Genomic DNA, 144,179 nt, shown 5'->3' with positions numbered 1-144,179 from the left:
TTCTTGGTTATATTTTTAATTTTTTTTTTTTTTGAAGGGTGGGGGCTCATCAGGATCTCCAACTACTGAGTATTTAGTCTTTTATTTTATTTTACTTTAGATATATTTGTATTCTTATGGAGCCTCATATAGGAGATGGAAAATTTTCATAAGCTGATATATTGTTACTTGCATCAATACTCTCATTTTCACTGAAGGTTTTATTGTTTGTACACTTGTTTATTTGCTACCTATATACTCTGTCAGTATCCTATATCTTTAAGGCATATTGGAACTGCCAAAGGATTGTGTAACCCTTGCATACAGGTGTTTAAGTGTTAGCATGTGATAGCATGTGAATGTCATTAACCAATGAGAAATGGGATTGGTTAAGGGGAATACAAATACAGTAGCCTAATGTCTGTTCAGTGTGGAGTAGGAAAAGACGGATAGAGCGTGGCATACTGATGGACTGATGAGGGAATTGATTATTGTGGACTGTGACTTGACTATTCTGTTGGATTGAGTATCTGTACCTTTGCCTGGCTGGACTGATTGTAAGTGTATGATTATTGGACCGATTCTTGACTGTGATATCTGCCTGACCCTAATACAACTTTGTTGAACCGGCTGTCTTTGAGAGTGTCTTCAGTAGAGCAACAACTGAGTCTGGTCTGACCAGAGTGGCCCTGAGGGACGCTTTCACTACTACTCTGTCATACTCATCTTTTGGAGCTTGCTGTATTGCATTCTTCCCCTCTATTTTTGTTATGTTGATATTTGCTTAAAACATTTTTAATTATTTTTTTTTAAAGAAAGGCTAAAGCGCTTTAAGCTCTAGCTTGTTGAAACAACAACTGAGGGGTAACATGATAGAGGCTTACAAGATTATGGATTGGACAGAGAAAGAAATTATTTTCTTCCTTTCTCACAACACAAGAACTTGTGGGCACTTGATGAAATTGCTGAGCAGTTGGGTTAGAACAGATAAAAGGAAGTACTTCTTCACCCAAAGGGTGATTAACACATGGAATTCACTATCACAGGAGGTGGTGGCGGCTACAAGCATAGACAGCTTCAAGAAGGGATTGGATAAACATATGAAGCAGAGGTCCATCAGTGGCTATTAGCTATAGCATATTGTTGGAACTCTCTGTCTGGGGAACGTGATGCTCTGTATTCTTGGTGCTTGGGGGGCAGCAGTGGGAGGGCTTCTAGTGTCCTGGCCCCACTGATGAACTTCCTGATGGCGCCTGGGTTTTTTGATCACTGTGTGACAAAGTGCTGGACTGGATGGGCCACTGGCCTGATCCAACATGGCTTCTCTTATGTTCATATGTTCTCTTAAGTTCCGCTCTGAGGTCCAGTTTCCCCTTTTTCTCCTTTGATACAAATGCATATGCTTTGGAACCAAAAGGTCTTAAATGATTTAAACCTGGCCAAATGAAAGTGGAAGATGCATTGTAGGGTAGTTGAAAGATTTCTTTTTAATTCAATAAAAGTGCTCAAACCTCCTGGAAGCAGAACTGTAGCCAGAAATTTTTTTGATAGAGAGACATACTTTATGTTAATAGAGCAGTTTAGCACAGTGGAGAGCAGACCATTAGATGTTTGTACAGAATTGTCATGCTTATACTTCTCAATAATAAAGATAAGTGGTATAATCATGCACAAATGTTTCAGGTTTATTTCAAAGATTTTTATGTGCAGAACATGTTGACTACTCAAGCAGAGGGGGGTGGCAAAGATGGTGAGGGGTCTGGAGACCGGGTCCTATGAAGAAAAATTGAAGGAGGTAGGGTTGTTAAGCCTGGAGAGGAGGTAGCTGAAAGGTGATATGATCACCATCTTCAAGTACTTGAAAGGCTGTCATCTAGAGGATGGTGTGGAATTGTTTTCTGTGGCCCCACAAGGCTGGACCAGAACCAATGGGTTGAAATTAAATCAAAAGAGTTTTCGGCTCAGCGTTAGAAAGAACTTCCTGACCATTAGAGCAGTTCCTCAGTGGAACAGGCTTCCTCAGGAGGTGGTGGGCTCTCCTTCCTTGGAGGTTTTTAAACAGAGGCTAGATGGCCATCTGACAGCAATGAAGATCCTGTGAATTTAGGGGGAGGTATTTGTGAGTTTCCTGCATTGTGCAGGGGGTTGAACTAGATGACCCTAGAGGTCCCTTCCAATTCTATGATTCTGATTCTAAGTAACAGACAACACATATTTTCAAACTGTTCAACTCTGAACAAAGTTAGAGTCCAGTGGCACCTTTAAAACAAAAAAAAAATTATTCAAAGTATGAGCTTTTGTGTGCATGCACACTTCCTCAGAAAGATAAAAATGGAAGACAGCTATTCAAACTTATATACAGAGACTGAACAGCAAATTAGCATGTAATGGTTATCTTACATTCTGGGAAGTGTGTATGCACATGAAAGCTCAGGGCTTTTTTTGAACAGAAACACAGTTCTGGCTTGGCTTGGTGTCAGGGGTGTGGCCTAATATGCAGATGAGTTCATGCTGAGCTTTTTCTACAAAAAAAGCCCTGTGGAAAACAATGGTGATGTCAGGTGGAATGGCCTGATATGCAAATGGAGAATTAATTGGCAGGTATCTGGGGCTCTGGGGCAATGTTTCCTCTAACCTGAGTTAGTTGAGCTAGCTCACAGATTTTTAGCCTCCAGCTAGCTCAGGAAGGATGACCCCAGAGCACACTAATTTATGAAGTAGCTCACAACTTTAATGCCAGTATCTCACAAAGTAGAATTTTTGCTCACAAGACTCTGCAGCTTACAGGGAACATTGCTCAGAGGGGGGGCTACTTTTGAGGTAAAGGCACCAATTTTTCAGTATAGCATCCAGTACCTCTCCCCAAAATACCCCCCACGTTTCAAAACAGTTGGACCAAGGGGTCCAATTCTATGAGCCCCCAAAGAAGGCGCCCCTATCCTTCATTATTTTCTATGGAAGGAAGGCATTTTTAAAAATGTGCGATCCCTTTCAATGTGATGGCCAGAACTCCTTTTGAAGTTCAGTTATGCTTGTCACACCCTGGCTCCACCCCCAATGTCTCCTGGCTCCATCCCCAAAGTCCGCAGATATTTCTTGAATTTGATTTGGCAACTCTAGTGCAAACAGAACAGAATGTCTGAAGGGCCTGTGTGTGGTGAAGACCCAACAATTTCTTCCTCAGCCCTCGTCTCCTTTACCCTAAACACCTCTACCCTTAGAGCAGCTGAGCTGTCTTTTGCCATACTTGGACAGTGGCAAGTATCTCTTTAGTCTAGCATTTCCAGTTGAGCAACTGGCCCTCCCAAACTTTGCAACACTTTCGTTGACTGATTTTCCAGCAGAGCCAGGGCCAAGAATGCCAACATATGTCAGAGAGGCCTGACTGTTCCAGCCAGACAGACACTGATTTAAAGGAGCTCAAAAGCAGGTCTCAGATTCAGCAGGAGCTCACAGGAGCACAGCTCCTGAACCTTTCTGAGGGTTCCCCCTCCTCCTCTTCACCTTGTCCATTGAATAGTAGGTGCAGCTGCATAACAATCCCTGGATGAGCTGCATCACCTATTTTTCTACAAAGTGACCCCTGCTCATAAGTAAGATGACAGCCCGGTGGCGCAGAGTGGTAAAGCTGCAGTACTGCAGTTCAAACTCTCTGCTCACAACCTGCGTTCGATCCCGGCAGAAGCTGGGTTCAGGTAGCCGGCTCAAGGTTGACTCAGCCTTCCATCCTTCCGAGGTCGGTCAAATGAGTACCCAGCTTGCTTGGGGGGAAAGTGTAGATGACTGGGGAAGGCAATGGCAAACCACCCTGTAAAAAAGTCTGCCGTGAAAATGTCCCCCCAGAGTCAGAAACGACTGGTGCTTGCACAGGGGACTACCTTTACCTTTAAAAGTTAAATAGCTGCTTCTGAAATGGAGAGCATTTTCCAAAATATTGTGTGCACTTAAAGAGGAAGGGGGGGGGGGGTTACAGCAGTTTGTAGTTCAAGGAGGGGTGTTAGGCAACCAATATGTCTCAAGCATAGTCACAGCTTGGATGCTAAATCATGAATTCACATGTGCTGCTGGCAGCTTTGGGGCCATGGGGTATTCCTCTTGCGCCAAGAGCTGCTGCTCAACCAGCTTCCTTGAATAAGTCAAAATGTACATGGCACTTGAGCACAGCACTGTACAGTGGAGGGCTGACTCTGTAACTCAGGTTGCCACCTCTGACTTGGGAAATACCTGGGGATTTGGGGGGGGGGGTAGAACCTGAAGAGGGCAGGGTTTGGGGAGGGAAGGGACTTCAACTGGGTAGGATGCATAGAGATCACCTTCCAAAACAGCCATTTTCTCCAGATGAATGGATCTCTGTTGTATGGAGATCCACTGTTATCGCAGGAGGTGTCCGGTCACCACTGGAGTCTGGCAACCCTATAAAAGTCATTGGAAGCTACTGTTATTCCAGCACTTTGTCATCTGGTTTTCACAGCTGCACCAAGTGAGGAGAGTGGAAGGAAGAGCAAGGGGGAGAGAGTGACTTCATAGATACCCCAACTGACAGACACATCTTTCAGCTAGTTAGGCTTGCCAGATTTGAGTTGGGAATAGGGTTGCCAAGTCCAATTCAAAAATATCTGGGGACTTTGGGGGTGGAGCCAGGAGACTTTGGGGGTGGAGCCAGGAGATATTGGGGGTGGAGCCAAGAACAAGGCTGTGACAAGCATAATTGAACTCCAAAGGGAGTGCTGGCCATCACATTTAAAGGAACAGCACACCTTTTCAATTCCTTCCTTCCATAGGAAATAATGAAGGATAGGGGCACCTTCTTTTGGGGCTCATAGAATTGGACCCCCTGGTCCAATCTTTTTGAAACTTGGGGGTACTTTGGGGAGAGGCACTAGATGCTATACTGAAAATTTGGTGCCTCTACCCCAAAAAACAGCCCCCCCAGAGCCCCAGATACCCGCGGATCAATTCTCCATGATTTTCTATGGGAATAAATCTCCATAGGGAATAATAGAGTTCCTAGCAGAGATTTCCCTCCCCTCCCCCCGCTTTCTGATGACCCTGAAGCAGGGGGAGGGCCTCCAAACCGGGGGATCCCCTGCCCCCACCTGGGGATTGGCAACCCTAGTTGGGAAATACTTGGAGATTTTGGGGGTGGAGCCTGAGGAGGGGTGGGACCTCAGCAGGGTACAATACCACAGCATCTTCCCTCCAAAGCAGCCATTTTCTCCACGGGGAAATGGCCTGCTGAGGAACAGCTTGCCAGAAGCCGTTCAGACAGCAACAGCGTTATTAGCCTTTCATAAGACCTGCTAGGTTGTTCTTTGACAGCTGGATTTTTCATAAGGGCAGATCTTAAGCTGTAAAGATTGCTTTTGCTGGCAGGAAATTAATGTGGTTTGTGCTTTCCTTCAGCAGCCTGGTGATCTTTGAGGCCCACATTGTGCTTTTTTAACTGTCTGTGACTCACCAGGAGCCATGTAGGAAAGACAGGATATAAAATGTTAACAAATTGAAAAGCAAGTCTTCCCAAGCCACTGAGGTGGTGTAATGATCAGTGGAGAGGGGAAATGGGGACCCCCGAACTTTTATCAGCTCTGTTTGGCAGAAAAACTAGTCTTGCCAACCTCCAGGTAGGGCCTGGAGATCTCCACCTCTTACAATTGATCGCCAGACAGCCGAGATCAGTTTCCCTGGAGAAAATGGCTGCTTTGGAGGGTGTCCCACTGAAGTCCCACCCTCCCCAAAGCCCACCCTTCTTCCCTCCCCTCCCCAAACCCAACCCTTCCTAGGCTCCAACCCTAAAATATTCAGGAATTTCCCAAAGGGTAGGAAAATCTGGCCAAATATCAAACTTTTTAGGCTGATGCCACTTTGGAAACCTCTCTTTTGGCAATTCTCTCTAAAGACACTACAAATGTCGGCGCCTTGAATGAGCCTGTTAATAGGTTTCAATACTGCAACAATTAATAAATTGTGAAGCCTTAGGACCTGAAGAAGGTGGGCAGAAATGGGAAACAGTAGCAGCTCCCTGTAGTTTTACAGGCTTCTCATTTCATGTCAGATTACCTTCTACATACACTTTGATTACTATTGTACAAACTTTGACTGACTTCAATGAGCCCCACGGCACAGAGTGGTAAAGCTGCAGTACTGCAGTCTGAGTTCTCTGCTCACAATCTGAGTTCGATCCTGGCGGAAACTGGGTTCAGGTACCCGGCTCAAGGTTGACTCAGCCTTCCATTATTCTGAGGTCCATAAAATGGATACCCAGCTTGCTGCGGGCAAAGTGTAGAAGGCAATGAGGAACTGGGGAAGGCAATGGCAAACCACCCTATAAAAAAGTCTGCCATGAAAACGCTGTGATGCGACATCACCCCAGAGTCGCAAACGACAGATGCTTGCACAGGGGACTACCTTTACCTTTAAAAAAAAAAAGACTTCAAATATTCAGAGCTAAGAGATTCTTTTGTTGTAAGTTTCTCCAGACGCACTGTCAGTCTTTACTGCACTAAAACGAATTATATTTCTGGATTTATATTACCTAGCAACTTTTATGACACCAGGTTTTTGTATGCAGTTGTTACTTTGCATTTGAGACTTGTACATTTTCTAACAATCTAGTTAGAATTGCTTTTGCACGCAGTGCTCTGTTTTTTTGATAGCTACTCGCACCATGGTCTGTGTCGTTATTAGATTTCCCAGGTGGGAGCCGGCGACCCAAATTGTGGCAGCTAGGGTGCAGTCACATGTACCATTAGTGACGACACAGCTCCGTCTGGCTGACGGATTAAATGTGTTCATTCAGACATCCACATCTGGCAATCGAGCGTCATCCAGGTTTGCTACGCCTGAATGGCGCATTAATTTGACAGCACAGAAAGTCCAGCCTTTTTTCAAAACAGCGGCACAAGATCGGCTTTTTGTTGTTTGGACAGCTCACGCGCGATACTGCCTCCCACCTTTTTTTTAAAAAAAAAAAGCCCCAGCAGACATGCACATTGCCAGATCATCCGGGAATCTGAGGTGACGCTTCTGCTTCTCCAATCAACACAGGATCGGAGGGGGGGGGAACGGTATCCCACTATTCAGAACAGGGAAAAAATCTTTTTTTTCAATGTGGAGGATTTCAAGATATCATTGTCACTGCCAATTTCTAGGAAAGTAATTCCTGGCAGTTCCTTGGTTTGGATCGGCAACGTTAATTCTGGAAACTTTCCCTCTTTCCCCCTGCCACTGAAGCAACGTTTGATTTCCCAGCTCCAAACAGTTGGGCGCATGTTCAGTGGACCCCCTCCCTTCCCAGAAATCACCATCTGATCCCACATGCTCCAAGAAAAGAGCGTGATAGTATTGGATGTCTGATCGCGCAACAACAGAATGAATCGCATTCTTGGATGCTCGTCTGAACTGCCCTGCATTGAATCAATATTCAGTGGTTTAGATTTGAGTGCTACACACCCGCTTTTAATGGTACGTGTGACCACACCCCTAGAGTAGCAAATCTGCATATTTGTTTAAAACTGTTCTATGCTGCCTTTTCAGAGACATTTTCAAGGCAGCTCACAACACTTTTTTTTTAAGATAGAATCATAAATACATAAAATCAACCTGTTAGAAACCTCATGCAAGAAAAATGTGGACCGTAAAAGCACATAAGAACTTCAGAGCACAGAAACCCATAATAATACTGACAGAGCCAGCCCTGGCACTAGACAAACTAAGTGATTACCAAAGGTGCTGGCCTTGTGGGGGCACTGAATTGGGCACCCCCATGTTACCTAATGATATTATCAGTGCGTGGGGGCGGGGGGAGAGTTAGCCTTGCCTAGGGTGCCAGACAGTCTAGGGCTGGCCCTGAATACGGACTATAAAAGCTCATAAAACCACCAGAAGGATGTATAAAAATGCAATTGAAATTAGGTGAAGCAGCAGGCCCTGATGCTATTCCTTCTGAAATCCTAAAGTTAGATTCAGATTGGTGGGCTACTCCGCTCGCATCCCTCTTTACAAGTATTGACAGAACAGGTGTAATTCCTAAAGCCTGGCTCAACTCAATAGTGGTCCCAATTTATAAAAAAGGAGATCCTGCCATCCCAAATAATTATAGGCTGATTAGTCTCCTATCTACCATTGGCAAACTATATTCTGAACATCTGTTGAGTAAACTTGAACAATGGATGACACAAGAAAAAATTCTTGGTCTGGAACAACTGGGATTTTGTAAAGGCAGAACTACTCTTGATCACTGTAATACCTTGTCTCATCTAATTTCCAAATACACTATTAGGAAAAAGATGAAATTGTATGTAGCCTTTTTAGATTTAAAGGAAGCATTTGATTCAGTTGACAGGGACCTGCTTTGGGCTAAACTTGAACAAACAAGTATTGATAAAAGACTTCTCATCCTTATTAAAAAATTATATACTTCTAACTTTTGTCAGGTCAAATGCTCTTCATCAGGCAATCTTACGTCAAAAATCCTGTTAAACAAAGGGGTTAAACAAGGCTGTGTGTTGGCCCCTTTTCTGTTTAACCTCTTTCTTAATGACCTTGCTCCCTTTTTGTCAGATATCGATCATCATAGTCCTAAACTCGGTACCAGACATGTTCCCTTACTTTTATACGCGGACGATACAGTTTTACTATCTTGTTCCAGAATTGGATTAAAACACTTGCTTGCCCATTGTATCACTTTCCTTAACTACAATAAGCTCCTTTTGAACTATGACAAATCTAAAATTGTTGTATTTTCCAAATCTTGGAAGCCAACTAAATGGTCAATAGGTGGCAAAGAGATGGAACAAGTAAAATACTATAAATACTTAGGAATTCATTTCCAATATAACACACTTTGGACTAATCACCATAACTGTATAATTAAGTCAGTCAATGTTAACGTTGCAGCTATTCAGCGCTTCTTTTGGTAGGAAAAGTCCAGCAGGAACTTATTTGCATATTAGGCCACACACCCCTGATGCCAAGCCAGCCGGAACTGCGTTCCTGTGCTTTCCTGCTCAAAGAAAGCCCTGGAGAACTTAATTTCAGGATCAGGCAATATAACTTACACCATGTTCCCCTTGCAAAGCTATGACTTATGCCATCCCCAGGAGTGATTAGTAATAAACACCTATAAACAAAGCACTCTGACGGTTCTCTGGCATTAGAATGTTTTTCATTCAAGCAGCAGCTAAAATTACCCCATTATGGGTTTAGCAGAATTAATCTTGATAATTATGGGGGCTAATTTCTAAATGCATTTGAAGCCATCGTAGGATGTGTTTCCCCCCAGGTGCTGAGAACATGCGTTCTGGAAGAATAGAGTGTGCCTTTTTTGCAAGAGGCAAACCTAATCTAGGCAGCAGAGTGTGACAATTAGGAAAACAGAAGAAGAAAACACTGAGTGAAAGTATAGAGCTGTCTCATCTTCCCCAGGATGCCCTGCACAAAATGGGTGCAAATACCACGGATCTCTACCTGTCTCTAAAAGGAAAACTACAAATTTGTGCAGCCTGTCAGACCCAGAGTCAAGGAAAAGACAGCTGAAGTTCAAGATCTTTATTCCAGCTTCATGGGCATACACATGCATTGTCAGAACTGACCTCTCCGTCAGTTCCCACAACTTATAAACCTTTGCCCTGACCAGTATAATTCAAGCCAAAGCACGTCAAGCAAAAGCGGAGGTTTTGTGCGGGGTTTTTGCTAAGTTAGGTTACCTAGCAACTAGCTCAGTTGAGGTTGTGGCACCCAGTTGCCACCCACAGGTTGTTCGCCTTCCACAGGGGCTCCCCCCTCAAGCGGGAATCGGCGGTCTCCCCCCCCCCCTCAGGGGCTGGTTGCAGAAGGGGGTGCAGCTGCGATCCGCTCACATGTGCCAGGCGAGATCCTGCATCTCTTGGATCATGAAGGCATGCATGGCTTGCATTTCCTTCTGGAGTTGGGTACTTTGAGTGGCTAAAGCTTCTTGCATCCACTCCGCAGTTGTGACCCCCGGCTCGCAAGTCCGGGGGTCCTCCCCTCGACTTTCATTGCCCTGGAACCCCCACGGATGGTAGGAGCATTGCAGTCCCAAAAGTCGGTGGTGCTGCTGGGGGTCCTCTCTCAGATCTCCGATAATACTCTCCTGGAAATCCATGGAGCCCCAGTTTTTCCTCTGCACCATCACGGTGACCGGGGTGACCCACAGTCCTTCGGGTAATCCCCGTAGCCTGGTCCTGTTCACCAGCCATCGTGAGTCTGGGGTTAGGCTAGGCCAGGGTGATAAGAGAGTTCCGACAAAATGTCAGACCCAGAGTCAAGGAGAAAACAGTTAAAGTTCAAGATCTTTATTACAGCTTCATGGGCATACACACGCGTTGTCAGAACTGACCTCTCTGTCAGTTCCCCCAACTTATAAACCTTTGCCCTGACCATTATAATTCAAGCCAAAGCATGCCAAGCAAAAGTGGAGGTTTTGCCCGGGGTTTTTGCTAAGCTCTCATCACCACAGGTGCCCACTATCAGTTCATGGTTCTCATCTCCTCCAGCTCTTTGACCTTGGTTACCTAGCAACTAGCTAATTCCCAGACATGCCATCCTCCCTCCAGATAAGCAACAAGTTACAGTTATATCAAAGGCATAGAAAGCGCAGCATAGAATTGAAGCACAGCATAGCATTGTACAATTGAATACACATGACAAGAGGAACAAGATGGAGTGACTCTTGACACAGCCCAAATTCAGAGAGAGTTACAAACCTCCAGACAGAGCCTGAAGTTGTCCTGGAATTATGGGTGGCCAGGGGTGCGGTCACACTTACCATTAAATCCATCTTTAACGTGTCTCTATTATAATCCATTGCACAAATTCCCTGATCAGACAGCAGTCGTGTTCCCATGCCTTCCCGTGTTGATCCCATCGCTGGTCAATCAGAGCACTCTACCGGACTTCTTTTCAAGAGACGGCGATCAGCATTAGCGCAGGTGCAGTGATGCCCGCTATCGCTGTTTGGTTTCGTTAAGAGGAAGTAGACTCAGCATTTCTGCCCATGCGCGTTTGTTAAGAGGAAGTATCACTTACAGGTGTGCTACTCCTTTTTTGGAATGAGATGCTTTGCATGCTGAAAAAAGCGCAGGATTTCTAAGCAGCTCACATCCATAGTTAATGTAGTTAACATTTATTTTCGAAATTGAGTTTAATTTCCGTAAATAAGCTATTTATCAAGCCAACTCTTGTTCGATCATTCAATTGCGCAATGATATCCCTTGTGGCGGGAAGCGCTGGTGCGCTTCCGACGAGTCGCCACCGATGGCGCGTTCAAACACAGAAAATCCGCTCAGGAAACATTGTAAGTGTTCTGCTCCGGATTTAAAGCAGTATCAAAGTAATCCGCAATCAAGGCGCATCAACACGGGACTTCCACGAGCTAACCACCATTGGCAGATGCTGACGTATGGACAACCACTGAAAATCCGACATGCTTCCAGACTCCACTCATGCCGGTAACGGGATATAATGAACGTCTGACTGCACCCCAGGGCTTTTTTTGTAACAGGAACTCCTTTGCATATTAGGACCAGTGTTCCCTCTAAGCGAAGTTAGTGTGAGGTAGCCCAGAGTTTTTTAGCATCCGGCTCACACATCTTGATCTTCACTCAGGAAAAATTGACCCAGAGCAAACTGATTTATGCAATAGCTCACAATTTTAATGCTGGTAGTTCACAAAGTAGAATTTTTGCTCACAAGACTCCATAGCTTAGAGTGAGCATTGGTTAGGACACACCTCCCTGATGTAGCCAATCCTCCTGGAGCTTCCAGTAGGCCCTGTATGAAGAGCCCTGTAAGCTCTTGGAGGATTGGTTACATCAGGGGTGTGTGACCTAATATGCAAAGGAGTTCCTGCTCCAAAAAAAGCCCTGATTGCAATGATGTCTCTTCCAGGTGATATCATTGTGTGGGGAAACATTGCACATGATGTCCCACCCACCCCCCAGATCCACCCCACCCCCCCGGTGATAGCAAAGAGATCTAACAACCTTATATGGAACCTATATGCATGGCTTGTATGCATGTAAGGCTGACAACCACCAGCCATGACCTGGAGCTCTCCTGATATTGCAATTGATCTCTAGACAATAAAGATTAGTATCTTTGGAGGAAATGGTTGCTTTGGAGGGTGGACTCCATGACAGTGCATCCTGAAGAGGTCCCTCCCCTCCTCAAACCATGCCCTCTCTATTTTCCACACACACCCCAAAAAAATCTCCAGGTACTTCTCAACCCAGAGCTGGCAGTTCTGGAGGCACCATGCTCTTGAGTAGGCAATCACAAGGAGGCATGATTTAAAGTTCTGGACCGTAAATAGCTTGAGCCAGGAGACTTGAAGGACTCCCACACTGTCTCACCCACCAGCTGAGATCTTTCTTGGAAGCTCTACTCTCTGTGCTTGTGGAGGTGAGGCAGATGGCAGCAAGAGACAGGGCTTTTTGGTGATGGCACCTTGCCTGTTTCCCTTTGATAACTCCTTCTTAGGCACCGAGCCAAGATCAGGATACAGACCAAGGTATTAAGGTCTAATATACCTGTAATTCCTGCTATTGTTGTGCCTCCCACACAGTATCCTAAGGGCCTTCAGTTTGGGTTAATATGGATGGGTCTGTTGTCTAATAATCACTGTGTATTCCCTTCATGGCTTCTGCTGGCCTCAGATTCAGCAGGAGCTCACAGGAGCACAGCTCCTGAAACTTTCTGAGGGTTCCCCCTCTTCCTCTCCACCTACCTACCTTGTCCATTGAATAGTAGGTGCAGCTGCATAACAATCCCTGGATTAGGAGAGTGGGCAACCAGGCCAGCCACCAGGAGCTTTGCCACACCCCCAGCAGCCCACATTAACCCCTGGAGAAGCCTGCACCATCCTTTCTCCACTTCTTATGTGCTTTTGGGTAGCAGGTGGCTTGCTGGCCTTTTGACTGGTGGGGGCAGCCCAGGAGATCCCCAGGGAGTGAGGCCTGCTTGGGCTGGCTAGATCTCTAGCCAGCCCAAGAAGGCCTCGCTTGCCTGGGGCTCTCCTTTCTTGCGTTGGGTTGCTTTTGGCTGGGGGATATGCTAATGAGTTATGTTAATGAGCTCTGCCATCTATTTTTCTACAAAACAACCCCTGGACTTCTGCAGAATAAAAGAACACAAGAAGAGCTCTGCTGGATCACACCATTTATCCCTCTAGTTCCCCATGCCTTATAGTTGCCCTCTTCTGCATTTATTCTCCCCCTCCAATATCATTCTGACTGTGGTTTTATGCACTGCAGTTTTATGAATTTCATATATAATACTGACGAGAGGGTTATTCCTGTACTGCCCTTGGAAACCTGTTCTGGTTGGGATGTAGTTAAGAAATAAAATGGGGAAAAAATCCAATAACTATGGGAGTGATAAGAGTGCCTTCCACTGACCATTTACATTTCTGCAAATTGCTGCAGCTGCACATAAAAAGACCAGGTGCGCATTCCACTGCCAACACCTCCATATGATTCCTGCAGAGCCGGAACTCCACAGGCAAACCGTATTAATAGCGCCACCAACTGTCTGAACCAGGACTATGCTTGCTTAGAAAGCAAACGGAAAAGCAGCCAAGCGTTTCCAAATTTGGATGTCAGGTGCCACCTGGTGGAAGACAAAAGAATAAGGGTCTGTACCATAAACTGATTGGTTTAGCAGTGAAGCACTCCCTCCCCTGGGAACTCTGGGAGATGTAGTGCTGTGTGGAAGGCCAAAGCCTCTTGGGGCCAAGCTACACATTATTCAGGATTCTTATGATCTGGAACCAAACTTGGGTTCACCACAGCTGCACAGTAACTGTGGAGAATGGCTTTTTTTAAAAAAATAAAAAAAAATAAAATAAAACATATATACAGCATTGAAGGGGAGTTACATGCATCTAAATATTTTAGGGTTGCCAAGTCCAGTTCAAGAAATATCTAGGAACTTTGGGAGTGGAGCCAGGAGACTTTGACGGTGGAGCCAGAAGCAAGGTTGTGACAAGTGTAACTGAACTCCAACAGGAGTTCTAGCCATCACATTTAAAGGGACCGCACACCTTTTAAATGTCTTCCTTCCATTGGAAATAATGAAGGATAGGGGCACCTTCTTTTGGGGCTCATAGAATTGGATCCCCTGGTCCAACCTTTTTGAAACTTGGAGGGTATTTTGAGGAGAGGCATCGGATGCTATGCTGCAAATTTGGTGCCTCTACCTCAAAAAACAGCCCCCTCCAGAACCCAAGATACCCACAGATCAATTCTCCATTATGCTCTATGGAAATTGGTCTCTGTAGGGAATAGTGGAGCACCTAGCAGTCATTTCCCTTCCCCCCACCTCCAGGGGGAAGGGCCTCCAAACTGAGGGATCCCTTGCCCCCGTCTGGGGATTGGAAGCCCTAAAGTATTTGCTGCTTCACATGAATACTCCGTATGGAGCACCGAAAGCAGGGAAATCCCCCCCAGCTCTTTACATGCAGTATAATGGTTGTTGTGAGGGAGGGAGTGGCAATCCAATCTCATTTGTGCTTTCCTTTATTTTTATCAAGCCAGTTTGGTGTAATGGTTAAGTGCGCAGACTTTGATTCCCCACTCCTCCACTTGCAGCTGCTGGAATGGCCTCAGGTCAGCCATAGCTCTAACAAAGCTGTCCTTGAAAGGGCAACTTCTGGGTGAACTACCTCACAGGGTGTCTGTTGCGGGGGGAAGAGATAAAGGAGATTCTAAGCCTCTCTGAGACTCTGATTCAGAGAGAAAGGCGGGGTATAAATCTACAGTCTTCTTCTTCTCAGCTGCTTTGTGCCTCCAAGCAGCAAGGGTTGCCAGGTCCCCTGCCTCCCCCAAACAGGCAGTGGATGGGGGGGGGGGGCAGGGTTGCCATTTTCAGGACAGGAAACCCCTGGAGATGTGACTGTGAACCCTTGGGAGAACAGGAAATGCTACAGATCCCCCCTTCCCCCCAACAGAGCATCCGTTTTCTCCAGGGGAACTGACCTCTGTCACCTGCTGATAAGCTGTAATTCTGGGGGATCCCATGATCCTACCTGGAGGCTGGCATCCCTATCAGGGAAACCTGTGTTGGATCTGGGGGAACAGAGCTCCAGTGACTTAAAAACTCAACTGTGCAATTTGACCTGCAACAAATTCTCATTGCTTTCTGAAAAATGCAACTAAGAAATAGAGAGGTGTATGGTGCTTTCACTTAGTTACTGTTAATATTGTTAGTTACTGTTACCGCCATCAATTTATTAAAAACCTGTAATTTAGCACCATAACTGTTAATTTTAATTGGAATGTCGATTTAAATGATGGTTTTATAATGTAGTATTTGTTGAATTATATGATTGTATTGTATTGTATTGAACCAATATGTTGTGAGCCGCCCTGAGCCTGCTTCGGCGGGGAGGGCGGGATATAAATAAAAAGTATTATTATTGTTATTGTTGTTGTTATTGTTATTATTAATATCCCTACTGAATGTCCCATCTGTTTTCATCCAGAATAAAAGTAAAGACAACAAAGTAACAAGAATATCTGTCCAACTATACTCCTTTTGTTTCCCCTTCACAATACAGCCAAAACAAGAATATTTTATATCCTCTGCAGTGATGCATCTTAAATATGACCAACAGACTAAAACATTGTTCTGCTCCACAAATTCTAACTAAATTCTAACTGTGTTTCTCTTATTGGAAAAACAACTAAGGCAGGGGTATCAAACATGCGGCCTGGGGACAAATCAGCCCCCCCTCCCCCCTGCAACTGGCTGTCAATTCGTCTGATTCCTTCTCTCCCTCTCTTGCTTCTTTCTGCATAACAGCTTGGTTTGGCAAGCTTGCTCAATTGCACAGGAGTTACAGAGTAAAGTCTCTATTTTCTGCATTGGTTTAGGCTCCTCCCTTGGGGACTGAAGGGGGGGAGGCAGAGTTTGCTTTGCCAGGCTCTCTCAATTGCACAGCAGAGTTACTGAGCCTAGCCTCTCTTCTTTCTATTGGCTGAAGCTCCTCTCTCTCTTGCTGCCCTGAGGAAGGAAGGAAAGAGCCAGAACTTTCTTCCCTGGATTGCACAGGAGAGATACAAAGAAAGCACCTTTAAGACCAAAGAGCGCTAATGTTTTAAGCATGTTTTAAGGGTTTTTTTTTTAAAAAAAAAGATTTTTAATTGTGTTTGTCTGTGTCCTTTATAAAGTTTATATCTCTGCTACCTAATCTTAAACAGGTACACACATGTCCCAGCCCGACCTGGTCCAGCCCAGCAAGGTCTCATTTATGTCAGTTCAGCCCTCATAACAAAATGAATTTGACACCCTGAACTAAGGTTTCAATCTTGCACAGTTATTGCAGATTCAACCTGATGATTTCAAAAGGTTAGACTGAAGCAACTCTGCATAGGGTTTTGCTGCAAGAGGTTCTAAAATGGAATTATAGGCTTGGGGGAGGGGGGACTTCAGAGGGGTAGAATGCCATAGAGTCCACCTTCCAAAGAGGCCAGTGTCTGCAGGTGAACTGATCCCTGTTGCCTGGAGATCAGCTGGAATGGCTGGAGCCACCTGGAGATTATACAGAACCCGGAGGGACAATATGTAGCCACAACAAATTACCATGCCTGTACTAAATTTATAATAAAATCAAAACAAGTATTTGTATATGTTTCCAGTTATCAATAAAAGCAGGGGGGTTTTTGTAGCAGGAGCTCATTTGCATATTAGGCCACACCTCCCTGATGTACCCAGTCCTCTAAGAACTTACAGTAGGCCCTGTGTTAAGAGCCCTGTAAGCTCTTAGAGGATTGGCTACATCAGGGGGGCATTTGATTGTTATTATAGATATAATCGGGGGTGAAACCGGGGGGGGGGAGGGAAAATGGAAAAAGGGGGAACAGAGAAGGAGGGATGAGGCATACTTGTGATGATTTGTGTTCATCAGTAATCAACATTCTTCATGAAGCCTTACTAAATCAGCAAACCGTTATCTTATCAGGACACAGTAAGATCAGTATGTTGGCTTGTTTACCTTCTGGTGATCTCAACAGATCAGTTTCATCTGATAAGGGGCATATGTGGAATTCATCAGTCAAAAATATTTGGCCCTTTCCCTGAAGGCTGAAGGTCATGTTATCCTTAACACCTCCGATAACGCAATGTATATGTTTCCTAGTAAAATGATTAATTACATCTGATACATGGCGGAGGCAGCCCTACCACAAGGGAGGGAGGTTATGCATCGTTCAAAGCAGCAGAATGGGAAAACAGATCTGATTCGCCCAGAAGTTCTCCTATGTAAGACTCCCATGTTCTGTATCTTTCCAGAACATGACTCAGAAGGCAGTAGGCAGAGGAGGAGTGTTCCCTCTAAGCTGAGTTAGTGTGAGCAGTTTTTGTAGCCTCCAGCTCATGCATTTTTGTCTTTGCTCAGGGAAAAAGGACCCAGAGCAAACGAATTGATGCGGCAGCTCACAGCTTTAATGTCAGTAGCTCACTCAGTAGAATTCTTCAGCTTAGAGGGAGCATTGCAGAGGAGTCATCCCACAATGGATCCCCCTCCCCACAGGCACTAGTATTAGTATAGAGGAACCCATTACCCATATGGAGGGCAGTCAGGAATCTGCCTTGAACCTGCCACAGGTTCTGCTCCATCTCTTGGGATACCAAAGTAAAGGCCACTGCTACCTGTCAGGTGCCACTCCACACCATTAGACACCAAAAAAACCACCCAAGACACTTCAAGAACAAAGAAGGTGGAGGCAGTTGTCCAAGCCACAATGCGTGCCAATTGCTAGGCATTACTTAAGAACATAAGAGAAGCCATGTTGAATCAGGTCAATGGCCCACCCAGTCCAACACTCCATGTAACACAGTGGCCAAAAAAAACCCAGGTGCCATCAGGAGGTCCATCAAGGGGGCCAAGACACTAGAACCCCTCCCACTGTTGACCCCCCCCCCCAAGCACTAAGAATACAGAACATCACTTGCCCCAGAGAGTTCCATCTATACCTTCTGGCTAATAGCTACTGATGGACCTCTGCTCCACATGTTTATCCAATCCCCTCTTGAAGCTGTCTATGCTTGCAGCCACCACCACCTTCTGTGGCAGTGAATTCCATGTGTTAATCACCCTTTGGGTGAAGAAGTGCTTCCTTTTATCCGTTCTAACCCAACTGCTCAGCAATTTCATTGAGTGTCCTTGAGTTCTTCTATTGTGAGAACAGGGCTCACAGGGCTTGGTCCCAGCCCCCTGATCATCCTCGTCGCTCTCCTCTGCACCTGCCCCATTCTGTCCACATCCTTTTTGAAGTGAGGCCTCCAGAACTAGGATCTCCCAGCTCTGCCACAAAAGTTTGCTGGGTGACTTGGGGCCAGTCTCAGACTCTGAACCTAACTTACCTCATAGAGTCTTCTTGTGAGGGTAAAATGGAGGGGAGGGGAAAATGGAAACCACCATTTGGTTATAGTGAAATGATTTTTTTTTAAAAAAAATACGTTTTAAAAAATGACAGCCTCAGGAGGTGTTGACTAGAATATTCTGCTTTATATATAAAAACAAGTTTGTACCGGTTCAGGATTTGGTGCATGGACATTGTTACCAGTTCATGAAAGCTTTGCCATCTTATTTTGTGAAGTTCTAACAAGCCCAGGTAGAAATCACCAATCTTCCTTTTTAATTGAAAGACTTCTCTGAAGAACATGTTTCTGTTTAAATTTCTAAAGAGCCGTAATTGATTTACTTTCACTTGCTTTATTTGGAGAGCGTTTCTGGACAAATACATCAAAACGATCCTGCCCAGTGGCACGGCAGAGCTTGGGCGGTTTTACCCACAACTCGAGATGCAGAATTAGGTGTTTGGTATATAGGTTCAGACAGATGGCAAGTTTTAGGAAGGCATAAGCATTCTTCATAGTAATTTCATGTTAGACCCCAGTCTCCACTGACAACATTACAACTTTGTGGAACACCAACTAAGTCAACAACAACAGTAACCAAGGACGGGAGGGGGGGGGTTGTAGTCTTTGCATATTAGGCCACACTCCCTGATGTAGCCAATCCTCCAAGAGTTTATAGTAAGCCCTGTAAGAAGAGCCATGTAAGCTCTTGAAGGATTGGCTACATCAGGGATGTGTGGCCTAATAGGCAAAGGAGCTCCTGCTACAAAAAAAAGCCCCAACCAAGGGATTTAATGGAACAGCAACCAAGTCCAGATGCATGACTGGTTTTCAGTCTGCGCTGCACAGAACATAAACCACAGCCTATCTGACCCAGGAAGACAGTGATTGGAAGAGGCACAGATAGCCACATTAGATGGAGTCCTGCTAGCCCATCATGGACTGAAGCCATGATAGAATTACTTATGATGGAGAGGTACTCCCCTCTGAAAGTTGCTGTGGGTGGATTGTTATTGCCAATGGGTTGTCATTTTAGACAGGAGCAGTCACGGACATCACTTTCTTCAGAAGCCTTCTAGATGAAGTTCTAGTGAGAGCAACATTTGCTTCTCCGTCTTATGACAGCAGATGTCACTAATCGCACAGTTCTTTATCCTTTTGTTGGTTCAGTCTTTTGGCCACATGCCTGAGGAATTCTTCAAGAACAGGCCTCTGATGTTTGGCGAGAGTTAGAGTCTCATCTCCTGAAGGCCAGCTCTTGTGGATCTAATTAAGGATTTGGGTGCAGGGTGGTCCAATCCTAGACATGTTAACTCAGTCAGAGAGAAACTATTCCCCAGGAATTGCGTTAAGACAATGTTCTCTGAGCCTGCAAGTGTTCTCTCTTGCTGGGAGGATGGCTTCTTTCTGTGTCTGATGTTTTGAAGAGCGAGCGTCCTATCTGGGGGAGCTGGAGATGCCTGCAGCAGATGTACAAGAGGTAGGGCAGTGACACTCTGTGGCTCGGGAGCCACCTGTGGCTTTCCCTATGTGGCATCCAGCCCATGGTCCCAGGAATATGGGCCTGACCATTGGTTGGGCTCAGGGCTTTTTTTGAGCAGGAATGCACATGAATGCAGTTCCAGCTTGCTTGGCATCAGGGTGTGTGGCCTAATATGCAAATGAGTTTCTCCTGGGCTTTTTCTACAACAAAAGCCCTGATTGGGCTTACAGACAGCTGGTGACTCCCACATTGAAACTGATGTTTCTAGAGGGATTGGACTTCAGATAATCTGTGAACTTCCCTCATCTGCAGGCCTCAGGCCTCAAGCCAGGGATGGAAGGAAAGGGCCCATCCTGTCCAGCCAACACTCTATGACCTGGAAACCTAGAGTTCAACTTGAAGGGAGTTTTCAACATAGGGAAGCATTAATCTTATATGTGTGTGTGTGTATATATACCGTATATTCCAGCATAATAAAAAGTTATAGAGAGCTGAAGGACTGCTCAGAGGTATACTCTTGTAAAGTAAAAGTGAGGGGGCTTGTACAAGGGTATACAGTAGTCAGTAGGCTCTTTCAGTTAACTATAATTATGACTGTGGTTATCCATAAACTGTGGACAGAGTACCCCTGGGGTAAAGAGAGAGGCAATGGTGGGAAAGGGGCAGGCCAAGTAGGGGAGAAAGGTATTTGAGTGCATAGGCAAAGCTGTAGTTTAAATTCAATGCGCTCACTTTTTGTGGCATGAATCAGCAGATGGTCTTCCTGGGGAATAGTTTCTGACTGAGTGAACATGTCTAGGATTTCTTCAAAAAAGCCCATCAGGAACTCATTTGCATATTAGGCCACACACCCCATGACACCAAGCCAGCTAGAACTGTGTTCCTGTGCATTCCTGCTAAAAAAAAAAAAAAAAAGCCCTGGTCTTGACCCAAGAAGTGTATTTCTGCGCTGGCTACTTGTTGTTCTCATCCACTCTCAAACCACCTGACGTTAGCCAAGGAAGGAAGACAGGCTGTCTGTCTGTCTCTCCTGCTTAAGACATGGGCTTTCATTAAGGAAAAACAGATGCTCTTCCTTATATCTACGTAATTCACCCACATCTCTCTCTGCTCTGTCCCCAAGGAAAGTTCTGCTGCAAGGCTGGTGTGATCCTATAAAGCAATAAACACCTGCTTGGAGACCCAGAAGCCCAGTTTTTACGATCTGTTTATAAGCAATTCACAAACAACTCCTTGGCTCAAAACAACTCCTGCTATCCCTGGGTAAGGAGCGATAGCACTGACATATGTTTCTAAATGGAGGCCAGTTTCTGTCTGCTCCCCAACAAATCTTGATCCATCCATCATCCAGGGCAGTCATTCCCAGCACAGGCAAGAGGGGGGAAAATAGAGCCTTGTGAGGTTGGAAGAATTCATAGGCCAGCAAAAAGATGACATTTTACTCAAGCACCATGGGCTGCAGAATCTCGGGTTAGGGAAAGTCTAGGAAAGACCGGTCAAGAAGGAGGAGGAAGAAGAAGATATTAAATTTATATCCTGCCCTATACTCTGAATCTCAGAGTGGTCACAATCTCCTTTAACTTCTTCCCCCACAACAGACACCCTGTGTGGTAAGTGGGGTTGAGAGAGTTCTGCCAGAAGCTGCCCTTTCAATGACAGAGAGTGGCCTACAATCTCCTTTACCTCCCCACCCCCAACAACAGACACCCTGTGAGGTAGGTGGGACTGAGAGAACTCTCACAGAAGCTACCCTTTCAAGGACAATTCCTATGAGAGCTATGGCTGACCCAAGGCCATTCCAGCAGCTGCAAGTGGAGGAGTGGGGAATCAAGCCCAGTTCTCCCAGATAAGAGTCCACACACTTAACCACTACACCTAACTGGCTCTACCCCATGGGCCTCAGAATCTTGGGTTAGGGAAAGTCTAGGAAAGACCAGTCAAGAAGGAAGCCAGGCTGCCATGACCTGGGTAGGCCAGGCAAACTCAGTCTCATCAGATCTCAGAAGCTGCTGACCCTGGCAAGTACTTGGATGGGAAACCTCCAAGGAATGCCAGTATTTATGTATGTGTGAGTTTGGGGTTAGTAATTTTATCATTATAGGTTCATTCAGGAGTTGTTTTGTAGAAAAATAGGTGGTGGAGCTCGTTAGCATAACTCACTAGCATATACCACCCCCACCAGCCAAAAGCAACCCGATGCAAGAAAGGAGAGTCCCAGGCGAGCGAGGCCTGTTTGGACTGGCTAGAGATCCAGCCAGCCCAAGCAGGCCTTGCTTACCTGGGGCTCTCCTTGGCTGCCCCCCCCCCAGTCAAAAGGCCAGCAAGCCACCCACCACCCAAAATCACATAAGTGGAGAAAGGGTGGCTTGGGTCTCTCCAGGGGTTAATGAGGGCTGCTGGGGGTGGCTGGCTGGTTGGCTGCCCACTGTCCTAATCAAGGGATTGTTATGCAGCTGCACCTACTATTCAATGGTCAAGGGAGGTGTGGAGGAGGAGGGGGCCATCAGAAAGGTTCAGGAGCTGCACTCTTGTGAGCTCCTGCTAAATTCAAAGCCTGGGTTCATTTCATGCTCTATGACCCTCCAGGTAAGGCCTGAAGATCTCTCAGAATCACAACTCATCTCCACACAACAGAAATCAGTTCCCCTGCAGAAAATGGATGCTTCAGAGGATGGACCCTGGTGAGGTCTCTTCTCAAACCCCACCCTTCCCAGGTTCTACCCCAAAATCTCCAGGAATTTCTCAACCTGGAGTTGGCAACCGTAGTGCCCAACTTCCTCGGGCAGCGAATACCCAAAAAGTGTGCTTTGCAAGTTCTGCTCAATCTCCATTAATGATGAGTTCTATGTTTATTAAAGCATAGGCAGTTTATTCATTTCATGAAGAGTTACAGCTCAAGACTGCATCTTGATAGAACTGAAATCACAAGTACAGACAGTTAGATATATTAGCTGGTCCACGCCGTTAAGCAAAAAGAGCCTTTTTTCTACCAATGAAAAAATCCCCCTTCCCCCCACCTTAGCTTGAATTCAGAGCCAGGGGTGGAATTCTAGCAGGAGCTCCTTTGCATATTAGGCCACACACCCCTGGTGTAGCCAATCCTCCAGGAGCTTACAAAAAAGTCTTGTAAGCTCTTGGAGAATTGGCTACATCAGGGGTGTGTGGCCTAATATGCAAAGGAGCTCCTGCTAGAATTCCACCCCTGGTTACAGCCAAAAGTAATAAGTCTCCAAGAGCAGTTGACCTTGGTGGCCCAGCGTACCACATACCTCATGGTGAGAAAGGATACTTGTAAGTTTCACAGACATAACATATGTGATTAGCAGGCCAGCTATTCTAGCAGCAAAATGTTATAGTAGTCTGAACCAAAATGGAGGTGCTCGTGGCAAGGAAACACGTTGACAGTGCTCAGTCAAGAGCAGGGATGGTTCTTCCCGCATCCATTTTATGAAAGTTCTCAGTTCTTCATTGCCTTCCACTTCCACTTGCCCTTGTAAGTTCAACAAGATAAGAAGCTGCAGGAGAGCTGCAATCACACACACCAAATAATGCACTTTAAATCCACTTTTGATGCACTTTTAAACTGCATTTTACTGTGTGAACTGGCAAAAGTGCCTGTTGGAAAGTGCATTGAAATTGGATCAAAAGTGCATTATTTACTGTGTGTGATCGCAGCCCAAGAGTTGGTTTTTGCATCAGCAAGTGGGAGGGGGGCCACGGGGGGATATCTTGCAAGGTTCCCACTGTACACAACATGTGCCTCTTCCTAAGACAGCTCCATCCATCGCCTGGCCCGGGAAGGGAAATAAATCTGGGAAAGGATCTCTCTTTAAAACCAATTTGCTTCAGCCATGTCAGAGGAGGAAAAATGTTTTCTTACTTGGGGTTCGACCTACTTAAGGACAAATCTGCTTTTCATAAGATCGGTAACCACAAGCAGATAGGGCCCTTTTTTGTGTTTGGAAATAGACAGCGTGGGATTGGAGATATATATATTTATATAATTAAAGAAATATGTCCGGGCATTGCCAAGCCCTGTTTTCAATTACCTCCATCGCGAGAACGTTAAGGGGAAATATTTTCAAGAAGGCCACTGCAAAAATAGAGTTTGTTTGTCGTCATTCGCTTTGAGACAATGTTTGAGTTAAAGGGCTGCAATTTCCCTAAGCCAAGTTTGGGTCTGCCCTGATTGGCGGGGGGGTCGAGAATATGATTTGTTCCGGTACGATGGTCCTGAGCAGATCTTCCTATATAAGGATTTATTTTTGAAGCTAGGCTTTCCCACACCAGCCATGATCTTTTTGTGTCTGATGGGAATTAAATAAAGGTCTCGCAACACTGAGAAGCTTGAGCTGCGAGAAAGGTCATCAAGGGTATGTGGAGGGCAGTGCCATCTTAGGCAGCTCTACCAGGAGGTTAGCTGAGGCAAAATGGGGTTGACGTTAAAGTTGACAAGATGGATGTCAAGGAAATCTGGCCCAGGGAGCATAATACACCAGAATATTTATTCTACAGTACAAATTAGTTCCCAACAAATCTGGGGAGGGGGACAGTGCCTGGGAGGGTGAGTTTGGAGTTTGAAGACACTCTAGGAATTTCCTGTAACTTCTATGACAAAGACCATGGAGACTTAGGAAAATTCTTAGAGTGTCACTATGGCAGCCATTTTTCTCTTGCTCCTCAGTTTCTTGAGGGTGGAAGCTGGATGAAAGAGGATGGGAACAACCAGAAAGACTTGATTAGAGGTATAGTTAGGTGGGATCCTATGCTGGAGGCTCCTGCATCGCTGGGAATTATAGTTCACCATCCTGTGTAAAATGTCCTGCCTTGTAGATCCTTCTAAATCAAAAGGTGTGGTAGAACTTGAGCAAATAGAGTTGCAATTGCATTGCAAATGATGGAATTGCTTTTGATGGCTACCCCACCTGAATCCCATTCAGTATGAGATCCCTGAATGGCTGGGATGAGCATGTGAAGAAGAAGGAAGGCTTCTGCAGCATTTCTGGGCTGCTCAGACATATAAAGCACAAAAACCATGCTGGAAGGAGGGAGGTTTTTTTGGTTCTGTTTATTGGTTGGTTGGTTTTTGCATCCTTCAAAAACTCACTTTTCCCCTTGGAAATGCCAAACAGTCTACGGGACATGCCAACATTTGGCACAGTTACAATTGCCAACAACCTGGGGTGACCTGTCCCTTTAATAGAGACCTATGAGGGTGCTTTCACACACACTAAAGCAGTGGTCCCCAACCTTTTTTTTTTTTTTTTTACCAGGGACTGGTTTTGTGGAAGACAATTTTTTCACAGATCGGGGGGGGGAGGGGCAATGGTTTTGGGATGATACAATTGTGCACTTTATTTCTATTAGTTTGGTGTAATGGTTAAGTGTGCAGACTTATCTGGGAGAACCGGGTTTCATTTCCCACTCCTCGACTTGCAGCTGCTGGAATGGCCTTGGGTTAGCCATAGCTCTTGCAGTGCTATCCTTGAAAGGGAAGCTTCTGGGAGAGCTCTCTCAGCCCCACCCACCTCAAAGGTTGTATGTTGTGGAGGGGAGGTAAAAGAGATTGTGAGCTGCTCTGAGAACCTGAGATTTGGAGTGGAGGGCGGGATATGAATTCAATGTCGTCTTATTATTATTATTACTACATTGTAATATATAATGAAATAATTATACAACTCAAGGCCCGGTTGCTAACAGGCCATGGATCGGTACCGGTCCATGGCCCAGGGGTTGGGACCTCTGCACTAAAGAATGCACTTTCAATCCACCTTCAATACTCTTTGCAACTGGATTTTGCAGTGTGAAATGGCAAAACTCATGTGTAATTGTCGATTGAAACTGCATTATTTAGCATGACTGAAAGCACCCTCACTGTGTGGAGACAGGTAGGTAAAGTTTTTCACGGCATGGAGGTAAATCACATCACCTGGAAAACAGCACCCCATTAAGGCTCTATTGAGGATACAGGACTTTTTTTCCATATTGTTGGCAACCCTAGCTACAGTCGGTCATCAGGTATAGGACTATACCACAACATGGTCCCCTTTTCCTGCCCCTAACTCAAAGTGCAGCAGTCTGTGAAGACAAAACATCACCATGGGTGTTTTAACACCATCTGGTCATAGGTTACTTCAGAGTAGTTTTCAAGCGCTTGCATCCTTTCTGTACCTTTAATCCAGATTATGAGCAATTACCCTTCAGTGATTAAAGTTGACCCTACAGCTAGACTGGTTAATTGGTTGGACTGCTAAACTCTGACCAGGAGAGTTAAACTCTACTCTCCTCACTGGATGATCTTGGGCCAACCAGCCATTCTTTCCCTTAGCCTAGCCAACCTCCTCAGCTCTTCAGAGAGCAGGATAAAAATGAAATAGAGAGGAAGATACAACACCAACAGGTGTATGTTTATATTTTTTTAAAATAAAATATTTTGTTTCAGGTTTTTTTATATGGGTTACAGAAAAATGAAATATTATGAGGAGAAAAAAAGAGATAAACATAAGGCACTTTTCAACAAATATTAAATTATATAAAATGAATGAATTAATAAATCTACATAAATCATTATGACAAGACATTACTAATAGCACTATTTCCCTCTATTTACTATGTATTTACTATTCCCAATCCAAGAGTGGAAAAAAACTATTTAAAAGAATATATAAGCGGATTCTGTTAACATATAAATTTAAAATAACCGCACGGCCATTTAAAATGGTTGTAGTAACAGGAAAATAATAAATATATAAAATTCCTCATAACGATTGAAAATCATCATACCATGATAAGTATATATTTGTATTTTGGAAGCCACTTTGGGCAGTGAAGAAAGGTGGGATATGAATATTTTAACTCAGATGTAGTACACTTCAATGAAGCAACAACAGTATAAAGTAGCCTGACATAGATGGGCTTTGCCACGGATCTCCCATCTTGGGATGTTTGATTCATTTCCCACAGGGTGGTGCTGCAGGCCATCCTCACGAGCCCACTTGGAGCAAAACAGCCTCCTCATCTCTTCAGAGAGCAGGATAAAGCACCAAGCAGACGCTGAGGTATACTCCTCCAAACCCACTTCAGAAGCTATTCACAAGGAGAGCTCTACTGGATCACACCACACTGTCTTCAGCAGTGGCCAGTTAGATTCTGGAAAGGCCACAACCAGGTAATGCAGGGGTGTTGAACTCATTTGTTATGAAGGCCGGTGCTGACATAAATGAGACCTTGTCGGGCTGGGCCATGTGTGTCATAAAAGCCAAGTAGCAGAGATATAAACTTTATAAATGGACACAGACAAATACAATTAAAGGGTTTTTTTAAAAAAAATTAAACATTTTTAAAACCGCAGAATTATTATTATTTTTTAAAGGCAGGACTTTTTTTGAGCAGGAACACACAGGAACGCAGTTCTGGCTGGCCTGGTGTGAGAGGGTGTGGCCTAATATGCAAATCAATCCCTGCTGGGCTTTTTCTACCAAAAAAACCCTGTGTGAAACAATGGGGATATCAGAGGTGTGGCCTAATATGCAAATGCATTCCTGCTGGGCAAAGGAAGCTCTGGCTCTTTTCTTCCTTCTCCCAGGGACCAGGAGGGGGAGGAGCTTCAGCCAATGGAAGGAAGAGAGGCTTGTTTCAGTAGCTCCACTGTGTGATTGAGAGAGCCTGGCAAAGCAAGCTCTCCCCCCCCCTCTCCAAGGGAAGAGCCTTAGCCAATGGAAAAAATAGAGGCTTTGCTCTGTATCTCCTGTGCTATTGAGCAAACCTGGCAAAGCAAGCTGTTATGCAGAAGGAAGCAAAAGAGAGAGAGAAGGAAGCAGACAACAGTCGGTTGCTTGGGGGCCTGATAGGAGCCCTCTAGGGGCCTAATTAAGCCCCTGGGCCACATCTTTGACACCCCTGAGTAATAGAAGCAACAGAGGGCAAAATAAGGAGACTTTTTCTTTGCAATTCTGCTTTTATTTTCATTTTAAATTCATAACAATTCTCAATGCATTGATTCAGTGACACTTATATAATATCAAACAGTACATATTCCCGAAAGCCAACCAACACCCTCAATTGAAGAAATAATCAACTTTTCCCTAAGTAATCAATGAGACAAAACATTCCTAGCATCAAGAAACCTTATGTCTATTATCATAAACTATATTACATACATTAAGTACTAACCAAGCTTAAAAACATATTATCTTACTTCAAATTCAAGTTATTATAACCAATTAAGTGATCCTGGTACACCATGACAGAGAGCTCAATATTCTTCATTGTGAAGAAATCTAACCAGATTAATGTAGTTAATTAGTAAATGGATAATCTTCTTTCAGTTACAGTTTGTCTAAAAATATATCAGATTGTGGCAACATTTATTCTTAGGGAGAATCACATCTACTATTATTCTATGATGTCAATAGAGATAAAGGTCAGATCGTTCTTTGGGTTGTGAAGCATTCGAACACTCTGGCTGATCATGTAGGCTGGCCATTGGCCCCCTCATATCTTAGAAGACTTCTAAAAAGGTAAAGGTAGTCCCCTCTGCAAGCACCAAGCTGTTACTGACCCATGGAGCGGTGTCACATCACAACATTTTCTTGGCAGTCTTTTTATGGAGCTGTTTGCCACTGCCTTCCCCTGTCATCTATGCTTTACCCCCAGCAAGCTGGGTACTCATTTGACCGCCCTCAGAAGGATGGAAGGCTGAGTCAACCTTGAGCCGGTTACCTGAACCCAACTTCCGCCAGGATTGAACTCAGGTCGTGAGCAGAGCTTGGAGTGCAGTACTGCAGCTTACCACTCTGCTCTCAATCAGACTTAAAGTCGTTAGCCTTCAGGTAGTGGCTGGAGGGCTCCCACTATTGTAACTGATCCTCAGGCGACAAAGATCAGTTCTTCTAGAGAAAACAGCCACTTTGGAAGGTGGAGTCTATGGCATTATATCCCATTGAAGTCCTGCTCCTCCACAAACCCCACTCACCTCAGGGTCCACCCCCCCCCCCAAAAAAAATCTCCAGGTATTTCCTTACCCAGAACTGGCCAACCTATTTGCCTGAACAATAATAGCATCGGTTGACTATAGTGATGAAAAGGAACATCCACATTGAGAGGCAGTAGATCTCTGGTTACCAATTCTAGGAGGCAATATCAAGTGAAGGTCTTGGTTTCCATGCTCCCTTCATTGTCCCTCCAATTTATTTATGTATTTAATTCAATTTGTATCCCGCCCTCCCAGTCGAAGCAGGCTCAAGGTGGCTCACATATGCTCATGTGTATACATGAGTATAAACATATAATAAAAATATAAAAAGTAATTTAAAGCATAAAAATTAACATCTCAGGTGCTATGATCTTAAGTTATGTTGCCTTGCTATTCCAGCTAGGTGTTCTCTGCAAAGCAAATCTTAGTGGTCCAGATGGTCTATACAGAGCAGATTGCAAGAGGTGGCCAGATATTTTCGGAGCCTGTAGTAGCCAGAGATCTAAATTGTGGATGCCTGGTGGAAGAGTGCCGTCTTACAGACCCTGTGGAAGTGTACAAGCTCTCGCAGAAGCCTGACCTCCAAGGAAACTGGTCAGCCACTGTGTGAAACAGGATGCTGGACTGGGTGAACTACTGCCTTGATCAAGAAGAGCCCTTCTTATGTCCTTATGGCTTGCAATGTCTGGTTCCTGCCCAGCACTGAGTGTTCCTTCATGTTGCAACTGGTCTTCAGCCATTTTGGCTAATAGGTGGATCTCCCCTGATTTTGTCTAATCCACTTTGAAAGCCATCTAATCTGGGGGCCACATCTGGGCTGCAATCAGATGGCAGGCTTGGCACAGTATGGCTATGCCTCTAATCTCTCCAGAGCTATTTGTTCTGGAAATGCCAGCCTTTTTTGGGGGGGGGGGAACCCCTCTATTTGCTCATGTGAAGAACCACTTATTCACCATGAGTATGTGGCTATGTTCATATGATATCACTAACTGAGACAAAATGGCGGCCAAGGAGCAGAAGCTGCAGACCTCCCAAAGTCTTGAGTGCTCACCAGGGTGATTAGAAACCCAGAAATGCATGAAGGGATGATTTGAGATGTAAATACTGGACTTTCTCAGGGGTCAAGGAAGTCTGGGGTAAGGACGGGGCAGCTGACAACTGGGGAACAGAACAGAGGACAGATATTAATGTCTGGACTCACATATTAAATCTGGTAGGAAGATGAAGAAGATGAAGAAAATATTGGATTTATATCCCGCCCTGTACTCTGAATCTCAGAGTCTCAGAGTGGTCACAATCTCCTTTATCTCCCCACCACCACCACAACAGGCATTCTGTGAGGTAGGTGGGGCTGAGAGAGCTCTTACAAACAGCTGCCCTTTCAAGGTCAACTTCTGCGAGAGCAATGGCTGACCCAAGGCCATTCTAGCAGCTGCAAGTGGAAGAGTGGGGAATCAAACCCAGTTCTCTCAGATAAGAGTCCACACACTTCACCACTACACCAAATTGGCTCTCTTAGATGAGACAACATCAGACGAAACAGCCCATCTGATCGCAGGTGAGCAAATTCCTCATGGTGCTGTGCTTCCCTTTCTGCTATTCCCAAATCTACTGTCTATCAATTTATTTGGGTGATCCCTGATTCAAGTATGGTGAGAGAGGGTTTTTAAAGTCTTGATGTCCACTTGATGTCCAACATTCATCATGTCCTTCCTTAAGTACGGGAAGCCTTAACATAGCAAAAGTATTGCTGTATATCATCTCCACATAATCAAAACCATACTGCTGCAGAGAGGAGACTCGCTATGAAATGATGGGGAAAGGAAGGAAAGGTCCCCTGTGCAAGCACCAGTCGTTTCCGACTCTGGGGTAACGTTGCTTTCACCACGTTTTCACAGCAGACTTTTTACGGAGTGGTTTGCCATTGCCTTCCCCAGTCATTTACACTTCCCCCCCAGCAACCTAGGTACTCCTTTTACCAACCTCGGAAGGATGGAAGGCTGAGTCAACCTCGAGCCGGCTACCTGAAAACCGGCTTCTGCCGGGGATTGAACTCAGGTCATGAGCAGAGCTTCGGACTGCAGTACTGCAGCTTTAACACTCTGCGCCACGGGGCTCTTATATGAAATGGTGAGGCACTGTTAATTGGTGAGGCAACTATTAAGGTGGTCATCTCAAGTAGGTTTGACAGGACTACATGAATGCTGCTATGCTTGTTACATAACGAGGGTGGCATTCATGATGTTTGACTGGTTTTTATAGCTGAAACTCCATGTAAATTTGCTATGCTGTACTTTTTATTTCTATGCCAATAAAGGTACTTGGGTGGTATTCATTCAGAGATTTTTTTCCTCAAAGGAAGGAAGCACTAATATTTGGTAGCTTTGATCTCACACAAGGATCCATGCCGCTTGCACAAACACAAACTATCAGGACATCACGTTTTCAATGGAAATATCTGGGCTGAGTTGCAAGGAGGACGCCACATTTTCGCTGCACGTTAATGATTTATTACAACTTGAAGACTGGGGGAAATGTGCTATCTCCTCTAACTGGAGTGAAGACTTCTGGATTCTCCTCCCACAGAAAGATATGACTTGATATATTGCCCAAAGAAATGATCCTCCAGATGCAGCCTAATTCAATGCTCCTGTAACTAAGGACTGGAGAAGTGCTAACTGCAGCACTGTGTATTCTACTGCTCTGGGCCCAGAGCGTTCCTGCGTCGCTCTCTGTTCCTGCATTCACTTCCCGCCTCTGGAGAAATCATTTCCAGAGTTGCAGAGATGCTTGTGGCAAAGCAGCCCTGTGGGTCACTGGACTGGGGTGAAGTATGCAACCAGTTCAGTTAGCAAAATGCTCCCAGTTGCTTGAGGGAACCAGTGGAACAAAACTTAGTTCTATGAATGGGGAAAGTTGCTGCCAGCTTCCAGGTGGGACCTGGGAATCCCCTGGAATTGCAGTTCATCTCCAGACTACAGAGATCAGTTTCCCTGGAGAAAAATGGATGTTTTGGAGGGCAGATTCTATAGTGCAGAGGTGGCCAATGGTAGCTCCCCAGATGTTTTTTTGCCTACAACTCCCATGAGCCCCAGCCATTGGCCATGCTGACTGGGGCTGATGGGAGTTGTAGGCAAAAAACATCTGGAGAGCTACCATTGGCCACCCTTGCTCTATAGTATTGTACCCAGGGCTTTTTTGGTAGAAAAAGTCCAGCAGGAACTCATTCGCATATTAGGCCAGAGACACCCCCCCCCCCCGACATCATCATTGCATCAAAAAAGCCCAGCAGGGACTCATTTGCCTATTAGATCACACCCCTGGCATGATCATTGCTTCAAGAGAGCCCAGCAGGAACTCATTTGCATATTAGGCCACTCCCCCTGGTGCCAAACCAGCCAGAACTGCATTCCCCTGTGTTCCTGCTGAAAACAAAAATCAAAAACAACCTGATTGTACTCCACAGAGGTCCCTGTCCTCCCCAGGCTCTGTCTTCTAATCTCCAGGAGTTTTCCAGCCTGGAGTTGGCAACCCTAGCCCCATCCCCCTCCCTGGTGGCTGGGGGAGGAAGAGGAGGAGATTGGATTTACATCCCACCCTTCACTTCCTGAGGAAGTCTCAGAGCAGCTTACAATCTCCTTTCTGTTCCTTTCTGTTGCCCTCCCCATGGCAGACAACCTGTGAGGTAGGCGGAGCTGAGAGAGTTTTAACAGAAACTGCTCTTGAGAGGAACAGCTCTGCAAGAACTTGTGATTGATTCACGGTCACATCAGCAGCTGTAAGTGGAAGAGTAGAGAATCAAACCTAGTTCTCCCAGATAAGAGTCCGCAAACTTAACCACTACACCAAACTGGCTCTCAGCATCATTGGATGCGCTTGAGTTCCAGAATCACCTTTCATACACTCACAGTACCATCCTTTTTTAAATGTGCATATCTCTATGTGTGTGTGTGCATGCTAACACCTAGAAGTCATGGTGACCTTTGGTGACTGACTTACTGGGGGCATGAAGAATATTCAGAAAAGTAGCCTGCCCCTGCCCTCCTGGTTCTGGTATTCCAAGGAGATCTCCCATCCAAGTCAACCCTACTTAGCTTCCAAGATCTGATAAGATCGGAGTTGCCTGGGCTATCCAGGTCAGGGTATTTACAGTTCAATCCCAAAGAGAGTAACTCCAGTCTATGCCCATTGAAATGAACCCCCTTCTAAGTCCATTGTGAACATATATGAACATATGAACATATGAAGCTGCCTTATACTGAATCAGACTCTTGGTCCATCAAAGTCAGTATTGTCTTCTCAGACTGGCAGCGGCTCTCCAGGGTCTCAAGCTGAGGCTTTTCACACCTATTTGCCTGGACCCTTTTTTGGAGATGCCAGGGATTGAACCTGGGACTTTCTGCTTCCCAAGCAGATGCTCTACCACTGAGCCACCGTCCCTCAGTGGACTTAGAAAGGCCATAGAGTCATAAAATCATAGAGTTGGAAGGGACCTCCAGGGTCATCTAGTCCAACCCCCTGCACAATGCAGGAAACTCACATATACTTCCCCCTAAATTCACAGGATCTTCATTGCTGTCAGGTGGCCATCAAGCCTCTGCTTAAAAACCTCCAAGGAAGGAGAGCCCACCGCCTTCCGAGGAAGCCTGTTCCACTGAGGAACTGCTCTAACGGTCAGGAAGTTCTTCCTAATGTTGAGCCAGAAACTCTTTTGATTTAATTTCAACCCATTGGTTCTGGCCACAGGAAACAATTCTGCACCATCCTTTATATGATAGCCCTTCAAATTCTTGAATTGTTGTAGTTGTTATTAATTGCATTTGATTAATCACCCTATCCCAGCTAGTGCCAGCCTGCCAGGCTCAGGGCGATGTACAACAGTAAAAACACACACATATAAAATCAATTATATTAAAATTTACAGACCCTGATGGCGTTTTTACAGTGCTCTTAGTTATTACATCACATCAGGGGTGGGGGGATCCCCCCAAGAGGGGGTGGAGAGAAGAAGGTGCCAGCACGGCAACCTTTGCTTTCTTTATACAAAGGCTTGGCAGAACAACTCTGCCTTACAGGCCCTGTGAAACTGTAATAGATCCCGCAGGGCCCTGATGTCTTCTGGCAGAGCGTTCCACCAAGTTGGGGCCAGGATTGAAAAAGTGATGGTCATATCACCTCTCAGCCGCCTTTTCTCCAGGCTAAACATGTCCAGCTCCTTCAATCTTTCTTCACAGGACTTGGTCTCCAGACCCCTCACCATCTTCGTTGCCCTCCTCCGGACTCGTTCCAGCTTGTCTATATCCTTCTTAAAATGTGGTGCCCAAAACTTAACACAATATTCCAGGCGAGGTCTTACCAGCGCAGAGTAAAACGATACCATCACTTCACATGATCTTGACACTATACTTCTGTTGATACATCCCAAAATTTCATTTGCCTTTTCAGCCACCGCACCACACTGTTGGCTCATGTTCAGCGTATGCTCCGCTAAGACTCCAAGATCCTTTTCGCACAGACTACTGCTAAGACAAGTCTCCCCCATCCTATAACCATGCATTGGATTTTTCCGACCTAAATGCAGAACTTTACATGTATCCCTGTTAAAATTCATTTTATTGGTTTTAGCCCAGTTTTCCAGCCTGTCAAGGTCATCCTGTATCCTGTTTCTGTCTTCTACTGTATTTGCAACCCCTCCCAATTTAGTATCATCTGCAAATTTAATAAATATTCCCTCTATTCCTTCATCCAAATCATTTATAAAGATGGTGAACAAGAGGTCCCAGGACAGATCATTGAGGCACTCGACTTGTCACTCCTCTCCAAGAGGAGGAGGAACCATTCACAAGCACTCTTCAGGTGCGATCTGTCAACCAGTTGCACATCCACCTAACAGTAACAGGATCCAAACCACATTTTATCAACTTGTCGGCAAGGATAGTATGTGGAACCTTATCAAAAGCCTTACTGAAATCAACATAAACGATGTCTACAGCATTCCCCTGATCCAGCAAGGTAGTCACTTTCTCAAAAAAAAGAGATCAGGTTAGTCTGACATGACTTGTTCTTGAGAAACCCATGCTGGCTTTTAGTAATCACAGACATCCTTTCTAAATGTTCCAGCACTGACTGTTTGATTATTTGTTCTAAAACTTTTCCAGGTATGGACATCAAGCTGATGGGTTGGTAGTTACCCGGATCCTCATTTTTCCCTTTCTTGAAGATAGGGACAATATTTGCCCGCTTCCAATCTTTCTGCACCTCTCCTTTTCTCCAAAAATTCTCAAAAATAATAGCCAGAGGCTTAGAAATTACATCTGCAAGCAATATTCCCTCTAAACTGTAGAGACTTGTGAGCAAAAATTCTACTTTGTGAGCTACTGGTATTGAAGTTGTGAGCTACTGGCATTAAAAGCTGTGGGCTACTACATAAATTATTGTGCTCTGGGGTCATCCTTCCTGAGCTAAGACAAAATGTGTGAGCTGGAAGCTAAAAATCTGTGAGCTAGCTCATGATAACTCAGCTTAGAGGGAACACTGTCCGCAAGCTCTTTTAGAACCCTTGGACGCAGTTCATCTGGCCCTGAAGATTTAGTTTCATTTAAAGAAACTAGGTGTTTATGTACTGCCCCTATGCTGATCCTAGGTTGGAAATTCATACCCTCATTAGATGTTCTGTTTTTGTCTGTTTAGGGTGATTCTACGGGCCAGCTGTGGGGGAGGTGGGAAATCCCCTCCACTCCAGGATGTCCTCCTGCCAAACACATTCACCACAAAGTTCTCAGCAGCCCAATCACCAGGTAAAATCAGCACTAGATAAGACAGCAGAGAAAGGGGCAAAAGAAATGAGATAACCCAGGACGAAGAGGAGCAAATGCTTCCTTAAAGCTTGGTTTATAAAGAACGCAAAAAGCGAGACAAATAGGCCAAACTGTAAACCTTTTAACAAATTTTAAAGTGACTTTTAAAAATGCTTTAAAGGGTTACATAATAATCTTTCAAATTCTTTTTATTGTTATAACCCTCAAGTCATCAAATTTTAACACGCAGATTCTTTGTGGGACTTTTTATAAGGTACTTTTAAATGTTCTGGTCAATGACTGCAATAATAAACTGAACTGGTTGTATTTTAGATTACTAAAATGTTCTGGTCAATGACTGCAATAATAAACTGAACTGGTTGTATTTGGGGATGTGGATGAAGGGGTAAGCTAAATGCTTTGGGGGAAGGTGACTTTGGAGGATGGAGTAGAAGGATGAGAGAGAGAGGTGGTATCACCCTGGAATTCTGGGAGATAATTCTAGGCAAGGGGGGAAGTGAAAAAGGACAGGGAGAAATGTTTAAGACCAGAGGAGACATTGTGGTTGATACAGCTGAAAGAAGGAAGGGGTTTGGGCAGGGATAGAATCCAAAACAAAAAACAAAGAGAGTAAGAGATAGGTTCACTGGCCAAGCAACCCAAGCAACTGCCTGGGGCAGCACAATGAGTAGGGTTTTGGCTTGCCCTCAGCCACACAGGAGGTGATGTTTTCAACTTAGTAGCCATATCTGTGTGCAGCAGAAGACCAATCTTGGAGCCCAGCAGCACTATAAAGACCAATTAGATCTGCAAGATATAAACTTTCAAGGGGAAGAGGGGGAGAAGGAGGAGGAGGTTAGCTTTATGCCCCACTCTTCACTTGAAGTCTTAGAGCGGTTTACAATCTCCTTCCCTTCCCCTCGCTGCAACAAATACCCTGTGAGGTAGGTGGGACTGAGAGAACTCTGAGAGAACTGCTCTTGATAGAACAGCTCTGAAAGAACTGTGGCTGACCCAAGGTCATCCAGCTGACTGCATGTGGAGGAGGAGTGGGGAATCAAATCTGGTTGTCCAGATTAGAGTCTGCCACTCTTAACCACTGCAGCAAACCAGCAAAATTCCCTTTGTCAGAACATGAGTGATCACAACGCCAAAAACAGTATATTATCCTATTGAACATGGTCACCTAGGGTTGCCAATCCCCAGGTGGGGGCAGGGGATTCCCCTGTTTGGAGGCCTTCCCCCGTTCAGGGTCGTCAGAAAGCGGGGGGAAGGGAGGGAAATGTCTGCTGGGAAATCTGTTATTCCCTATGGAGATTTATTCCCATAGAAAATCATGGAGAATTGATCCGCGGGTATCTGGGGCTCTGGGGGGGGGCTATTTTTTGGAGTAGAGGCACCAAATTTTCAGTATAGCATCTAGTGCCTCTCCCCAAAATACTTCCCAAGTTTCAAAAAGATTGGACCAAGGGGTCCAATTCTATGAGCCCCCCCAAAAGGTGCCCCTATCCTTCATTATTTCCTATGGAAGGAAGGAATTGAAAAGGTATGCCGTCCCTTTAAATGTGATGGCCAGAACTCCCTTTGGAGTTCAATTATGCTTGTCACAGCCTTGATCTTGGCTCCACCCCCAATTTCTCCTGGCTCCACCCCAAAGTCTCCTGGCTCCACCCCCAAAGTCCCCAGATATTTCTTGAATTGGACTTGGCAACCCTATGGTCACCACAAAGTTTCCAGCAGCCCTCTCACAATGTAAAATTTGCAGTAGATGAGACACCGGGGGAAAAGGTAGGAGAGATTAGGGTGACCAGGAACAAATGGGGGCAAAAGGAGAGGTGAGAGGCATATTCTTCTGGACCTTCTGTGGGTCCAGGGTGATGAAAAAAGCAACATCTGTAGGTTGTCAACCTCCAGGTGGTGGCTGGAGATCTCCTGCGATTGCAACTCATCTCCAGATGACAGAGATCAGTTCACCAGGAGAAAATGGCTGCTTTGGAATGTGGACTCCTCTCCCCAAACCATGCCCTCCTCAGACTCTAATCCCAAAATCTGCAGGCATTTCCCTACCCAGACCTGACAACCATAGGGCAGGAGATCATAGATGGAACCTTGGTTGGGGTGACAAAATATATCCTGCCCCGCGAATAAACTGATTGGAAAAATCTGTAAAAATAACCTGGGAAGTTTTGCAGTTCCTTCTTAGAAATAATTTTTAACCCCCCGAAAGGCCACAAACTGAGTGTCTTAAAAAACCTCCTTCTCCAGATAATTAGGGCTGCTAACTCCAGGTTGGAAATTCCTGGAGATTTGAGGGTGGAGCTTGCAGAGAGCAGAGTTTGGGAGGGGAGGTATCTTGGCAGGGTAGAATGCCGTAGATCCCACCCTCCAAAGCAGCCATTTTCTCCAGGGGAACTGATCTCTGTAACCTGGAGATCAGGTGTCATTCTGGGAGACCTCCACACCCCACCTGGAGCTTGGTAACAATAAATTACATTCCCCAAAGAACTTTGGACATGAGAAGACTGGCATTAGATGGGAAATGATCTTCCTTACAGGTCTATTGTGCACTAAAACTCTCTTGTGCAGTACGACTGGCGGCGCCAGTGTAGAATGGGAGGTTGATTTCATGGTACATTTTCAAGCTCTCTGATTCTGCTCCATCCTTGGCCTAGTAGACAGTGTGTTCAGGATGACAGCCAAGGTATATAGCCGGCGCCATCCCATCATCTCCGGAACGTGCTAAAGCAATGCTAGAGCCACATGGTGTTTCTTGATCTCTGAAGTTGTATAAGTGTTCCATACTTTCCCATTGGCGCTGAGTCAGCACTGAATGGGAATAGATGTACAGGCCAAAGAACTGGGGATGATAAAATTACAGCCATCCCTAAACTTCAAGGTAGATGCCAACCTTTTTTGGCATCTGGAAGGGTTTCAAACCTTGTTTCATTCTCTCCCTTCCCAGCTTCTGCTCCCCCTGGCTGGGGTGTGTGTGTGTGTGGAGGACGAAGAAGAAAAAGAAGAAGAAAAAGAAGAATTGGTTTTTATACCACACTTTTCACTACCTGAAGGAGACTTAGAGCAGCTTATGATCGCCTTCCCTTCCTCTCCCCCTAACAGATACCCTGTGAGGTGGGTGAGGCTGAGAGAGCTCTGAGAGAACTGCTCTTCAGAGGACAGCTCTGAGAGAACTATGACTGACCCAAGGTCAGCCAGATGGCTTCATGGGGAGGAGGAATAGGGAATCAAACCCAGTTCTCCTGATTAGAGTCCACCACTCTTAACCACTACACCAAACAGGCTCAACTGGCTAGCAAGGCCTAGGAGCAATATTCCCTCTAAACTGCAGAGTCTTGTGAGCAAAAATTCGACTTTGTGAGCTACTGACATTAAAGTTGTGAGCTACTACATAAATTATTGTGCTCTGGGGTCATCCTTCCTGAGCTAAGACAAAAATGTGTGAGCTGGAGGCTAAAAATCTGTGAGCTAGCTCACACTAACTCAGCTTAGAAGGAACACTGCCTAGGAGTAGCAAGATCCTTTTAGAAATATCTGCCACACTGGGGCTGTGTTTAACATTTGCTTTGGCATTGAGTAGTGTTAGACTCTCTTGCATCTAAAAATGTCACCATACAATCTCCCCAGGGTTTGCCAATTCTGGGTTGGGAAGTACCTGGAGAGCTGGAGATGGAACCTGGGGTCTGAGAAAGTATAGTGCCATAGATTCAACACTCCAAAGCAGCCATTTCCTCCAGAGGAACTGCTCTCTTTTACCTGGAACCAGTTATAGGAGAGCAAGTTTGGTGTAGTGGTTAAGTGTGCAGACTCTTATCTGGGAGAACCGGGTTTGATTCCCCACTCCTCCACTTGCACCTGCTAGCATGGCCTTGGGTCAGCCATAGCTCTGGCAGAGGTTGTCCTTGAAAGGGCAGCTGCTGTGAGAGCCCTCTCCAGCCCCACCCACCTCACAGGGTGCCTGTTGTGGGGGAGGAAGGTAAAGGAGATTGTGAGCCGCTCTGAGACTCTTCGGAGTGGAGGGCGGGATATAAATCCAATATCTTCTTCTTCTTCTTATCATTCTCAGGTAAGGTGGCTGGCCTCCAGTTGAGGCCTGGAGATCTCCCACTTTTACAACTAATCTTCAGCAGACAGAGATCAGCTCCCCTGGAGAAAATGGCTGCTTTGAAGGGTGGACTCTAGGGCATCGTACCATGCTGAGGCCCCTCCCCTCCCCAAACCTCATCCTTTCCTGGATTGACCCCTACCTCCAGGTATTTTCCAACCCAGACCTAGCAACCCTAGTTGACTTAGCCACATTTTGTTCAACAAAACTACAGGAAAGGGAGGCACTGACAGCAGGATTGTGGGGAAAGAGTTGTTTCTTACCCTGTTTGTTATTTGTGGTATTGAACAGCCTGTTCATATCCCCCCTTCCTGCTTAAGTCTGGAATTCTCAAAGTGCATTTGAAACAGCTAGATAAATACAACCGTAGGGGATTGCTGGTGTAATCAATGTCCACAAAGAGACACCATTTATTTACTTTGTGCATGAAAAGATTTATGTCCTCTTCCTCCTAGAGTTTCAGGGGCTTCTTTGAAAGACCCAGATGTTCTCTGCTGAATCAGACCTTATATTTGAGGTACTCTGTTTTATAGAGTTCTTGAAGCACATGGAGATTCCAGACCTACCTCCAATTTCCGGCACATATTTCTCATTCAGTCCCCCATTGTTAACGAATGAAAACAAACCCAGTTCTGACTGGAGTGGAAAAGCTGGACGGGTTCTCTTGGTCCGGAGAAGACATGTCATGGCTGTGCCAGTATTTCCCTCTGTTTTCCATGCTTCGCATCCTCGTGCCAGGCCTCGGAGGTTGAGAACAGCTTAGACTGCTCTCCAACAGCAACAGGAAAGCAAGAAGAATCTGGCAACGAAAGGCAACCTTGCCTGTTCTTTGATTTGTGGGTTGGCTGCACTCACACGGTGCAGCTGATCCCTGGAATTCACACATGCAAGGGGTTAGTGGACGTACACACAACCCCGAATCAGTCAAGGAAATTCAGGCTTGGTTCAGACGCCGTGCCGAATCGTGCCTTGCACTGTGCGTAAAGTTATAATCCAAACTACATTTAAATTTCCAAGTGTACAACCGAACAAGTGCACTGTGGTCTAGGCTAGTTTGTCTGCTTTAATTTTCCTTTCTCTCACCTCTGAGAGTTTGTAAATCGGATGTGGCTGATCTGTTCCACTTGCAAGGAGGTGTGCCTCCGGTGGTCAATTTCCTGAGCGTCTTGCATCAGGGGAAGTTTTCCTGCACTGGAGGAAAGAACCACTGCAAGCAGAACTGATCTGTGGGTTCTGACCCAGTTTGTTCTCTCCCATCTCCATGGTGCATCAGCCTTTGGATACTGTTTGGGGATGCTCTTGAATCCAGGCCTACCGCTATGGCCAGGACTGCCTTTGAATGGTTAGCCATCTGCAGCGTTTCCTAGGCGGAAAAGATCTGGTCACTGTGGGGCATACTCTGCTTACATCTAAGATTAGATAACTGCAATATACTCTACATAAGGCTGCCTTCAAAAAGCATTTGGAAACGTCAATGTGCAGAATGCTGTGACAAGGAAGCTGAGTGGGTCACAGGGAGGAGGGATTATATCACTGCAATCCTGACCCATTGGCATTGGCTCCCAATCTGTTTCTGGGCACAATTCAAGGCTTTGGCGTTGACTTTAAAGCCCTACGTGGCTTGGAACTAGAGTTGACAGGTCCCTTGGGGCAGCTGGGAACGAGGAGAAACACCAGTAGGGTTCCCAGCCTCCAGCTGGGGATGAGGGTTACCCTGTTTTGGGGCCCCCAACCTGGCCAATGGGGGGATCCCTACCCGAAAGAGCTCCATCGCATGCAGTGTGCCTGGCCCAATGACGTCACTTCCAGGTGATGTCATCACGCTGGGCACATTGCATGGGAGATGGTCTAGCAATTTGGGCGAAAACTGTATAGCACCATAGACCACAGTTTGCTATTTCAAACAATTTTATTAGTAATATATGGCAATATATTCAATTTCTTATAACATTAATAATTACTTTTTCTCTATCCCATATATTACTTTCTACCTACCCCTCCCCCCATTACTTGGCCCCCGCTGGTGTACGCTATTCAAACCATCATTATAGAAGGTACCCCTAATTAATAAGAACCCCAGTTCATATCCTCCTCCCACTTTTAGTTAATCGTTATCAAAAATTGTCCAATATCCCTTTATTTTCCATTCTTTTTCTACGTATCTTCTGAACTTCTTCCACTCCATCTTGAATATAGACCACACTTTGCTAACAGAATATATGATAGATCAGTTCTGGTCTAGTCAGATGTCTAAATTGATTAAGTCAGGCTTAATCCACTCAATTGCCTTTGCACCTTGTGGAATGCCATGTATGGTCTCCAGAGTTAATACAATGAGTGATCCTGCGCTTTTTGCCTACAAGGGATCTTTGGGTTTTACCTAATTTTAGAAAAATAGCTGAGGCGTTTGTTGGATTTGTTTTTCCTGTAGAAGGAAACCTGTCTATCACCTCTCGCTTGGAGGATGCCTGACTGTAGCTTGACAACAGCATCATTTTGTATCTTGTGCCTGCCTGGGTTGGAACTCGACCTACAGCATAGCCTAAAGCACACCATCCCAACCCTATTTTTTTTTTTTTGGTAAAGTGATGAAGAGTTCTTGGAAACTTCAAAGTTTATGTTGTCTGGCTGGTCCCAAAAAAAGCAGTTGCATGGATTGTGTTCTTGTTCTTGTCATCACATTTAAAGGACCACATGCCTTTTAAATGCCTTCCCTCCCTTTGGAAATAATGAAGGATAGGGACACCTTCTTTTGGGACTCGGAGAACTGGACTCCCTGGTCTAATCCTTTTGAAACTTGGGGGGTGTTTGGCGGAGAGGCACTGGATGCTATGCTGAAAATGCGGCTCCTTTACCTCAAAAAAACAGCCCCCCAGAGCCCCCGTTATCCACAGATCAATTCTCCATTATATCCTGTGGGAATTGACCTTCATAGGGTATAATGGAGCACCCAGCAGACATTTCCCTGCCCCCTCCTTCCTGATAACCCTGAAGCGGGGGAAGGATCTCCAAACTGGGGGATCCCCTGTCCGCCACCTAGGGATAGGCAACCCTAGCATACACGCATACACACAAGAAACAAGAGAGAGAGAGAAAAGAAAAAAATACAGTACCCTGATAAGCGCAGCTTTCCACTCAGCATCTTGGGACGTCCTGGGAGGAGTCAGCTTAGTGACTCGTCAGGTTTAGAGAAGACTTTTAAAATGCACAGCACTGAATAATACCCCGATTTAAATGTCTGATGAAGCTCTACAGTGAAACAGCCGGTTCCAGCCTGCGGCCCCATTATCAGATTCTGAATTGGCAGAGTTCTTACCTTCCTTTCCACTGGTGCAAAGAGAAGGGATTTCCCCCCCATTTGGAATGCTCAAGAGTACAGTGGACTGTAAATATCCAAGAACGGACTATAGCTGTATGTAAGAGTGCAGTTTTGCATGTTTGGAATGTATGAGACTCATATCTTAAGAACTGGATATTTATATATTTATTTAACATTTATAAATTTATATATTTATAAATTGGTCTTTATATGTGTTATTAGACCAGTAATTGTAGCTGTGTTGGTTTTTTGTATTGTTTCCCACCTGGGGATAGGCAACCCTAGCACAAATGCACATGCACACACAAGAAACAAAAAAGAGAGAGAGAGAGAAAACCCACAGTACCCCAATAAGTGCAGCTTTGCATTCAACGTCTTTAGAAACAGAGCGTGATCACATCCAGGGTGCTTTCCATTCATTTTTTTTTATTTTGTTGAATTAAAAAAAATGAAAACCCCCAAAAGCTTGCATGTATATCTTATATATATAAATATATACAGTATATATAAAACAAATGATTCTGAACAACATCGTAGCATGAAAGAAAAAAATGTAGCAAGAAACGTTAGATGGAGCCACAAATGGAATACAGACTGCGATCCTAGGCACACTTCCTCAGGAGTAAGCCCCACTGTACTCAAGACGACTGACTTCTGAGTCGCTGTGCTCACTGCTCAGGATCATGCTTTTCAGCCGTTCAAAGGGATCTAAGGTCAAACAACATGTAATCCTGGGATTTCTATGTCCAGAGGTCTGCATGTATTCAAAAATTAGTGGGTGGGATGGGGACCCAATTTTGATCAGGACCAGAGCAGGGGAGGGGGGATTAATCCTTTCGCTTCTGCTTTGAAACAGCTCTGCAACAGGCCCGTACCCTGCAGGGGGTGCACAGTACTATACTCTTTCAATCTGGTAGTGCCCTTACCCCAGCCATGATCTGCCTGCTCTTTAGGCACAACTAATTCATTAACCCAGCACCCCAGAGCCTGTTCCTGAAAAAAATTCCTGCTTACAGCCCTGCCTTGCAGATATGTTATTTTTCTCTCTGGAGGAAGAAGATGCAAACAGGGGTGAAATTCTAGCAGGAGCGCCTTTGCATATTAGGCCACACCCCCTTATGTAGTCAATTCTCCAAGAGCTTACAAGGCTCTTTTTTGTCTTGGAGGATTGGCTACATCAGGGGTGTGTGGCCTAATATGCAAAGGTGCTCCTGCTAGAATTCCACCCCTGGATGCAAGCAACCAAGACAATCTTTGCCCCAACAGAGCAGACAGAAACTGCAGGTTTTGGGTCAGTCAAAATGACAGTTTGCAATAGGTCCTGATCCAACCTCAGATGGCGGTTATTTTTATTTAAAATATTTACTGCAGGGTGCCTATCATGATCACATGTGGTTTGACCATAGCTATGCCTGAGCTGGATTGTACCTCCAGTCTTTGTAGTGAAAACTTATTTCCACTGACAGTATCTGCAAATCTGGGCTTTGCCCATCTTTGGTTTTTACAAGGGGCTATAAGAATATACAGAACACTTCCTCAAGTACCGTCTTTGCCAGCTCTCATCAAGTTGAAGAGTTATGTGTGAACTGAAAACCTGTACATTCCTGCATCAGCAGATGCTGCTTCAAAATAAAACACTTTCTTTCAGATTTAGTATTTCTTATTTCCTGCAACCAGCACACCAGCAACTGCCTCAACCAAAAAGGCAGAATAAACAGAGTGAGGCTCAGTACAGACATCACGTGAACTCATGGTTTAGTTCGGAAGCCCACAACCTTGATAAAACTGTGAGCACTTAATGGAATTTTGAGAACAGGTAGTGAGTGTCATGCCACAAGGGGAGCACAGCCACCACAAAATGGCTGCTATGAGGAGAGCATGGCCAAAAGCAAAATGGCTGCTGTGAGGACAGTACAGCAACCACAAAATGGCTGCCATGAGCAAAGCATGGCCAACCACAAAATGGCTGCCATGGGGGCTGAAGCTAATCACAGAATGTTGGGAGATTCCAAGCTAAGCATCTTCTTCATATGGAGGCAGCTATTTGTAAAAGGGTTCTCTCTGCAGACACGTAAGTAATACCTCTTGGCCTCTTTTGAAACACCTCTACTTCAACGCAGAGGGAAGCCAGGATCGGAACTTTGCTTTGGCGAAGAGATGCTTCAGGGGAAGCACAGAGTGGATGCCAGGAAACGCATCGGTGGGTCTGGCATACCACATTGCAAATCTGAGGCTCTATTAAACTAATTATATTTAGTATGATTGCTCAAATGTGAGTAGGCTTCCAGTCCTGGGTGGGGGCAGGGAATCCCCCAGATTTGCAGGCTCTGGCCTGCTGCCAACCAGCAGTCCAGCAGGGGAAGCCCCACACTTAAATCGTTGTCCCTGCACATCGTCAACAATGCACTAACATCATTTCTGGAAGTGATGTCATTGTGTCGGCAATGTCGGGGTCATCTCTCTACTCTTTGGGCAAAACTCTATGGGTTTTTACCATAGAGTTCCACCCCAAAAGTAGAATCGGAGCCAACATGATGACATCATTTCTAGAAGTGTTTTCAGCGCATCACTGATATCCCCGCTAAGGATGGGCATGAACGAGAAAAATTGTGATTCATTTCATTTTGGGGTTCATTCAGTCTCCAATTTGGTGGTTCAGGTCGGTTCATTTTTTTAAATTTCCCTAATGAATCTTGGTTCGTTTGGTTCAAGAAGGTGTGGAATGACCCCTGAGAAGGCTAGAAAGCACAAATGCACTATGACATACCCAGTGTGATGACATCACCTGGAAGTGATTTTATTGTGGTGGGCACATCAGTGAGGGGACACTCTATCACTTGGGGGAGAACTCCATGATAACCATAGAGATTTTCCCCAAGTGATAGAGCATCCCCCTAGTGATGTGCCTAGCGCGATAATATGACTTCTTGGTAAAGTCATCGTGCTGGTCACGTCACTGTGTGGACACCTGCCAATCAAGCATTGCCTGGAAATTAATTGCACTGGGCATGTCACAGCATAGAGACCTGCCAATCAAGTGTTTCCTGGAAATCAATTGCCTTGGCACTACTATGGTGTCACAGGACATACTCAAGCAGACATCCTGTTTTGGTCCCTGGGAACACACTTGCCACAACACAAGCCAAGATCCCAAGCAGGTCTGTAGGGGGACTGCTGGGGGGAGGAGAATGCAACAAAACCAGCCCTTGTCACAACAAAGGTAGTTTCGAATGGATCTCTACAAACTCAATCCTGGCTTCCCGAACTAACCACAGTTAACATTAAACTATGGTTTTATGTTATGTCTGCCAAAGCCTTTTTAAACCAAGACCTTTATTCAAATAGGTAACAAGAAAAGAAAAACCCATCTAGGTAACAGAGAATATAAAAAGTCGGATGCATTTGAAGGACGAACGCAGACTTTGGAAATCCCTTTTAAAAGGCTTGAATGGAAAAGGTCCAAGGCAGACTCAGAAATTCAAGGTGCCGATGGAGGAGACAGAGAAGTTCAAGTGCAGAATCAAGTGTGTTTTGATTGGCAGACAATCTAGGGTGAACAAGAGCCTTGGTATCCTACACTGAGGAAAGATGGCCAGTTTGGTGGCTGTATGCGGTGATGTTGTGCGGAGAACTGAAGTGTTATGCTGGCTGCCATTTTCTCTTTATTCTGGATCCTGCTTTTATTTCCAAGACTGAGTTTGTTCTTGTTATGGTGATGGTTGGTTGGTTCTGACCCATGTTTTGGATTTGAATGCACTGTGACAACAAGATGGCCGCTTCTTGGGAGTCGCTGGTAGGAAGCTGCTCTGGTGGCTGTCTCTAATTCACTGTCGGCACCTGGTTCCTTTGTAAACTGTATTCCTTTGCCTTCAGTCTCAGGTTGGCAATGCTGTTGGCCATATTCATGCCCTGGGCAGGGCTGGCATTGGTGCAGGAGGCTGAATAGGAGGCCATGGCACTGCTGGGAGAGACAAAAAGAAGAAGGGAGGGAAAGAGAAGTGAATCAAGACCTTATGGTTCAGGGGCAGCCTTGGCCATATAACTTACTGGCTCATGGAGCGGCAAGTGCTGCTGGGCTTGGCTTGCTCTTGAGTCCTTTAAACTTCCTGGGTCACCCTTGCTTTAGCAGGGTTGCCAACCTCCAGGTAGGGCCAGGGGATCTCCTGCTATTACCACTGATTTCCAGATGACAGAGATCAATTCTCCTGGAGAAAATGGCTGCTTTTGGAGAGCACAGTACTCTGCTGAGGTCCTTCCCCTCCCCTCCCCAAACCCTGCACTCTCCTAGGGTTGCCAGGTCCTCTTATTGCGCCAGGTGGGAGATTTGGGGGCATTCCAGGAGTGGGTGGGATGTTGCGTGACAGAAGTGACATCATCATGTCAGTGAAATAGGGAGCGATGCTCTGGTATTGGGGCCAAACTCTATGTGAAACTGACATCAAACCATAGAGTTTTGCCACAAAACCAGAGTGTTGCTGTGTAACATTCCCAAAGCAATGACATCATGCACATCAGGAATGTCACACACCAATGTCACTTTTTGGGGATGACACTGTTTTTTAAAAAAAGGTAAAGGTAGTCCCCTGCGCAAGCACCAGTCGTTTTTGACTCTGGGGTGACGTCGCTTTCACAATGTTTTCATGGCAGACTTTTTTACGGGGTGGTTTGCCATTGCCTTCCCCAGTCATCTACACTTTCCCCCCAGCAAGCTGGGTCCTCATTTTACCGACCTCGGAAAGATGGAAGGCTGAGTCAACCTGGAGCCGGCTACCTGAACCAGCTTCCTCTGGGATCAAACTCAGGTCGTGAGCAGAGGGCTCTGAATGCACTACTGCAGCTTTACCACTCTGCGCCACGGGGCTCTTGTGACTCCGTTTAGCAGCAAGTGAAACGAGAATGCAGGACAGCCCTATAGGTTGGAATCAGGTTAAATTTGCCACTAACTGTAGGGAGTGGGGGTAATTTCTGCCGATTCCTCCTGCCTGCTACAGACCCCCAATTTGCCCCTGATGCTCTTCTTGCGGATCCTCTGCTCCCCAAGCAGGCTAGCCAATCCCCAGGGGAGGCTGGGAGTTCTCCTGGAGTTACAATTGATCTTCAGATGACAGAGATAAACTCCTCAGGGGGGATATGGCTGCTTTGGAAGGTAGATTGTATAGCATTATATACTGCTGAGGTGTCTCCCCTCCACAAACCCTGCCCTCACCAGGTTCTATCCCCAAATCGTCAGGCTGGCGACAGAGCAGAATTTGGGTAAGAACTCCGTGCTGCAGCAAGGGAAAAGTTGATGCAGGAACATTCTGTTGCGCCCGAGGTGGCCAAACTGTGGCTCAGGGGTCGCATATGGCTCTTGAAGCCCCCACCACCCTGTTGGCCAGCTTGGAGAAGGCATTTGCCTCTTTAATTGACTTCTCCAAGCCAAGGCAGCTGGCAGCTTGGAGAATGCATTTAAAATTAAAGTTGCTTTATTTCTACCTCTCCGTCCCTCCCCCATCTATTTTCCTTCCTTCCTTCCTTCCTTCCTTCCTTCCTTCCTTCCTTCCTTCCTTCCTTCCTTCCTTCCTTCCTTCCTCCCTTCCTCCCTTCCTCCCTTCCTCCCTTCCTCCCTCCCTCCCTTCCTCCCTTCCTTCCTTCCTTCCTTCCTTCCTTCCTTCCTTCCTCCCAACCAACCAACCAATCAACATCTGACATTCATGTCTTGCAGCTCTCAAACATCTGACATTTATTCTGTGTGGCTCCTACATTAAGCAAGTCTGGCCACCCCTGTTTATGCTGACAGAAATGCCTTGTGTCAGTGGAGAATTAATTTAGTCCAGACCCACCCCATACATGAAGTTGCTTGTAACCGAGCAGGCAAATGCTTTAGCCTCCAGAAGAGCTGAACTCCTGCAAGGAGCTTCGCTTTGGACCAAGCATGCTCAACTCTTGTATAGTATATGTTGCTTGTCCTAACTGCTGACCACCAGATTTAAGAGTTTGTCATGCCTAAAAGTGCACTGACCTGGACAGCCCAGGAAGCTAAGCAGAGTCAGCCCTGGTTAGTATTTGGATGGGAGACCATCAAGGAAGTCCAGTTTTGCAACACAAAGACAAGAAATGGCAAACCATCTCTGAAAGTCTCTTGCTTTGAATATCCCATGGGGTCATTAAAGGCAGATGTGGCTTGGCCAATCAAGAGGGATCACAGCAGGGAGAAGAGAAGGTAAGCTGTGACTGGAAGCAAGGTGTGACTCATCGAGTGTCTCAAGAGTCAAATTGTGTTTGCAGCTTTCTAGGTATCTTCATTGCCATTTAAGAGATTTATCTACCCTTGAAAGGTAAAGGCCTGCTGTGCAAGCACCAGTCGTTTCCGACTCTGGGGTGATGTCACATCACGACATTTTCACAGCAGACTTTTTACAGGGTGGTTTGCCATTGCCTTCCCTAGTCATCTACACTCCCCGCCCCCCCAGCAAGCTGGGTACTCATTTGACTGACTTCGGAAAAATGAAATGCTGAGTCAACCTTGAGCTGGTTACCTGAACCAGCTTCCACCAGGATTGAACTCAGGTCGTGAGCAAAGCTTGAACTGCAGTACTGCATATTATATCATATATCATATCAATTTTATTTATATCCCGCCCTCCCCGCCGAAGCAGGCTCGGGGCGGCTAACAACACAATCAATACATTAGTTTTACAAGGTATTTAAACAAGCTAATTAACACATTAATTAAAATTCTGCTAAAACTCTAAAATCAATAAATTTAATAAAATTAACACATTGGTGCTATTGTACAGATGGCGAATTTCATTAGCAGTTTCCCCCTTAGTCGGTGAAGGCCAATCGAAAGAGGGTGGTCTTGCAGGCCCTGCGGAACTGTTCGAATTCCCGCAGGGCCCGCATATCTTACAACTCCGTGCTACTGCCCTTTATATTGCCACATAGCCAAGTGTTTGAAGCAGGGGGAGCTACGTAATTGGGACAGTAGAGGACCCTGATAGGAAGAGTCATCGATTTCCTGTCCGTGGTCCTGAAAGCAGACAGCCCAAGGGCAGGAGGAGCAGAGGGAGAGGATAACAGACCTAGAGGTAACTACCCTAGCACAGAGGGTTGAGGGACTCTGGAGGCACAGAGGTGTGAGCCAGCCGCTGTGGTCCTCAGATCCCTTAAAGGAGCAGAGTGAAAAAGGCTCAAGCAACTTATGAACACTGAGTTGAAGTCGGGGCTAGGGAGCACGGTGGGCTTGCCACTGTCAAGGCCATTTAACACCCCTGGCAGTGCTGTCACCCTCCAGGAGGATTTCAAGCGGGTTCAGCCCTATTTTAATCATTCCACTTGGAGATCAAGTGGAAGATGCTACCTGCTTCTCAAAAAAGAAAAAGCCTCAAGCAGCAGCCAATAAAGCTCCTGAGAGCAGGGAACCCATGACAGGCAGATATTTCGCTCTGCTCAACATTTTGCTCTTTCATACCCATAAGCAACTGTTGTTGTTTGATTGATTGGTCACCGTATCCCAGCTTGTGCCAGGCTCTGGGCAATGTACAAAAGAAGGCATAATGCCATAAAACCCAGGCTTTTTTGTAGCAGGAACTCCTTTGCATGTTAGGCCACGCACCCCTGATGTAGCCAATCCTCCAAGAGCTTAAAGGGCTCTTAGTAAACAGCCTACTGTAAGCTCCAGGAGGATTGGCTACATCAGGGGTGTGTGGCCCAATATGCAATGGAGTTCCTGCTACAAAAAAAGCCCTGATCAAAACTGAAGACTAAATTAAAAGAAATCCAAGAAGGCGTCCCTGAAAGTTTTTCCAATTTTCTGAAAAGTTTTGTAGATTCTGGTAGTACTAAAACTGCATGCAAAACTGGGGGTGAGGGGTAGGGGGATCCTCAACTCTACCAGTTGACTTTGCACTGGCTATGCAACCATTCCGCTTCCACCCCAACCAGACCTTTCCAGGAAGTTACCTTTGTAGAGTCTTCTCCTAGTAGCCATTAGGAAGCCCCTCGTGCAAACAACATCTTAGGAGGGTTGAGGAGCTATTTTAGAAAGTGTGAAAGGAGGGAGAAATAATAAGCCACGTGAGTACATTGGGTACTTCAGTTGAGTTGCCAGCTCTGGGTGGAAAAATACCTGATATTTGGGAGGGAAGCCTAGGGAGGGTGGGTTTGGGGAGGGGAGGGACCTCAGGAGATTACTACGCCTTAAAGTCCACCTTCTGAAGCAGCCATTTTGTCCAATAGAACTGATCTCTCTCATCGAGAAATCAGTTGTAATTAGGGTTGCCAAGCCCCCCCCCCCCAGTCTCTGTACCTATTGTACTATAGAGTTCCCCCCCAAAAAAGACTGCTAGAGCATCCAGGAAACCATAGAATTTTTCTGGAAATGCCTAGAGTGGCCAGCGAGCAATGTCATCTTCACGATGATGTCACTCGCAGGTGATATCATCATGCCAGCGACGTCGGGGGAGTTTCCCCCCACCGGCCCAGTGTGGGCCGGCAGTTTGGGAACCTCCAGGGCAAGAAAAAAACCCCACCCGGACTGGGGACTTAGCAGCCCTAGTTGTAATAGTGGGAGATCTCCATGCCCCACCAGAAGGTGGGGAACCCTATCAGGGATCACCCACATGACTTTAGGGTGCCCCGTAAAATGGTGGCACAAATTACATTGTGACACTTGGTGACAATGTTGGTTCTGTTGCTCCAGCGGGCTTTTATGGGTCAGAGACATTTTCATACCAGCTTGCCAGCCCCTCTACCTTGAGTAGGGGGCAGGTATAATGTAAGGGAAAGGAATTATGATATCCATAACTCTTTGCAAGTGAAAGCAGCCATTACAGTTGACGACAATATAAAGGAATTCAGAGGAGTCCAGCAGATATTACAACACGATAAGTTACTCCACTCCAAGACCACTGAAATCAATCAGGCTGAACCAGGACTGTACTTTTAGATGGCATTCAAAGGTCACTGGAGCTGTTGTTGTGCTATAGCAGTCATTTGGATCTGGATTCACCTGTGCAGACAAGACAACCTAGTTGCAAATAATAGCTATAGTGCAATATCCAAGAATGTGTTGATACAGCCAAAGACTCTTGAGTGGTCCTTCCTAATGCTTAAGAAGTCTCCCTGGTTTCTTCTCAAAGAACAAATTATACTCTTTTCAGGGAGCCTCAACTTTTTTCAACCTGCAGGCACCTATGGAATTCAGAAGCACTGCCAAAGCAACATTCTTAAAAAGAAGTGATGCCATCATGTTGGGGATAGTGCGTGATGACGTCCCTGTTTGGGGGTGGTGTTTCCCCTGTCAGTCATCGAACTCCCCAAAAGGGGGGGGGGAAACCCCACTGGAACCCTAGGTTTCCCTTTTTTAAGAGACTCAGCCACTGTCTGCTACTTGAGCAAAGACTTATGAAGCAAAGGGCTCCAACCCTTCCAACGTACTGCTGGGAGAACAACAGAAACTTGGTTAAAAAGGTCTTCTATTCTACAACTGTTATGCAGCTCCTGCATGCATACTAAATCACATGCAAATAGGGTATAAAAAGGTAAGGTACAAGAGTTGAGAATCTACCACAGCCTCCTTTGCTGTTCACACTGAGGAGAAGGTGGCTGGAGCCCTTTACCTGAAGATAATGGACTGAGCCATTGGTAGCCCTTTAGCCTTGCTCAGTTCAAAACACTGCCCCTATTAAATATTAGTTGCCAACTGGAAACATATACATCAGGAGTGGCCAACTGTGGCTCAGGAGCCACATGTGGCTCTTTTACACATATTGTGTGACTCTTGAAGCCCCCACCACCACATTGGCCAGCTTGGAGAAGGCATTTCTCTCTTTAAATCACTTTGCCAAGCCAAGCCTTCCTTCCATCCTTCCTTCCTTTTTTGTCTTGCAACTCTCAAATATCTGACATTCATGTCTCAAACATCTGACGTTTATTCTATGTGACTCTTACATTAAGCAAGTTTGACCACCCCTGGTATACATCCAACTACAGTGACTGTTAGAGATGGGACTCTAGGCTGGATGGACTAGTGGTCTGGCCATTAGAACAGTCTTTAAGGTCTTAAGGCAGAGGACACTATATATGTTTCAAATATATCCATCTGCCTTTTGGCAGTTCCTCAACTGCCTTTTGGCAGTTCCTCAACTGTAAAAAACCAGGACCATTATGTGGGCCTTCATCACAAGACTATTGTTATGGATGGGTTAATTATAAAGCCCAATGCGCACCAAAAAATGCTAAAGTGAAAAGGCAGCTGTGAATCAGACAGACTGTGAACTGAAGTCATTGCTATTTCAAACAGCCTCAAACATGAGAACTTCCCAATTGTGCCCACAGAACCACTAATCAAGCCAAAGCTTCTCTTCTGGTTCTTTCTTGCCTTTCCCAATCCCATAGCAGCAAAAGGTGGTCTCATATTAAGCAAAACCCTATTCCACCCCCCCTCCCCCCCACCCATGGTTCACATTAGGTTTGTTTGTTTGACGTTGTGGTACATGGTCTTGTCAGAAGAGTTTTCAGTGAGTTTTACACAACCCTCCATTAGATTTTTTTTTTAAGGCAAAGGGAGGGGGAATCCCTATATTTCATAGGATAATCTATCAGCATAGCAAATGGTGGTGGCTGCCAATGGCGTGGGAGGAGAATAAAAAACGACTAAGCCTGGGAACCATTTTTCATTTTGGCAGGCGTTACCCCACTGTTGTGGAAATGTGGGATTTGATTATTATCAGACTGTAATTAGAGGACAGGGTCAGATATGAAAACAATACTGATGTGGGGAGCGGAAATGCAGGGCCAGTTTTATAAAGCATGACGACTGGGAAAAGGCAAGAAGCCATTTTCCAGGCCTTTTTGCAAAAGAGTGTTAGGGTCAAGTATAACCACAGTTTCTTTTAACTGCAGTCAGATTGTGAAAAACAGGATTTAGCATCTTAGCTTGCCCTGACCAGTGCTAGTTGACTGTAGATAGACATCTTTCGAACTAGGGCTACACCAAGGATCATGCCAGGATTAAGTCTAGATGTCTATGTTTATATATCCCGCAAAACTAGGGTTAGGAGTCACTGCCGAATAAACCAACTTCAAGCCACCCTGGTTAGAAGGATCCCCCCAAATAATGAGTTAGTGGAGTGGCCAGCATTCCCTGCAATCCCTACCATCCTGACCAAAAAGGAATAAGGCTCAGTTCAAACATGATGGCAAACTATTATTTCTTGAACTTCACCGTCTAGGATTGCCCAAATGGTTTGAATGACTCATAAGATTTATCCCTCATTGGCTGAGATTGCCCTTACAATAATGGTCAAAATTGAGCCTTGGAAATTGTTCCGCGATGACTAGGATTGCTCATATGATAAAGGTTTGAATTGAGCCTTGGAATTATACCTCATCGGTTAGGATATACCACATGATCATGGTGTGAACTAAGCCTTAGAATAATCTCTTACTGCCTAGGACTGCACATATGATTATGGTGTCAACTGAGCCCCAGGGTTATCCCTCACTGGCAAGGATTGTCCATAAAATCATGCAGTGTTCCCTGTAAGCTGAGTTAGTGTGAGCTAGCTCACAGATTTTTAGCCTCCAGCTCGCACATTTTTGTCTTCGCTCAGGAAGGATGACCCCAGAGCACAATAATTTATGCAGCAGCTCACAATTTCAATGCCAGTAGCTCACAAAGTAGAATTTTTGCTCGCAAGACTCTGCAGCTTAGAGGGAGCATTGCTGAAAAGCAGGGCTGTTTTGGTAGAAGAAGCCCAGCAGGAACTCATTTCCATATTAGGTCACACCCCTGACCATCACCATTGTTTTACACAGGAATTTTTGCAGAAAAAGCCCAACAAGAACTCATCTGCATATTAGATCACACCCCCTGACACCAAGCCAACCTGTGCATTCCTGCTCAAAAGAAGCCCTGCTGAAAAGCATCATGACACAATGTGAAAGAGAAATCCAAAGATTGTCTGGAATTACTTGCAGAGGAACAGAAGGCAAAAATGGCCATTACCAAGGAAAATGGAAGGGGGGGGGGAATGGCTATGAATAGCTATATTTAAAAAAAGGTGAGATCCCCACCCGCTCAGTGGATTACCAACCCCCATGACTTTCAAGGCAAAATAAACTAGCCCAGAGAACATTGTGTTCAGCACTGTGGCAAACTGATTCCATGATCGACAGCAGATGTGGCATAGTAGATAGAATGCTGGAATAGGATCCTGGGAGATTTAGGTTTAAATCCCCACTCTGCCTTGGAAGCTCATTAGGCCAGTCACATGTTCTCATCCTAACCTACCTCTCAAGGTTGTTGTGACAATAAACTCTGTTCTGAACTACTTGGAACCAAGGGAGGATAAAAATGAACGTGGACATATTTATCCGAATGGAATGTAGTAATTTAAAACCTGGGAAACAAATGTGAGATGTTTGTTTAAACAAACACCTGTGATGTTAATGGCTCTTGCTCTGTTGTGTCTGCCTTCCTGTGTTTCATAAAGTTTCCAGAAAAGCCAACAAAGGGACAGGTTGACAGTGCAAACACTAGTCTGGAGGGTGGGAAGGAGTGACTACGGCTGCTATTAGGGGAAGCAAGGTTTTTGTTGCATGCATGAAATGGATAGGCCAGGCTAGGCCAATCTCATCAGATCCTGGAAGCTAAGCAGGGTTGGCCCTGGTTAGTGCTTGGATGGGAGACCACAAAGGAAGCCCAGAGTTGCTATGCAGAAGTAGGCAATGGCAAACACCTCTGAACATCTCTTGCCTGGAAAAATCTACGGGGTCACTATAAATCAATTGCAACTTGATGGCACTCCCCACCACCACCATGAAATAATATTTGATGGAAAGGAGATAAATCAGGCTCAAAACTTATTTACTTTTGTAATAAAGGTGGGCACACCTGTTGTGAGATCCGGCAGTTTTGTCTACTTTTCCCGTATGCCCACACAAACAAAGCTCTCTCCTCCTTCCCTCGACCTCTTCTCCATCACCTAATAAAGATGCCGTCTCAGATACTACTTGGGTTTCTCCTATAATCTTCATCATCATTATCTAAGATGGTGGTTCTCAGCCTTTCATATCCTCCATCCCACCAATCGCACTCTCAAAGAACTTGGGTCCCACCAAAATAGAAACAAAACGCCCATTTTTCCATTTGTCACTTATGGTAAATGTTAAGGACTTAAAAGTTTCAGAAACACAGTGGATAATCCCTGGCAGGTAGAGTTGGAAGGAAGCAGCCCATCAAAGACACTCGCTAGTGGACAAGGGGTAAAGAGGCCTGTTAGAAACTCACCTGTATGGAGAAGCGGTCCCCCAGGAGAGATAGTCAGTGGGCCGTGGAGCTGGTCTCGGTACAATCGGCTGCTCCACTGCAGTCACGTCTCCTGAGTAGGACTTGAGGAGGGATGCATTCTTGTTGGCCAGCATGGCTCTCTCATTCCTGCGAAACTTGGCCCTCCTGTTCTGAAACCACACCTAGAAAAAGAGGACAACACATCCGTGACGGCAGTCCCATACAAAGGAGCAGGAGTGGAATTCTAGCAGGAGCTCCTTTGCATATTAGGCCACACCCCCTCTGATGTAGCCAATCCTCCAAGAGTTTACAGGGCTCTTTTTTGTAAGCTCTTGGAAGATTGGCTACATCAGTGGTTTGTGGCCTAATATGCAAAGGAGCTCCTGCTGGAATTCCATCCCTGCAAAGGAGTGAACATTTTTGCTGTTCGGACAGTCGGTTCATTCAAACTTTTCCCCCTCTGACCATTTACAAGAGATCTAGGATGTTTCATTTTCTGTCAGATTTTTAAGGTATAAACATGGCATGTCTAGCATATTTACACATGCACACACAAAAAAAATGCAGATTACCTATTGCAAATTTTAGCTTGTTTTTCCTCCAAGCAGTTCAGGGCAGTATACTCAGAGAATTGGATAAAAGAACATGAGACATATTCAAACCCATGTTAAACTATTAAACTAAGATTAGCCAGGGCTTCCTATGGATTATTTGCAATAATGATAAATAGATAAGAACATAAGAGAAGCCATGTTGGAGCAGGCCAATAGCCCATCCGGTCCAATACTCTGTGTCATACAGTGGCCAAAAGAACCAAGTGCCATCAGGAGGTCCACCAGTGGGGCTAGAAGCCCTCCCACTGTGCCCCCCAAGCATCAAGACTACAGAGCATCATTGCCCCAGACAGAGAGTTTCAACAATAGGCTGTGGCTAATAGCCACTGATGGACCTCTGCTCCATATGCTTATCCAATCCGCTCTTGAAGCTGTCTACTCTTGTAGCCGCCACCACCTCCTGTGGCTGTGAATTCCATGTGTTAATCACCCTTTGGGTGAAGAAGTACTTCCTTTTATCCGTTCTAACCCGACTGCTCAGCAATTTCATTGAATGTCCATGAGTTTTGCATTGTGAGAAAGGGAGAAAAGGACTTCTTTCTCTACCTTCTCTATCCCATGCATAATCTTGTAAACCTCTATCATGTCACCCCGCAGTCGACATTTTTCCAAGCTAAACAGCCCCAAGCGCTTTAACCTTTCTTCATAGGGAAAGTGTTTCTTTAACCTTTTCTTCCTAGGGAAAGTGTTCCAACCCTTTAATCATTCTAGTTGCCCTTTTCTGCACTTTTTCCAATGCTATAATATGTTTTTTGAGGTGCAGTGACCAGAATGGTACACAGTACTCCAAATGAGGCCGCACCATCGATCTCTGTCCCAGTTATTCTTCTCTGTAGGGACTTGGTGCTCTTTGTGGAGGTTTTTCTCAGTTTCTAAACCAAAGCTCCTTATTTGGGGGAGAATCTACATGACATCCTACTCTAACCATGCCTCAATTGTCCTTTACCCATCCTCTCCCAAACCTGCTTTACTCCATTCTCTTTGGGAAGATCACAGCCCAAATGCACCCTCACAATAGCAGTGAAGGTTTTTTTTTTTTTCTAAAAGTCCTGGAAAGGCTCTGTGGCAGCCCCGTGAGGGGAAATGATGGTGGTGGGCCTGCACAGAAAAATCCTGTGCGGAAGTTTCATTGCCAATGTGCATTCTTCTGCATTTGTGGCAGGAATGAAAGAGAATTCTTAGTCTCCCTGACCTGGATAGCCCAGGCAAGCCCAATCTCATTAGATCTTGGAAGCTAAGCAGGGCTGACCTTGGCCAAGTACGTGGAAGGGAGAACTCCTTGGAATACCAGGAGCAGGAGGCAGTGGCAGGCTGTATTGAACCACTTCTCTGAAATGTCTTAGCCCCACCAGGGGTGATCAGAAGTCACCATGACTTCCAGGCATGCAAGCACATACACATCCAACCCCCTCCCCTAAAAATAAAAAAAAGAATCCTCATTCTCTGAATAATCTCTGATTTGTCTTTATCATATTTGCATTTTAAATTATTACCTCTCACCCTGTACTTCCTGCGTTTCCTGGGCCTTTGACCCCTGCTGTTTATTTTTTTTTCATAACTTCATATATATATGTGTCTGCCTCATTGAGGATCAACATCTGATGATGTGGGCGGTATTCCACAGAAACTTACGCCACAGTAAAATACACTGTGAGCCCTCAACATGGCAGAAGACATCTGCCTATCTTGGCTGCAGCTGACAAAATCAGAGACCCCTAGGGTTGCCAGATCCTTCAGGCCACCAGTTGGAGAAGGGGGTGGTAGGGTTGCCAGCTCCAGGTTGGGATATTCCTGGAGATTTGGGGATGGAGCCTGGGGAGGACAGGGACCTCAGTGGGGTACAAGGCCATAGCGTCCACCCTCCAGAGCAACCAGTTTCTCCAGGGGAACTGACCTCTGCTGCCTGGAGATCAGTTGTGACAGCAGGGATTCTCCAGCCACCACCTGGAGCAAACCAGCAAAGAGCTATGCGGATAATGGAGCAGGAGAAAAAGGGTAAAAGAACCCACCGCGAAAACCAGCCTCCACAAATAATAATGCAGAGTTATAGAGGTATCAAAACAGTTTCTTCCAATATAAATATAAGAATCAATACATAAGGAAACCAAAAACTCACACCCAAAGTCACTTAAATGCAAATAAATGCATTTAGAAGAGGTGCGGGCAGTAGTTCTCACGGTAAAGTCACCCACGGAGCACAAGGCTTCCAGAAATTCTTACTCCCTACAGCAAGGCACAATGAAATGAACACGACGCGGCAGTACTTGATCCATCGTTCCGGTACAGTAAGGATTGTAAGCATATTGGGTACAAGTGTTTGTTAGCACCAGCATGTAAATTTCATGAGACTGTCTGTAAGCTCATAGAAGCTATAGCGAAACGACGGATCGAGTACTGCCGCGTCGCGTTCATTTCATCGTGCCTTGCTGTATGGAGTAAGAATTTCTGGAAGCCTTGTGCTCCGTGGGTGACTTTACCGTGGGAACTACTGCCCGCACCTCTTCTAAAGTTTGGACATTTATTTGCGTTTAAGTGACTTTGGGCGTGAGTTTTTGTTTCCTTATGTATTGATTCTTATATATATATTGGACAAAATGTTTTGACACCTTTATAACTCTTTGCATTATTATTTGTGGAGGCTGGTTTTCTCAGAGGGTTCTTTTACCCTTTTTCTCCTGTACCACCTGGAGCTTGGCAACCCTTTTTCTCCAGGGGAACTGATCTCTGTAGGCTGGAAATGAGCTGGAAATCCAGGGGATCCCCAGGTCCCACCTGGAGGTGGCATCCCTAGAGATCACTCTGGATTGATTACATTGGAAGATGTGACTCCTCCCTCCGGAAAAGAGCCTTCCCTACTTCTTTTGACCTGCTGGGCCTCTTTTTCCTACCTGGAAAGGAGATACAGAAAAAGAAAAAGGGGTCCAGCCTTTCCAGCAGGATGGAGAAGCTGCCAGAAGGAGACCTTCAGGAGCACGAAGAGCCCATCCCTTCTGCTTCCCTTGTGAGCGACTATAACAACTGTGACCCATGAGTGACAAACCACATAAGGTGTGAAGTGGTCCTAGGGTTCCCAGGTTCCGATGGGGGAGTGAGAGGTTGCCAGATGCAGGAAAACCGCTGGAAATTTGGGGGGTGGGGCCTGATGGGTGGGGCCTACTGAGGACCTCAGTGGGGAGCTCAGTGGGGTACAGTGCCGCAGAATTTTGTTGCTGCTGTTGTTTGTAAATTATGGTGTTTTTAACAATGTCATAAATAAATTTTATTTTATTTTTTTTAATTAAGTTTGCCTTGTCTCTAATAGCCTTGTGTTCTGATCTCATCCATTTGATGTTCCATTGACTCCTATAGCGCTTGGAGAAATGATTTGCGATTAGGAATGAAGAGGAAGGCTTCTCCCTTTGGTAGTGGAACTCTTATATTGAGATCCAACGGCTTATGTCCGGCTCAGGATTGGTTCCATAAGAGGGGGAAGGGAGGAGGAGGAGAAGTCTGATTTATACTCCATGCTTCACTCAGTGTCTCAGAGAGGCTTACAATCACCTTCCCGTCCTCTTCCCACAGCAGATGCCCTGTGAGGTAGATGGAGCTGAGAGAGCTCTGAGAGAACTGTGACTGACCCAAGATCACCCAGAAGGCTTCATCTGGAGTAGTGGGAAATCAGACCTGGTTCTCCAGATCAGAGTCCACCACTCTTAACCACTACACCAAATTGGCTCTCCTCTTGCTCAGAGACATGATTGTCTCCATACGCTGCATGAATGTGCCCCAGTCACATTCCCTCCTCTGTCTCTCCTTTCCAAGCTGCAGCAGACAGTCTTGAGAAGCCCGGGGCTGTCACCTGAGCAAAAGCAGCAAGCGTACATTTCTGGGATGGAGAACAGAGGGAGTGCCTCTATGGGATGCTCTGCAAAGCCCATACCCTGACAAGATTTTCTTTGGCAGCTCTACTTGGCCTAGCCTTTTGCCTCTGCTATGAATTTCATTTTAAAAATAGACATAAATTTCCCTTCTCTTTCCACCAAGTTCCTTCTGATTGTTAAAGCAGAAAAACGCGCTGCAGTTGCTGCTAGAACAGAATCGCTCTTTTTTCCACTCACTGTGGAATTTCATAGGCTTGATTTAGGTTTGTCTAGTCAGTTTGGGGACTGCCAGTTCCTTGAGAGAAAGAAGAAGAGGAAGATATTGGATTTATATCCTGTCCTATACTCTGAATCTCAAAGTCTCAGAGTGGTCACAATCTCTTTTACCTCCCCCCCCCCACATAACAGATACCCTGTGAGGTGGGTGGGACTGAGAGAGGTCTCACAGGGGCTGCCCTTTCAAGGACAACTGTGCGAGAGCTATGGTTAACCCAAGGCCATTCCAGCAGCTGCAAGTAGAGGAGTGGGGAACCAAACCCAGTTCTCCCAGATAAGAGTCCAAGTACTTAAACTCTACACCAAACTGACTCTCTGAATGTGGTCCAGCCCAAATGAAGCACCTTCAAGCCCTCTGGACTTTGAAAGTTAAAAGATTTCAGCACCAGTGGATCTGTCTCACTGAAATCAAATGCAATTTAAAACAGCATTGGTTTAATTATGCACTACTCCCCCAGAGCAAAAAGAGACCTTGCTTTTTAAGTGGGTCTTGTGAACTGTGGTTCTGACTTGGATGGCCTGGATCTCATCAGAGCTCAGATCTGGATCTCATCAGAGCTCAGAAGTGCAGAACTGGATCTCATCAGAGCTCAGAAGTGCAGGGCTTTTTTTATATCAGGAACTCCTTTGCATATTAGGCCACGCACCCTTGATGTAGCCAGTCCTCCTGGAGCTTACAATAGGCCCTGTATGAAGAGCCCTGTAAGCTCTTGGAGGATTGGCTACATCAGGGGGTGTGGCCTAATATGCAAAGGAGTTCCTGCTACAAAAAGAGCCCTCGGCCTGTCCCTGGTTGGTAACTTGATGGGAAACCACCAAGAAAGTCCAGGGTTGCTACACAAAGGCAGGCAATGGCAAACGACCTCTATCCATCTCTTGCTTTGACAACCCTCTGGGGTTGCCATAAGTCAGCTGTGACTTGACGGCACTTTCCACCATGATCTGTGGATGCAAGTCTGTTGCTTAGGCTGATCTGATAACTACAACATCCTATTGAAATTACGTGATTAACTATTGTGATTGGCAGTGCTTAACAGTCTTTGATCCAACAAAGTATGTTAAAACATGGTGGCTTCAAGGTCATCATTCAGTGTTAGACTCCAAAAGGCAAGATTCGAAAAGGAACTGAGGTAGTTGGTGACATGTCTAAAATTTGGAAACTGCTTTAAAGTAGAGGTAAGTCTGCAGTGCATGGAAATAACATTGTTTCAAAGAATCCCATCTGTTTCTCCTTCGTTTCTTTCTTGAGAGTTTCAGCACCTCTTTTTCCAGAAGAAAAGCCCCAATGATGGGGCACAGTGTTGATCTATTAGCTATCTAAAAATTAAAACTGATCCAACTCTGGCTGATTTAAGAGTAGGGTTCCCATTCCACCAATTTCGGGGCCTCCAACCCACCAGCACGGAGATGGCTGGTGGGGGAACCTCGCCCCCAAACAAATCAGCCAGTATCATAATGCCCCTGTATAAATCGATGGTGCGGTCTCATTTGGAGTACTGCGTGCAATTCTGGTCACTGCACCTCAAAAAAGATATTATAGCATTGGAAAAAGTCCAGAAAAGGCCAACTAGAATGATTAAAAGTTTGGATCATTTTCCCTATGAATAAAGGTTAAAACGCTTGGGGCTCTTTAGCTTGGAGAAATGTCGACTGCAGGGTGACATGATAGAGGTTTACAAGATTATGCATGGGATGGAGAAAGTAGAGTAAGAAGCACTTTTCTCCCTTTCTCATAATACAAGAACTCATGGGCATTCAATGAAATTACTGAGCAGTCAGGTTAAAACGGATAAAAGGAAGTACTTCTTCATCCAACGGGTGATTAACGTGTGGAATTCACTGCCACAGGACGTGGTGGCAGCTACAAGCATAGCCAGCTTCAAGAGGGGATTGGATAAAAATATGGAGCTGAGGTATTAGCCACAGTGTGTGTGTATGTGTGTGTGTGTGTGTGTGTGTGTGTATTGGCCACTGTGTGATACAGAGTGCTGAACTGGATGGGCCATTGGCCTGATCCAACATGGCTTCTCTTATGTTCTTAAAGGACTCCATCATTGCCCAATGTGCCCAACATGATGATGTCACCCAGAAGTGACATCATTGCACCAGGCACGTTGCACGAGGGACACTCTAGAACTTGGGTGAAAACTCTATGGCATCATAGGTTTTTTTTAACCCAAATGCTAAAGTGTCCCCCATGCAATGTGCCCAGTGTGATGACATCACTTCTGGGTGATGTCATTGCACCAGGCACATTAGATGACAATGGAGTTCTTTGGGGGTGAAGCTTCCTCCACTGGCCATCTTTGTGCCAGCAGGTTGGAGGCTCCAAAATTAGGGGAACTCTAAGCTGAACCCACCATGCTGTGTCAGAATTCCAAAAGTGCCAACAGGCTCCAAAAGGTTGGGGACCCCAGTCCAAACTATTTATAGCAGATTACTGGTAATAGCTTCAGTCTTGGGTTGCTATCCAAATACTTCTACTCCCTTGTACTGACATTGCTCCTGGAAGAATCCTCCCCATTCTTTAAAATGTTTTTAGGGCCCTGACCTTGATAGCCCAAGCAAGCCTGATCTCATCAGATCTCAGAAGCTGTGTAGGGCCAACCCTGACAAGCACATGGATGGGAGATCTCCTTGGAATACCAGAGCCAGGGGGCAGGGGCAGGCTTTATTCAGCCACCTCTCTGAATATCCTCCAGGCCCCAGTAGGGATCAGTCACCAGAGGTCCCCATGACTTCCAGGTGAGCAGATACACACATACACATGAACAAATAAAATAAAATAAAACATTCCTAGGAACTGGGCTCAGAATAAACCATGTAAAGAGATTTCTTCAAAATAAGGACAATTGCGTAAGTATTAATTTACATTGAGCAGATTGTTTGTCTCCTTGCAGCATGAACTTGAGATGCTTGGGATGCCCATAGACACATATAATCCTAGGCCATGTCCAGTGTTCCCAAGAAAGCTGGCCCATTACCTGAACCCTGGCTTCAGTCAGGTTGACCCTGCGGGCAAGGTCCTCTCGTACAAAGGCATCTGGGTAGTGCGTTCGCTCAAAGACCCTCTCCAGCGCCTGCAGCTGGCTGCTGTTGAAGGTGGTCCGGTTCCTTCTCTGTTTTCTCTTCTTCTTCTCTTCTGAATTCAGCTGGTCACCTGGCAGAGGAAAAAAAACAAAGTTGGATCAATGGCACAAACACACTGTATGTATTCACTCTCTCTCTAACTTTAATCAGAGCCAGTTTGGTGTAGTGGTTAAGTGTGCAGAGTCTTATCTGGGAGAACCTGGTTTGATTCCCCACTCCTCCACTTGCACCTGCTGGAATGGCCTTGGGTCAGCCATAGCTCTGGCAGAGGTTGTCCTTGAAAGGACAGCTGCTGTGAGAGTCCTCTCAGCCCCACCCACCTCACAGGGTGTCTGTTGTGGGGGGAGAAGATATAGGAGATTGTAAGCCACTCTCTCTGATTCAGAGAGAAAGGCGGGGTATAAATCTGCAGTCTTCTTCTTCTCCTTCGAATGAATATACGTTATCACCGAAATCCTCAATGTCCTTGTCTCAGAGAGATTGAAGGGAATGCAGGATAACATGGAAAACTGACAAAACTCCATCCTTAAAAACCTGGTACAATAAACTCTGGAATTTATATATCCTAGCAAAACTTAACGAAAAATCGAAACCATTAAGGGACTCTAACTACTATTCTGATATAGTGACTGTCTGGTTTCCAATTTAAGAATTCCTACAAGAAAGATCTGAGACACCTACTGTCATAGAAAAGGTAAAGGTAGTCCCCTGTGCAAGCACCAGTCGTTTTTGACTCTGGGGTGACGTTGCTTTCACAACATTTTCACGGCAGACTTTTTACGGGGTGGTTTGCCATTGCCTTCCCCAGTCATCTACACTTTCCCCCCAGCAAGCCGGGTACTCATTTTACCGACCTTGGAAGGATAGAAGGCTGAGTCAACCTGGAGCCGGCTACCTGAACCCAGCTTCCGCTGGAATCGAACTCAGTACTGTAGCTTTACCACTCTCCGCCATGGGGCTCTACTCTGCGCCACAGGTCATTTGAGGCTCAAAGTACCTTTCACCAACTGGTGCACCAGCTGTATCCTTTCCTTGGGAAACAGGATCTTGACACAAAGCAGGAGTCAAGATGCACCTTTAAGACCAACCAAGTTTTATTTAGGATGTAAGCTTCCGTGTGCTCTCTAAGCACACTTCATCAGACGAGGGGATCACAATTATTCATAGAATAGAATAGAACTGTCATAGAAGCGCTTTGTTTATGGTAAATGTATGTAGTTAGGGAGGGACGGTGGCTCAGTGGTAGAGCATCTGCTTAGTAAGCAGAAGGTCCCAGGTTCAATCCCTAGCATCTCCAACTAAAAAGGGTCCAGGCAAATAGGCATGAAAAACCTAAGCTTGAGACCCTGGAGAGCCGCTGCCAGTCTGACTAGACAATACTGACTTCGATGGACCGAGGGTCTGATTCAGTATAAGGCAGCTTCATATGGTCATATGTTCATATGTTATTTACTTGAAAAAAGAAATCTGACAACAGTGACATGGAAAAGTATTTATTTGTTCATACTGTTCAATAATACATAACTTTGTCTTGCTACATAACAAAATGACTAATAAAAATTATTGGGGGGGGGGCGGAAGAAGGAAATGCAGGAAATGCAGGAAATGCAGGAAATGCAGGAAGAAGGAAATGCTAACTTGCCATTGATTGTGCAAAGTTAGAGAAAAAGAGCATTTTTTTTTTGTGTTTGCTTTTTCTTGTCTTGTTATGGGAATACGGCACAAAAATAACAATTGGGGAAATAAGCAACTGTGGGGTGGAGCCTCTGGAGGGTGGAGTTTGGGGAGGGAAGGCACTTCAATGGGGTAAATGACATAGGATCCACCTTCTAAAGTGTCCATTTTCTCCAGGTGAACACATCTCTGTCTCCTGGAGATCCGTTGTGGTAGCTAGCAAGAGATCTCCAATCACCTAGAGACTGGCAACCATTGTCTAAACCAGCGTTGTGAACTGGTTCGGCCCTGAAAACAAAAAGACAGCCAGTGTAGGCTTTTAAGCGTTAGAGAGACCTGATCAGTTCTGTAGGTCTCGCGTGATCGTCTGGCCACTGTATTCCGGACCAACCGCAATTTCCAAATGCTTTCCGTAGGCAGGACTCACATAACACATTGCCGTAATCTAACCTGAATGTCTCCCAAGGCATGAATAATTGTGTCAAGATCCTGTTTCCCAAGGAAAGGATACAGCTGGTGCGCCAGTTGGTGAAAGGTGCTTTGAGCCTCAGATGACATATTTGGCACCCGCCCACGAGGCTAAATCTTAGCTCCTTCTGGATCCTTTCTGGCCAACGAAACCCACTCGAGCATACATCAAATATCAACACCCTGGTCAACCGCACTGTCTAGAAATCCATCTTGTCCGGGCTGAGCTTGAATGTTGCAGCCCACACCCGACCCGCTATTGACACCAAACACCTGCAAGCACTTTTCATCTAAGGATGCCCATAGATAGAAATGCAGCATAATGTCAGCCACATACTAATGAAACTTCATTTCAAATCCAGAGATTTCGTGTACATATTAAAAATGGGGAGGGATGGAATGTGGGGGGCAAGGTGAGACCCCAAAGCAGGACTCTTTTTCTAGCAGGACCTCCTCTGCTCCTCTGACAGCAATGAAGAGCCTGTGAATTTAGGGGGAGGTATTTGTGAACTTCCTGCGTTGTGCAGGGGATTGGACTAGATGACCCGGGAGGTCCCTTCCAACTCTATGATTCTATATTAGGCCACACCCCCTGATGTAACCAATCCTCCTGGAGCTTACGTAGGCCTTGTACTAAAAGCCCTCTAAGCTCTTGGAGGATTGGCTACATCGGGGGGTGGGGTGGCCTAATATGCAGAGGAGCTCCTGCTAGTAAAAGAGCCCTGCCCCAAACCACCCCATTTTGTAAATGCTATGGGGCAGAGCAGCAATATCCCAGCATTCTGGAATCAATTTATCAAACAGAAAAATGGAATCCCCAGAGTGAAGTGCCTCCAACCCCCATCCCAGGCAGTAATAAATCATGGAAGTTGCCAGGCTGAATCCATCAGTGTGGTCTATTCTGGTGGGCAGCAGCTCTCCAAGGCCTTAGCTAGAAGGCTTTCACCTCAGCGACTACCAGGGGTTGAACTGGAGACCTTCCACATGCACCGGCTCATCCTGGACTTGCCCACCCACTGGAACTCAACCTACTCCACGATTGTGCATTCAGCAAAGCAGAAGGGTGTGATGCAGGATGTCATTCCCTCCATGAATGGGGAAGAGGAGATCAGCATTGGCTCCAACGACAGGCTGGATGCTTGCTGATATATTAGAAAGCTGGTGGGCCTCAGTACCAAGACTAGCTCTGTCAGTTCATTCCGGAAGGTTCTGAGGCAGCACAGTGTGAGGTACTCTAACAAAATCTCTAAGCATTCTCAGGTAACCAGTAAAAAGGTAGTCCCCTGTGTAAGCACCAGTCATTTCCAACTCTGGTGTGACTACTCTGGTATGATTGGTGAGAGCCAGTTTGGTGTAGTGGTTAAGTGTGCAGGCTCTTATCTGGGAGAACCGGGTTTGATTCCCCACTCCTCCACTTGCAGCTGCTGGAATGGCCTTGGGTTAGCCATAGCTCTGGCAGAGGTTGTCCTTGAAAGGGCAGCTGCTGTGAGAGCCCTCTCAGTCCCACCCACCTCGCAGGGTGTCTGTTGTGGGGGGAGTAGATATAGAAGACTGTAAGCCTCTCTGAGTCTCTGATTCAGAGAAAAGGGCAGGGTATAAATCTGAGCAGGGGTTGTTTTGTAGAAAAATAGGTGGTGGAGCTCATCCAGGGATTGTTATGCAGCTGCAATACTATTCAATTGACAAGGAGGTGGAACTCTCAGAAGGAGGAGGTGGCTCAGTGGTAGAGGAGGAGGTGGCTCAGTGGTAGGGGAGGGACAGTGGCTCAGTGGTAGAGCATCTGCTTGGGAAGCAGAAGGTCCCAGGTTCAATCCCTGGCATCTCCAAAAAACGGTCCAGGCAAATAGGTGTGAAAATCCTCAGCTTGAGACCCTGGAGAGCCGCTGCCAGTCTGAGAAGACAATACTGACTTTGATGGACCAAAGGTCTGATTCAGTATAAGGCAGCTTCATATGTTCAAACTCTTAGAAAGGTTCAGGAGCTGTGCTCCTGTGAGCTCCCACTGAATCTGAGGTCTTCTTCTTCTAAAAAAGGTAACTGGTCCCCTGTGCAAGCACCAGTTATTTTTTATTCTGGTGTGACATTGCATCACGACGTTTTCACAGCAGACTTTTTATGGGGTGGTTTGCCATTGCCTTCCCCATCTACAGACCCTCAAAATCTTCTGCCACAGAGAAGACTTGACACAGAAGATGGAACGCATGCCACAGATACTCCACCTTGGTGATCATGAAGTCTGCGTTAACTCTGCCAGATAATGCAGAAGACAAGAGTAATCCCATCTGCCATGCAAAATTGGCTTCCTCACCCAGGAACAAATTATAGCAAGAGAGAAGAATCAGAAGAAGGGAGATATCGGACTCTTCTTCCTCTTACTTGGCCTCTCCATCACCTACCTCCAAGTCTTCCCATATTCATTCTCCAGCCTATCTAGAGATACCACAAAATCTCCTGGGAACATGTGGGAGAGCTGCTACAAATTCTTTATCACACCCCTATTGGAACACAGGCTCTCGCTCATTTCTTTATGACTATTGGATCATATTCAGTACCATTTAGCTTGTCTTTTGTTCCGTTCAGTTCCCAGATCCCTTCCCAAAGAAAAGATATCTGAGAGATGAAAAACAAGTTTAAAAACTCACGCATAAAGAATGTCTGCTTTGGAAAGGTCATTGAAATTCTTCAGCTATTGGAGCATATTTAACATGCTTTGCAAAAATCAGACTTCGGGAAGGGTGGAATCATGTGTTTGCCACGTTTGGGGGGCATTTTGCAGGGAGGAGCCTGCAGAAGTGGGGGAACCCCCCCCCACACACCCCAGACTGAGAGGCTGCCTAGTTCAGAAGCAGTCAGCCTCTGAATTCCAGTGACAGGAGGCAATATCAGGAGAAGGCCTCTATCCCCTCTCGTTGGACCTCCAGAGGACCTGGTTAGCCACTATGAGAGACAGGATGCTGGACTATATAGACCAGGGGTCATTTCATAGAAAAAGAGGTGCCAGAGCTCATTAGCACAACTCATTAGCACAACTCATTTGCATATGCCACACACCCTGACATCACCAGAAGGTGTACTAAATTATACCAGCTCAGCGTGTACTTTAAAATGCCTCTTGAAGTATAATTGTCCTAATGAAACCTTACCCCGATCATACTTTTAAAAAATTACTTTCTCCTATGTGGCCACAGTGGCATGAGAAAGATTTCCATCTGTCTGCTTTAGATCTTTCGGTTATTTTCCCATTTTTTGTGGGGGAAAATATTAGAAAGTTTGTCCTATCTTAGAGTTCAGCAAAGTCTCACAGGGGATTTGAACAATGGAGCTCATAAGCAAGTATGGGGGGTGGGGTTAAGAAAGAAACAGCACAATAAAATTTAGAGCAGGGGTCCCCAACCCCCAGTCCATGGACTGGTACCAGTCCGTGGCCTGTTAGCAACTGGGGCATGAGTTGTATAATTATTTCATTATATATTACAATGTAGTAGTAGTAGTAATACATTGGATTTACAGCCTGCCCTCCACTCCGAATTTCAGAGTCTCAGAGCAGCTCACAATCTCCTTTACCTTCCTCCCTCACAACAGACACCCTGTGAGGTAGGTGGGGCTGAGAGAGCTCTTGCAGCAGCTGCCCGTTCAAGGACAGGTCTGTGAGAGCTATGGCTGATCAAAGGCCATTCCATCAGCTGCAAGTGTTGGAGTGGGGAATCAAACCTTGTTCTCCCAGATAAGAGTCTGCACACTTAACTGCCACACCAAACTAATAGAAATAAAGTGTACAATTGTATCATCCCGAAACCACCAGCACCACCCCTGGTCCCTGGAAAAATTGTCTTCCACATAACCAGTCCCTGGTGCCAAAAAGATTGGGGACCACTGATTTAGAGGTTCCGGAGCTCGGCTCCTGTGAGCTCCTGTCCAAAATGAGGCCTGATATAGACTACTGGTCTGAGCCAGCAGGGCTCTTCTTCTGTTCTTTCGTAGTTAACCAGGTCAGGATGAGGTCCAGTTCTGTGACACTGTCACCCCCCCACACACACACACAAGTGTACCTAATCCAGATCAACTGCAATGTAGTAAGTGTGATCAGCTCCAGTACAGTGGTGTAAGAAGCCAGTTCTGCATCTTTAAGAGCAGCAGAGTGCTGAAATGCTTGACAGTTGCAACGCTTTTGAAAAATGAAGCAGATGAAAAAATGGCTGACTTGGGAGTAGGGAGGAATGGTCCAAGGGGACCCAGGGATGTAACAATAATAAATTAAGCAAATTATATCGATTGTGGAATTATTTGTTTTTGTAATTATTAAATAAACCTCTTACATCTGTCCTTTGCAGGAACATTTGATATCCCAGGATCTATCAACGCTGGCAGAGTGTGCTAACGTGCTTCAAAATCATTTGGGCATCTGTGCTTTCCTTTCTGGTTGAAATTGCTCACATGGCAACTCTCAAGTGGGAGGAAGGCTATTCCAAGGAAGGAAGGAGCTTGCTGAGAGTGTGTAAACCAAAGGAAACAATATGGTTGCAGCCAGGGGCGGAATTCTAGCAGGGGCTCCTTTGCATATTAGGCCACACACCCCTGATGTAGCCAATCTTCCAAGAGCTTACGAGGCTCTTTTTTGTAAGCTCTTGGAGAATTGGCTACATCAGGGGTGTGTGGCCTAATATGCAAAGGAGCTCCTGCTAGAATTCTACCCCTGTTTCCAGCAGTTTTGTTTCCACTGGGCATCCAATACCGGTTATCACCCCTTCACTCTACTTGAGAGTAAACCAATTTGCATTAAACAGTTCCATCAGAACCATGGCTTTTCAAAAGGTTTATTTCAAAGAAGTTTAAAACTGTTATATCCTCAGCATCTTCCTGAAGCCAATGGATAGAATTTTCAGTTTCACTGACACAAGTAGGGGCTTTTTTCTTTTTTTTTTCCTTTTGAGTAGGAACACATTTCCGGCTGCCTTGGCATCAGGGGGTGTGGCCTGATATAAAAATGAGTTCCTGCTGGGCTTTCCCCACAAAAAAGCCTTGTGTGAAACAATGGTGCTGTCACGAGGTGTGGCCTATTATGCAGATGAGTTCCTGCTGGGCTTTGTCTAACAAAAAAAAAAGCCCTGCTCGTGGCCAGTTCTCTTGCCGAACATCACATCCACATTTGCTACAATCCAGAATCTCTCATTTGATCCAAATCTCAAATTATGGTTAGTTCCCTTTCCTTAAGCAAACTTAATAAAAAGACTATAATTTAGTGGGTTCGGTGCATTGAAGAGGCGAGGTAGTAGTGATAACAAGCTCTTTATTGAGTACGGCATGGTGGGAGGCTGCTCTACAAAGACTGGAGAACTGGGCCCTTGGAGCCAACTATATGCAACTCCAGTTCCTACGCAAGCACGTTATTGGACCATTCAAACCAGCAGGGGGCCAGCAGGGCTGCAAGGATTTGGATCCTACAACGCATTGTTCCCGAGTCCCCAAGCTCAGTCCTTCAGGCTCCAAAGAGCCAGGCAGGAGAAGAAGAAGAAGATGATATTGGATTTATATCCCGCCCTTCACTCCAAAGAGTCTCAGAGCGGCTCACAATTTCCTTTACCTTCCTCCCCCCTCAACAGACACCCTGTGAGGTGGGTGGGGCTGGAGAGGGCTCTCACAGCAGCTGCCCTTTCAAGGACAACCTCTGCCAGAGCTATGGCTGACCCAAGGCCATTCCAGCAGGTGCAAGTGGAGGAGTGGGGAATCAAACCCAGTTCTCCCAGATAAGAGTCCGCACACTTCACCACTACACCAAACTGGCTCTCCTTGATATTATTTCACATACATAACAAAGACACAAGTTGAAAGAAGATTACTTGGGTTGGAGGAAGGCTTTGAACTTCTCTGAACTCAATGGTAGGATCCAGGCTACTGCCTGTAGCACATTTGGACCATGTCAGGTGGCAACAGGTCACACAGAAATGTTCAGCCATCCTTGGAAGGAGACCCCACATTGACCCTTACCCTCAGCAGTGGCTGCCCCTGGAGGGTTCTTTAGGAGCAGGGTTTAAGTACTGAACACCCACTTCCATGATGGGCCATGTCCTCTCCATCCCCTTCTCTTGACTTCAAATAATTCCACCTCCTGCTCACTTGGGAGTGAGCAGTGAAGTGGCCAAGTTTGCGGATGACACTAAATTGTTCAGGGTGGTGAGAACCAGAGAGGATTGCGAGGAACTCCAAAGGGATCTGTTGAGGCTGGGTGAGTGGGCGTCAACGTGGCAGATGCAGTTCAATGTGGCCAAGTGCAGAGTAATGCACATTGGGGCTAAGAATCCCAGCTACAAATACAAGTTGATGGGGTGTGAACTGGCAGAGACTGACCAAGAGAGAGATCTTGGGGTCATGATAGATAACTCACTGAAAGTGTCAAGACAGTGTGCGTTTGCAATAAAAAAGGCCAACGCCATGCTGGGAATTATTAGGAAGGGAATTGAAAACAAATCAGCCAGTATCATAATGCCCCTGTATAAATCGATGGTGCGGTCTCATTTGGAGTACTGTGTGCAGTTCTGGTCGCCGCACCTCAAAAAGGATATTATAGCATTAGAGAAGGTGCAGAGAAGGGCAACTAGAATGATTAAAGGGCTGGAGCACTTTCCCTATGAAGAAAGGTTGAAACGCTTGGGACTCTTTAGCTTGGAGAAACGTCAACTGCGGGGTGACATGATAGAGGTTTACAAGATAATGCATGGAATGGAGAAAGTAGAGAAAGAAGTACTTTTCTCCCTTTCTCACAATACAAGAACTCGTGGGCATTCGATGAAATTGCTGAGCAGACAGGTTAAAATGGATAAAAGGAAGTACTTCTTCACCCAAAGGGTGATTAACATGTGGAATTCACTGCCACAGGAGGTGGTGGCGGCCACAAGTATAGCCACCTTCAAGAGGGGTTTAGATAAAAATATGGAGCACAGGTCCATCAGTGGCTATTAGCCACAGTGTATGTGTGTATATAACATTTTTTGCCACTGTGTGACACAGAGTGTTGGACTTGATGGGCCGTTGGCCTGATCCAACATGGCTTCTCTTATGTTCTTATGTTCTCTACCTCCAGTCTCTCTCCTTCCTCTCTAACAACCTGTCTCTATCACTCTTCTCCCCTGTCCTTTAAGAATTCCTCTTCTGTTCCCCCTTTCCTTGCCTCCTTCCCCTCTCAGCGTTTTCCATCCCCACCTACAAACTTCTGTCTCATCTCAGATGGGATTGTATGACTTCACTCCCTCCTCCAAACTGGGGAGATGGACTTTTGGGAAGGAAGGAAGGAAGGAAGGAAGGAAGGAAGGAAGGAAGGAAGGAAGGAAGGAAGGAAGGAAGGAAGGAAGGAAGAAAGAAAGAAAGAAAGAAAGAAAGAAAGAAAGAAAGAAAGAAAGAAAGAAAGAAAGAAAGAAAGAAAGAAAGAAAGAAAGAAAGAAAGAAAGAAAGAAAGAAAGAAAGAAAGAAGAGGGATATGTCTTTTAATCTTGTCCCCTCCCCAGCTGCTGCTGCTCTGAGCAAATTTGGAGTCCCCTGTAGCTTCATTGCAGGAAATAAAGGGGGGGGGGGATATGCATCATCTGTCTTAAACACCAAATTGTTAGCCAAGTGATACAAAGTTCACTGCCCTCCTTCCCTGTCTCCATTCTGTGCTAGCCTTCACTGACTAGGATTTTAATAGGAGGAAAATATAATAAAAGTTACAAGATGAGAATCAGGAAAATCTGGTGGGCAGTAACAAAAGAAAAAGAAAAACCTCATTGGTGAAAGCAGAAGCCCAGATGGATATCACTCACTCACCCCACAGGACAATACATAAAAAAATTTCTAGCAAGCACATATTCTCCATGAGATATCCTTTATGTTTTGTGATCATTCTCTTCCATCATAATTCCTCGTACAATTATTGTAAAATATGTGCGCTAAAACATATAGGAGGGATTCCAATTGCACATATTATTCTGGTGATCTGCAAGAACAACACACCCAGAAATTACTCCATGCTGGGAACCCAGTGACCTTAGAACCTTGAAGGCAATCGCCCCAGGAAAGCAAGACCAAAGGAGGTCCCTTAAGTACTGTGGTAGGATGGAAGGAAAACCCACACAAAGTGCTAATCCCACTTCAGCTGGGGGGCAGAACTTTAGCCAATTCAACAGGAGACTCGGATCGTAACCAACCTTCAACGTCAACCAGAAGCAATAAAATTAAAGCCTTTTTCAAAAAGCACCTTGTGAAAATTGTGCCATTTTGTATCAAAGGCGCAATCTTTTATCCTTCTGATGGTGATGGTGGAGGAAAGTACCCTCAAGTCACAGCTGACTTACAGTGACACCATAGAGGCTCTCAGGTGAGAGATGAACAAAGGTGATTCGTGTCAGCCTGCCTCTTCATGGCAAGTTTGCTCCCTCTAAGCTATGGAGTCTTGGGAGCAAAAATTCTACTTCGTGAGCTACTGGCAATAAAGTTGTGAGTTGCTGCATCAATTAGTTTGCTCTGGGCCATTTTCCCCAAGCTAAGACCAAAAAAAAAAGTGAGCAGGAGGCTAAAAAAACTATGAGCTAGCTCACACTAACTCAGCTTAGAGGGAACAACCTGGATTTCCTTGGTGGTCTCTCATCCAAATTCTAATGAGGGCCAACCCTGCATAGGTTCCCTTTGATGAGAATGAGCTAGCCTGGGTTACCCAGGTCAGGGCTGCCAAACTGCTGTGCTAGATCCCATGATCTATCAGTAGAGGGCACTAACAGTCACACATCCTTCCTGAATTTCCCCCTTCGCAGCAGTGCCTTCTGAACACCAAAGAATTGTTTCACACATCCAAGGAATCCACATGGACTAACAGCTTTTTTTGTTGTATAGTCACACAGTCCAGTCTGACTCTTTGTGACCCCATGGATCAAGTCACGCCAGGCCCTTCCGAAGTCCACTCAAATCCATGTTAGTTATATCAGTAACACTGACCAGACATCTCATCTTTTGCCATTCCCTTCTTCTTTTGCCTTCTGTCTTTCGCAGCATCAGGGTCTTCTTCAGTGAGCGCTACCTTCTCATTTGATGGCCAAAGTATTTGAGCTTCAGCATCTGACCTTCCAGGAAACAGTCAGGGTTGATTTCACTTAGGACTGACTGATTTGATCTTCTTACAGTCCAAGGGACTCTTCAAGAGTCCAAAAACAGCTTGGTGCTTTAATGCTACTTTGTTAGCGGATGACATATTTGTATCACAAATGCGAAGAGAAATCAGTGAGTTCTTTGAGATAAATGAAGGCTCGTCATCTTCTAGATCTATAGAATGGGAAGCATTTAAAGCAGTGATCCGTGGGAAAGTTATCGCCTATACTGTACATAAAAAAAGAACAAGCGAAGAGCGGCTTGTATCTCTGGAGAATGAGTTAACTCAGGCTTGGACAATAATGTATCAAAGCCCAAATGTGCTATCCTATAAATTGATTCAAAATTTGAATTATCAAATTAATTTATTAAAATATCATACACTTGAGCAAATCATGTACAAATCTCGCCATCAGCACTGGGAGTCAGGTGATAGAATAGGAAGAATATTATCAAATAAATTAAAAAGGGAAAAAGATGATAAAAAAAATCATTGCGATTAAAAATAGACAGAATAAGATCTGCATAGAGTCACAGGAGATTGTTAACTCTTTCTTTGAGTTCTATCAACAATTATATAATATCCCACAGATAGCAGAAGAGTTACAAATATCTAGCTTTCTGAAATGGGTAGAACTAAGTAAATTAAATAGTGAACAAAAAGTGGATCTTGCGCAAAAAATAACTAGTCTAGAGATTAAGATCGCAATTGATTCCTTAAAACGCCGTACAGCCCCTGGCCCAGATGGTTTTATATCTGAATGGTACCTTGAATTTCAGGATGTGCTGATTCCTAAGTTACATCAGTTATATAACTCTTGGTATCAAAATGACTCTATACCAGAAGTAATGAATGAGTCTTTGATAATTGTGATCCCGAAACCCAATAAAGATCGGTTGGAATGTACTAGTTACAGACCAATTTCTCTAATTAATCTTGATATAAAAATCTTAGCAATAATTTTGGCTAATCGGGTTAAGAGAGTAGCGGGGTCTTTGATACACAAAGACCAAACAGGATTTATGTACGGCAGAAATGGACAGGACAATATCCGGTTGGCATTAGACATAATTGATCTGCAAAGAGACTCTATGGAAAACTCAGCGCTAATCTCTTTGGATGCTGAAAAAGCGTTCGATTCAATCCATAAGAACTTTATTTTTTCGGTTTTATCACATTTGAATTTTCCTCAATCACTGATAAAATGGATTAAATTACTATACCATAATCCAACATCCCGATTAAAAATTAATGATAATTTATCACCTCCTATTCGATTAAATCGCGGTGTGAGACAGGGGTGTCCTCTCTCACCTCTTATTTTCAATTTGTGTATTGAACCTTTAGCGGCAGCCATTAGAAAATCTAAGGACGTCATAGGGATTAAATTTAAGAGTTTGGAATATAAACTTGCTTTATACGCAGATGATCTATTGCTGTTTGTGTCGAACCCTGAGCATTCTATCCCAGCTGTAATGACAATAATTGACAATTTCGGCAAGTTAGCTGGGTATAAAATAAACTGGTCTAAATCTGAGCTGATGCCATTAGGGCGTGGAAGTTTAGATTATAGCTCTTTCCAGTTAGCAGTTACAGCAGGGCAGGTGAAATATTTAGGCCTTTTTTTGCCCAACGATTTATCGCAGCTAGTTAAGATTAATTTAGATAGGGTATTAACCAATATAACGACAGATCTAGAAAGGTGGAAGGGCTTGACCCTGTCATTATGGGGAAAAATTAATACTTTAAAAATGTGCATATTTCCAAAATTAATTTATATTTTGAGAGGCATTCCTATTCTAATCCCTAAGAAATGGTTCAATAAAATCGATGGGATCCTATCTAAGTTTATTTGGGGCTCCAGTCGACCTAAGATCTCTATGCTTAAGCTTCAGAGAGAGGTGAAGGAAGGTGGTTTTGGGGTTCCGAACCTGTTATTATATCACAGAGCCCTTTTATTAGCTGCAGTTAAATGGTGGAATCTTGTCAGCTTGGATAACGCACCGACCTGGGCATCGCTTGAGGGCGCAATGATATTTCCATTGGAGGGATGCTATGCACTAGGTTCGACGTTCTCTGTGATAAAACATCCACTGAGATCAATTACTTCAGCTAGAAAAGTATGGGAGCTGACACTGAAACTGGTTAACGCTGACCCTTTCTCGCATGAAAAAGCCTCTTTGTGGGGCAATCCTTTAATTAAGATAGGCAATAAGCCGGTTTTTTGGCTTCGGTGGATGCACGCCGGTATTGTTTCTTTGGATCAGTTAAAAAATCAAGAGGATGAGTTTATTGCACACTATGAACTTCCAACTCAAATAACATCTTTACCATTATATCAGTGGAATTTTATGCAAATAAAACAAGCCTTGCGAACTGTGTTCGGGCCTGATGCGTTGGCGGCATCACAGTGCCCGCCATTGTTTGGTCAACTGTCTGAGGCATTTGAGCAGAAGAAATCCAATTTAGTGTTGTATAATATACTGAAGGAGATTACAATACCTGACCTATCTGCACTAAATCATAAATGGAATCTAGAGGTTCAATGTCACGTGAACTTGGACCAATGGGAAGATTGTTGTAATAAAATTAGGAAGTCCACTCTGGACATCAGGTTGATAACTATACAACAGAAAGTATTGCATAGAGTTTATTGGACCCCACTTCGTATGTTTAAGAGAGCAATGTTATCCTCAGCAGAGTGTTGGAGATGTAAGAGAAGAGAGGCGAATCTCACACATATGCTATTTAACTGTGAGGTGACTCAGAATTTTTGGCAACAGGTGTTATTGAAAATAAAGGATACAATTAAACGTCAACTACCATGGCAAGATAGTCACTTAATACTAAACTTTTTTCCGAAAGAATGGAAATTAAAGAAGGGGTAAAAATTATGGTTAGGAAGGGCTCTGTTGATAGCAAAACGCCAAATTCTTAAACATTGGAAACAAAATGATGTAATTCCAATTCTTCTTTGGGAAGATGACTTATTGAAACTTGCAGCTTTTGAAAAAATATCGTTTTCTGGTCGTAGACAAATGTGTCGTTTTAATGAGATTTGGAGTCCATTTTTGCAAATGATGAATGTTTAGCTGATTTGATTTGATATCGTTGTAAACTGTATCGCTTTACTTTTCTTGTATTCACTATATGAAAGTTAGGTTGATGTTCTTCTTTCTGATATCTATTAATGTTTAACTTGAGTAACTATTGTAATTTTATGCACTGGGGTTTCACATGTGGGGTTTTTAAAACAACAATAAAATTAAAAAAAAAAAAAGGGACTCTTCAAGAGTCTTCTCCAGCACCACAGCTTGAAAACATCTATTCTTCTGTGCTCGGCCTTCCTTATGGTCCAACTCTCTCAGCCATAGATTACTCCTGGAAGACTACCAGCTAGGTATTAGGACATTCACTGAGGAAATGAAGGAGTCAAACAAACCTTCCTGCCTCTTACACCAATGGAGCACTATGCGCCTCTTCATCCACATGGGTCCCACAACTCTGGGAATTAATATCCCCAGGGACAAAAGGGGTGAGGGGAATAACAGAAGGATTCCACCCCCATCTCTGCATCCATTGATGGTGAATCCAACTCAGTGCTCATGGCATGTTGCAGAAAAAAAACATTAAATTCCAACAGTTTCAGTGGGAGATAGGTCTTTTGCATAATTAACGATACAAAGTTTGAGTCCAGTGCTACCTTTAAGACCAACAAAGTTTTATTCAAGGTATAAGCTTTTGTGTGCAAGCACAGTTCTTCAGATACAGAACTGTGCTTGCACATGAAAGCTTATACATTGAATAAAACATTGCTGGTCTTAAAGGTAGCACTGGACTCAAAACTTTGTTCTGCTGCTTCAGCCAACATGGCTACCCACTTGAATCATACTTAATGAAGATAATTTAAAATTCATCCCTTGACACGCATGGAAATGAAGAGCGTTTCACTTTATCTGGACCATGCTGAGTGGATTGGTGGAGTCATGAGCGTAACTAGCAAGGGCCCACAGGGCAGAAAATTGAGGTTATGTTTGTTAGTTTCTTGATGTTCTTTTAGTTCCTGTGTTCCTTACATAAGAAAGAAAATCAAATAATAAAGACAGCCAATTGTTTGTACAATTGTAAGCCGTCTCTCACTTCCTTCAGTACCTTAAAAAGTCATCTCTATTAGGCTTGGGCTATTGAAGGTCTGATGATCTGAACATTTAGTTAATCTATTAGGTGGCTGGAAGGAAAATGACTGGTCAATTACAAATGGACATTCCATGCTCCACTAAGTCTTTCAGTGCAGACTAGCGACTCAGGAAATTCCATGGATGAAGAATAAAGATGTTTTCATCTTGCAGTGGGATCATGGATCTCTTTCAGCTTCTTGAAATTAGAGAGCTCAGGCTGAACTGAAATCTAATATGCAGGGGTGGAATTCTAGCAGGAGCTCCTTTGCATATTAGGCCAAACACACCCGTGATGTAGCCAATTCTCCAAGAGCTTGCAAAAAAGAGCCTTGTAAGCTCTTGGAGGATTGGCTACATCAGGGGGTGTGGCCTAATATGCAAAGGAGCTCCTGCTAGAATTCTTCCCTTGATCAGTTCCGCAGGGCCTGCAAGACCACCCTCTTCAAGCTAGCATATACAGACTGCTGAATAAGGTTGTTAATTAAGGATCCGCCAACACGGTCCTATTTAAGGACCTATGTCATTGTGTAAACTGTGTAAACTGACAGAACTAGCGTTGAAAATGCCATCGTCACTGTCAAATTAAGCTATAAAAATTTTAATTATATTGACTGGTTTTTAAATGATGTTAAACTTAAAGTTTTATATTTGTTAAATTTAAAGTTTATATTTATCATTGTACGTTTTATGAAATGCTGTTAGCCGCCCTGAGCCTGCCTAGGCGGGGAGGGCGGGATACAAATAAAATTTTATTATTATTATTATTATTATTATTATTACCCTGCTAATATGCAAATTATTTCCTACCTAGGTTAATCCTAGGGATGTCAGCCCTCAGGTGGGGTTGGGGGATCCCCCAATTTTGTGGGCTCCTGTTCCCCACTGACCAATTGGCCAGCAAGGAGAGAGCCCCATCTCCAGACTTCATTTTGGGCAGGAGCTTACAGGAATGGAACTCCATAACCCCTAAATCTTACTGTGCTTTCTTTCTTACCCCCCCCCCCCCCCAAAAAAAAGACTTGCTTCTGGGCTCCATTGTTCAAACCCCCTGCGAGAATTTTGCTGAACTCTTAAGATCTTTCTAATATTTCCCCCCACAAAAAAAATTGGAAAAAAATCAAAGGACTGATGGAAATCTTCATCATGCCACTGTGGCCACATAAGATAAAGACCGTTTTCGCACACAGCTTACCTTGCAGTCACAATCCTGTTCCCTCCGCAGCGTCCGGTCAGATTTCCCACCATCTGCGCCGAAGTTACAGGAAGTGCCGCGGCTTTTGCTTAGCAAACGTAAACTGCTAAAAGCTGCGGCACTTCCTGTAACTCCGGTGCAGATGGTGGGAAATCCGACCGGACGCTGCGGAGGGAACAGGATTGTGACTGCGAGGTAAGCTGTGTGTCAAAACGGTCAAAGTAATGTTAAAAGTTTGATGGGAGCAATGTTCCCTCTAAGCTGCAGAGTCTTGTGAGCAAAAATTCTACTTTGTGAGCTACTGGCATTAAAGTTGCGAGCTACTGCATAAATTATTGTGCTGTGGGGTCATCCTTCCTGAGCTAAGACAAAAATGTGTGAGCTGGAGGCTAAAAATCTGTGAGCTAGCTCACACTAACTCAGTTTAGAGGGAACACTGGATGGGAGTAAGGTTTTATTATGACAATTATAATTCAAGAAGCATTTTAAGGTAGATGCTGAGCGGATATAATTTAGTCCACCTTCCAGTGATGTCAGCCATGTGTGGCATATGAAATGAGTTGTACTAATGAGCTCCAGCATCTATTTTTCTACAAAATGACCTCTTCCCATCCCCAATAGCAACCACTGGTGACCACCCCCTCCCTCCCCTCCTGCAAGATTTAAAGGGCCCTCCAGCTGATTGATAGGAGTACATGGCCACCAATCAGCTGGAGGGCCCTTTAAATCTTACAGGAGGGGAGGGAGAGGGGTGGCCGGCCACTAGCTGCGCAGCTGAACTCCAAGCAGTAAATTTGTCGCTTGGAGTTCAGGCATGCAGGGCATCAAGGTGCCTGCTTGCAAAAACCATTTAAAGGAAAGGTTCCCTTTAAATGGTTCTTGCAAGCCAGTGCTGACAGCACCTTCTACGGGGCTGCACCCCTAATGCGATGACATCACTTCTGTCATCACATTCTGTGTGATGTCACTGCGTTAGGGACATCCCTGCCTCTTCCAGGAATGGCCCCCAAAGTCCTCTGCCAGTGACGAGGCAGGATCCGGCAACTCAAGTTAATTCATAGACAGGTAATAGGTTTGGGGGCTAGTCCCTGGCAAGTTTTCCTGCCTGGTAACCCCTTCCTTTCTCCATTCACAATCTGTGAAGCTTGACCAGTTCCCTGGTTGTTTTGATCTCTCTATTAAGAAGTGCCCTTAGGCTTGGGCTATCTGGAAATTCCTTGTTATGAGTTATCGCGTAAGCACTGGGGACCTGCAAATTTCCAACACAAGACAGCCTTGATACCGTTGCCAGCTGGATTCATCCATAAACAAATGCTGGTCTTAATCATGATTCCATCTGTAGACTCCATTTGCAAACCCACAAACGTCCGGCTGGAGATCGCCTTCCTGGCCAGCTCTGCCTAGTTGTAAATAGCTGGGGAAAGAGCAGCGATGCCGTAATTCACCAGCGCTGATTGGGTGTTACAAGGTAATGAAAGACGTAAATACCAGCCAGAGCGTAAGGGTCAGGCCACCAAAGGCTTCGCTCGTAATGCGAAGGAACAGAAACGAATTGCATTTGCTTGAATGAGACGGGTTCCCAGGGTACTACTGAGATCTTGTTGGAACCGTAAGCGGATTTTCGTTTAGAAAGCCAGCTCTGAACCACTAATATGCTTTATAGGTCCCTCTGGCAAAATCTGTCTTGACTAGAACTGGAGAAATGAAGGCACAAGATCCAATAACAACACAACTTGAGACTGCTCATTACATTCCAGGCTCCATTCGTCTTTCGGTGCAGACAAGCTACTCAATGAATTCCATGGATGAAGAAGAAAGACCTTTTTCATCTTGCACTAGGAGGGTGGATCTCTTTAAAATATATATAAAAGAGACTGGAGGCTGAACTGAAATCCAATTTGTTTCTTTCCTTCAGCTTAAAACCGCTTACCAATGAGGTTGCCATTGGCAGGAACAAGGACCTGAAAATGGACGGGGACTGAATGGGCATTCTGCTCATGGCCCCTTTGAGACTCATGTGCAGGAGTGGAATTGTAGCAGGAGCTCCTTTGCATATTAGGCCACACACCCCTGATGTCGCCAATCCTCCAAGAGCTTACAAAGGCTCTTTTTTGTAAGCTCTTGGAGGATTGACTACCTCAGGGGTAGGGGGCCTAATATGCAAAGGAGCTCCTGCTACAATTCCACCCCTGCTCATGTGATCTGACTACGGTTGCGAACTCCAGATTGGGAAATTTCTGGAAATTTGGGGGGAGGGGAGGGAACTCAGGGGAATATAAGCACCCTCCACCCTCCAGAGCAGCCATTTTCTCCAGGGAGACTGTTCTCTGTAGTTTGGAGATCACTGTAATTCCAAGAGATCTCCAGGCCACACCTCCAAGCTTGCAAACCTGGATCTGACAAGGGTATTTTATGAGGTTTGCAAAGCAACAGACTTCTCACTAAGATAGGTGAAGCTTTATTACTGATTTGTTACTAGTAGACACCTTCCCCTACAGAGGCATTGCTAGGAATGAAAGCAGCGATACAGACAGTTCTCAAATAACCCCGTTATTCCCCCTCCCCTAGCCATTCTAGCATAAACCATCAAAAGTCATTATTTTTATTTATTTATTTATTTGGTAGGCTTATATTCTGCCCTTTCCCATAACGGGCTCAGGGCGGATCACAACATGAACTGAACAACAATTAAAAACCCTACAATTTAAAATTAAAACAATACAATAAAACTAGCAAGCCCAAGAACAATAGAACAAAATAAGGTGCATCTCTAAGCTAAAGAAAAGTCAAATATGGGAGGGACAGTGGCTCAGTGGTAGAGCATCTGCTTGGGAAGCAGAAGGTCCCAGGTTCAATCCCTGGCATCTCCAAAAAGGGTCCAGGCAAGTAGGCGTGAAAAACCTCAGCTTGAGACCCTGGAGAGCCGCTGCCAGTCTGAGAAGACAATACTGACTTTGATGGACCAAGGGTCTGATTCAGTATAAGGCAGCTTCATATGTTCATAATTCAAAGGGTGCAAGGTGTTATCTTAAAGGTCACAGCTTATTTCCTTCCAGATGTACATGTAGGAGTAGTTAGCACTAGAGTGTTCCCAGGACTTGGGCAATTCACTTGGGAATGCTTTCATATTACAGCTCTGGTCTCTAAGGACATGCTATATCTTACAAACAGTTGGGCACAAGGGGAAGTGGGAAAGCAGGGGCAGGGAGGTAGATGAGAAAGGAGAAAACCAATGCAGAAACAATGCTTCAGACTCTGAATAATGATATGGACAGTCATATAACAGAACATGGCAATCATAGCATAGCACATGACAGAAGACCTTTGGGAATTCTGACATATTTCACTGCTTGCCAATCAGCAGACCCGGAATCAAGCACATTTGGTTAATAGTACAGCTAGGCCTCATCTAACTCCCTGAATTTTGACAAGGTAAATGGACATCAAGAGATTATTGGCCAGATACACTTAAAGGTTGATTCAAATTATAAGATCACTGCAATGTGCTCTACGTACAGCAGCCCTTGGAAAGTGTTTGGAATAAGGTTGTCAAGTCCTCTTTAAGGCCCGGCAGGGGACATTCACACGCGCACATGCACAATAGGTACCATAGAGTTTTAACCTCCCAAAGGTCTAGAGTGTCCAGGAAAACCATAGAGTTTTCCCAGAAACGTCTAGAGTGGCCTTGTGTGCACATCACCATTTTGATGATGTCACTCCCGGGTGATGTCATCACACCAGCAACGCAGGGGGAGGTTCCCCCCGCCCACCCAATGTGGGCTGGCATGTTGGGAACCTCCAGGGTGGGGGATTCTCTGCCCAGACCGGGGTCTTGGCAGCCCAAGTTTGGAAGTTTCATCTGGTATAATATGCTTTTGTCAGGATGTTGACTGGAACAGATGGCGGAGACCGTATTATTCCAGTCTCATTTCATCTTTATTGGCTCCCTTTTTTGTTTCTGGGCTCAGTTCAAGGTGCTGGTGTTGACCTTTAAAGATCTGTACCATTTGGGGTCACCATCCCGTAAGGACCGCCTAGTCTCATATAAACTTACCCAACCACTAGAGTCATCTTCTGGGTGCTTGGAGTGCCTCTGCCATCTGAGGCTAGATTGGTGGCTACTGAGAAAGGACCTTCTTAGTTATGGCTTCAAGATCATGGAACTCCATCCTTAGGGAGATTTGCCCCAATCTATCACTCTCTTCAGAATACGGTTCCAGGTCTTACCTGGCTGCCGGTAGGGGAAGTGTCTATGGTGCCATAGAGTTTTTGCCCAAATGCTAGAACATCCCACACACAACATGCCCAGCATGATGACATCATTTCCAGGTGACGTCATCGTGCTGAGCACATCAGGTGGCAACAGAGCTTTTCGGGGGTGGGGATTCCTTTGCGGGCCAGCTCCATGCCAGCAGGTTGGAGGCCTCCAGACTGAGGGAAAATCTTCCCCCAGTGGGAGGCTGGGAACTATACTTCAGAAACTGCATAATAGGATTCTACTTACAATAAACTACACACAGACCACAGTCTCAATCACTGATCCAAGTAAGTTTGTGAACCATTTTGTACAGTGCAATTTGGATTTTGCAACCACATGTATCTCATTAGGGAGCCATGTTGTGATTAGGACTGCCAATCCCCAGGTGAGGGAAGGGGAACCCCCAGTTTGGAGACCCTCCCCCAGCTCCAGGTTTATCAGAAAGCGGAAGGGGGAGAGGAAATGTCTGCTGGGCAATCCATTATTCCCTATAGAGACTGATTCCCATAGGATAGAATGGAAAACTGATCTGGGGCTCTGGGGGGGGGGCTGTTTTTTGAGATAGATGCACCAAATGTTCAGCATAGCATCTGGGGACTCTCTTCAAAACACCCCCCAAGTTTCAAAAAGATTGCACTGGGGGGGTCCAATTTTATGAGCCCCCAAAGAAAGTGTCCCTATTCTCCATTATTTCCTATGGAAGGATGGCATTTAAAGAGTGTGGTCCCTCTAAATGTGATGGCCAGAACTCCTTTCAGAGTTCAATTATGCTTGCCACACCCTTCTCTTGGCTCCACCCCCAAAGTGTCCTGGCTCTACCCCCAAAGTCCTCAGATATTTCTTGATTTGGACTTGGCAACCCTTGTTCTGATGCCTTTTGGAATATGCTTTGCCAGGGGTCATTTAGTAGAAAAATAGATGGTGGAGCTCCTCCAGGGATTGCTATGCAGCTGCACATACTATTCAATGGACAAAGAGGTGGAACTCTCAGAAAGGTTCAGCAGCTGCGCTCCTATGAGCTCCCACTGAATTTAAGGCCTGTGCTTTGCAATGCAGACCGAAGACTGTATAACTTGAGGAAAGGCCCAGCAAAAATGAAGGCTGTTAGTCTGGAAAATACCATTGATCCAAGGACTCAAGCAACAGTGGAAGTGGAGAGACTGCTCTCCTACCAGAAACAGGATGCTGAACAAAACAAGCCCTACCTTTCCCATGGTCCAGCACCTTCCCCAGAGAGAACATGTTCTCTTCTCCAATTGAATTATGACTCTTCATCATTCTGAAAGACTGGATCTAACCTGAAAGCATTCTGTTCTCTTAATCAGACCTAGGGCCAGCCCTAGACTATCTGGTGCCCTAGGCAAGGCTAACTTCTGGCGCCCCCTTCCCCCGCACTGATAACCAATTTTCAAAAGCAGATGAATTGTCACCATGACTTCCAGGTGCACGCACACACACACACACACACAACCCCAAAGAAACCAACCATTTAAATCAGCAGATAGATACTTACTTCCTGGTACAACTAAGGTTGCCAGGCTCCAGGTGGGACCAGGAGATATCCAGCTATTACTATTGCTCTCCAGGCAACAGAGATCAGTTCCTCTGGAGAAAATGGCTGCTTTGGAGGGGGACTCTATGGCATTGTACCTGACTGAAGTCCCCACCAAGGCCAACCTTCTCCAAGCTCCAGCCCTCACATCTCCAGGTATTTCTCCACCCAGAGCTGGTAGGGACTCCTAGCTAGTGCTCAGCAGCGAATGTTTTCAAACAAAAAGTTAGGTGAGGGGTGCCTAATTTGGTGCAACCACAGGGTTGGCGCCCTCGGCAAATGCCTAATTTGCCTAGTGGATGGGCCGGCCCTGATCAGACCAAGGTGGCTTCACTCCTCACAGCTCTCTCAGCCTGCTACATTTTTACAACTCAACTTTAAATGCATTGGCTGTGATCTAACACAAAGATACAGATGCTTGCATCCATTAATGTCAACAGGCATAACCATGCCTTGAGATGAAATCCTTATGTCTATTGAACTGGGGAGTGGGGCTTACGCTTCATTGGCTGCCTACTTGTATCAGCAGGGAAACATGGGTGATGATGTAACATGATTTGATTGACTAAACGCTGCTAGGGGAGAGAGAAAACAGGAAGAGATGGGGCAACCAGGCCTTTTTTTGTAGCAGGAACTCCTTTGCATCTTAGACCACACCCCCAGATGTAGCCAATCTTCCAAGAGTTTACAGGGCTCTTCTTACAGGGCCTACTGTAAGCTCCAGGAAGATTGGCTACATCAGGGAGGTGTGGCCTAATATGCAAAGGAGTTTCTGCTACAAAAAAAAAGCCCTGGGGGTAACTATCCAGGAAACAGGCAATGAAAGGCTAGAGTCAAGATGCCAACCTCCAAGCAGGACCCAGCCAGACTAGGGGGATCATTTCCCCTGGACAACATGGCTGCTTTGGAGAGTGGAGTCTATGGCATTATACTTTACCAATGCACCTCCTCTCCCCACACTCCACTTCCCCCAACCTCCACCTCCAAATCTCCAGGAATTTCCTGTTGGAAGAAAAGGACCGGGCTCTGTCTCTTAGCCTCAGCCTCCAGAGTAGAAAGAAAGACAGATATAAAGGCAAACTGTGGGCTTCCTTCCAGTTTACCCTTCTTCCTCTGCCCCTTTGATGTCTAGCCTGATACCTCTCAGAGAAATCACCTTCCTTCTTTCTTTTCACTCTCTTTTCTCATGCACATGTGCACGTACACAAAGGAGGAGGTACTCTGTTCTCCATCTTTGCACCATGGATACAACTACCATCTGCATCCATCCAGGTAGTTAGAATAGCTAGATCCTGTCTCCTGTCTCTCATCTTTATTATCTAGAATAGAGTTCTATTCTAGAAGAATTCTTATTAGTTTGAAACTGGCAAGTGACTCTGTGTAACTCTGTAACCGGCTAGCACACTCAGAACAAGGAGAAGCTCTGTTAGGTTTAGCACTTAAGTACACTCTGCTATAGTAGAATACAGATTACTGGTTTACCATATCAGTGAATCCATCTATCGTTTCCCATCCCAGATTGGACAACCCTAAATGAGAGCTACCCCCATCAGTTAGTTACAGAAGTTCAGTTCAGTCTCATTTGTGCACACCACATATACTTGACTACCACAGTCAGGACAAAATTTATGCCACGGGTGGCCAAACTGCAGCTCAGGAGCCACATGTGGCTCTTTCACACATATTGTGTGGCTCTGTCTTGAAGCCACCACCGCCCCCTCAGCCAGCTTGAAGAAGGCATTTCTCTCTTTAAAGTGACTTTTCCAAGCCAAGGCAGTTGGCAGCTTGGAGAATGCATTTAAAGTTCAAGTTACTTTCTTTCCACCTCTCTCTCCACCCTTCCCATCTAGTCTCCTTCCTTCCTTCCTTCCTTCCTTCCTTCCTTCCTTCCTTCCTTCCTTCCTTCCTTCCTTCCTTCCTTCCTTCCTTCCTTCCTTCACTTTCAGCTCTCAAACATCTGACATTTATTCAATGTGGCTCTTACGTTAAGCAAGTTCATTCAGCCCTGATCTATGCAAAAGTAATTTGCTTGTGGGGCTGTGCTAATGTAAAGGATGAGATTAAATGTAGGGTTGCCAAGCCATGGCGACTGGCAGGAGGGCTGGGGGGCATGGACTTCAAGGGGTGCATGTCACATTAGCAACATTGCAGATGTGATTGCATCACTTTCAGATAGGTTTGCTAACCTCCAGATGGTGGTCGGGGGACATTACAGCTAAGGGACATTACAGGTACCATGGTTGTCTAGCATGTCAATATGCCCTGGAACTGAAGAGTATACTCTCCTAGAAAAGGTGGTCTGCTGATTAAATTAAAATCATTCACAAACTGCAAATCTCAAAATGTCATTTATTTGGTCTTATGTGAATGTGGCGCAGAGTGGTAAAGCTGCAGTACTGCAGTTGGAGCCCTCTGCTCACGACCTGAGTTCAATCCCAGCGGAAGCTGGTTCAGGTAGCTGGCTCCAGGTTGACTCAGCCTTCCATCCTTCCGAAGTCGGTAAAATGAGTACCCAGCTTGCTGGGGGAAAAGTGTAGATGACTGGGGAAGGCAATGGCAAACCACCCCATAAAAAATCTGCCAGGAAAACATTGTGAAAGCAACATCACCCCAGAGTTGAAAATGACCAGTGCTTGCACTGGGAACTATCTTTACCTTTATGTGAATGTGGGCTTAAGTATGTGGGAAGTACAACCTGACAAGTTAAAGTATGGGCACTGGAACATCCCTCAAGAGTTAAACATGGAAACCACACTTATGATTCATTTCTTACATTCTGAACACGATAATGACAAGATGAGGTTTTCTGTGTTACAGAAGAATGATGACATCCAACAAAAAGCAAAAAGCATACATAAGACCCCTTTGCAGGAAGAAAGTTTCTGGATCTTGAAATTAGTAATGCTGGAACCCAATGGTTTAAATCACTGCAATGGTTTTTGTAAATGTATTAATGACGGGAAGATGTCTAATGGAGTTGAAATGGTGTGGGAGTTCTTTAAGAGGTTGCTCATGTGTACTCCAGTTTTAAGATATTAATGGGGGTATTTAAATGCTACAAAGAGTGAACTAAGAGATCTCAGCAGACATTCTGATTGTATGTAAAGGGTGAAGTTGCATGGATAAGTGATTTTTGTTTAAAGAAAGGTGGGGATGTGTATCGAGGAGGACTATGTACAGATGATGATATATATATTTTATTGTAGACATTGGATAAAGAGAGGTAGAGCTTACATTGTGGAATCTTTTATGTGTAACAATATCCTGAGGACAACTGGAGTTATGAGAGGAATAAAAATCTCTACCTCTAAAAGTGTCCAAGTACAAAAAACAGGGATATTTAATTTCACCTTATAAATTCTCCAAGGAAGAATCGCTTTGTGGAGCGGTATTGGATGAAGTGTGTGAAGGACTAAGTTGGTCTGATGAATGGTACTTTTTGAACGTTTTAGGTTACTGGCACTGAGTTTTACAAGGTCTGCCTCATCCAAGGAAAACTGCTTCTTCATTGGAATGAACTTTGGCGACTTTGCACCAATTTGTGATTGAAGAATGCAACAATGAACACTGAAGCACTTTAGAAATGTTTATAGGAATTTATGGAATGTAATGGGTATATGCAAAAATACAAAGCTATGTATTAAAAATGTAATAAAATTTATTAGAAAATTTATTGTTATAGTCACGGTGTACATATTCCTGTATGATTCCTATTCCGTGATTCTCTCTGTATTTGTGTTAGCCTCCAGGTGGTGGCTGGAGATCTGGGATTACAACTGACCAGGGCGCTTTTTTTGGTAGAAAAAGCCCACCAGGAACTCATTTGCATATTAGGCCACACCTCTGACATCACCATTGTTTCACACAGGGCTTTTTTGTAGAAAAAGTCCAGCAGGAGCTCATTTTTATGTTAGACCACACACCCTGAAACCAAGCTAGCTAGAACTGCATTCCTGCTCAAAAAAAGCCCTTCAACTGACTGAGATCAGTTCCCCTGGAGAAAATGGCCACATTGGAAGGTGGACTGTGTGACATTATATCCCACTGAGGTCCCTCCCTCCTCAAACCCTGCTCTTCTCAGGCTCCACCCCCAAAATCTCCAGATACTTCCCAACCTGGAGTTGGCGATACTACTTCCAGATAAAACCCAGAAATGCCAGAGGGTAATTTTACCATAGAGTTTCCAATGATTCCTAGATCTTTCCTATATCTAGGTTTTATCCGGAAGTGACACAGCAATGTCAGCGACCTTCCCGTTTTTGGTATATTTTCACCTGCTGCCACTCTGATGGGCATGAGACCATGGCAGAAGACCATTAAGTTTGCTTGTACAAAACTAAGTTCTAACTAAAAGTTATAAATACTATAAATACGTCAAATACTGCAAGGTGATATGCTCAGTAAGTTGTACATTATGCATTTTACGCTGTTAAAAGTAATATTAGTATAGGATAGTAAGTATTGCACATATTTCAAATTTTCCCCAAATTTCCGGTTTTTCCAGCACTTCTGTCCCCCTCCCATTTTTTTCTGGAAATTTTACCTCTTTAGTTATAGCTGTTTTGAATGGTCACTGGGTACTCATACTGTTTGTTTGAGTTTTCATAGAAATGTCACGAGCTCCTAATCTCTTGTGTTCCTTGGCATTTTAAGCACACAGTTGACGGTGCCTCCTACAGAATAACCCCTGACAACTGCCTAGATAGACAGAGAGCCAGTTTGGTGTAGTGGTTAAGTCTGCGGACTCTTCTCTGGGAGAAGCGGGTTTGATTCCTCACTCCTCCATATGCAACCAGCTGGGTGACCTTGGATCAGTCATAACTCTGTCAGAGGCTGTTCTGGAAAGAACAGTTTCTGTCAGATCTCTCAGACCCACCTAACTCACAGAGTTGTCTGTTGTGGGGAGGGGGAGGGAAAGGAGGGAGATTGTAAGCCGCTCTGAGACTCCTTTGGGTAGTGAAGGGCAGGGTATAATCCAATCTCTTCTTCTTCTTGAGGACATGAGGAAGGAGACCAGGGCAATGACTGGAAGGACAGTTCTGTCCACCCAGTGTAGCTGCTCTTCCTTTTATGGCACCTATTGTAAGCTGAGCCTAGGTTTCAAGAAGGGTTTGGCACAGAGATGCCATACATCCTTCTTGCAGGAATCAAGATTAATGCCATGACTTGCCACGTCATGTAGAAAATATACTAAAAACAGGAAGGTCACTGAGGTTGCTATGTCACTTCCAGGTAAAACCTGGACATAGGATAGATCTAGGAATCATCAGAAACTCTGTCATAAAATTACTATTCCCACAGGTGCCGTATTGAGGACTAGTAGCTTGGATTACCAGGAGTGGCAAGGAGGTTTTCATCTTTACAGATATTCGGAATAGATTAAGGTTGTTTTGTTTTGAGGGCTTTTTGTAGTATTTTAACTCTTAAATTCACTAGTGGGATTATTTCTTGTAGATGTAGCTAGATGGAGTCTCTTTTTTTCTGGGTAAAGTGTTGTGATTTTATAATTAGTTATTAATGATTACAAGATGCCTTGATTCCACTTTCTTTTTGTTGGAGAAAGAATGAGCGTTTCAAAGAAATAATATTACATTCTAGCTAGCACATCGTTGCATCTCACATATCTTAACCTTTTGGTGTGATGAATATTTGGAATGTATTGTTTCTGGTTGCCTGCCAAAATTTAACAACCATCTTGAGATTCTAAATCAAACGGGTGAGTAATGGAACCCTATATATATTTTCAGAAAAGTCAAATGTTGCTTAAAAATGAAAATTCCCAACGGAAAAAAAAGCAGGGTAATTATTATCAGCGATGCTGAGATCTAGGAATACTTCGCATTTTGTTAATTTCATGCTGTATGACTGAAAAATAATATCTATGTACAGTGTGGGGCTGATCCAGTCAAAGCTAAATAATTTCAGGACCCATAGACTTAATGGGAGAGAGACAAGCGTGTATTTCTGTTACTGAAATCAACAAGGTTTAAGGAAAACTTAACCCTGGTTGGATTATGTCCCGTATTGTTGGGAAGGGAGGGAGGGAGGGAGGGAGGGAGGGAGGAAGGAAGGAAGGAAGGAAGGAAGGAAGGAAGGAAGGAAGGAAGGAAGGAAGGAAGGAAGGAAGGAAGGAAGGAAGGAAGGAAGGAAGGAAAACAAATAGATGGGGAGGAAAGGTGGAAAAAAAGCAACTTTAACTTTTAATGCATTCTCCACGCTGCTGTCTGACTTGGCAGAGAAGTGATTTAAAGAGAGAAATGCCTTCTCCAAGCTGGCTAATAGGACAGGGGGGCTTCAAGAGCCACACAATATGTGTGAAAGAGCCACATGTGGCTCCTGAGGTGCAGTTTGGCCATCTCTGATCTAGAGTGTTGGCTTAGAACTGGAGGACTCAGGTTCGAATCCCCACTTTTCCACAGAAGCTCACCGGGGTAAGCATGACCCAGTTGCTCTCCCTCGTCTTAATCTACCTCACAGGAGGGTTTTGGGTTTTTTTAATGATAGAATGGAAAAGCAGAAACAATGTTGTAAGCCACTTTTGGTCTCCCACTGAGAAGAAAAAAGAGGCGTAACTATCTAAATAAACAAAATTCAGCCTGGAGTCTAAAATTACCCCACTGAGTCTCAAAATAGTTATAATTCAATCAACAGCCCATGCAAGACCTTGCAGCAGTGAATTCTGAGCAGGGGGAATATCTCTTTAGGCACTGTCTAACACAGAGTTGCCAGCCTCCAGGTGAGTGCTGGAGATCTCCTGCTTTTATCATTCATCTGCAGATTATAGAGAACAGTTTCTTGGAAAGAACGGCTGCTTGGAAGGGCGGACCCTAGGGCATTGTACCATGCTGAGGTCTCTCCCCTCCCCAAGCCCCACCCTCTCCTGGCTCCACCCCCAAAATCTTCAGGTATTTCCCAACCCAGTGCGGGCAACCCTAGGACTTTAACGTAACTTAATTAGATTACTCAATCACTTCTATAGCCAAAGACCAGCATTTTTTGCAGCCCCATGAGGAAACACTGTCTTTAGGTTTTCGAACAATATCATGTTTTTTTCTGCTTGGAAAATCTTCAAAAGCTACAGTTATACACAACTGATCCTGTTCAAAGACTGCCCCCCCCAAGTTTATTGTGCAGTGTGTAGGCCCATTCAGGGCCCTCACTTCAGGGAGTACTTTTGGGGGAATGGCTGATTCTGCCCCATTCCCACCCCCCTCTGCTGCCTGCAGCCTCACCTCACACCAAGGGCTAAGCTAGAAGTGACATTTCCCCCATGTCAGGTCTGGGTTCCCCCAACCCAACTCAGCTAAGCTCCCAAGCATTGCAGGGGTCAAATTCAGATCAGGACTGCACCTTGAAGGGAGTTAGTGCTTCCACCATCCCCTTCCCATGTCCTTTTCACCAACCCCAAAGGACCCATGGGGGCGTTATTTGCAAGGTGGGGGAGGAATAGTCAGAATGTTGTTTATTTAGACTGTGGTTAACTGTGGTTAAGTGCACAGACTCTTATCTGGGAGAACTGGGCTTGATTCCCCACTAGGATTGCCAATCCCCAGGTGGGGGCAGGGGATCCCCCAGTTTGGAGGCCCTTCCCCCGCTTCAGGGTAATCAGAAAGCGGGGGGAGGGGAGAGAAATGTCTGCTGGGTACTCATGATTCCCTATGGAGACTTATTCCCATAGAAAATAATGAAGAATTTATTCACGGGTATCTGGGGCTCTGGGGGCCCTGTTTTTTGAGGTAGAGGCACCACATTTTCAGTATAGTATCCAGTGGCTCTCCCAAAAATACTCCCTAAGTTTCAAAAAGATTGGGTCAGGGGGTCCAATTCTATGAGCCCCCAAAGAAGGTGCCCCTATCCATTATTTCCTATGGAAGGGAGGCATTTAAAAGATGTGAGGTCCCTTGAAATGTGACGGCCAAAACTCCCTTTGGAGTTCAATTATGCTTGTCACACCCTGGCTCCTGGCTTCACCCCCAAAGTCCCCAGATATTTCTTGAATTAGACTTGGCAACCCTATTCCCCACTCCTCCACTTGCAGCTGCTGGAATGGCTTTGGGTCTGCCATAGCTCTCACAGAGTTGTCCTTGAAAGGGTAGCTTCTGGGAGAGCTCTCTCAGCCCCACCCACCTCACAGGGTGTCTGTTTTTGGAGGGGAGGGGAGGTAAAGGAGATCATGAGCACTTTGAGACTCTCTCCTTGAAAGCGTAGCTTCTGGGAGAGCTCTCTCAGCCCCACCTGCCTCACGGGGTGTCTGTTGTGGGGGAGGAAAGTAAATGAGATTGTAAACTGCTCTGAGGGTCTGATTTAGAGAGAAGGATGGGGTATAAATCTACCGTTGTCTTCTTCTAAACATGCCTCTATATTTAAAGGCACAGGGCATTTTTCTCCATATCCACAGATAAACACTGCCTTGAGCCAGTCTCTCAACCTAATCACCCTCACATTAATAAAAGGCATGTTCCCCTTCCAAAGGTCCTTAAAGGAAGGGCAAGATTCACAGGCAATAACTGTGGAGTTGTCTTTTGAGCCCATCTACAGTGCAAGCAAACCAAGGGGAATTATTTATACCTCAAAAATTAAAAAATGAGAGAAAATAACTGGTTGGTATGAGTGGAGAAGGCAATGGCAAACCACCCTGTAAAAAGTCTGCCATGAAAACATCTTGATGCAACGTCACCCCAGAGTCGGAAATGACTGGTGCTTGCACAGAGGACTACCTTTACCTTTTAAAAATATTTTTCCTATTAAGAGAATAAAGGGTGTGGGGGGTTTTGTTTGGGGGGGGGGGTAGTCTAGAAAGGCCCCAGAGCCTCCATCTCTTCTTGGAGATCCCATCTTCCACTGGCCTCAGGATAGGAGGGAAGAGCTGAGATTCTCATTTAATTGTAAATAAATCACTTTCAACAGCAAACTTCTGAGTTTCACAGGCCCATTCCAGCCAGGAAACCAACTTCTGAATCATCTCTCTCACACACACATCTCTCCAGGGAGATTCCCAGTCTGTTCAAGATCCTCTAGCTGTACCTTATTACTGCAAAGTTAAACCCTGATATAGCTGGGCTGCCAACATCCTGGATGATATAACCTACTCTCCTCCTGGCCACATCTAGCAGCCTATGGCCGCTTCCTGCTGCCTCGGTGTGGCTTTTATCCAGCTCCCCTCTGCCACACCCAGTTGCTCATTCCCTTTACCCTACTCCTGAGCAGGTCTTTTTCTCCCAAGGAGACTTTTAAAGCAGAGGAGTCCTCGACTGGCTAGTGTTGGCAGTAGGGTTGCCAAATCCGACTCAAGAAATATCTGGGGACTTTGGGTGATGGAGCCAGGAAACATTGGGGGTGGAGCCAGGAGCAAGGGTGTGACAAGCATGATTGAACTCCAAAAGGAGTTCTGGCAATCACAATTAAAGGGACCATGCTCCTATGGAATGCCTTCCTTCCAAATAAATAACGGAGGATAGGAGCACTTTCTTTGGAGGCTCATAAAATTGGACCCCCTGGTCCAATCTTTTTGAAATGTGGGGGGTGTTTTAAGGATACTATGCTGAAATTTTGGTACCTCTACCTCAAAAAACAGCCCCTCTGGAGCCCCAGATACCCATGGATGAGGAGGAGGAGCAAGAGGAGAGCTGATTTTATACCCTGCCCTTCACTACCCAAAGGAGTCTCCAAGCAGCTTACAATCACCTTCCCTTCCCCTCCCCAGAACAGACACCCTGGCTGCAATCACACACACTAAATAATGCACTTTCAATACGCTTCCAATGCACTTCGCAACTGGATTTTGCCAGTTTACACAATAAAATCTAGCTGGAAACAATGTTCCCTCTAAGCTGAGTTAGTGTGAGCTAGCTCATAGTTTTTTAGCCTCCGGCTCACATATTGTTTCTTACCTCAGGTAAAATGGCCCCAGAGCAAATTAATTCATGCAGTAGCTCACAACTTTAATGCCAGTAACTCATGAAGTAGAACTTTTGCTCACAAGACTCTACAGCTTAGAGGGAGTACAGGTTAGAAAGTGGATTGAAAGTGCATCATTTAGTGTGTGTGATCACAGCCCCTGTGAGGTAGATGGGTCTGAGAGAGCTCTGAGAAAACTGTGACTGACCCAAGATCACCCAGCTGGCTTCAGGAGGAGGAGTGGGGATATCAAACCCAGTTCTCCAGATTAGACTTCACCATTCTTAACCACTATGCCAAACTGGCTGGCTGCCGTGGAAGCACACTAGGTGAGCTTGGGCCAGTCAAACACACTCAACTTAACCTACCTCACAGGCAGTGTTCCCTTGTCCCCTCTAAGCTGAGTTAGTGTGAGCTAGCTCACAGTTTTTTAGCCTCTAGCTCACACATTTTTGTCTTACCTCAGGAAAAATGGCCCCAGAGCAAGTTATTCAGGAGCTCACAACTTTAATGTCAATAGCTCATGAAGAAGAATTTCTATTCACAAGACTCCACATCTTGGAAGGAGTATTGTTCACAGGGTTGTTGTAAGAAAAGTGAGGTATAAATATATAAATAAAAACAATTTCCTTGCGTTTCCCTAGCTAGTCTTATGGGGACTGTTATTCCCAGCTTTTGTTTTTTTAAAAAGTCTCCTTCTAACATGGTTGTGTTGTTAAGTCCATACATATGTATTTTATTCTTCTGTGCAAAGAAAATATTAAGAATTTTAATAAAGATGTGTGTGTAATATTTTTTCATGTCTTGTGGTTCTCAGACATCTGACATTTATTCTATGTGCTCTTATGTTAAGCAAGGCTGGCCACCCCTGCTCAATTTCAGACTGCTCAGTGGAGTGGTAGGATCCACGCCACTGAGGGAATGTCTTCATTCCCCTTCTTTGTAGGCTTTCCAATGACTGTTAGGCAGCCCCACCCCAGAAACAGAACCGTAGTCTGAACAGTCCATGGGTCTCATGTAGCAGGGCTTTTGCTCATCCTTTTATTTGTCAGTTCTGTAAAGGTCATGCATTGACTCCTCCCAAGGCAAAAAAGGCATCATTTTGAACAGCTTGTGACACAGCTCCGGATAAAAACCATGAGAGATGTTTTGTATGCCTTTTGCCCAGTTTAAGACAGTTCCCTTAATAGGTTTGTAAAAACACAGCTCATTAAATGTTTGGTGGGGGAATGAAAACAGGAAAGGATTTTTTTTTTCCACACAGAAGAGAATGTCTAAGAAAAGCCCCTTTTCAGTGAACTTGGCAGACGTCTCGGAGACATTTATCTTCCCTGCCGAACGCGTTCTGTCACTCCGCCCGTAACTAACAATATGCTGACAGCCACACCACAGACCTTCTCTGTATTTTATTTGGCACAGGCGGATGATTCCTCAGCACCAAGTACTTGCAACTGGCATTGGTTAAATGAGGAATTACTGCCTTTCCAAAAAGCTCCGTTTATTATTGGCAGCAAATTTGCCTTTGAGTTCAAAAATGAGATTATGCACCTCTATAGCTCACTCAGGGCTATAATGTGTTTGGCAGGCAGGCGAGAGAGTGAGGATGGAAAATGGACTCGTCTCATGGCTCGTCTCTCCTCCAGAGATTTTTCTTTTTAAATTGCTCCATGTTATACAATCAGTTCCCCTTTCATCCCTCACTCTGTAAGAACAAACGTACAGCATGTCAAACTTCATATATTAGTAATATTGAGCATGGAACTTGAAAGGGTTCAAAGGGTGAGGCAGTCATCGTCTAAGGTCACTTACATTCAAGCTTGACAGACCTAAGAAGAACATGGAGGAAGTCACGTAACATCAGAGTCATGTGACAGGAAGATGGGGAAAGAGTTATGGCTTGACTGATGCCAAGGGCAGTGCTGTGACCAAGGAACAGGAAACACAAGCTGAGCACTGAGAGGTATATTATAATGAGGGGCAAACAAAGGATGGAGCTACGGAGGAGTCTTCGTCACAGCTGTGGAACCTAGGGTTGCCAACAATGAGCTGGGAAATTCCTGGTGATTTGGAGGTGGAGCCTGGGGAAGGCAGAGTTTGAGAAGGGGAGGGACCTCAGCAGGTTATAATGAAGAAGAAGAAGAGACTGAACTTACACCCCACCCTTCACTTGGAGTCTCTGACTGGCTTACAATCTCCTTCCCCTTCCCCTCCCCACAACAGACACCCAATGAAGTAGGTGGGGCTGAGAAAACTGCTCTTGAGAGAACAGCTCTGAGAGAACTGTGACTGGCCCAGCTGCATGTGAAGGAGTGGGGAATCAAACCCAGTTCTCCCAGATAAAAGTCCATGCACTTAACCACTACACCAAAGTGGCTCTCTGTTTGTAGTACTTAGAGTGTCAGTAAAGATTCCAGGAGATCCAGGTTCAAATCCTAACTCTACCATGGAAGATTGCTGGGGGCTATGGGTTAATTGCTGTCACTCGGCCTAGCCTACAAAACAGGGGTGTTGTTGCTGTTAAGTATCAAATGGATTTTGTAAGCTTCTTTGGGTCTCGCCACTGGGAAGAAAAGAAGCTGTATATAAACTTTCCCATGCTCCAGCAAACATGTGTGGCTCTTTTTCTAGCTGGAGCTCGTCTGCATATTAGGCTATGTCCCCCTGATGTAGCCAATCCTCCGGGAGCTTACAGTAGGCCCTGTTCTAAGAGCCCTCTAAGCTCTTGGTGGACTGGCCACATCAGGGGGTGTGGCCTAATACGCAGACAAGCTCCTGCTAGAAAAAGAGCCCTCATTTCATATTATTTGTGACAGACAAAAATAGCAAGATGGCTTCAAGTGCCTGTTTGGTGTGTATGATATCTATGTCAATTGAAGACAACAGGATATATAAGAGTCAAGTTATGGTAACCCTGTAGGGTTTTCAAGGCAAGAGACATTCAGAGGTGGTTTGCTATTGCCTGCCTCGTAATCCCATTTCATAAAGTCCAACAATGGTATATTTCTGCTTGCTTTTGAAATTCGCAGTGAGAAGCAGTCGAATTAATAGCATGCTGCAGTAAGTGTGCATATGTACAGAGAGAGAGAAAGAGAGCATTTTGTGTATGTGTGAATTTTACAGTTTCCTTCCTCTGTGGGAGTTTGCTGGGAGATGCAGAGAAAGGGACTCATAAACAAAGTGAAACAAGTCCTTTTATTGGACAGCTCCTTTCAGCTTTATGTCTTCCTTGGTGGGGGATGAAATCGCCAGAGAATTCTTCTCCTCTTTGGTGATTTGCTTTATCACTCGTTTCTTTGCAATTGCAGGTCAGAAAATGACATCCTGCCTGTTCATTTTAGAATGCAGTTCTTCACTTAGGACAGGGGTGGCCAAACATGGTTAATATAAGAGCCAAATAGAATAAATGACAGATGTTGGAGAGCCACAGGGCACGAAGAAGGAAGGAAGGAAGGAAGGAAGGAAGGAAGGAAGGAAGGAAGGAAGGAAGGAAGGAAGGAAGGAAGGAAGGAAGGAAGGAAGGAAGGAAGGAAGGAAGGAAGGAAGGAAGGAAAACAGATGGGGAAAGGAGAAGTGGAAAGAAAGCAACTTTAACTTTAAATGCATTCTCCAATCTGCTCACCTGCTTGGTTTGGAGAAGCGGTTTAAAGAGAAAAATACTTTCTCTAAGCCAGCCGACAGGGCAGTGGGGGCTTCAAGAGCCACACAATATATGTGAAAGAGCCACATGTGGCTCCTGAGCCACAGTTTGGCCACCCCTGACTTAGGAGAATGTGGCTAAGTTTCTGCTGAGCTGTGAGAACAGAGCACCCTTGTAATGGTAACAGAGAGAGAGAGATCAAAGCACCTACCTGTGTTTTGTTGATGCCCATGAAATTGTTATTTTAAAAGATATGTTATTAAAATGAAGAATATACCAAAACTTTGTGACAGTGATTATTATATTGATGGGGGTGCGCTGCTTTGAAAAAATTGCTGAGATCTGCAATGAGAGGCAGTGTAGTGTGGTGGTTAGAGTGTCAGATCACAATCTGGGAAACACAGGTTCAAATCCCTACTCTGCCATGTGAGCTTGCTGGGTGACCTTGAGCCAGTCACACACTCGTTGCCTAACCTACTTCACAGGGTTCTAGTGAGGATAAATCAGAGGAGAGAATAATGTAAGCCAATTTCTTCCACTGGGAAGAAAAGCAGGGGTATAAATGAAATATTTTGTATGGAATGATAGGGGCATATTGTTTTTTTTCTTATGTTCCTTACGAGGTTATTACAAAACTTCTTCTGTTACATGTTACATTATACCTAGGGTCTGTCAAAAGAGAGCCAGCAAGCTTTAATGGTTACAGTGTGGAATTTGGAAGATCCAAAAACCAAAATCCTACACTGCCATTGGAGCTAGCTGGGTGACTTTGGCTCAGTCATTCTCAACCTAACCTACCTAGCAAGTTTGTTTTGAGGATAAAGTGGAGAAAGGGAGATCATTGTACATTGCCTTGCATTACTCAGAAGAAGAGCAAGACAGAAAGATTTCACGAAGTCAGGGCTTTTTTTTTTTAGCAAGAACACACAGGAACCCAGTTCCAGCTGGCTCGGCATCAATGGGTGTGCCTAATATGCAAATGAGTTCACGTTGGGCTTTTTCTTCAAAAAAAGCCCTATGTAAAACAATGATAATATCAGAGGTGTGGTCTAATATGCAAATAAGTTCCTGCTGGACTTTTTCTCCTCTTGTTTATGCTTCATTAATTAGTGTCCCCTTTCAGAAAAAGGCCTGGCCATAGTATTTCCCATCAATATGTATGGGTTTGAAAGTAGGACAATGAAGAAAGCAGACAGGAAGAAAATTGATTCATCTGAAACAAGGTGTTGGAGGAGAGTTTTATGGAGACCATGGACTTCCAAAAAAGACACAAATAAGTGGGTTGTAGATCAAATCAAGCCTGAGCTCCCCCTAGAAGCTAAAACGACTAAACTGAGGCTCTCGTCCTTTGGTCACATTATAAGAAGACGAGCATCACTGAAAAAAGACAAAGTCTGAGTCCATTTTAAGACCAAAAAGTTTTATCCAAGGTATGATCTTTCGTGTGCACGCACACTTCCTCAGATACATTGAAATGGAAGGTTCAAACGTATTAAAGCCATTTATCTCTTATTTTGACATACTCATTGCTTCACTGTTTTTCCCTCTTAATTAAATCCAGGGCTTTTTTTGTAGCAGGAACTCCTTTGCATATTAAGCCACACACCCCTGATGTAGCCAATCCTCCAAGAGCTTACTGGACTCTTAGTACAGAGCCTACTGTAAGCTCCAGGAGGATTGGCTACATCAAGGGGGTGTGGCCTAATATACAAAGGAGTTCCTTCTACAAAAAAAGCCCTGATGAAATCCAAACAAATGTCAACCATATAACCTTAGCTTGTTATTCCTGTTTTGATTTTGCATATCTTAAAACGACATCATGCTGTGTGCTGATCTGCTGCTCACACTCTACCTCTATTTATTTCCATTTCATTGTCTCTGAAGAAGTGGGCGTGCACACAAAAACTCACGCCTTAAATAAAACTGTCTTGAAGCTTCAAGACTCTAAAAGATTCCACCGGATGCAAACTTTGTTCTGCTGCTTCAGACCAACACTGCTGCCCAACTGGGGAAGACAAGAATGGCAGGAAAAGTCGGAGGCAGCAGAAAAAGAGGAAGACCCAACATGAGATGGACAGACTCCATCAAGGAAGCCACAGCCCACAGTTTGCAAGACCAGAGTTGACAGCATTTAACATACACACGTCCCATCACTGCTTAGGGAACTGTTGAAAGGAGAATAAGTTCTAGCTTTGTTGGACTAGCAACAGGAAAGAAGAAGAAGAAGAAGAAGAAGAAGAAGAAGAAGAAGAAGAAGAAGAAGAAGAAGAAGAAGAAGAAGAAGAAGAAGAAGAAGAAGAAGAAGAAGAAGAAGAAGAAGAAGAAGAAGAAGAAGATGATGGTAATGGTGATGGTGATGGTGATGGTGATGATGATGATGATGATGATGATGATATTGAATTTATATCCCACCCTATACTCTGAATCTGTTGGAATTAGCAAGTCTGCAACACTTCAGTAATTATAGAGTTAACCTTGTTGTTGTTGTTGTTAGTCAACAGGAAGTCACATGTGTTTACTGTAACCTATCTGTTAGCTAGAGAGAAAGCCCGCAAAAGTCTGTAGGAGGTCTTAGTTAAATAACCAGTAATTGAGTGTTGTGATTGGAAATCAATGTACTGCCTATTCTGCATTTTATGGCATCTCTTCCTCCCTTTGTCTAAGTTTGAAGAAGAGAAGCCATTCCTAGCTTTGTTCTCAAGCTGTAAAGATGTAGGAAGTTAGTGTCTGTTATTTTCTTCCCAGTTTACCCTTCCCTTGTAGTTTTAAGTAAAGCAATCATATTCTTTTAAACACACACATGATCTCTGTGTATTCTTTGCTGTGCTACTCATTTCTAGCTCTGCTAAATAATATTTTTCTCTAAGAATACCCAACAGAATCTCAGAGTCTCAGAGCGGTCACCATCTCCTTTACCTTTCCGCCCCGCCCTCCCCACTACAGACACCCTGTGAGGTAGATGGGGCTGAGTGCTCTTACAAGCAGCTGCCCTTTCAAGAACAACTCCTACAAGATCTATGGCTGACCCAAGGCCATTCCAGCAGCTGTAAGTGGAGGTGTGGGGAAACAAACCCGGTTCTCCCAGTTAAACAAGAAAAGCAGACTATAGGCCGGTTCTCTGGTCTGTATTGTAAAAGACTTGCCCCCAAAATCTCTCTCACACACTCACAAGGCTTTTTTTTGAGCAGGAACACACAGGAATGCAGTTCTGGCTGGCTTGGCCTCAAGGGGTGCAACCTAATATGCAAAAGAGTCGCTGCTGGACTTTTTCTTTAAAAAAAAAAAAGGCCTGTGTGAAACAATGGGAAAATCAGGGGTGTATCCTAATATGCAAATGAGTTCTTGTTGGGCTTTTTCTGCAAAAAAAAAAAAAAACCCTGTTCACACATGAACACTTTGTTTTCTTAAGCACTGCCACTTTTATTTCCCTGCAAGGGTCCCATGCTGTTCTATTAATGTGACATCAGAGGAGATCTGGCCCCGTCAGGTTCTCTTTCTCAGGACTTGTCAGTCTTTGCAAACAAGTGGTAGATTCCCCCGCCCCCCCCCCCCCAATTTTTTCTCACTTGCAAAACCCTGACACTGTTTTTGCTCAGTCTTTCCCCAAATATTCACCTTTAACCAGGCCACTGGGTCTGGGAAATGTCAGCGTAATTGGTCTGTAAATGATTCAGAAATGCAAGGAACAGGGAAACAAGGTGTTAGAAGGAAATCTTAATACCAGGCGATCTGTCACGCTGCGTGTGAGGCTGATTGTTAAAGCATTACAGCATCTGACTACTGGAAGAAAATAAATTTGGGCAGCTGCTTCGTAATGTTTTGCAGTATCCTGAAAATGTCCTGAAGACTGAAGTGGTTCACAAACAAGCCTTGGCTTCCTTGCATTCCCTCTGGCTGCAATCACACACACTAAATAATCCACTTTCAATCCACTGTGTGAACTGGCAAAATCCAATTGGAAAGTGCACCGTAGGGTTGCCAATCCCCAGGCGGGGACAGGGGATCCCCTGGTTTGGAGCCCCCCCCCCTGCTTCAAGGTCATCAGAAAGAGGGGGGAGGGAAATGTCTGCTGGGCACTCCATTATTCCTTATGGAGACTGATTCCCTTAGGGGATAATGAAGGATTGATCCATGGGTATCTGGGGCCCTGCAGGGGCTATTTTTTTGAATTACAGACAACAAATTTTCAGCATAGCATCCAGTATCTCTTCTTAAAACACCCTCCAGGTTTCAAAAAGATTGGACCAGTGGGTCCAATTCTATGAGCCCCAGAAGAAGGTGCCTCTATCCTTTATTATTTCCATTGGAGGGAAGGGTGTGCAGTCCCTTGAAATGTGATGGCCAGAACTCCCTTTGGAGTTCAGTTATGCTTGTCACACCCTTGCTCTTGTCTCCACCCTCAAAGTCCCCAGATATTTCTTGAATTGGACCTGGCAACCCTAGTGCACTGAGAGTGGATTGAAAGTGCCTTATTTAGAGCGTGTGATCGCAGCCTCTTCTGACTGTCTCGTGTATTTGACATCCTGATTCAAAACACATTCTACAGAGCAAAACATTTAATGTTTTCAGAACAGCAAGGGTGCTATTGCTGTCCTCAACAAGGTGGTCCTTCAAGTATCCCAGCTGCAAACCGCTCAGGGCTTTAAAGGTAAGAAACAGAAGAAGATATTGGATTTATATCCCACCCTCCACTCCGAATCTCAGAGTCTCAGAGCGGCTCACAATCTCCTTTATCTTCTTCCCCCACAACAGACACCCTGTGAGGTGGGTGGGGCTGGAGAGGGCTCTCACAGCAGCTGCCCTTTCAAGGACAATCTCTGCCAGAGCTATGGCTGACCCAAGGCCATTCCAGCAGGTGCAAGTGGAGGAGTGGGGAGTCAAACTCGGTTCTCCCAGAGAAGAGTCCACACACTTAATCACTACACCAGACTGGCTTTCAAACTGGCACCAAACCACTACACCAAACAGCATTTTAAACTGTGCTGGGAAATAAATGGGCAGCCAGTGCAGATCTTTCAGCACCAGGGTGATAGGGTTGCCAGCCTCCAGGAAGTTGCTGGAGATCCCCTGGATTTATAACTCACCTCCAGGTGACAGAGATTGGTTCACGTGGAGAAAATAGCTTCTCTGGAAGGTGACTATATGGTATTATACCTCATTGAAGTTCTCTCCTCTCCAAACCCCGCCCTCCTCAGGCTCCACCCCCAGAATGTCCAGATGTTTCCCAACTGGAGCTGGCAACCCTAGATATGGCCCCTGAATCCTGCCCCTGAGAGTAGCCCATCTGCTGTATTTTGGACAAGCTGGCGTTTCCAGACTGTTTTCAAAGGCAGGCGCTCTTCAAGAATGTATACCCCTCACCCTGACCTGGTTAGACCAGGCAAGCCTGATCTCATCAGATCTCAGAAGCTAAGCAGGGCCAACTCTGGCAAGTACTTGGATGGGAGACCTCCTTGGAATACCAGCAGTCAGGAGGCCAGAGGCAGGCTTTATTCAGTCACCTCCCTGAGTATTCTCCAGGCCCCCAGTAGGGGTCAGTCACCAGAGGTCACCATGACTTCCAGATGCATACACACACACACACAAACACACATGCACTTATTTTAATTTTTTTTTTAAAAAAAAAGAATATCATGAAAGTAGAGGCAGGGGCAAAGAGATATAGCACAGAATAACCTATCAGTGGCAATCTTGAACAGAGACTACTGGAAAAACTGTGACTTTAATTCTAGACCTGGGGATTTGAGTAGAATACAGTCCCTGATCCTCCAGGGTTGAGAAAGGGAAGAACCGTCCAGGTGAGCTCAGAGGGTGGACGTTTTTTCTACAACCAAAGCCTGACACTGTATTTGGAGGAACCTGTGGCAGTGGTTGAGACTTGAGAAGAGCTGAGATGGAAGAGAGGGACCAGACAATAAGAAGCTTCGATGACAACATAATATCTGCCCAATGGTACCTAGGATGGTATTCATTGAATTAAACCCACCCCCCAACTTTTGCACAGCTTTCTAAAAAAAACTATTGTGCTGTAACCTCTAAGATGAGATAATTAATTAATTAACGGTTCTTTAATACAAGGGGCAAGGGCTACTTGCTAAAAATTTCTGTCCTGTCTATTTTGCATTTCACCAGGCAGGCTGAACTAAATTATTAAAATGACCAATATTATGAAACAATTGTATTCCTAGTAAATGATTCTCCACTTGCATCCAGTGGTTTAGCTGGATATTTTGAATTTGCAGATGAAATTCAGATTTTAATTGTTTAATTATGTTTCCACAAATTGATTTTTTTTCATATTTTGTAAACCCCTTTACGTCCCCAGGATGGACAAGTGGATTAAAAATGATGAAATTCATAAAAATAACACAGTCGTAATAAACTCTACATATTCCCTTTCAAAACTGAATTGCTGTATTGAACAGGTTGAGTTAGCAACAAGAATAAAACCAGGGCAAACCTATGTAATGAATATTTTTTAATCAAGCTCTAATTCTTTTTTCTAGCCTAGGGCCTCAAGGTAGTTTACAAAGTACACAGATTAATTTCACTTAAGTCTGATGTTAAAATTATGTTACAATTTTAAGTGTGTGTGTCTGTGTGTAGATATATATATACACACACGCTATGTATCAGGTTTGACTATGTTGCTACCTTGTTTATATTTTGTAATCCTAATTTTATTCTTTATACACTCTGGACTCTCCTAATCTATAACCTACCCAACCCTCTACTTTATATTTTATATATGCCTCTCTCTCTCTCTCTCTCTTGAGTATCTCTCTCTCTCTTGAATATATATATTTTAAAAGTAGCAGCAGTAAAACAGCCAGATGTTATGCATTAACCTCCTTTTGGAAATCCGGAGCATTTAAAAAAAAAAGCTGCAGTTCGGGCCACAGCATGGGTGGGAAGATGTTTAATTTTTTTCCCATGTTGTCCCCCCTCTCCAGTTTCAAATGCACCCCAAGACTATATGTGCCTCCCTCGGGGCTTTTCTTGGTAGAAAAAGCCCAGCAGGAACTCATTTGCATATTAGGCCACACCCCCTGATGTCACCATTGTTTCACACAGGGATTGTTGTAGAAAAGCCCAGCAAGAACTCATTTGCAAATTAGGCCACATGTCCTAACACCAAGCCAGCTGGAACTGCATTCCTGTGCATTCCTGCTCAAAAAAAGCCCTGGGAAGAAGCATACATGTAATGGACACTGTTGCCAATTATCACCTCTGGAGAGATCATGTGAGGTTGGGAAAATGGTGTTTTTTGGGAGGGGGGTGGAGGGAGATAATTCAACCCCCCCTTCCTCCCACCACAGTCCTGTTCTTTCCCACCCTCCCTTTGCCCCTCATGCTTCCTTGGTATGCCATGATGACATCATACAGCCCCGGAGCCTCCTGGGCGCCCGACTCCCTGCCACATTGAAGCCTCAGCCGCATCCAGAAGGGGAAAGAAAAATATTCCACGCTGGGAAAATAACTCTGAGGTTTTGCAGCGAGCGCAACTGGAAGCAAAGTTCTGCACCATCTGCAGGCCGAGGGGGAAATCAGATCGCAGGTCTCAGCGCAAACATGGGAAACCGCAGGGACCAAGGCACTGCTCTGTCACCACTCCCTGAGAGATGGTCACTTGCTAATTCTCATAATAACCCCATCGTCCCAGCCCAGCACTAAGCAAACAGTCTGTGTGCCAGGGCTAGAGGCCAAAAGGGTATGACCTGCCATTCCCAGACAGGACAGAACTCGGCTCTGACCTGGGACGTTCACCAGTAGATTTGCTGTGATGTTGGGAATAGGCCCCAAATAGGCGGGCGAGAAAGAAACCTGGGCTAAATAGGTGTGTTTTGTTTATCAGTCCCAAACTCAGCTAAAAGTTCCAGCAGTGGGTCCCTCTGCCAGACATTCAGTAGTCACACTCCACAGTCAGAAGCCGATCACTTAAAGTACCCAGCAGGACAGGGGTAGCTCAAGTCTCCCAGGAGCAAAACAGAAGTCCAGTCGCCCCTTAAAGACTAGCATCTTAGCTCAGACTTGGCCAGCAGTTCTGACAAAAGGTGTCAGCTCACGCATTGCCAACTCTGCTGTGGTACAGGAGGAGGCAACTGGTAAACAGGCAGGGGTCATTTCATAGAAAAAGAGGTGCCGGAGCTCATTAGCACAACTCATTTGCATATGCCACACACCCCTGACAGCACCTGAAGGTGTACTAAATTATATCGACTCAGCATCTACCTTAAAATGCTTCTTGAATTAGAATTGTCGTAATAAATCCTTACCCTCATCATACTTTCTCAATTACTTTCTCCTAAGTGGCACAATGAAGATTTCCATCCATCTGCTTGATATGTTTTGATTATTTTCCCATTTTTTTGTAGGAGGAAATATCAGAAAGTTGGTCAAATCTTAGAGTTCAGCAACATTCTCACAGGGGGTTTGAACAATGGAGCCCAGAAGCTAATATTGGGGGTGGGGTAAGAAAGAAAGAGCACAATGAAATTTAGAGGTTCTGGAGCTCCACTCCTGTGAGCTCCTGGCCAAAATGAGGCTTGTGAACATTTTGAGCATGGCATCATTATTGGTGCCATGAGCCAGGTCTGGTTCTGCTTGTGGCTGACAGAAAGCTTAGTGGCTAGTCCATTCCAGTAGAAACAAGGATCATGTTGCTCTCCTTACTGACTCGCTATTGCTTTGGTTAGACTTCTGGCTAAAAATTCGTGATGATCTGTGGCTATTTCAGCAATGGGAACAAAGAGCAGAAGATGTCCTTTTTTGCTCAGGATTGTCCTTAAACTTTTGGAATGAAGAGGAGGAGGAGGAGGTGGAGAGGTGATAGTTCTAGCTGGAAACGAAAGGACAACATTAGAACAGCACAAGTTGCTTTCTGGAAATCTAGTATGTATGGGAATGCTACCTGCTTCTAACACTGCTGATCTGCTTGTAAATAATGCTCTGCCTGTAAATAAAGCACTCACAGTCTCAAGTGATCACTCTTCCAAAAGAAATTGAACCTGTTAGCTTTGTAGCTTCCCACTGCTCCATATGGGAGATGGTGATGAGATTACTCAGGGTTTACAAGAGAATAATTCCGGTAATGGGTTTTGCATCTTAGTGTATATGTCCGACTGATTGGCCAAATTCTGATCAGTTTGTATGTGTATATAAATCCTAATGAGTCTTTGAAACAGTCGTCAAATCTTTTCCAACTTATACGATTGAATGCCAACACGCAGATTTAGGTGCAACACTGGATCTTGGAGTAATCGGACATTCACAAAAGTTGTTTGGGATTGTCAAAATCCATTGAGGAATATCCTCAAATTCCAGGTATGCACAATAGCATTTGTACCACAGTTAAGCGAAGGCTAAAGACTGTAAAGAAGAACACATCACCAGGGTCCTAGACCAAATGGCTATGTTGCTTTCCATAAAACAAACCTATATTTAAACACATTATTGAAAGATTCCATACTTCTGAGTGCTTGGCCCTTTGGTCATAACTCCAAGTTCTTCAGCTCAAATGGTTTGGAGTCTATAATCTGAGTTCAGATTTGTAATAGCATCTACCTCTTCTCTTATACTTCCTTTCATTCCCTCCCCTTCCTCCCCTCCATAACCATTTGTATTATTCAGTGCTAGCTGAACCAAAACGACTGTGCTCAGCAGTATTTCACATCTTCCTCTGGCTTAAGAGATCCTTCTTCCAATGAAAAAAACACTAATGGCTTCCAACTTTGCTAAGTATGCTGGCGGGATACCACCCCTCATAAATACAGTCTAGGGGCAAACCAAGCAATCCTTGTGGGGCTGTAAGCACTGCAGGGACCATTTGGCTCCACTTGCCCTGGGGCAGTTTTCTCATCTCAGTTCACCCTGGCATTATTGTTCATAATAAACATGTTGCCTTCAAAGTATCTTTTGCAGGAATACAAAGAACAACAACAAATCTACCTAAAGGAGCTTCCAACTGGAAGATAGCAAAGGGGCGGAAGAGAAAGGAGCCCTTCAGATATTGAGGCACAGGACAGCAGACTCTTGAAGATCTATGACCGATCCTAAATTCTTTGGTCCAGGATAACCTGATCTCATCAAATCTTGGAAGCTGAGCAGGGCTAATCATGGTTAGTACTTGAATGGGAAACCACCCGAAAAGTCCAGGGTTGCTATCAATGTTCCCTCTAAGCTGCAGAGTCCTGTGAGCAAAAATTCTGTTTTGTGAGCTACTGGTATTAAAGTTGTGAGCTACTGGCAATAAAGTTGTGAGCTACTGCATAAATTATTGTGCTCTGAAGTCGTCCTTCCTGAGCTGAGACAAAAAATGTGTGAGCTGGTGGCTAAAAATCTGTGAGCTAGCTCACACTAACTCAGCTTAGAGAGAACACTGATTGCCACACAGAGGCAGGCAACAGCAAACCACCTCTCTTTGTCTCTTGACACTACACAGTGCATGCACATAAGAGCTTATACTCAGGTCTTAAAAGTGCCACTGGTCTAAAGTGCCACTGAACTCAAACTTATCTGTTCTTTGAAAATGCAGGCACTTTTCACCAAGTTGAATCAAGCTGAAGGCTGAATTGAGCCAGTCCGAATTCAGTCTGGCAATCTTTTGAGGCTAGAGTAGCCAGCCTGTATCTGTCACTGTCTTGCCTTGAAAACCCTCTGGGGTCACCATAAGTGGATTGACAGTACTTTCCAAGCCCTTTGGGGGCAAGCTGGTGGGCTGCAAATCCACTGAATTCAAATTTAGTTCTCAAATCTGTTTCTTAACTCTTTTATTTGTATGCTAATTTGCTGCTATGCACAGTTTTTACCAACTGCTTTAATCCAGTCTCAACTACATTTATTGCCCAGTTACTTATGCATCTTGACAATAACTAGCCCTTCCAGGCAACAACCACCCTGCACCCCGCCTGTATGTAATGGTTGAGGAAGGGGGTTTTTCATAGAAAAAGCCTGGCAGGAACTCATTTGCATATTAGGCCACACCCCCTGACACCAAGCCAGTCAGAATTGCATTCCTGTGTGTTCCTGCTCAAAAAAAGCCCAGGTTATTGGTGGCTAAGGTTACAAGTGGAGTCTAGATACACGGAAGATAAAACAGTTGGTTCTGCTACTGACCAATATGGTTTTGAAAAAATAATTTTGGGTCCTCCAGAGAAGCTGATTACAAGAACATATTCTTTTCTATTACAAATGAAAATGCAGAATGAAATTATACAAGATTGTATAATTAAATGGCCAAGAAACATAGGCCACAATATTGATATAGATGAATGGGAGGCTTTATGGAAATTTAATATAAAGTTAACTAAAGTGGTTACTTTTAAAGAAAAGTTATATAAAATGTTTTATAGGTGGTATGTAACCCCTGAAAAGCTATCTAAAATGTATACTAACGTTTCTAACAAATGTTGGAAATGTAATACCCCGTCAGGAACATTTTATCACATGCGGTGGTCTTGTAGTACTATAAAGAGTTATTGGGAGATGGTACATGAAATATTGTAGAAGATATTAAAAATACAAATTCAATTCAAACCTGAATTATTGTTATTGAATATATACTCCAGTGACTATCCAAAAGAGGCAAAACATTTAATGGCACACACCAGCAAGGATCTTGATTGCTCGAAAATGGAAACATCAAGAAGTACCCACCAAACAAGAATTAATTGGAAAAATGTTAAAAACAGCCGAACTGGATTCTCTATCTTCCTTATTGAGAGACAAGATGATACAGGATGCTAAAAAAGTTTGGAATCCTTTTTATACATGGCTTGATACTTTTGTGTAAACCCCCTATCTGTTTTGAATATCCAATGAAAGAAGCTTTTGACAACTGATTCCTAGCTGTTTAAAACGTTAACTATGGACCCAAAAATATGTAACCTATGACTTACAGTTATTATCTTTTCTTTTCATATACCTGGAACCCTTCTAGTTATTTTTATATTGTAATATGCAGTGGATCTGAAACTTGTACATGAAATATGCAATGGATCTGAAACTTGTACGTGAAAGCTTACACCCAGAATTAAACTTAAAGGAATCATTGGACTCAAACCTTGTTCTATTGCTTCAGACCAACATGGATACCCTGCTCCCCACCCCCCCCCCACCCCCGGAATCTAGTTCTCCTCTGTGATATTATTTCTACTACTTTTAAAACAGTGGCCTCCGGATCTGGCTACAAATTTTGACAAAAAGCAAAGGCCTTGATTTGTTGGCAAAGTAACGGATGCATAGTTCAGCTCTGAAGTGGGGGGGAGAACTTTCCCATGGGCTTCAATCAGGTTTTCATACTTCATTAAATTACACTGTCTAGAATGAAAATTCAGGGTTGATGACAGACTGTTGAGCCTTGTGAAATGCAATCTGTCAAGTTCCAAAGACCAAAAAAAAAAAAGTGTAAGTTTGGGCTTATCTCCCAAACCCAAGTGTGCTAACAGGTACTTTGTCATTATATGGTTTTATTTTAAATGACAAAAATGAAATATACTTTATGCTATAAGGGGGGAAAGGGAAAGGTCATTCTGCAGTTCACGCAAAATAGAATTATTCAAAGAGGACTTTTCTATAAAGACATTTCTATTATAATGGCGCTGTGACCAGGATGGCCCAGGTTAGCCCAATCTCATCAGATCTCAGAAGCTAAGCAGAAGCCCAACCTCCTCTTCATTCCTGGCTAGTATTTGGATGGGAGACCTCCAAGGAATACCAGGGGCATGACGCAGAGGTAGGCAATGGCAAGCCACTTCTGAAATATCTCTTGCCTTACAAACAAATCTAGCCCACCACCTAGTGGTGCATAATGCTAAAAGAGCTTTAACTTCTGGCTGCCAGACAATCTTAGGATCTCCTGGCTATACTATACACGCTGCCATATGATGACGATGACAACAACAACAATGATAGAAGGGTTCAGGAAGGTGCTTTAATAAAGGGAATGGGATTGTGGACTGTGCCACTGTATATAGTATGTACTGTCTTTCTGCTGTACATATTATCCTGCTCTCACTTCACTGTTTTCTATTTATGTAATACTATTCTGGGAGGAAGGCGGTATGGTATAGCCTGATCTCATGAGATCTAAGCAGGGATGAGAATTAGAAAGGAGTCGGAGACCTCCAAGAAAGGCTCTGCAAAGTAAGGCAATGGTGAACCACCACAGTTTCTCATTTGCCTTGAAAGCCCCTTGCTGGGGTCGCCGAAAGTTGGGTGCAACTTGAGGGCACTTCACACACACACACTACCATTTTCTGTATAGCTTAACATATCATGTCTAATCTTTGCTGTGTTTCAGATTTCTACAATTCTAGTCCTTTCTAAGGAAGGCCGAGCACAAAAGAATAGATGCTTTTGAGCTGTGGTGCTGGAGAAGAATCTTGAGAGTCCCTTGGACTGCAAGAAGATCAAATCAGTCAGTCCTAAAGGAAATCAATCCAGACTGTTCCCTGGAAGGTCAGATGCTGAAGCTGAAGCTCAAATCCTTTGGCCACCAAATGAGAACGGAGCACTCCCTGGAGAAGATCCTGATGCTGGGAAAGACAGAAGGCAAAAGAAGAAGGGGACGGCAAAAAATGAGATGGCTGGACATCAGTTTGTTACTGATGTAACAAACACGAATTTGAGCAGACTTCGGAGGATGGTGGAAGACAGAAGGGCCTGGTGTGACTCGGTCCATGGGGTCGCAAAGAGTTGGACTCAACTGTGCAACTGAACAACAACATCCTTTCAAAATGCTTATTAGATGATTCGTCCTATTGATTGTGCTGGCTTGCACTGCATAATCATCCTTGACTCTTGGAGAGAAAGTCAGACTTCAAATAAAGTAAAGAAATAAATACTTCAGGATCCTACAAAATGGGGGCAGGAGTCACACCGTTGCCATTTTCCCCCTTACAACAAAAATTAGTGAATGGGAAAATAAATCCCTTTAGGAAAAAAAGAAACAGTCATCTTGTATATGACTATTTTCAGCCATTAAAAACACGCTCCACAGACAGGTTTTCCACACTGGCTCCACTGAAATGAACAAGAGTTGCCCAGTGAGCAAGCAGGCAAGGCCTTTGTGACTTGAATTTGATGGGAACATTGCCTGCTATCTCCACTACTTTAAGCTCCGTTTGACAAAGCTTTTTCCACTTAAAATCAGGAACCATACTGCATTTCGCAGTTATCTCACCGCTACTGAGAACTGCTGTAACGTTCGCCAAGAAAAGCAAGACTAAACAACCATGTTTGGATAGCACACAAATGTGCAAATGGTGCACATGCACACACAAACCCCTCACTGTCTTCATAGCAAACATGGGCATTTTTTCCTGGGGGAACAGAGTTCTGAAACTTCTTCATGGAAACAAAATTCTAAAAAAAAATGTCTAAAAGTTCATGAGGGGCACTGGGGAACATGACAGTCTTTGATCCAACAAAGTATTTTAAAACACCATTGCTTCAAAGTCATCGTTCAGTTTTAGGCACCAAAAGCAAGGCTCGAAAAAGAACTGAGGAAGTCGGTGACATGTCAAAAGTTTGGAAACTGCTTTAAAGTAGAAGTAAGTCCACAGTGCACGGAAATAATATTGTTTTAAAGAATTCTGTGTGTTTCTCCTTCATTTCCCTCTTGAGAGTTCCAGCACCTCTTTTTCCAGAAAAAAAACCCCTTTATCTATCTATCTATCTATCTATCTATCTATCTATCTATCTATCTATCTATCTATCTATCTATCTATCTATCTATCTATCTGTCTGTCTGTCTGTCTGTCTGTCTGTCTGTCTGTCTGTCTGTCTGTCTGTCTGTCTGTCTGTCATCTATCTATCTATCTATCTATCTACCTACCTACCTACCTATCTATCTATCTGCCAGGGCTTTTTTTTGTAGCAGGAACTCCTTTGCATATTAGGTCACACACCCCTGATGTAGCCAATCCTCCTGCAGCTTACAGTAGGCCCTGTAAGAAGAGCCCTGTAAGCTCTTGGAGGATTGGCTACATCAAGGATGAGTGACCTAATATGCAAAGGAGTTCCTGCTACAAAAAAGCCCTCTGTCTGTCTGTCTGTCTGTCTGTCATCAAGTTGCAACTTATAGTGACCCCAAAGGATAGTCAAGAAGGCAAGAGACAGAGTTGCCATTGCTTGCTTCTTCACAGTGACCCTGATATTCCTTGGTGGTCTCCCATCTAAATACTAACCAGAGCTGACTTTGTTTAGTTTCTAAGATCTGATGAGATCAGGCTAGCCTGGGATATCCAAGTCAGTGTGTCTTTACATTGCCACCAGTGTTCCCTCTAAGCTGAGTTAGTGTGAGCTAGCTCACAGTTTTTTAGCTTCTGGCTCACACATTTTTTGTCTTAGCTCAGAAAAAAATGGTCCCAGAACGAACTAATTTATGCAGTAACTCACAATTTTATGCCAGTAGCTCACAAAATAGAATTTTTGTTCACAAGACTCCACAGCTTAGAGGGAGTATTGATTGCCACCCAGGTATTCGAAGGAATATTTAAGCATCAACTAAAATAAGATCACCATGATTTTATTGGAGGAGGAAGGCCCAGCCTGAAATGTTCACTGACTAATTTGCAGAAATCCACACAGAAAAATGGTATAATATTTCAATTGTATCCTTTAAGCAGATTGGGAGTTGGACAGGTAAGGAGTGGGGTGAGGAATATGCTTTCTAAGAAGATCTTCACAAAATTTATTTCTTTGATACTAAATAATGAAAAAAATGTTTTCTGTAACAGTTACACAATTACATTATCTATAGTAAAGATAAGGCATGACATTATGAGTCCTTGAAATTTCTTTTTTAAAGCAACTTTTTAGGCAGTTAAATCAGAAAGCAAATAGAGAGAACTCAAAGAAGGAAAAAGGGTTTGGATGACAAACTGCATGGAATTTAGAGATTACTATCCTATGGTAAATTCAGACTATGACTGAAGAGGAAAAAGCATCCTCAATCAAATACCTCAAGTGAGACATATTATGAACATATGAGGAAAATATCCAGATATTCAGTTCAATTAAATTCATTTCATATTGCCCATGACCAGCACAGATCATTATACACACCGCTCAGAATTTTAAAAGTGGGCCATTAGTAAAATGGGAAATAAAAACAAATTAAAATAGACAGTTACAAGTTAGATGAGTAATTTTAAGAAACTAAAGTACTACATAAAATATCCTTATGAACTTTACAGGCAACAGCAAAAAACCTTGTGCAAAATATCCAGACAGACATAGGAGCCCGCTTGCAGGGAGGGCAGGATACAAATATGAGGAAATAAATAATAAATACTATACTTTTTAAAAAAATGATAGCCTGATATAGTAATAATGAATATTTGAAAAATGCACCAATATGGTATCTCAAGATTTGCTTGTTCCCTCAAGCCGAGGAAAGCCATTTTAAAATATTTCATCGCTACCAGATCTCACTATGGAAAATCCGTAACTTGTACAGTGCCCACTAATGTTATGCTCGTATAATTCTGCTGAAGCGTGTTCATCCTTACGAAATAAAAATGAATAAAGTTGCTCCTACGTTTGTTAAACAAAGCAAAAAAAAAAACTGCAATATTACTACAGTACCATAACAACATTCAAATTGCTTTTCTGAATGGGAGCAGTTTGATATTCAGTTTCCAACAACTCTCAAGTAGGCCCATGTGATAATGGTCATCCCTGACAGTTCCCAGCATTGGCTTTTTAATCTGGGTGCAGTTTCTTTACACACAGATCTCACGGACGCATCTTAGAAACACTGACTGCTCTACATCAACTCCTCTCATTGATCTTAAGGCCATTATCACACCTCACGCCAGCATAGTCCATAAATTAATTATGGAATTTAATTACTTATGCAAGGTATGAAGATCCAGTCACAAAGCGACCCTCTCTACAGCCGCGTAGTCTTCCTCCTCCCAGTACTTAACTGCACCGGCTGCATATCTTTCACTGTTGGTGGTACCCAAGCAAAGAAGAGCCTATACATTGGCAAGATGGCAGGCTCTTCCATCTGCAGTCCTCGGTGGAAAATTTAAAAAAGATTCCTTTGGACCAAAGACTTTGTATGTGTGGATCTAATGAGACTGAAACAGGTGAACACATATTACTACATTGCAATAAGTACATGGATATCCATGTGATGTTTATTGCCCCCTTGCTACATTCTTTCTCTGGACGTTCTGAAGAAAAAACTACAGAGAGTTTTTCGAAAGGGACCAACTCTCAAATAACTACTAATGATGTGCAAATTTTCTTGTGGCTACTTATGGAATACACTACTAATTGTGGCTGCTTATGGAATAATTATATGCAATACTAATTATGTGCAAAATTTCTTGTGGCTGCTTATGGAATACATCAGAGATTTACAGCAACAAACTTATTTGTTTCACCTTAGGGTAAATTAGTATTTTTATCCAGTTCTATATTACTTTTTATGATTGTTACCTTTATGTCTTATTCTGATCTATGATTGCGATAAATGTTTTATTTCATAGCAAGTTATTTTACAAGCCTTATTACCTAGTCTGTCAGCCCAATTCAGTTGTTTCATATAAAGATATCTCTTGTGTCTTCCTCTACCTGGTGCAAGTGATCACGCTTGCTTTCAAAACTAGTTTACTTTCACGTTTATTAATCTCGCCCTATGTATGTTCCCGTATCTAAATTGCCAACTTTTAAAAACCTCCGAGGTGCAAGCATTTTGATTGGGGTAAAAATAAACTGTTGTGCCAAATATGGAACTGGATCAAGCTGGTCTTAATGAAAGTGTAGCACAATTGTAGACAGAGTTAATCCAGTCCAAACCCAGTGACTTTGATGGATTAGACTGGAGAAAAACGAGCACAGGATTCCACTGGTTTTTAGGAATATGCTTCCTCACACTTAAAAACTCTAGTGGCATAGAAGCTAAGAGCCAGGATGTGAATCATCATCCCCGACTGCTTCAAATTTCACTTTAACCTTGAACTCAGCAGTGTCCATGGGCAAGTCACACTATCTCAGACCCGAGAGATGGTATAGTAATACTCAGGTCTGTAGCTACAGTGGGGCATCTTGGGGCCATGCCCCATTAACTTACAGCCACACCCCACAAAATTCTCTCTTAGAAAACTTTTTTAAAAGTTCCTTCACCAACCAGCCGTAACCCAGAGAGCCTGTGCCTTTCCAACGGTTGGAACGGCGCAAGGGGAGGTCTTCTTCTTGCTTCCTCCACGGCCGGAGGGGGGTGCTTGCCCCGGGCACTGAAGTAGAGTGGGCACCAAATTGGGTATGGAGTCCATTGTGTTCTATGGGACCATAAGACAGAATGGCCCAAAAGGGGGCAACATTTTTTAATTTTGCCCCCCCCCTCAAAAAACATGTAGATCTGGTTCTGGCTTCCGCTGCTGACTTCAGCTACAGAAGCAGAAAGAAAACCCAGCAAGCCAACTTTGGCTGCAGATGGGATCTCTCCGTTTCTTTCCCCACTCCATCACCCCCCTCTCTCCCACCCCCCAGATTTCCCAACACCCCACCATCAAACATTTTCTGGCTATGGCCTTGGTAATACTGATCTGCTTTTACACATTATTGTAAGGACAACAGAGATGCTGGGCTGAATCAAAAGTGAATTTTCTTCTAATACCCACCATTTCCCCCCCTCTCACTTCACAGTCTCTGATTTGGTCCTGGTTCAGTTTCTGGAGCTCCCCATGTCCCAAGAGCAGCACTTTGGGGTGGTTCAGAGGTCTAAAGTGGAAACAGAGGCAAGAAAGTTCTTTTCTGCTGTGTTAAGTGCTTTCTGCTGATGGAAAATTAGCAGTGCAATCTTAGGCAGAGTTACACTCTTCTAAGTCATTGAAGCCACTGAGCTCTGAATAGTGTGAGTCTGTTTGGGATTGTGCTAAGATCGGAATCCTGCCCTTTGCTAAATGACATGCTCAGCCATTGCAAATGCGGCGTAAATGCAAATCCATAATGATTATAGTCACACATGTATGGAAAAGAAGAGCAGAAAAACAAAGATGTATCGGACAGGTAGGTTTATGGAAAAATAAATGAATAAGGAAGGGGTCATAGCTAAAATCTCTGCATACTGGAGGCAAAGATTCCAGATTACGTTGCAAAGCTGTTGTTGTTTTTTAATGCAAAGATTTAAAACGAAGAGACCAGGGTAGAAACGGGGCAGATGCAGAGTTCTCTCGCACTGATCACTGAGCTTAGAGAGCAGCAAACCATGATGGGGGGCATAACTGATGCAAAGTTAAGCATTGTTCATGCTCAGTGGAAGATTTAACCAACATGTTTAATAGTGCAATCAGGGCCAGCCCTGCCACTAAGCAAACTAGGTGATTGCCTAGGGTGCTGACCTTCTGGGGGCATTGAATTGGGTGCCCCTCGTGTGACTCAGTGACGTTATCAGTGCAGGAAGGGGCGCCAGAAGTTAGCCTTGCCTAGGGTGCCGGACGGTCTAGGGCCAGCACTGAGTGCAATCCTAAACAGAATCACACCCTTTTAAATCTATCCCAGCCAAATAAATAGGGTTCCAATTAGTGTTTCATTTTGGCTGGAGCATACCCTGTGGGAGTTCGGGGGGAAGGGATATAATCCCTTTGTATGAATTCAGGGAGGGAAATAAAATCACTTCTCATAATGGAGACCGATCTTTGCTGCTGACCTCATGCGAATATGTCATTTGCTCCCCCTGAACAAGAAATGCCACCCCCATCCCATCGACCTGGAAGCAGAGGGTCTTTGATAACTACCAAATAAACTAAGTCCCATTGCATGTCAACTGCCTCAGTCCCATTGCATGTCATTGCATGTCAACTGTCATCAGATAACAGTGAAAATAGTCCTAACTGCTACATGTCACCGGTCAAATGTTTGAAGGGTTTGAAGAGTTATCCATCCAAAACTAAGCCATTTGACATCTCACTAAACCTAACTGAAGTCTGCTGCCTGCCCTTGACTGGTGCGGGAACAATATATTAAAATAATCAAATATCAAAGAAACATTTCAGATTCTGAAATTCAAAGAACATCCAATACCAAATATTGTCCAGTGTGCCTTAAACATACAGAGAGCGTGTATCAGCAACACAGAGGAGAAAGTGCGGCAGAATTTTTCAAAGCAAGTCTATTTCAGCTCTCTAATAGACTGGACTTTATTTTTATTTCCATTTATTTATGGAGAATATTAATATACTATGTTTCTGCCCAATCACGGCCACCAAATATCTTTTCTTAGGGAAAGGTATTTGAGGAATGACAACATCAGTGTACATCTAAAGTTAAAAGAGTTAAAAGTATAGAGCCAGGAATAGATTTGGCTGTTTTTTTAAGGAAAAATAAAACCCATCTTGTCAAAATCCAGAAACATCAACAAGAGACCTAATTTCCATCTGAACAGCCCCTTAAAGGAAAAATAAAACAAAAAATCACCGCACAGCAAAGCGCTGAGATAAATTCCTGCGGAAATGTGTTGTGCTAAATGTTCTGAATAACCACAGATAATTTCCTTGGGAATTAAATCCTTTTATGTTTGCAGTCAGTGGCAAGGACAGAGACAAATTTTCCCTACTAGAGCATAAGAACATAAGATCAAGATGGGTAGCCATGTTTGTCTATCTGTAGCAGCAGGAAAGAGTAAAAGAGTCCAGTAGCACTTTAAAAATTAACAAAATTTTGTGATGGGGTATAAGCCTTCATGAGATATCTGAAGAAGCGAGTGGTGACTCACAAAATCTCCTACCCTGCCATCCGGGCTTTTTTTGTAGCAGCAACTCCTTTCGTAGCAGAAACAAACGACATGGCAGACTTCTTTTAACCATCCACCAGGGCTTTTTTCATAGCAGGCACTCCTTTGCATAGTAAGCCGCACACCCTTGAAGTAGCCAATCCTTCAAAAGCTCACACGGCTCTTCTTACAGGACCTACTGCAAGCTCTTGGAGGATTGGCTACATCAGGGAGGAGTGGCCTAATACGCAAAGGAGTTCCTGCTAGGGGGGGAAAAAGCCCTGCCCGCCACAAATTTTGTTAGCCTTTAAGGTGCAACTGAACCCTTTTTGATTTTGCTACATTTGTATACTGTGAGTTTCTGGTCACAGTTTCTACATTTGTATACTGTGAGACTACACCCCTGCTGAAACCACTCCAGAACCCCTGATCCAGCTCAGCTTGTCGGAACATCCCCAGAGAAGACACACTTCTCCAATCTTTACACCCTTACAAAGGCTGCCCTTGTCAGATCTTGGTTTGCTAGGTCCCAAGCAAACCTAGAGAAGGAGGCACACTGAGCAATATGATGCATGCATGTTTACCCAGAAGTAAGCCCCCACCTTATTCAGGTTCAAGGTTTTGGAGTTAACCTTTAAGGCCATAAAGGGTCTGGGACCCACTTATCTTTGGGACTGCCTCTCCTGGCTTACCCCCCCTCCGCCCCCCCAGAAGAGCACTGTACAGAGAAGAACTGACTGGCGATCCCCAGCCTGAAAGACATCCAACTGTCCTCAACCAGAGCCAGGACCTTTTCTGCCCTGGCCCCAACCTGGTGGAACTCTCAGCCGAATAACCAGGGCTGGCCTTAGACTGTCTGGCACCCTAGGCATGGCTAACTTCTGGCATCCCCCAATAACATCACTGTGTCACATCGGGGGCACCCAATTTGGCTCCCCCAGAAGGCCAGTGCCCTAGGCAATCACCTAGTTTGACCCTGCGAATAACACTGATGCCCTTTGGGACTTAATGCAGTTCCACAGGGCTTATAAGGCAGAGATGTTCTGCCAGGCTTTTGGTTGAGGACAACGACAGTTTCCGCCTTCCCTGGCACTTTGTCTCTCGCCCGGCTGCAAATGTTCACTTGCATGCATCTAATGAAGTGAGCCCTGACCACAAAAGCTTAAGCTGAAATAAATTCTGGGCACCTTTAATTTGCCACCGGGGATTCCCATCTCCTTGAAACACCAAAAACACTTTCCTCGGTATAATGGGAGTCACTTCCAAGCAAGCCTATTGAGGCTGGTTGCCTAAGAGGGCCTCTGCTTTGCCTGAGATCCATGAGGTTCACTCAGAAAACAAATGGCATGGCAGGCTTCTTTGAATCATCCACCAGGGCTTTTTTTGTAGCAGGAACTCCTTTGCATATTAGGCCACACACCCCTGATGTAGCCAGTCCTCCAAGAGCTTTCAGGGCTCTTAGTACAGGGCCTACTCTAAGCTCCAGGAGGATTGACTACATGGGGAGGGGGGTGGCTTACAAAAAAAAGTCCTGCCATCCACCAATCCACACCTGTTAAAAGCTGGGATCCCCAAAACTCCATTGAATTAGTAGGACCAGTTATTGGTTGTTATGAAAAGGAGGGTGTGGTCTGCCTTCCTTACTAGTTCCCCTATCCTCAGAATATCACTGTTTATTTTTTAAAATTTTGTTTTATTTCCGTTCTGCCTTCCTCCCCACTGAGGGCCGAGAGTGGCTCAAGTCATTCTCCTCGCCTCCATTTTATCCTCACAACAACCCTGTGGGGTAGGTTAGGCTGAGAGAATGTGACTAGCCCAAGGTCATCCAGCCAGCTTCCATGGCAAGATTGGGGGTTCGAACCCGGGTCTGACAGGTACCAGTCGGACACATTTAACCTGTATACCACACTAGCTCTCTCTTGTTAATCCAATGAGGAGTCTTGCCCCCCCCCCAAAAAAAGTGAGGAGTTGCTAAAACCCACCTGCTGCCTCTAAAAACTGGGGAGCAATCCAGACGCCACTTAAGCCTAAGTGTGTTTCGGTTTTTCCTTCTTTAGGCGCTTTCCCGACTTCCCCAATGGCTGGCTCAGCTACTTTCCTGGTGATAGAAATCCTGTTCGTTTGCTTTGCTTTAGAATAAACTTGGGGCACCTTTACAACCAACAAAGTTTTATTCACAATTAAGAAACCTAACGACACAGACATCAATCTCCGTCTCCACTTCTGACGTTTTTTTTCCACCCAGTCAACCCAAACTGACGCTTACCAGACCCCCAACTTGATATCCTTTTAATCTGCTAAAAACAGTTTCACTATTTTGCATCCTTAATTCGCTGCCTCCTCTTCTCTACATCTAGGACTGCTCGTTCCCTCCCATAGGATGGTGTGCTGAAGGGGGCTTTTTGCACAGGAAAGCTTACATTCCAAATGAAACTTGTGTTGCTCTTCAAGGTGCCGCTGGACTCCAACTTTGTTGCATTGCTTGAGACCAGCAGGGCTGCCCACCGGGATCTATTTGCTTTGCTCCGCTGTACTCTGCACAGAGCCAGTTTAGTGTAGTGGTTAAGTGTGCCGACTCTTATCTGGGAGAACCGGGTTTGATTCCCCACTCCTCCACTTGCAGCTATTGGAATGGCCTTGGGTCAGCCATAGCTATGGCAGGAGTTGTACTTGAAAGGGCAGCTTCTGTGAGAGCTCTCTCAGCCCCACCCTCCTCGCAGGGTGTCTGTTGTGGGGGAGGAAGATATAGGAGATTGTCAACCGCTCTGAGAGTCGGATTCAGAGAGAAGGGTGGGGTATCAATCTGTAGTCTTCTCTTCTTCTTCTAAGCGGAGTTAGTGTGAGCTAGCTCACAGATTTTTAACCTCCAGCTCACACATTTTAGTTTTAGCTCAGGGGCACAATCATTTATGCAGCAGCTCACAACTTCAATGCCAGTAGCTCACAAAGTAGAATTTTTGCTCACCAGACTCTGCAGCTTAGAGGGAACATTGGCTAGCATCACCTCCCCCCCCCCCACACGATACAATAAAGAATGCGGAAAAGCCGGGGGGAGGGGAAACACTTCCATGCGGGGGTGGGGCGGGGCTCTGTGCCCTGCGAGGTGCCCAGATCTTGTTTTCCAAAGCTTCTCCAAACGGGCTTCGGAGCCAGCACCTCACCTTGGGACCCGAAGCGGAGTGACACCTTTTTCGAAACCCCTTCGCGTCAGCGGGTTTAAGTCAAGTCAATTTCGTGAGCGACTCGAAGCTCAACAGGTTTCGATCGATCGGCGAGGGTGGGGCGGTCGGTCTATTGAAACGAATGGGGTTTACTTTACGGCGGGAGGCAGTGGGGAGGTGCGCTCTCTGTAAACTGGAGCGAGAGAACAGCTCGGTCCCGGCCGTCGGGGCGCCCCGAGAGAACCTCCTCCGTCCTAACCAGGTTCGCTGGGCTTCGGAACCTGTTTCTCTGGGGCTGAACCGATTGCCGACGGAGCTCAAAGAGGCGGGTGGGTCTCCGCCTGATCCTCGGGGCTGCGTCTCTTCTCCTCGGGGGGCTAGTCTGCGGGCGGCGTCCCGGGGGTCTTCAGCTCCAAGGACCAGGCGGGAGGGGGTGGGGAAGGCCCCGGAGAGCCGCCGCCCGCCTGAGCAAACCAGGCCAGCCGCACCGCTAAGACCAAGCGGGTTTTGTTCGAGGGAGACGAGCTTTCCGCGGCGGATGCTTTCAGGACAGCAGCCTGTGCGCACGCGGTGGGGTCCAACCGGTTGCCTTCGACGCCAGCTGCCAATTTCGCACTAGACCTTCAGTCCTCCGATCCTCGAATCAGAGAAACCAACTCGATGACTCGATGGTTTTAGTGCAGAATGTCGGTTTAAGGGACAGGGCTAAACTAAGACTAAAGATCTAGTGCGAAATCTAGTTTTGCACCGAAGAAGAAGAAGAAGAAGAAGAAGAAGAAGAAGAAGAAGAAGAAGAAGAAGAAGAAGAAGAAGAAGAAGAAGAAGAAGAAGAAGAAGAAATTGGATGTATACCCCACCCTATTCTCTGAATCTCAATCTCCTTTACCTTCCTCCCCCACAACAGACACCCTGTGAGGTGGGTGGGGCTGAGAGAGCTCTCACAACAGCTGCCCTTTCAAGGACAGCTCTACCAGAGCTATGGCTGACCCCAGGCCATTCCAGCAGCTGCAAGTGGAGGCGTGGGGAATCAAACCCGGTTCTCCCAGATAGGAATCCGCTCGCTTAAACAGTACACCAAACACCGGAGAAATTCCTTTGGCCACCGGGAGTTCCCCCCGGCAGACCCTACGGACGCGCTCCGTGGGTTTGTCTCTGGTGTGGCCTTGCGGGCGCTGCCTGCCTCCGCCTCCGGTTCAGGACCGGTCTGGGGCTCCGCGAGTCTGGCGAGAGACGTCTGTCTGTCTGACTGGCGCGCTCCATGCGATCCGCGATCCTCTTCTCTGGAATCAGGGGGGATCCCCTCAACAGCCGGAGAGAGACAGGGAAGCCCTATTGGGAGAAGCGGAGCTGCGCAGCGCCCGGGTACCCGACGAGCGTCCGGCGACTACAGGCGGATCGGGGCCAGCCTGGCTGCCCCTTTGACTCTATTGCTCATCCTCGCCAAAAGGACCATCGTTAACATCAATAGCGTCGCCGCTGGCATCATTAAGATCGAACTCGTTCGCACATTGTTAGCAGCGGTCGAGGTAGGATGGTCACAGCGACGGGTTAACACTGAGAACTGCTACCGACAACACCAAGAGCACCGGCTGCTTTGCTCACCCGGATTGGGGGGCTATTTTATTAATATTGATAATTGATTTAAAAAATTAAATCCGAGGAATGTTATTTGTGTGCGCGTGTGTATACATTTCGTGCGCGTGCGTGCGTTATTCAGCCTTAACTATCATCATTAGTTGCTATTCGTCATAATTAAGCAGCCGTCGTTGTTGTTGCTGCTTGTTGCAATCGTGAAGACACCTCCGCAGTTCCCAAAAGGGAGCTAGATCTCGAACTGCAGTACACCTTCTACTAGTCAAATATCCGACTGTGCCAAGGAATAAATAATAACGGTGGTGGTAATAATGTCATTTCCAGTGTATCGCCAGCTTTTGGGGGGTGGGCAGTGATTTGGGGAATAATAATAACGGCAGTGATGGTTGCTGTTATTCCACGAGCCGCAAAGGCGGGCGATGCTTTGGAAATGACATTTCCAAACCAGGAAATCCGAGAGCCGCCTCTGCGAGCGCAGGGCAGCCAACGGATCTCTCAATCCGGACCCGACGCTGAAGAGAGCGTCTCTTTAGTCAGCCCTAAAAAGGTAAAGGTGGTCCCCTGCGCAAGCACCAGTCGTTTCCGGCTCTGGGGTGAAGTTGCTTTCACAACGTTTTCACGGCAGATTTTTTACGGGGTGGTTTGCCATTGCCTTCCCCAGTCATCTACGCTCTCCTCCCCCCAGCAAGCTGCGTACTCATTTTACCGACCTCGGAAGGATGGAAGGCTGAGTCAACCTCGAGCCGGTTACCTGCAAACCCAGCTTCCGCCGGGATCGAACTCAGGTCGTGAGCAGAGGTTGGACTGCAGGACTGCAGCTTTACCACTCTGCGCCAGGACCCCCAAACAGCGTCCCTTCTTTCCAGTCGACGGCCCTCAGTGAGACTTGGGGCCAACTTGGCTGCGCGCTCAACCGCTTTCGGCTGCGGTTCCCAGCCCGGGGGGGGGGGGGGTCTCAGCCGGGCAGCACAGCCTGCCTCCCCCCCCACCCCCCCCATGGCCAATCGCTCCGCTAAACCGGGAGAATCTCAGCCTCAGACCGATCTGCAAAAAGGACCGACCAAAGCGTTGTGGTTTGCTGAGATGGAGAGGGGCGCTCTCTTCCTTTGTCATGGAAATGGGGGCGTCTCCCCCCACGCACACACCACCTTCTGGACCGAGAAAGATCGCCCACTCACAACACTCAGAACGACTGGACCGGTGGGGGAATAGGTACCCCGACGGATTTCGAACTAAAAGCATCAAGTATTCACTCCTCTTTTGAGGATGGTGGGGTACTCTTCAACTCTCTGTCCGTCTCTTGGAGACTAACCGATGGCCGACGGGAATGAACCTCCTCCGGGCCCTTACTACAGCTAAACCACTTGGTGTTTGTTTGTTTGTTTAACAAGACTGGAGAAATGCTTACCGCCTATAAATAAATGTATGGCGTAGCTGTATTTGAACACAGGGGCAGATGGACTTCAGTGCCTCATTGACTTCTTTTTAGCTATCTGAAAACCCTTTATGGAAGAGTTGGATTGTATAGCCCGCTTTTCTCTACCTTAAGGAGTCTCTGAGCGGCTTACAATCCCCTTCCCTTCCTCTCCCCGCAACAGGCACCTTGCGAGGGAGGCGGGGCTCAGAGAGAGAACTGCGACTGCCCCAAGGTCACCCAGCAGGCGTCATGGGGAGGAGGGGGTGGGGGATCAAACCCCTTTCTCCAGACTAAAGTCCCCTGCTCTTAACCACTACACCACGCTGGCTCCCTTAGAGATGCTTATGTGTAGCTCAGCCACCACTGGTGTTATACTTTAACCGATCTAAAGTTGGGAATCGAGTTCCTGGAAGATCAGAAGGAAACTACACACACACACCCCACAAAGATAACTGAACGGGGCAGAGTTCCGATCTTGAAGGTTGGGGGACATTCCCTAAACTATCAGGGAAGAAGAAGAAGAAGAAGAAGAAGAAGAAGAAGAAGAAGAAGAAGAAGAAGAAGAAGAAGAAGAAGAAGAAGAAGAAGAAGAAGAAGAAGAAGAAGAAGAAGAAGAAGAAGAAGAAGAAGAAGAGGAGGAGGAGGAGGAGGAGGACGACGACGACGACGACGACGACGACTACAGATTTATACCCCGCCTTTCTCTCTGAATCAGAGTCTCAGAGCGGTTTACAATCTCCTATATCTTCTCCCCCACAACAGACACCCTGCGAGGTGGGTGGGGCTGAGAGGGCTCTCACAGCACCTGCCCTTTCAAGGGCAACTCCTGCGATAGCTATGGCTGACCCAAGGCCATTCCAGCAGCTGCAAGTGGAATGGCCTTGGATTAGCCATTACTGACGAAAGCCATAGTGTTTGGGGTAGTTTGTTTTCGGTTTTTCATGAAGAATTTGGGGTGCCATCCTAAATAGAACCTGCAATCAAACACACTAAATCACTTTCAAACCACTTCCAATGCATTTCCCAACTGGAATGTATTGTGTGAACTAGCAAAATCCAGTTGGAAAGTGGATTAAAAGTGCGTTATTTAGTGTGTGACTGCAGCCAAATTTACTTTTTTTTTTTATGCCCGCTGACGTCAATCGTTCTAAAATGCGTATAACTCTGCTTAGGAGGACACTGCGCCTAGCCCGCCACCCGCTGAGAAAAGAGGGTTTGTTCGGGAATCTTCGGCTCTTCAGTCAAGCATGCCTAAGTTTAGAAAGCACAGGAAGGGCATTTGTCATGCCAGTGAGCATTCTGATCGGCTGCCAGCTCCGGGGATGGATTTAAACTTCTGCGCTGAAGAAGGATTTCTAACATTCGAGTCAGATGTTCAGAAAAAGTCAAGGGTCGCTCTTTTGAATAGGCAGCCGTGTCGTTGTTAGAGTGCTGGAATGAGATCTGGGAAACCCAAGTTCGAATCTCTGCCCTGCGCTGCCCTGCCATGGAAGCTTATTGGGTGATCTTGGCCCACTCCTGCACAGTTTGGTGTAGTGGTTTAGTGTGCGGATTCTTATCTGGGAGACCCGGGTTTGATTCCCCACTCTCCACTTACAGCTGCTGGAATGGCCTTGGGTCAGCCATAGCTCTCGCAGAGCTGTCCTTGAAAGGGCAGCTACTGTCAGAGCTCTCTCAACCCCCACTTACTTCACTATTGTGGGAGAGGAAAATAAAGGAGATTGTAAGCCACTCTGAGATCCAGGGTATAGGGTGGGGTATAAATCCAATATCTTCTTCTTCACTTCACCCTAACCTACCTCAAAGGGTTGTTGTGAGGATAAACTAGAGAAGAAAGAAACACCCTTGATGGCAGAAAGGTGGGAGATGAATTTTGTAAATAAATAACAAAAAAAATTAATCAAGAAGGAGGCTTATTTTGCGCGAATACAGTGAAGGAGATGAACGGCTTTGAGTCTCCTCCGGGAAAATACAGTAACCTCCACTGCAATCCTAAAGACACTTTCCTGGGAGTAAGCTCCATTGAATAGACTGTAGTAGAATTCAGAGTAGACCTGCTTAGGATTGCTCTGTAAATACACAAACAGGCTGTTTAGGTCTGGCGCCTAAAGTGGAAGCAATTCCTACTCGGTTTGATGAGGTTGAGGGTGCAAAAGGTGTCGTTGAGGTCCGCTTGCGGTGTGGGTGAATCCACCTGCGTTTAATGGGCCTTACTCCCGAGTAAGTAAACCCGGCTCCTTGAGGCCTCCTTGATTCCAACAAGCAAGTTGGACTTTAGGTTTAAGGCAGAAGCCTAGGCATGCTTCCTTGGGAGTAAGCTCGCTAGAAGGCGCCTAAGAGAGTGCCGTCCTTCCATTGCCTCCTTGAAATCAGAGAACGGACCACCGCCCTCCGGGATTGCACCGTTCACTTCGGGCTGCAATCCGCCCTCTTTCACTGGCGTTTAGAGGCCGGTCAGTATTCCTTGAAAGCCACGTTAATAGGAGGGGAGGATCATTTAATACCGACATCTAAGAAGACGCAGGGAACGACTTGAGAAGAGAGCAGTGCCTTGAAACCCTGGCATTTTACGCATCACCTACTACCTGGTCCCTTTTTAACTGGAGAGACCAGGGATTGAACCCGGGACCTTCTGCGTGCCAAGCTGACGCTTTGCCAGGGAGCCACACACGGAGCGCTGGGGTTTTTAGACAGGGGCTTTATGAAGCCAAGCTGTCAAGATTCGATGAGCACCGAGGAGCAGGCGGACGATTCTGTGCCTTGGCTCTCCGGCCCCTCTGCTGGGCTTGTTTTCTCTAGGGTGACCCGTTGCGAATCGGATCGAAACCCCGATCAGGGCAAAGCTGCCCCGATACTCCCTGTGAGCTGTGGAGTCTTGTGAGCAACAAATCCTACTTTGCGAGCTGCTGCACAAATGAGTTTGCTCGGGGGCCATCCTTCCTGCGCCAAGACGAAAATATGTGAGTCGGAGGCTAAAAAACCGATGCGCTAGCTCACGCTAACTCAGCTTAAAGGGAACACTGGCTGCCACCGTCCTTATTCGGATCAGTGTGCCCAAGCCAGCCTTCCAGTTACAGAGCTCTTCTTCCGGCCAGAAAGGAGGGACGGTGGCTCAGTGGTAGAGCATCTGCTTGGTAAACAGAAAGTCCCAGGTTCAATTCCTGGCATCTCCAACGAAAAAGCGTCCAGGCAAGTAGGTGTGAAAAACCTCAGCTTGACACCCTGGAGAGCCGCTGCCGGTCTGAGTAGACAATACTGACTTTGATGGACCGAGCAGGGTCTGATCCAGTAAAAGGCAGCTTCATATATGCTCAGAAGTTAAAGTCATTCTAGACAATACAATAAAATAGAGGGGGAGAGGAGAGAGAAGAGACGTGGCTGAGTGACTGTCGTCTCAGGGCAAACTGGACTGTTTTAAGTGACAATAGTCTCAGTTCTTGCAGATTGGGATATTCCCCACCACCACCAATAAGTATGATCTATCACTACTGATGGAGTTGTCTTTGCAGGGTGTGTCCCCCCCCCCCCCAGCCCGCATTTGATGCAAATTATATCGTCTTAATTAATCTGTACTTGAATGTGTATCCCAAGGGCTGGGGCAAACAAGGCCATCTCTTGTTTGCACTTTCGCAAACTTTCCAGCGAAACAGAATTCTTCCTCAGACCAACGTCAGAAAAACTGCTCGGTGCTCTCCACGGTGTCAAGTTAGTCAGAGATTCGCTGGCCCAACACTGGCTGCATGCCCTCTCCCCCACCTCACACTACAGATAACCTAGACAGGACACAGGCAATGTTCCCTCTAAGCTGCAGAGTCTTGTGAGCAAAAATTCGACTTTGGGAGCTGCTGACCTTCAAGTTGTGAGCTGCTGCATAAATGAGTGTGCTCTGGGGTCATCCTGCCTGAGCTAAGACAAAAATGTGGGAGCTGGAGGCTAAAAATCTGTGAGCTAGCTCGCGCTAACTCAGCTTAGAGGGAACACTGGTTACCAGGCCAGTGTTAAAAGAGATATACGTACATCTTCCCCGCCCCCAAACCTAGAAGGCGTGAGAGCGAGCAGGCAAGCTTTTGAACATAAGAACATAAGAGAAGCCATGTTGGATCAGGCCAACGGCCCATCCAGTCCAACACTCTGTATCACACAGTGGCCAATGATTTATATATATATACACACTGTGGCTAATAGCCACTGATGGACCTCTGCTCCATATTTTTATCTAACCCCTTCTTGAAGCTGGCTATGCCTGTAGCCGCCGCCACTTCCTGTGGCAGTGAATTCCACATGTTAATCACCCTTTGGGTGAAGAAGTACCTCCTTTTATCCGTTCTAACCCGACTGCTCAGCAATTTCATTGAATGCCGCGAGTTCTTCTATTGTGAGAAAGGGAGAAAAGTACTTCTTTCTCTCCCTTCTCCATCCCATGCATAATCTTTTGAGTTACACAGAATTGACAGACAGACATAACCTTTATTGGCATAACAGAAAAGAAATACAAGTTCCAAAGGAAAATCAAAATGGGACACAGAATTCTTCCGCAGACTATGGAGCAGATGATCCTATGCCCGGACGCTCTGCTAGAAACTTATCCCTCAGCTGGCTGTGGCTCACCGTTAGAGTATCTGCTTGACTAGCAAAAGAGGTTCCCGGTCCAATTCCCAGCGCGTCCAGTAGGAGAGAATGTGAAAGACTGAGAGGACCCTGGAGGGACCAGGCAGGAGGTGATGGGAAAGGCCTCTGCCTGAGACTTTGGAGAGCCGCTGCCGGCCTGAGCAAGCAATACTGACTTGAATCGACCCAATGGTCTGGGTCAAGTATAAAGCAGCTTCACGTGTATTCATGTGACCTTCGCCAAAGATCTTTGCAGAGGCCAAGAAGAGGGATCCGGGGTGAGCAGACTCACAAGGGGCCAGCAGAATGCTGGTAGGACCTGGACTTGTACACCGACCTCGGCTCTATTGCAGAAATTATGCATTTCCCCCTCCCATGATTCCTGAGGTTGTGCCTATGAGATAGGTTGATGCGGCCTAGAAGAAGACAGTAAGATTTACACCCCGCCCTTCTCTCTGAATGAGTGTCTCAGAGCGGCTTTCAATCTCCTTCCCCCACAACAGACACCCGGTGAGGTGGGTGGGGCTGAGAGAGCTCTCCCAGAAGCTGCCCTTTCAAGGACAGCTCTGCTATGGCTCAGCTATGGCTGACCCAAGGCCATTCCAGCAGCTGCAAGTGGAGGAGTGGGGAATCAAATCCGCACACTTAACTACGACACCAAACTGGCTCTCAACAGCGAACTTGTACCCGGCCCAGAGACAGCAGGACAACAGTGCTTTGTACCAGAACCTTAACCCACACACACAAACACACCAAGTGCTGGTTGCCAGATTTGGTGGCACTCCGAAAGTTTACCGAAAAGTGGCAAATACCACTGTCTAACTCAGCTAAAGAAAATCAAAACACATTTACTCGAAAGTAATTTACATTGCCCGAGTTTCAAGCCAATCTTGCAGTGGAAATCGCGGCGCAACGAGCCCCTTCCCGCTTTTAAATCTTTCTTTCTTTCTTTCTTTCTTTCTTTCTTTCTTTCTTTCTTTCTTTCTTTCTTTCTTTCTTTCTTTCTTTCTTTCTTTCTTTCTTTCTTTCTTTCTTTCTTTCTTTCTTTCTTTCTTTCTTTCTTTCTTTCTTTCTTTCTTTCTTTCTCTCTCTCTCTCTCTCTTTCTCTCTCTCTCTCTCTCTTTCTTTCTTTCTTTTTCTCTCTCTCTCTTTCTCTCTTTCTTTCTCTCTTTCTCTCTTCCTTCCTTCCTTCCTTCCTTCCTTTTTATCCGTTGGTTTCTCTAAAGGCGATTTCCGGAGATGTTCGGGGTGGGGGAAGAGGGCTGCATCGCTAAGCCTGATACCCCAGGCCGAGGGGTCAAACCAGACGAGCGAGGAGAATTTTGTGCAGCGATTGCTTTAAAATGCAGCTCCTCCGAGTCTCGTATCTAGAACATCACGTTTTTAAAAATGGCCCTAGAAGCTTCAACTCACGTCCATGGTTAGTGTGAGGAGGAGGAGGGAGTTTTATATCCCGCTTTTCTCTGCCCTAAGGAGTCTCAAAGTGGCTTACAACCGCCTTCCCTTCCTCTCCCCACAACAGGCACCTTGTGAGGTTGGTGGGGCTGAGAGAGAGAACTGTGACAGGCCCAAGGTCACCCGGCAGGCTGCGTGTGGAGGAAGAGTGGGGAATCAGACCCGGCTGCCCCATCAGAGTCTGCCGCTCTTAGCCGCTACTCGATGCTGCCCTAAGTAACTCGCCAATGGTCGCCCCTGGAGGGAGCAACGTTCCCTTCCCCACAAGCTGAGCTCCTCGAGTAGAGAGGCCGGGCCTCGCTCTGCTATCTCACCCACGCCTGTGCGACCGGGATTGTGCCCAAAATGGTTGGTGAAACGAAACATCTCTTGGCTTTGGCAGCCCCACGACCAAAAGTGAAGACCGTCCGCTGGCAGGAAGCGCCTGGGAGGGTAGAAGGAATTGCAGCCCCGCCGGCTTCCTGTGCAGACAGCGGCCGCCAAGATGAAGCTAGAGTCAAGACCACTAGGCCAGCTGCACCTTCCAGACCAACAGGAATTTTTGTTTGGGGGGGGCGGGATACGCCTCCAAAGCCTATACCCCCGAGTCCAAAATCTTGTCGGTCTGCATGGTCCTACTGGACTCGAATATCGCTGTTCTTTTGCAAACCAATTCGGTAACTATTTTTCCAGAAGGCACCACAGTGAAACTGTTTGCCCGTTAAAGCTGAACTGGATCGTCCCGCGATCGACGTTGCAAAAGAGAACTACAATTTCGCCTGGCACGCAGAGATCTTTTTTTAAGAGACAGAGAGACAGGCAAAGAGACAGAGACAAAGAGAAACTGAGACAGAGAGACAGGCAAAAAGACAGAGATAAAGAGAGACTGAGACAAAGAGACAGAGAAAAAGAGAGACAGAGAGAGACAGAGCGCAAACTCCTCCTGAGTGGATGCCAGTGACAGGTAGAGCACTGATAGAACCGGAAGTGCAAAAGGAGGTCGAAGCTCTTTGTCAATTGCACTGGGCCGAAGATCTCCCCGCTGCGCGCTTCAAAGGCGGGGGAACTGTCACGTGAGGCTGTTGTTACCTTTGAAAAACGACATCTTCCTCGGGACTGAAAGGGACGTGTGGAATTGTTACAATTAGGGTTGTTGTTTTTTTTTAAAGACTGCCTTTTAGGCAGAATGGGGGTGGCACAGGTATTTAATTCCTCGGGAAATAATGCAAACCGACCACCGGAGCTCACTGAAATCTGTGGCCATTTACAGGGCAGCTCTAGGGTCATGCCTTTCTAAACCCGCTGAAATCAACAGACAAGATTAGGCTGCTATCACACGCACTAAATAATGCACTTTCAGTCCTTTCAATGCACCCTCCGACTGGATTTTGCCAGTTTGTACAAATAAAATCCAATCGGGAAGTGCATTGAAAGTGCATTATTTAGTGTGTGTGGTCGCAACACTTAAAATAATGCGTAAAAATCCAGCTGCAAGACGCCTTATTTAGTGTAGGGTGAACACACTAGAGAACACGGTATACAGTTGCGCAGCAAATGCAGTTGGATCTGGCGAGGGGAAGGGGAGATGGAGGTTCTGGATAGCTGTCTACACATTCTACCAGGGCTTCTTTGGGTAGAAAAAGCCTAGCAGGAACTCATTTGCATATTAGACCACACTCCCGAAGTCTCCAATGTTTTGCAAAGGGCTTTTTGAAGAAAAAGTCCAGCAATAACTCATCTGCATATTAGACCACACCCCCCTGACACCAAGCTAGCCGGAACTGTGTTCCTGTGCGTTCCTGTTCAAAAAGCCCTGCATTCTACCACTATATAAAACCAGAGAATCTCTGAATTATATAAAGCCAGAGAGTCTCTGAATGTTGAGTCGCTGGAGGGAGAAAGTAAAGATCCAACAGTCCTCCGAAAAACGAGTTGCCCCCGTCGGGAAGAATGCTCTGTGATCAGGGAACCAGATGACGGATGGCACACACCTGGAAAGGTTGGGAAAGTTAACGTCCCTCCTCCTTGAACCAGACCTCCTCGGGCGGGAAAGAATCCATATAAAACTAGGAGAGGACGGCCGCAACCTACTGTGGCTTCCCCGCTGCTAAAACGCCAAGAGCGCCTTCAACTGTCCCAAGATCTCCCCCGCCCCCGCCCCGCGTTTCCCGAACTACCTGCGGTTCAGTGTTCTCTCGAAGCTAGCTCACAATCTTTTAGCCTCCAGCTTACACATTTTTGTCTCAGCTCAGGAAAAACGGCCCTAAAGTAAACTAATTAATGCCAGCAGCTCGCAACTTTAAAGCCAGTAGCTCACAACTTTCATGCCAGTTGCTCACAAAGTAGAAGTTTTGCTCACAAGACTCCAAAGCTTAGAGGGAATCTTGCTCCGGTTAGTTCTGTTTTCTGGAATCAAACCGCAGAGAGGCAAACGGGGGACCCGGGAACTTGAGGGTTCCTGAGATCCAGAATTAGATGGGCTTCCGCTGTTGTATCTAATAAGGACCAACTTCCCTGTTCTGTGTTGAGAATCTTTGCCCAGGCCTCTTATTATAGTCTCCAAGCCACGTGGCAACATTTGCAATGAAAAATTCTGGCCCCGTGGGATCCAGCAGACAAAACAGCGGTTCATCCCCGGCTCCGAGTCTTAAACAGATTGGCTTTTAAAAGAAATATCCAAACCCCTCTTAATGTGTTCGGGGATCGGGGAATTATTAGTCTCCAGGGCCACTTAGACCGGATTAATGACTTAACACCTTTCGCTTCCCTGCGGTGGTTTTAAAGCAAATCTAGGCACACTTCTTCGGGGAAGGGGGAAACCCCGTGGAGATCAATAATATGTGCATCCTAGTAAATAAATGCATTTAAGGACAGATCCAAGCGGGCAGCCGTGATGGTCTGAAGCAATAGAGCAAAGCAGTAGACAAGTTGCACCTAATAAAACCAACTCCGTTTTATTCAGAATGTAAGCTTTCGTATGCTCTAAGCAGACTTCATCAGACAAAACTGGAATGGGAAGCCATTTTTAAATACAGAGAAAGTGGGCAGTGAGTTGATAGGTAGAGTCATGGGAATGTTTTTTTGCAGATTAAAAGAATTCCAAATTGAGGTCTGTGTTTGTTTGTTAGTATTGTTAACTGGGCTGTGACAACAGTGGAGGGTGATAAAAAGCAGACATGTCATAGGTGTGAAGTGCCATAAATCTGGTTGTCATTCTCGCTTCGTTAGTTGTGGGTTTAAATGGAGGGCATTAGTATCTCAAGAGGTTATAATATCATTCTAGTTTGCCATTAGAAAAAAAAGAATACATTAAAATATAGTGGAAGATGGGCTAGTATATGTAATAAGATAAACAGCCAATATCCCCATTTGAGTATGTCAATACAAAAAACCAAAATATTCTGACAGTATAAGGATGGATTCCCCCGCTCCCCGCGGGAGGGAAACCGACAAACACCGTTCCGGTGCCACTTAAGGACAGAGACTATTCGGAAATATAATTGTACCAGAATGATAAAAGGTGCGGCCAAGTTCAGTCGGTGGATATATTGCTGCAGAGAAATCTTGCAAGAAGGAGCCGGTCTTTTCTTACGCAAAACCGCAGTAGCAAACCGGTATCGCCTATGCTGGAATTGGAGAGCGTGTCATCTCGAATGCAAAGTTATTTTTATTTAAAGGAGCACGCCAAAGTACGTCAGACTTTTCTTCCCGCCTAAAAGCCGTTCTTGGTGGGCACCGAAACAGTGGGAAAGAGGGACTAGGAGAGAAAGGCCGTCTGACAATTTTCCCGCATCCGTTTCACTCTGTTCCACTTCCTCTCTCGGCGCCTGGGAAATCTCCGCGGGTTTGTCCAGCGATCTCCAATGGAAACCAAAGATCCGCAATCCACCCTGAACTGAAAGCGTCTCAGCCTTCCTCCAAGGGACCCAGCCACTTTTTCACCCTCACAACAACTCCGCGAGGTCTGTCAAGTTTACATTCTCCAATCACATGAGAATGGGTAGGCTCCAAGAAAAAGAATCCAGATTGAATGCGGATCAGCGGGAGCGAATTCCAACACAATTTCGCAGCGATTCCAAGCACTTGGGAGGGTTTTCTTTAAGGATCCTGCATCCCATAGTCCTTGGGACATCTGTCAATCTGGCTCCCCCACCCCCCACCCCGCCAAATAAAGTGGTAAGATCCTAGCTTATAGCAGACTGGAGAAGCCCGGGGAGGAGGGAAGAGAGATAGCGAGGATCTGGGAGGTTTTTAAAACGCGATCCAGCCAGAGTGGAGAAGCCCTGTAGGTTTCAGTGCAGTTGCAAGACTTCGATCAGATCTTAGCTTATAGCAGACTGGAGAAGCCCGGGGAGGGGGGGAGAGAGAGAGCGAGGATCAGGGAGGTTTTTTCAAACGAGATCCAGCCAGAGCGAAGAAGCCCTGTCGGTTTCATTGCAGCTGCAAGACTTCGGTCAGATCTTAGCTTATAGCAGACCGGAGAAGCCCGGGGAGGGGGGGGGGGAGCGAGGACCAGGGAGGTTTTTTAAAACGCGATCCAGCCAGAGCGGAGAAGCCCTGTCGATTTCAGTGCAGCTGCAAGACTTCGGGTGCATTCGCACTTACACTATATAACGTGTTTTGCAACTGGATTTCCGCTATTCTTACCACAGTAATAAATCCAGTTGCAACATTTATTATTTGGTGTAGTGTGAATGCTCCCTTTGAACTTGGGCTGGATCCTGCGCCGGATAACTCGTCCGTCCCAAAGCCCAATGTCCGTCCCACACCCCATCTATTGTTAATTCATCATTGCCGGGGCATAGAAATATAACGAGCTTGTTTAGCTGAATAGCCCGGGAATAACCCGATCTCGTCACATCTGGGAATGGGAAACTAAGCAAGGCCGGCCCGCGTTAGTATTTGGATGGGCGACCTCCAAGGAATATCAGGGGTGGGACGCGGAGGCAGGCAACGGCGAACATCTGAACGCCTCTTGCCTGGAAACGCCCCCCCCCCCCCACACACACACACAGTCGCCAGAAAACAGCTGGGCCCTGAAGGCACCGTCCCCCATCGCTTGGCGCAGAGTCCAACGGGGCCTACTCCCGGGTAGAAGCACAGCCTGCTGCAAAGCCCCGAAAGTGCAACCGGGCCAGCAATTCAGCATGCCCCCGAGGTCTCAGGAAACTGCCTTGGAAAAAGTCAGGCCCTGGGACCGTTCAAGGTCAGGGATCGTGCACTCTTTGGATTGCAGCGCCTCCCCCGGGCCTTCCCGCTCCCTCCGCCTTTGAGCGGTGATGTCAGGGGATCGAACCTGGGACTTCCGGGCCCTCCATCCCAGGCGCCATCTCTCCCTCCAAGGACTTCCTAAGACCGGTTCCTCGAAGAAGGATCACGATGTAAGGGGAGGGCGCCGGATCTTCCAGCTGCCCCGGGACTGCAGGGTCCCTCCGTCCCCAAATCCCCAAGCGCATACAAAGCCCTCGAGTCTGGAGAAGGCCAGAATGGAATATTTTGCATCTGGCGGGGAGAGCATCGCTTTTGGGCCCACGTCTCTCCGCTGCAGCGCTGGGGGGCCAGGAAAAGAAAGGTCCCCCGTGCAAGCACCAGTCGTTTCCGACTCTGGAGTGACGCTGCTTTCACAACGTTTTCACAGCAGACTTTTTAACGGGGTGGTTTGCCATTGCCTTCCCCAATCATCTACACTCCCCCCTCCCCCCAGCAAGCTGGGTACTCATTTGACCCACCTCGGAAGCATGGAAGGCTGGAAGGCTGAGTCAACCTCCAGCCGGCTACCTGAAAACCCAGCTTCCACCGGGGATCGAACTCAGGTCGTGAGCAGAGCTGAGGACCACAGTACTGAAGCTTTAACACTCTGCGCCAGGGGGCCAGACACGTGTTTATATGACTGCAAAGAGCTAGCCCCACCCCTCCCTGCAAACGGTCCTTGAAATGGATGGAAACGGTATTATTTCGCCTGTGTGAAAGCGCCCCTGTTGGGTCAGGGCGGAGCAAAGGGGTCAACAGCAGGGCTTGAGCGTCCCGGCTCTGTCTCCCACGGCCGGGGAGCCTAAAGCCAATTCCTCTCCCTCTGGAAGAGAGAGGACCACCCCCGGCCCAGGCCGTCCTTGGAGCCTTCGACGGTTCCCCGGATCCCCCCAGAGGGACAGACCAGCGATGGGCTTGCTGAAAGGAGCCTCCAGCCGAGCTTCCCTCGGCTTCCCGGGGCTTTCATTGGAAGGCCGGACTTAGAACCGTTTCCAGCCAGCGGTTCGAGAAAGGACTCCGCGCAACAGCCCGAATTGAAGAGCAACCAAGCGGGGCGCCGGTGCTAGCGAGGAAGCGTTGGAAACAGACACGCTTCTTTCGAACCCAACCGAACCAAACCTGCATTTTCTGAAAAGGAAAGCGTGACGGACCTCATTCCTCGTCTGAAGAAGTGGGCATGTACACACTACAGCTTTAAATCTGGTTTAACGCTGTCCTCAGACTGACTTTCAACCGTAGAATCATAGAAGCAGAGAAACCAACTTTATGACTCTACGATTCTCCGGTTTTACAGCAGAAAAATCAGTTTGGGGACCGAGTTAAACCAGGATTAAAGCTCTAGTGCGAAACTGGTCTGAAAGCTCCCATTCGGAATAGAACTGTGTTGGTCTCAAAGGTGCTCCTGCTCTGTTCTGCTGCTTCACACCAACACGGCTGCCCACCTGGACCTCTCTCCAAAGGGGTTGTTTCTCTCTGAGGAAGGATGGAGAAGACTGCAGGCTGAGAAAGAAGGCGCGGTTGGAAAGATCTCCTGGCCAAGGCCTCAGCCAAAGCCGGAGACCTTCAGCTGGAGCTTGCTCAGGAGACCTTCTTCTCCGCACGGAGCCTGCTCGAACCGAGATCTAGTAGAGCCGTTTGGACTTAGAAGGGGGCCGGGCCGCAGCATTCTGTTCAGGGCTCTCTTGCAAATTTGCGTATCAATTTCACCCGTGACAGCGTTAGGGTGAGCTAGCTCACAGTCTTTTAGCTCAAGAAAGATGAGTTAAGCTGAGTTAGGGTGAGCTATCTCACAGTTTTTTTTAGCTCAAGAAGGATGGCTCCAGAGCAAGCTACTTTACGCAGTGGCCAGATCGCTGGCTCACAACCAGTGTTCCGTCTAAGCCAGGGGTGGCCAACGGTAGCTCTCCAAATGTTTTTTGCCTACAACTCCCATCAGCCCCAGCCAGCATGCTGGCTGGGGCTGATGGGAGTTGTAGGCAAAAAAACATCTGGAGAGCTACCGTTGGCCACCCCTGCTCTAAGCTGCAGAGCCTTGTGAGCAAAACTTCTATTTTGTGAGCGACTGGCGTTCAATTGGTGAGCCACTGCATAGATGAGCGCGTGCTCTGGGGGTCATCCTTCCTGAGCGAAGACAAAAATGTGTGAGCCAGAGGCTACAAATCTGTGAGCCAGCTCACGCTAACTCAGCTTCGAGGAACACTGCCGACAACCGAAGCTGAGTTAGCGTGAGCTAGCGCACAGTTTTTTAGCCTCCGGCTCACACATTTTTGTCTGAGCTCACGAAAAATGGCCCCGGAGCAAACAGTAGCTCACCGCTTGAATGCCAGTCGCTCACAAAAGTAGAATTTTTGCTCACAAGAATTCACAGTTTAGAGGGAGCATTGCCCGGGCCTATTTCTCCCGGCGGGTCCTGCCTTCATAAAAGGCATTTCCTCCCCTCACCCTGGAGTTTTAGCAAAGGTGTTTCTACCAACCCGAACCATCGCCTGGCTAACTTTGAGTGCGGCCTCCAGTCCGGCGCGCAAGAATTGGTTCTTTCCCGAGTTTCTACTGTCCCCCAAAAGCCACTCACACGACCCGGAGACCCCGCCTAAGACAGGGGGTAGGAGACTGTCCTCCACACACGTGTCGGCTTTTCCTTTGCATTAGTCTAGTCCTAGTCAACACCCGGGCGGGAGACGAAGGGATGGAGACCCCCGGACTCCAGGCTGAAACCTATCAGGATGAACCGATTCGGAAGGAATCTGGAAATAAGCTGAGCCTGAGTTTCTGGTACCGCCATGCTCACACCCCCCACCCTTTATTTAAAATGTTCTATTTAAAAGGAATAACACAATTTTTTGTCTCTCCCCCCCCCCCGTCGCCCTTTTCTCCCACCTCCCCGGCGATTCACGGGGGCGTGATTCAGTTTTGTGTTAAAAGGATCCCAGATTTCTCAAGCCGGTTCAATCGAGGGCTGCGATCGCACGTGCTAAATAGTGCAGCTTCAATCCACTTTCAGCGCACTTCCCAATTGGATTTTAATGTGTCAATTGACAAAACCCAATTCGAAAGTGGATTGAAAGTGGGTTAAAACTTCATCATTGAGCATGTGTGGTTGCAGCCCTCGAGGAGTGAAAGAGGTTGGCTGGGGTAGGCGTTGTTACCCGCCTCTAGCCCTCTGGAGCAAGGCGGTCGCGACTGGAAGAAAAGCTTGAGACAGAGAGAAGGCAGAGAAGGCAAAGATCCATTCCCCGCCGGAAGAGTTTTTAAAAATTTTATAGGTGGAGATTGGGGAGGGGGGCGTTTTAAATCGATGCAACTGGTAAAGACCTGTGTATTTTCTGGCGCTAAAAGGCTAACGGAGTAGGACGGCTGCGTCTTTGCGGATGCGCCGGCAGCTTGGGATAGGGGATTCCGGGACTATCTCCTGCGCAGACCCCGTTCAAGAACAGGAGAGGGCGCGCACGGGGTTGGAGTGCAGGAGAGAACCCGGCGCCTTTCTAAAACCGGCTGGCGCTCCGGACGCAGCACTCCCCGGCGCACCCCTGCCTGAGTCTGCGGGCAGGCGAGGCAGTCCAGGGTCACTTACCGTCCTGCTGCTGAGTGTCGCTGCCGCTGGTCAGCCCGGGCGATTCGAGCAGGCTCCGGCCGCTCTCCCCGACGCCCTCGTCGCCCTGAGCCGCCGCCAAGTCGCCGGCTTCCTCCAGATCCAACAGGTGGCTGACGGAGAAGTTCTTCTTGGCCTGCAGGCTGTCCAGGTGGCCGGCGGGGCTCTCCAGGCGGGCTGCCAGGGCCGGCGGGGGCCTCTCCAGGACGTGAGCGTAGCTGGAAGTCATGGCTCGGGGCCCCCCGGCCGGGGGACGGCAAAGGCGAGGCGAGAAGGAAGGGCTCCCCTCCAGGAGAGACGGGGCGCCCGGCCGCCAAGCGTCTCCTCCGCGCCCCGCCGCCGCCTGCCGCTCAATGCCGTCGAGTCCAACTCCCCAAGAACAATCCACAGCCCCGGCGCCCTGCGCGGCGGCGCCCCCGAGGCCCAGGCAAGGCTCTCCGGTCCCCGCCGGCTCCTTTCCGCGCTCGAACGCGCCTCTCTCCCCGCCTCCCTCTCGCCTCTGCCCGCCTGGGCGCGCTCCTCCGACGGCCGGCCCAGGGAGAAAGAAGGCAAGGAGGGGCGGGCCGACGGGAAGGGCGGGGAGGCTGGCCGCTCTGGGCTCCGCCGACGGACTGAGCGCCTCTCCGGATCGCAGGAGGAGGAGGAGGAGGAAGAGGAGGAGGAGGAAGAGTTGGGGGGAGCGATTTTTCCGCCCCCTGTTAACCCCCTCCGCAACCAGCGGCTCTCTGGCACTTCAAACGGCGCAGCCTGGCATGTGTGGGTTGGGGAGGGGGGGGGAGCTGCCGGCCAGACCCTGGGGAGGGCAGAGCCAGACTTAATAGGAGCCTCTAATTACGTGGCAAAGGCTTTGTGCTGTTTCTGACGTTTTACAGACCTCCTTCCTCCCCCCCCCACCCCCGGCGAGCCCCCCCTTTCCTTTTACCCTTTCCAGGCCAGCCTCGCCAAACGCACATTCGGGTTAACAGATCCCCGCTACGCTCCCGAGAGCAACAGCGCGAAAGGGGAACTTCTTTAGTTCAGATCGAAGAATCGCAGGCTTTAGTTCAGATCGAAGAATAGCAGGCTTTAGTTCAGATCGAAGAATCGCGGGAGGGCGGCGGAGGCGGCGGCTCCCGATCCCGGTCTGCTTTGCCGATGAACTGCTGGGAATGAGTTTAAGATCCAGTTGGAGAATCTCATTTTGGGGAGGGTGGAGATTCTGCTCCCCGCACCCCCGCTAATCGGTCTCGACTGGACTTAAAAAAAAAAAATGCTGCTTCTTCTACAAAGTTTTGCTTTGAGCCATGAAACGCCGACGAAAAGAAGAGACGCCAAAAGAAGCGAGCAGAGAGGGGTCCCTCCTTTCTCTTGCCTGCATTAAATCGCCCAGAGGCTGATTCACACGTGCCTGTGATTATTCAGTGTCTGATATTAAACCTATAGGAACAGACTTCATTGGAAAGGATTTGTTGTTGTTATGGATAGGAGAGCGCTGCCTGTGGATGCGGATGCAACAGTGCATTCACACTGCAGGGTCATGGAAGGACACTGCAATTGGCAATGAAAACAAGCCTTGGTATAATCAGAACTGTTATATTCAAGGGGAGTGCTGCTGCTGTTAATTGCCACAGTCAGATGTTTGATTGGTTAATGATGTTCTGCAATGTGGGATCCAGTCAAATTCTTCTCCTCCTTTTTTTTCTTCTTCTCTTTCTTTTCTTCTTTTTTCCTTCTCCTTTCTTCTTCCCTTCACCACACATGGGTGCGGAATGCTTCCACAGTACATATTTGCAGTTACAAAACATGCATGTATACAGAATTTGTAATTTACATCATCTACAACGTTGAACACTTTTAGCCTCCATTTATCTCAATGGGGGAAGTGAAGCGTGAGCTTCGTTCCCTTCCACTAAATTTTAGAACGCTTAACTTTGACCAGGTTGGGCCCCTAAAATTTGATTTTCTCTCTAGCCAAAAAAACAAACAAACCCAAACATCTCTTGCCCAGAAGAAAGATGGCTGTTGGGTAATAGTCTGGTTTTCATTGTCAATTTAATTCATTGTTCATTTAGCTGTGGAGCTGCAGCAATCCCAGCTTTCATGACTGTGCATGTATGATACAAGTCTTTCCAAACCTTTGTCACACCTCTATGGTTCAAATTGCTTGTGCAAGTGCCCACTAAGCCACTTTTTGAGTGTAAAATGCCCACATAGTTTTAAATGTATGTCTAAACATGAGTTGTGCAAATCAGCCCACAGCCCTGTTTGGAAAGCAAGAGAACAAAG

At 45.6% G+C, this 144,179-nt stretch overlaps 1 protein-coding gene across 3 annotated transcripts; it reads right to left on the bottom strand.

Annotated features, from left to right (window-relative positions):
- Positions 1–46,675: 46,675 nt before the first annotated feature.
- On the bottom strand, positions 46,676–142,208 carry PRRX1 (paired related homeobox 1). Of its 3 annotated transcripts, XM_060233377.1 has the most exons (5): positions 141,897–142,191; positions 64,061–64,236; positions 56,327–56,508; positions 50,995–51,066; positions 46,941–47,011 (listed from the first exon to the last, which is right to left on the bottom strand). In XM_060233377.1, the coding sequence occupies exons 1-4, from the start codon at positions 142,141–142,143 to the stop codon at positions 51,012–51,014; spliced, it is 660 nt and encodes a 219-aa protein (XP_060089360.1). In that variant the 5' UTR covers positions 142,144–142,191; the 3' UTR covers positions 46,941–47,011; positions 50,995–51,011. The 3 variants fall into 3 exon arrangements, with proteins under 3 accessions (XP_060089358.1, XP_060089359.1, XP_060089360.1); XM_060233375.1 differs by lacking the exon at positions 50,995–51,066 and having other exon boundaries at positions 46,676–47,011; XM_060233376.1 differs by lacking the exon at positions 50,995–51,066 and having other exon boundaries at positions 46,693–47,008; positions 141,897–142,208.
- Between the last annotated feature and the right edge of the window lie 1,971 nt (positions 142,209–144,179).

Source organism: Heteronotia binoei, chromosome 2 (assembly GCF_032191835.1).
Source record: "Heteronotia binoei isolate CCM8104 ecotype False Entrance Well chromosome 2, APGP_CSIRO_Hbin_v1, whole genome shotgun sequence".
Lineage (NCBI taxonomy): Eukaryota > Metazoa > Chordata > Lepidosauria > Squamata > Gekkonidae > Heteronotia > Heteronotia binoei.
Note: the sequence above shows the minus strand (reverse complement) of the source record. Positions and strands in the feature narration are given on the sequence as shown.

What these genes read in the sequence shown, in the direction of transcription:
- PRRX1 (XM_060233375.1), bottom strand. Translation starts at nt 142,143, where the DNA reads ATGACTTCCAGCTACGCTCACGTCCTGGAGAGGCCCCCGCCGGCCCTG. An exon ending in TGACTGAAGCCAGGGTTCAG is followed by an intron (nt 56,509 to 64,060) that starts GTAATGGGCCAG and finishes CTCTTTTTCTAG; the next exon opens with GTGTGGTTTCAGAACAGGAG. An exon ending in GGGACCGCTTCTCCATACAG is followed by an intron (nt 47,012 to 56,326) that starts GTGAGTTTCTAA and finishes TGTCTCTCCCAG; the next exon opens with CAGTGCCATGGCCTCCTATT.